Source organism: Nicotiana tabacum, chromosome 11 (genome assembly GCF_000715075.1).
Source record: "Nicotiana tabacum cultivar K326 chromosome 11, ASM71507v2, whole genome shotgun sequence".
NCBI lineage: Eukaryota > Viridiplantae > Streptophyta > Magnoliopsida > Solanales > Solanaceae > Nicotiana > Nicotiana tabacum.
Genome location: NC_134090.1, coordinates 152,262,607 through 152,406,785, shown reverse-complemented (window position 1 = coordinate 152,406,785; position 144,179 = coordinate 152,262,607).

Genomic DNA, 144,179 nt, shown 5'->3' with positions numbered 1-144,179 from the left:
TATTTCATGTAATACTATATGGTGTCATATGAGTTGCGAAACGGCTTGATAAATTTCTTATGTGGTGATATTTCGCTTAGCGATGGTGTTATGTGAGCATGATAGCTCTCGAGATTCAGATCATATATCGTACCTCAGTTGTGCTTGAGTTTTGTAGCGTATGGCCCTATCTGTCTCCCCAGGGATGGTATTATGCACTTAGCGTGCTTGTGATTGATATTTGGTATTTTGTAGTAATGAGCACTATAGCTCGGTATGTATCTCCTCATAGATTTCATGTGTGGATCGGGTGGCACGCCACCATGGGTATGTTGTTTGGATCGGGTTGCATGCCGCAATAGTGTAATGTTGAGTACAGTCCCCTATATCTATTTTTGTGTGTTTTGTTTCCCATTTTCTGAGGAATGTTCATATTAGTTGCGTGGGTTGAGTAGTCCTTCCAGAGTTCGTTTTCCTTATGTATCAAGTTCAATGTTTGTAGCTTATTGGCACATTATGGTATCATGTGAAACTGTTGGTCATGTCTGAGGTGGCTTATTGCCTGACCAACTCATACTGGGTGAGACGAGATTATTGTATCTAGGATCAGTGCAAACGAATTATATGAAGTATATTAAAGAGCAAATACCATTATTTGGTTCAAAATGAGGTAATTGCGCTTGTCAGGAGTATAGAGTCAACGATTTGTTGACTTGATAGTTGGTTATGAATTTGTACACACCTCTTCCATTGTGGCGGTATTTTAAGAGTTAGATTAGGACTCATAGATGTCATGGGGTGCATTATGAGCATCAAATTCAGGGAATGTCGGCTATTATGATTAGAGAGTGTTATTATGGGCTTGTGAATAATGTGGTGCATGGCGTGAATTCAACAAAGGTTTGCAGTCATGTTCTGGTACATCATGTAGTGATTGATATGGTGTTCGTATTTTTGAAGCATGTCTGATAGAGAATTTTGGATGTTGGAACTGGGCTCTAAGGCTTATTTTCCTAAATAAAAGAGAATATCTTCATATTTCATCGAGCTAATGTGCTCAACTAAGTTGTGGTAGCATAGGTAGGTGCACAAGGTGTTAAACAGTAATTCCAGACTACTCCAGCATAGTCCTTAGCACGTTCGAGGATGAACCTATGTTTAAGTGGGATAGAATGTAACGACCCGATCGGTCATTTTGAGGTCTAGCATATTCTTCGGCGGTTTGAGGCCATGAGCAGCTTCACTTCAGGTATTATCACTTGTACGCATGGTCGGAATTGAATTCCGGGAATTTTGGAGTTGATTTGGAAAGAAGATTCTTATTTTGAAACCTTTAAGTTGAAAGAATTGCCTAAGATTGGATTTTTGAGTAAACGGCATAGGAATCAGGATTTGAAGGTTCCAACAAGTTCGTATGATAATTTTGGACTTGGGCGTATGTCCGGATCAGTTTTGGATGACCCGGGAGCATTGCGGTGCCTATTGTGGAAGTTAGTATTTTTGGTAGAATTTCATAAGTTTGGGTTGAAGTGCATATCAGTTTTATCAATGTCTGTTTGGAATTTCGAGTAAGGGAATAGCTCTGTATGGTGATTTTGGCATTAAGGGCACGTCCGGAAGTGGATTCGGAGGTCCGTAAGTCATTTGTAGTCATTTGGCTAAAGTTAGAAATCTAAAGGTTTTTGAGAAGTTTGATCGGTAGTGGACTTTTTGATATTGGGCTCGGAATCCGATTTCGGAAGTTGGAGTAGGTCCGTGTTGTCGAGTATGACTTGTGTGCAAATTTTGAGTTCAATTAGACGTAATTTGATAGGTTTCGCCATCGAATGAAGAAGTTTGAAGTTGTAAATTTCATCAAGTTTGAATTGGGGTGTGATTCATGATATTAGCATTGTTTGATGTGATTTAAGGCCTCGAGCAGGTCTGTGTTATGTTGTGGGACTGGTTTGCATGATTGGATAGGGTCCCAGGAATCTCGGGTGTGTTTCAAGGTTGTTTCAGATCATTTCGGTCTATTTTGGAACTGATGTTGCTGGTGTTTTGTGTTCTTCTTCGCGAACACGAAGGATGTCCTGCGTTCGTGAAGAGGAAATGAGGGGCTGTCGAGATTGTCCTTCGCGAACGCGGTGAAAGACTTGAGGAACCTACGTGAACGTGAGTGGGTAGTCGCGAATGCATAGAAGGAAATGAGGACGGGGCCTAATGCCATTTGGCCTATGCGAACGCATTGAAGGCAACGCGAACGCGAAGGGACCGAACAGCTGGCCTTTGCGAACGTGATCAGCAGTCCGCGAACACAAAGAAAGAATTCTGGGGCAGAAGCAGGTTGAGCTTCGCGAACGCGAGGGATGTTCCGCGTTCGCACATGAGGGCAGTGTTAGGCAGTGTGTTGTCTTAAAGACAGGATTTGGCACATTTTCTTTTATTTTCTCTTGGCTTGGGCGATTCTTGGAGGGTTTCAAGAGGCGGTTTTCATCATCAATGGCAAGGTAAGCTATCCCCACATATTATGAGTTAAATACATTAATTATGTATAGATTTTAACATGAAAATTAGTAAAATATTTGGGGGTTTTGTGGAAAAACCTAGAATTTGTATTTTTGGATTCATTACCACGAATTTGGGCATGAAATTGACAGTAAATTATGTATTTGAATTCGTGAGGTAATGGGTAAAGTTTATCTTCGAAAATATCGGAATTCGGGAACGTGATCCCGAGAGTGATTTTTATCGACTTTACGATTGGGTTAGAAACTATTATAAATTGGATTATAATTGGTATTTGAGCATATAGTAATGGGTTTGCATAATTATTAGCTAGTTTTGGAGCGTTGTGCATCGATTTGAGTCATCGAATGGGCTTAGAAGCGGGTTATGGAACTTTGGAGTGAGGTAAGTCTCCTTTCTAACCTTGTAAAAGGGAATTAACCCTATGGGTGGAATAAGTAAATATGTGCTCCTATTTGTGGGGGCTACGTACGGACGAGATGACGAGAGTCCGTGCGTAGCTACTATTATGCTTAAGTCCGGGTAGTCCAGGACCCAAAAACATGCTCTACTTGTCGTACTTGTAATTTTATTGACAATTTAAAAGGCTTAAATCATATCGAACTTGGTAAATAAATTTTAAAAGGGCTAAACATCACTTTCTTGTCTGTTAAAAGAGAAGTTGTCACTTCCTTGGGTAATTGTTTCCCTGATGAAGTCTTGATTGACTGTTTGAATGTGTGTATCTATGTGTGCCCGTGTCGCATGTATGGTTCGCGAGCGGGGTAACTCTTTTTATTTATATTTGACTATGTCACAAGTTTGATTTGCGAGCGGGGAAATAGATGCATCTATTGTTCGCTCCATTCGACCCTTTGGCAGTGCACACTTTAAATATTATTTTGGATCGGGCCGTACGACCTCGACATGATTTGCGCATGATTTGATTGATTGTTTTGAAATTGTTGATAATTGATGTGGCCTCATTGGTCGAAGATGTAAATTGTTAGAATAGGAGAATAAGTTTAAAGGTTTCTATTAAGAAAAGAATTGTTTACCTGGTTCATGATCATTGAGTTTGCAGTCACCTTATAAAATGCATGATTTTTTACATTATTGGTATTGTATTATCGGACCACTAGTAAGTGTTGAAGTCAACCTCTCGTCACTACTTCTTCGAGGTTAGATTGGATATTTACTGGGTACGCGTTGTTTTCGTACTCATACTATACTTGCTGCATATTTTTATTGCACATGCACATGTATGTCTAGTGGCCTAGTTGGGCGCAGCGGCATTGTTGATACAGGAACTTAGGTGAGCTGCATCTCTCGAGACGACCCACAACCAGCAGAGTCTCTTTCAGAGTATTGTATTTTCTTTTCTGTCCAATTTGTATTCCGGACAGTTATTGTATTACATTTTGATTCCTAGAAATTGCTCATGCACTTGTGACACCGGATTCAGGGATGACTATGGGATTATTCAGTGTTTAAATTTGCTAAAGACATCATTATTTACTCAGTGAAGTTCATTATTTATTGTTAAATATAAGGAAAAGAAATGATTTCAAAAATATTAAAATGGAAATTTAATTAACTTCTTGTTGTTGGCTTGCCTGACATTGGTGTCTGGCATCATTACGACCTTTAATGGATTTTAGGTCGTGATACGCAATATAAAAGGGCCCAGGTAAAAATTATTGAAATACGGTGAAAGAAAAGAAAAAAAAGGAATGAAGAAGAAATATTGGCGAGAGAAGAAGAAATACAGGGAGAGAGAATAAATAAGGAACTAAGGTTTTTTTAGGATTTTGCTATATAATACCTATCCTTTTAAGCTGCCTTTGCCAAATCCAATACAAGGCTAAAAAAATTGTCAATTCTTTTTAGGGATTTTTACCTTCCTATTCACTATTTTAAGCCTTATTACCCTCCCTACTCAAGTTTCAATTTAATTACATAGTCATACACAATTTACCAATTATATACAGATAAGTATTAAATCAGTATCCCTTTATATTTGAAATTGAATAAGAAATATCAGTTATTTCCTTATCAATTTATATTTGCCCACTCTCTCTCCGTCTCTCTCTTCGTCTCTAGCTCTCCGTTTCTATCTTTGTCTTTCTCTCTGTGTGTGTCTGTGTCTCTGTCTCTCTCTCTCCCCCTCTCTACTCTACTTTTTTGTTTTTCCCCCAATTTTGCTTCATTAATGTTCTCTGTTTTTTATGCTTTCTTGTTGTATATATTTTAATGGAATTCATCAATGAATTTCAATCATTTTAACTTAGCAATTTCCTTTCATATTGCACAATTGATGTTCAAATTAAAATTGTCAATGAATAAATTTTGAAGGTGTTTGATTCTCCACCATTGACAGCCATTAAAAAACTTTGAACCTTTGAAATCGAATTTGGGTTTTCAAAAACCATTATTTGTTTGGATTGGTTGTTGTTGCAAATAAATGGGAATATTATTTGGAGTTTGTATCTCAATTTTGAGGGTGTTTTGGTAAAGATTAGACTTGATTTTTGTTGAATTTCTGTAACGACCCGGCCGGTCATTTTAAAATTAACACCTCGATCCCCTATTAATTACTGTCCCTATGGTTGTTTTTGCTATTGTCAGTTGCTGGGAGGATTCGTTTTGAGTTTCAGAGTTTTTTGGGACGCTTAATCCCCAAATGAGAGTTTAAGCTTTAAAACTTGGACCATAATTGGAACAGTCTGAAGACGGCCTCGGAACAGAATTCCGTCGATTCTCTTAGCTCCGTTGGGTGATTTCAGGCTTAGGAGAATATTCGGATTGTGTTTTGATGATCCGTAGCTTATTTAGGTTTGAAATGGCGAATGTTGAATTTTTGAAGTTTTTGGATCGATAGTGAAATTTTGATATCTGGGTCGGAATCTGATTTTGAAAGTTGAAATAGCTTTGTAGTGTTGAATGTAACTTGTGTGAAAAATTTGGGGTCAGTTGGATTTGGTTTGGTTGGTTTCGGCATCAGTTGTAGGATTCTTGAAATTTCAAGTTCTTTAGGTTTGGATTGGAGGGTGATTCATGCTTTTAGCGTTGTTTTATGTGATTCGGGGGTTGGACTAAGTTCGTATGATGTTTTAGGATTGATTGGCATGCTTGGTTGAGGTCCGGGGGGGGGGGGGGGGGCCCCGGGTGAGTCTCGGATGCTTAAAGGATTGAAATTTCGACTTAGGATATTTTCTGAGGTGCTGCTTCTGGTATTTTTGCACCTGCGTTGAGGAGCCCGTAGGTGTGGCCCATAGATACGAGAAAGTTGGTCGCATGCGCGATTTGGTCACTGTTGGCTAGTGACCGCAGATGCGGTTATAGGGCCGAAGAAGCGGACCGCAGCTACGGAGAAAGTAGTGTAGGTGCGGTCAACCCCTGACAAATGCGGAAATTGCTGGGCAGAAAAAGAGAAAAATCGAGGGTTTGAGTTCATAAGTTGGAAAATCAAATTGGAGCTCGGTAGAGGGTGATTTCTGGAGATATTTTGAAGAAGGAAGATTGGGTAATGAATCCTAACTCTAATTTGGTTCTAATACATTAATCTATTGTTAGTTTTTATCATTTAATTTCGGGATTTGGATGAAATATTGGGAAAAAGGTGAGAAACGTTCTTAGGCCTTATTTTGGGATTTTGATCAAGGTTTTGGTATCAGATTTGAGTGATTTTTGTATGGTAAGACTCGTGAGTGAATGCGTGTTCATAATTTGTGGATTTTACCCGATTGCGAGATGTGGGCCCGGAGAGGATTTTTTTGGCTTTTTTTTATTTTCTTATCTTAGCTTCGATTCCTTTAGCTAAATTCATTGTTTGTAGTTATATTTACATTAAGATATTTATTTGATTAGATTTGGGCCAATTGAAGTTGGATACTCGTTGCAAAAGTGTGGTTTCAGGTTGATTTTGAGCTGATTCGAGGTAAGTGGCTTGGCTAAACTTGTGTGGGGGAACTCCCCTTAGAATTTTGAAGTTTTCGGTTATATGAGTGCCGTTTACGTGAGGTGACGAGTGTGTACCCGTGCTAATTGTTGGAAAACCCTATTTTTATTAAGCAAATACCTATTTTTTCTTGTGATTGAGTAATACTTGTACTTGAAGCCTCTTGTTTAGTTTAGGGAATAGCATGATTATGTGAATTAATTGTCTTACTTGCTTTAATTGCCTACTTGTATTCTATGCAACATGTTTAGAGTAGAATTCCTTTTTATTCTCAAGTAGAACTATAGATTCTTTCTTGAGACTGTTGTGTGTGTTTACTTTGGGACTACAGATCGGTATTCCGGGAGATCCCCCTGCTTGTTTACTTTGGGACTATAGATCGGTATTTCGGGAGATCCCCCTGTCCGTTTACATTTGGGACTATGGGACAACACCCGGGAGATTCCCCTGTACTATTTATTTACTTTGGGGCTACGAATTGGTATTACGAGAGTTTCCCTTGCATATTTATGATTCGAACTACGGAACGATATCCCAGGAGATCCTTTGTACATTTACGATTGAGTCTATTGGACGATATTCTGGGAAATCCCCTGTTGCTATCTCTGTGTACTGAGTATATTCTGTCTGTGATTTTAATCTTTATCGATTGTTTGTATTTTTTATTATACTGTCACAATTCATATTGTTTTACCTTGTAATATATAAATAACCAGTAGGGCCCAGGTCTTCCTCGTCACAACCCAACCGATGTTAGGCTTAGCACTTACTGGGTATTGTTGTGGTGTACTCATGCCCTTTCCTGCACATGTTTTTCTTGTGCAGATCCAGGTTCTTCGGCTCAGTCATACTATCAGTGAGGCGAGACCACTTTCAGTGACTTCGAGGTATATCTGCTATGTTCGCAGACCGAGGAGTCCCTCCCTTTTCTCCCTTTTAGCTATAGACCTCCTATAATTACTTTCTTTAGACATCATCAGTTAGAACATTTTGAATTTCCTCTAGTTTGTAATTCATGAGATTCCGGATTTTGGGGGTGTTAATATTTGTCGAGAGTGCTATTATTGTATATGCCGAGCGACATTTTAAATTTTTCTAGTATATCACCCGTAAATTGCTAGTTTCGTATATTTGTTTCCTTTTTCCGCAAATGGTTAGACTTACCTATTCGTAGAGATTAGGTGCCGTTATGATAGAGTGAGGTAGAACTTGGGTCGTGACTAGTTGGTATCAGAGCTCTAGGTTCATAAGAGTCATAAATCACAAGTCGGTTTATTAGAGTCTTGCGGATCAGTACGGAGACATCTCTACTTATCTACGAGAGGCTATGTAATTGTTAAGAAAAATTCCACTTCATTTGAATTCCTTGTCGTAGGACATGGCCCTTGACAAGGAATTGTGGAGGTCGAGCATTAAGGTTATAGGTTAGGATATAGTTGTGAATATTTCTTCGGTGCATCAGAGTGAGATTTGCCAGTTAGGATTTAATCTTAGGATGTTAGTGGTTTCTACTGATGTCGGTCTTTACCTACTGGTTATTGTTATACTTTCCATCTATTTCGTGTTTTTATATTATTTTTATTTTATTATGATTCTATTGATAGTACTAATATATCGTCTCTTATCGTCTTCTTGAGCTGAGGGTCTCCTAGAAACAACCTCTCTACCCCTTAGGGTATAGGTAAGGTCTTTGTACATACTACCTTCCCCAGACCCCACTAGTGGGATTACACTAGGTCGTTGTTGTTGTTGTTGTTGTTATTGTTGTTGTTAATTTCCTTGTCGTGCAAAATTTTTGACATCACAATTCTAAACCTCTGTCTTCTATTCTCTCACAGATGGTGAGAACAAGTGCTACCGGAGATGACCAGGCACCCACGCCCTCTGCTAGAGCCATCAGAGGTTGGGGCCGGGGTAGAGGCCGAGGATGCGCACGTGGTGCAGCCATAGCACCCATGCGAGCTACCACATAAGAGCCACCAGCAGCTCCAGCCAGAGTTCAAGCACCTGATATGCCTACTACTATTACTCTTCGAGCTCTTCAGGAGACCCTTGCACAGTTCGTGAGCATGTACACCACTCTAGCTTAGGCATGGTTGATTCCCCTTGCTGCAACCATATCCCAGGCCGGGGGGGATCTCAGACTCCCGCCGCCCGCAGTTCTGAACAGCGGGTCCAGGTTGATCAAATCCTAGAGGTTATACCAGTATTGCCTGTAGACCCAATTCAGCCCGAGGACAGGGTAGCAGCTTCAGAGCATGAGTAGTGGAGGCTTGAGAGGTTCAAGAAGTACAAGCCTCCTATATTCAGTTGTCTAGCATCACATGTTGCCCTAGGATTTCTGGAGGAGTGCTACTGCATCTTCTGCACTATGGGTATATCAGGATCGAGTGGGGTTTCTTTCACTGCCTTATAGCTTCGAGGAGCAGCATATCAGTGGTGGTGTACTTTTGAGTTGGACAGTCCAACTGAGGCAGCATCGCTTACATGGACCCATTTTTCAGATATGTTTTTGAGGGAGTATGTTCCTTAGAGCCTCAAGGATGCATGGCGCACAGAGTTTAAGCATTTGCGCCAGGTACTATGACTGTTTCGGAGTATGTTGTCCGTTTCACTAACTTGTCTAGGCATGTACCAGCCTTGATTTCTACAGTTTGTGAGAGAGTTTGCCGGTTTATTGAGGGGCTCATTCCTAGCATTAGCTCAAGCATGGCTCGGGAGTTGGAGATGGATATTTCTTATCAGCAGGTGGTGAGAATTGCTAGGAGAGTAGAAGGTATGCATGCTCGGGATAGAGAGGAGAGGGAGGCCAAGATGTCTCGAGAGTCAGGACATTATTGTGATGCCCGTGCCCCGACTGCAATTCGCCATGGTAGGGGTTATATGAGTTGCCACGATCATTCAACACTTCTAGTAGCTAGTGGTGTTCCAGCTTCTCCTAGACCTTAGGAGCCTTATTATGCACCTCTAGTATCTAGTACGCCTCCTGTATGGGGTGCTTTAAGTGGTTAGTCCAGCAGACCTAGCCCGAGCCAGTCACAGCTGCCACGCCCTCCCAGAACTTGTTTTGAGTATGGCGACACACCCCATATGGTGAGGTATTGACACATACTTAGGAGGGGTGCACCTTCACAGACTTCTCAGCCATAGCGTGCCCTGCAGAGTTCCCAGGCTATGATTACAACACCAGTTTCTACCCCACCTTCCTAACCAACTAAAGGTGAAGGTCGGGGAGGTAGAGGTTGCCCTAGAGGGAAGGCCAGGCCAGATACTATGCCCTTCCTACCCATACTGAGGTTGTCGCCTCCAATTCTATCATCATAGGTATTGTCCTGGTTTCTCATAGAGATGCATCAGTTTTATTCGATCCATGATCCACTTATTCTTATTCATCCTCTTATTTTGCCTCACATTTGGGCATATCTCGGGATTCTTCTAGTTCCTCTGTTTATGTTTCTACTCTTGTGGGAGATTCTCTTGTTGTGGACCGCGTTTATCGGTCGTGTTTGAGACCATAGCCTATTTATTATTGCTCAGCAAGGTAGATTTTGTTGTTATCTTAGGCATGGACTGGTTGTCGCCCCATTATGCTATTCTTGATTGTCACACCAAAACTATGATGTTGGCTATGCCAGGTGTACCGCGAGTAGAGTGGAGGGGTACTTTAGATCACACTTCTAGTAGAGTTATTTCCTTTCTTAAAGCTTAGTGAATAGTTGAGAAGGGGTGTGACACGTATTTAGCTTATGTGAGAGATGTCAGTATTGGTACCCCTATAGTTGATTCAGTCCTAGTAGTACGAGATTTCTCCAATATGTTTCCAGCTGATCTTCCGAGTATGCCACCCAATAGAGATATTGATTTTGGTATTGATCTGTTGCGGGCACTTAGCCCATTTCTATTCTTCCGTATCGTATGACCCCTCCTGAGTTGAAGGATCACTTACAGGAATTGCTTGATAAGGGTTTTATTCTGCATAGTGTATCATCTTGGGGTGCTCCTATCTTATTTGTGAAGAAAAACGATGGTTCTATGCGTATGTACATTGATCATCCCTAGTTGAACAAACTTATAGTGAAGAACCAGTATCATTTGCCTTATATTGATGATTTGTTTGACAAGTTATAGGGTGCACAGGTGTTTTCTAAGATCGGCGTGCATTTAGGTTACCATCAGTTGAAGATTTGAGAGCTAGATATCCCGAAGACTGATTTCAGGACTCGGTATGGTCATTACGAGTTCCTTGTTATGTCATTTGGGCTAAGCAATACCCCAACAACCTTCATGTATTTGATTCATAGCGTGTTCCGGCCATATCTTGACTCGTTCGTCATTGTCTTTATTAATGATATTATGGTATACTCCTAGAGTCAGGAAGATCATGACCTTCCCCTGAGGACAATGCTTAAGACTTCGAGAGAAAAGAAATTATATGCAAAGTTCTCGAAATGTGAGTTTTGGTTGGATTCTATGGCATTATTAGGTCATGTGGTATGGAGTGAAGGGATCAATGTAGATCCAAAGAAAGTAGAAGTAGTGCAGAGTTGGCCCAGACCATCCTCAGCTATGGAGATCTATAGTTTTCTTGGCTTGGCAGGTTATTACCGTCGATTTGTTGAGGGATTTTCATCTATTACAGCACCTATGACCAGGCTGACCTAGAAGGGTGCTCCGTTCCAGTAGACGGAAGAGTGTGAGAAGAGCTTCCAGAAGCTCAAGATAGTTTTGACTACAACCTCAGTTTTGATATTGCCTTCAGGTTCAGGGTCTTATATTATCTATTATGATGCCTCGAGGATTGGCCTTGGAGCGGTATTGATGCAGGACAGTAGGGTGATTTCCTACGCGTCCAAATAGTTGAAGGTACATGAGAATAACTATCATGTCCATGATCTAGAGTTAGCTGCTATTGTTCACACCTTGAAGATCTAGTGTCACTATTTTTACGATGTTCATTGTGAAATTTATGTTGATCACCAAAGTTTGCAGCATTTGTTCGAGCTGAAGGATCTTAATTTGGACCAGATGAGGTGGTTAGAGTTGCTGAAGGACTATTATATCACTATCTTGTATCACATGGGCAAGGCCAATATAGTGGCCCATGCTTTGAGTCATCGGGCAGAGAGTTCGGGGAGTTTGGCTTATCTACCAGCAGCGGAGAGGCCTATGGCGATGGATATTCAAGCCCTAGCTAGACAATTTGTGAGATTGGATTTTTCGTAGTCTAGTCGAGTTCTAACTTGCGTGATTTCTCGGTCTTCATTATTTGATCGTATCAGAGAGCGTCATTATGATGACCCTTATTTGCTCATCCTCAAGGACAAGGTTCTGCATAGTGATGCCAGAGATGTGACCATTGGTGATGACGGGTTATTGAGGATGCAAGGTCGAATATGTGTACCTTATGTTGATGGGCTATGAGAGTTGATTCTAGAGGAGACCCATAGTTCGTGGTATTCCATCCATCCGGGTGCCGCAAAGTTGTCCTAGGAATTTAGACAGCACGATTGGTGGCGGCGGATGAAGAAAGATATATTTGGGTTTGTAGTTTGGTCCCTCAATTTTTAGCAGGTAAAGTATGAGCACCAGAGGTTAGGTGGTTTGCTTTAACAGATAGAGATTCCGGAGTGGAAGTGGGAGCAGATCACTATGGACTTCGTAGTTGGACTCTCATGGACTTTGATGAAGTTCGATACCATTTGGGTGATTATGGATCGGCTGACCAAGTCTGGGCATTTCATTCCTGTGTGTACTACCTATTCTTCAAGCGGTTGGCAGAGATTTATATCCGGGAGATTGTTCATCTGCATGGTATTCTAGTTTTCATCATTTTAGACAGAGGTACTCAATTCACATCACGGTTCTGGAGGGTTGTATAACATAAGTTTGGTATTCGGGTGGAGTTGAGCACAACATTGCACCCCCAGACGGACGGACAGTCCGAGCGCACTATTCAGATTCTTGAGGATATTCTCCGTATGTGTGTGATGGAGTTTGGAGGTTCTTGGGATTAGTTCTTGCCACTGGAGGAGTTTGCCTACAATAACAGTTATCAGTCCAGCATTCAGATGGTACCGTATGAGGCTTTGTATGGTCGGAGGTATAGATCCCCATTGGGTTAGTTTGAGCTGGGTGAGGCTAGATTATTGATCATAGACTTGGTTCAGGATGCCTCAGAGAAGGTTAAGGTGATTCAGGATAAACTTCGCACAGCCTAGTCTAGACAAAAAAGTTATGCAGATCGGAAGGTTCATGATGTTTCCTATATGGTTGTAGAGCGGGTCTTGGTTCAGGTCTCACCCATGAAAGGCGTTATGAGATTTGGGAATAAGGGGAAATTGAGTTTGAGGTTTATTGGTCCTTTTGAGGTATTGCGACGTGTTGGAGAGGTTGCTTATGAGCTTGCCTTACCTCCCAGCTTGGCAGGAGTTCATCCGGTATTTTATGTTTCGATGCTGTAGAAGTATCATGGTGATTAGTCACACGTGTTGATTTCAATTCAGTCCAGTTGGACAAGGATCTATCTTCTGTTGAGGAGCCAATGTCGATATTGGATAGGCAGGTTCAAAAATTGAGGTCAAAGTTCAGTGGCGGGGTCAGCCGGTCGAGGAGGTGACTTGGGAGACCGAGCGGGATATGCGCAACTGTTACCCTCATCTTTTCACCACTTCAGGTATGTCTCTATGCTCGTTCGAGGACAGACGAATGGTTTAAGAGGATGAGGATGTATTGACCTAGCCAGTCATTTTAAGAATTAACTCGCCGATCCCCTATTAACTGTTTTACCCATATTTGTTTCTGCTATTGTGAGTTGCCGGGAGGATTCGTTTTGAGTTTCAGAGTGTTTTGGGACACTTAGTCCCCAAATAAGAGTTTAAGCTTTAGAACTTGGACCATAGTCGGAGCAGTCTGAAAACTACCTCGGAATGGAATTTCGTCGATTTCATTAGCTTCGTTGGGTGATTTCGGGCTTAGGGGCATATTTGGATTGTGTTTTAGAGGTACGTAGCTTATTTAGGCTTGAAATGCCGAACGTTAAATTTTTGAAGTTTCCGAATCGATAATGAAATTGTGATATCGAGGTCAGAATCCGATTTCGAAAGTTTTAATAGCTCTATAGTGTTGAACGTGACTTGTGTGCAAAATTTGGGGTCAGTCGTATATGGTTTGGTTGGTTTCGGTATCGGTTGTAGGAGTCTTGAAATTTCAAGTACTTTAGGTTTGGATTGGAGGGTGGTTCGTGGTTTTTGCATTGTTTGATGTGATTCGAGGGTTGGATGAAGTTCGTATAGTAATTTAGGATTGGCTGGCATATTTGGTTGAAGTTAGGGGGGCCTCGGGTGAGTTTCGGATGCTTAACGGATTGGAATTTGGACTTAGGCTATTTTCTGAGGTGCTGCTTCTGGTATTTTCGCACCAGTGGTGAGGAGCCCGCAGGTGCGTACCGCAGATGCGAGAAAGTTGGTCGTAGGTATGATTTGGGCACTATTGGCTAGTCACCGCAGATGCGGTTATAGGGCCACAGAAGCGGATCGCATCTGCGGAGAAAGGAGCGGAGGTGCGGTTTCTGGCCATTTAATGAAAATCCTAACTCTAATTCTGTTCTAATAAATTAATCTATTTTTAGTTTTATCATTTAATGTCGAGATTTTGATGAAAAATTGGGAAAACGTTGAGAAAAATTCTTAGGCCTTATTTTGGGATTTTGATTAAGGTTTTGGTATCGGATTTGATTGATTTTGGTATGGTTAGTCTCATGAGTGAATGTGTGTTCATAATTTGTGTTTTTTACCCGATTCCGAGACGTGGGCATGGAGAGGATTTTTGGGTGTTTTTCTTTTTTCTTATCTTAGCTTCGATTCTTTTAGCTAAATTCATTATTTGTAGTTAAATTTACATTATGAAATTTATTTGATTAGATTTGGGCCACTCGGTGTTGGATACTCGTGGCAAGAGCGTGATTTCGGGTTGATTTTGAGCTGGTTCGAGGTAAGTGTCGTGCCTAACCTTGTGAGGGGGAACTCCCCTTAGGATTTTGATACTGTTGTTATATGAGTGCCGTGTACGTGAGGTGACAAGTGCGTACACGTGCTAATTGTTGAAAAATCCTGTTTTCATTAAGTAAATACCTATGTTTTCTTGTAATTGAGTAATACTTGTACTTGCAGCCTCTTGTTTAGTTTAGGGAAAAACATGCTTATGTGATTTCGTTGTCTTACTTTCTTTAACTGCCTACTTATATTCTGTGTGGCATGTTTAAAGTAGAATTCTTGTTTATTCCTGAATAGAACTGTAAATTCTTTCTTGAGATTGTTGTGTGTTTTTACTTTGGGACTACGGATCGGTATTCTGGGAGATCCCTTGCTTGTTTACTTTGGGACTACGGATCGGTATTTCGGGAGATCCCCCTACATGTTTACATTTGGGACTACAGGATAACACCCGTGAGATTCCCCTGTACTGTATATTTGCTTTGGGACTACGGAATGGTATTCCGGGAGTTTCCCCTGCATATTTATGATTCGTACTATGGGACGCTATCCCGGGATATCCTCTATACATTTACGTTTGGGACTACGAGACGATATCCTGTGAGTTCCCCTGTTGCTATCTCTGTGTACTGAGTATATTTTGTCTGTGATTTTACTCTTTATCGACTATTTTTGTTTTTAATTATGCTGTCGCACTTCATATTGCTTTACCTTGTTTTATATAAATCTCAGTAGGGCCCTGACCTTCCTCGTCACTACCAGATCGAGGTTAGGCTTGGCACTTACTGAGTACCGATGTGGTGTACTCATGCCCTTTCTGCATATATTTTTCGTGTGCAGATCCAGGTTCTTCGGCTCATCCATACTATCAGTGAGGCGAGCGACTTTCAGAGACTTCGAGGTATAACTATCGTGTTCGCAGACCGAAGAGTCCCTCTCTTTTCTCTCTTTTAGCTATAGACCTCCTGTAATTACTTTGTTTTGACTTCTGGAGTTAGAACATTTTGTATTTCCTCTAGTTTGTAATTCATGATATTCCGGGTTTTGGGGGTGTTAATATTGGTTGAGAGTGCTATTATTGTATATGTCGAGCGGCATTTTAAACTTTTCTAGTGTATTGCCCATAAATTTCTAGATTCGTATCTTTATTTCCTTTTTCCACAAATGGTTAGGCTTACCTAGTCGTAAGGACTAGGTGCCGTCATGACAGTTCACGGAGTGAGAACTTGGGTCGTGATAATTTCAGGTTGAAACTCAAAGAAGAATAAGAAGAAGATATGACAAACAGTACACTTAAGAAATTATAGTAAAATTATAGGTAAATTGTATTCTGTTGTAGTTAATATTAATATATATATATATGTATAATTATTTGAATGTTGTATGAAAGTTGAAAAATAGTTATATGATGATAAAATCTAGTTGCCTCCCCATGTTTAATTTGAGAAACTGGTGATATTTGATGTCACGACCCAAGTACGCCCTCCGTGAACTGTCGTGACGGCACCTAGTCTCTACGACTAGGTAAGCCTAACAATTTTGGAAAGAGAAAACAAATGCGAAAAAAACAAATACCAACTGAAGATAAATAAATATAGAAGCGTTTAAGATGTTGCTCGGTATATAATAATACAAGATCTCAAAAATTGAACAACTTCCCAAAACCCGGAATCTCATGAAATCACAAGCTATAAATACTACATAGTGCTCTAACTCCAGAATTTCTAATTCAAAGTAAATACAGAAGGGCTGTAAACTACGAGAGAGAATGGAGAGGGATTCCTCAGTCTGCGAACGCAGCAGATATACCTCGAAGTCTCTGAAGAATCACCTCGTCTCAAGGATGGTAGGGCTGAGCCGAAGAACCTGAATCTGCACATGAAAAACATGCGTAGAAAGGGCATGAGTACACCACAACGATACTCAGTGCCAAGCCTCACCTCGGTCGGGTAGTGACGATGAAAGTTAGGGCCCTACTGAATATAGATGAAAAACGAGGTAAAACTGTATAGAATATGACAATATAATTAAGTGCTAACAGTATGAAGTAACACAAGATCATAAGAAATAACAACAACTACAATAGAGAGAGAAATCACATAGAGAATATAACTCCACACAAAAATAGCAACCGAGGATCTACCAGGATATCGTCCTGTAGCCCCCAAATGTAAATATCCAACAAACCGGGGATCTACCAGGATACCATCCTGTAGCCCCCAAATGAAAATATCCAGTGGATCTCCCGGGTGTCGTCCTGTAGTCCATCTCATAATGCGCCGGGGATCTACCGGAATCCCGATTCATAGTCCCCAAATATAAATACCCAGTACTGGGGAAATCTATCGGGTGCAGTCCCATAGTTCCAATATAAATGTGCATGGGGATCTACCAGTATATCAATTTGTAGTCCCAAATAAACAGGCATGGGGGATCTACCGGGATATCGCCCGTAGTCCCAAGGTAAACACACAACAACAATACGAAGAATATTTCTAACCTAGCATGCTGCACAGAATTCAAATAAAGTAGTTTGAGCAAGTAAAGCAATTAAGTCAATTAGACATGCTTCCCTAAGGTAACAATAGGCTTAAATTGCAGAAAGTGTAAACATGAAAAGAAACACAGTTATAGTTACTTAATGAAAATAGGATTTTCAACAATAGCACAAGTACGCACTCGTCACCTCATGTAAAAGACATTTCATATACCAACAATACCAAATCCTAAGGGGAGTTTCTCCCACACAAGGTTAGGCAAGCCACTTACCTCGAACCAGCTCAATCAACACGAAACCACGTTCTTGCCACGAGTATCCGACTCCAAATGGCCCAAATCTATTTAAAGTGATTGCATAATGTAAATATAACTTCAAGTAACTAATTCAACTAATTAATTTTAAACTAATACGCAACATTAGGGAAAAATGACCAAAATTCCCCCAAGCTCACGTCTAGGAATCAGGTAAAATTTACAAATTCGGAATCCTCACACTCTCACGAGTTCAGTCCTACCAAAAGTACCAAAATCGGACCTCAAATGGTCCCTCAAATCACCACTCAAAGCTCTCCAATTAACCAATCTCTAACCCCCAATTTACCACTGATTTTCCTTGAACTTCCATGCTTACAATGATACAAATCACCATAATAACGAGCCTAAGGACCAAAAACCTTGCCTCAATGAATCCCTAAAAAATCTCCCTTGAAAATGCCCTCCAAAGCTTCACCCCGAATGAAACATTGAGAGAAATGGTCAAAAATCACGAATGGTGGAATTTATAGTTTCTGCCCCAGCAAAACCGCACCTACAGTTAAATAGTCGCACCTGCGGACCCGCACCTGCAGTCCAAGGTGCGCACCTGCGGTCCGAGGTGAGCACCTGGGAACTTCACTTAAAACACCAAGGTCTCACATGCGCAAGAAATCCTGCATTTGCGCAGTCGCAGGTGCGACCAGGACCTCGCTTCTGTGATCCTAGCTTGCCCCTCTCTTGGCCGCATCTGCGGCTTCCTATCCGCTTCTGTGTGCCCGTACCTATGGTCCCCTAGCTGCAAGTGCGGTTATGACAGCAACACAACTCCTTCAGTTGCCAAACTCAACTCAAAAACACCCGTTAACCACCCGAAATCACCCCGAGGCCCCTGGGACCTCAACCATAGGCACGAGCAAGTCATATACCACCTTCCAAACTTGTACCAATCCTCAAAATACCTAAAACAACATCGAAACATTGAATTAACCATGGATTCAAGCGTAAAATCTTTAAAAACTTCCAAATTCCGATTTTGATCAAAAAGTCTATCAAACCTCGTCCGAATGACCTGAAACTTTGCACACACATCCCAAATAACACAACGGACCTACTGCAACTTCCGAAACTCCATTCCAACCCCGATGTCAAAATCTCACTACCGAACGAAAACTACAAAGTTTAACTTTCGGCATTTCAAGCCTAATTAAGCTACGAACCTCCAAAAGACAATCCGAACATACCCCTAAGCCCGAAATTACCCAACAGAGCTAACGGAACCAACTTAATTCCATTCCGAGGCCATCTTCATCCTATTCGAACTACGGTCCAAATTCTAAAGCTTAAACTCTCATTTAGGAACTAAGTGTCCCAAAACACTCCGAAATTCAAAACGAACCTTCTCGATAATTTACAATAGCAGAAACAAACACGGGGAATGTAGTTTATAGGGGATCAGGGCATTAATTCTTAAAACGACCGGCCGGGTCATTACATCCTCCCCCTCTTAAAACATTCGTTTGTCCTCGAACGAGCATAGAGACATACCTAAAGTGATGAAAAAATGAGGGTAACGACTGCATATATCCTGCTCGGTCTCCCAAGTCGCCTCCTCGACCGGCTGACCCCGCCAATAAACCTTCACGGATGCAATTTTCTTTGATCTTAGCTTCCAAACCTGCATGTCCAATATTGTCACCGGCTCCTCAACATAAGATAGATCCTTGTCCAACTGGACTGAATTGAAATCCAATACATGTGACAGATCACCGTGATACTTTTGGAGCATCAAAACATGAAATACCGGATGAACTCCTGCCAAGCTGGGAGGTAAGGCAAGCTTATAAGCAACCTCCCCAACACGTCTCAATATCTCAAAGAGTCTAATGAACCTCGAACTCAACTTCCCTTTCTTCCCAAACCGCACAACGCCCTTCATAGGCGAGACCTAAAGCAAAACCCGCTCTCCAACCATATAGGAAACATCACGAACCTTCCGGTCCGTATAACTCTTCTGTCTGGACTGGGCTGTACGGAGTCTATCCTGAATCACCTTAACCTTCTCTAGGGCATCCTGAAACAAGTTTGTACCCAATAATCTAGCCTCACCCGACACAAACCAACCCATCGGAGATCTAAACCTCCTACCATACAAAGCCTTATACGGTGCCATCTGAATGCTGGACTGATACAAACCCAACTACATATTTCTTCATCTGCCCCCACCAATAGTGCTGCCTCAAATCCTGGTACATCTTCGCAGCACCCGGATAGAATACCGTGAACTATGGGCCTCGTTTAGAATCAGCTCCTGAAGCTCACCAACATTGGGTACACATACCCGAACCTGCATCCTCAATACTCCATCATCACCAATAGTCACATCTCTAGCATCACCATGCAGGACTTTGTCCTTAAGGACAAGCAAATAAGGTTCATCAAACTGATGCTCCCAGATACGATCAAACAAGGAAGACCGAGAAACTACGCAAGCTAGAACCCGACTAGGCTCCGAAAGATTCAATCTCACAAACTGATTGGCTAAGGCCTGAACATCCATCGCCATGGGGCTCTCCACTACTGGTAAATAAGCCAAACTCCCCAAACGCTCTGCCCGATGACTCAAAGCATTGGCCACTACATTGGTCTTGCCCGGTGATACAAGATAGTGATATCATAGTCCTTCAGCAACTCTAACCACCTCCTCTGGTGCAAATTAAAATCCTTTTGCTTGAACAGGTGCTGCAAACTCCGATGATTAGTATAAATCACACAAGGAACTCCGTACAAATAATGACGCCAGATCTTCAAGGCGTAAACAATAGCAGCTAAGTCGAGATCATGGACATGATAATTCTTCTCATGTACCTTCAACTATCTAGACACGTAGGCAATCACCCTACCATCCTGCATCAATACCGCTCCAAGGCCAATCCTCGAGGCATCACAATAGACAGTATAAGACCCCGAACCTGTAGGTAATATCAAAACTGGGGTTGTAGTCAAAAATGTCCCGAGCTTCTGGAAGCTCGCCTCACACTCTTCCATCCACTAGAATAGAATACTCTTATGGGTTAGCCTGGTCATAGGTGCTGCAATAGATGAAAACCCTCAACAAATCGACGGTAATAACCTGCCAAGCCAAGAAAACTGTAGATCTCTGTAGCTGAGGATGCTCTAGGCCAACTCTGCACTACTTCCACTTTCTTCGGATCCACCTATATACCCTCACTTTATACCACATGACCCAAGAAGGCCACAGAATCCAATCAAAACACATATTTCGAGAACTTTGCATATAACTTCTTTTCCCTCAAAGTCTGAAGCACTGTCCTCAGGTGCTGCTCATGATTTTCCCACTCTGGGAGTATACCGGAATATCATTAAGAAAGACAAAGATGAACAAGTCAAGATACGGTCGGAACACACTGTGCATCAAATGCATGAAGGCTGCTAGGGCATTGGTCAGCCCAAATGACATAACAAGGAACTCGTAATGACCATACCAAGTCCTGAAAGCAGTTTTCGGGATGTCTGGCTCCTGAATCTTCAACTAATGGTAACCTGAATGCAAGTAAATCTTAGAAAACACTCGTGCACCCTGTAGCTAGTCAAACAAATCATAAATACGAGGTAAAGGATACCAGTTATTCACTATAACTTTGTTCAACTAGCGATAATCAATGCACATACGCATATGATCAATCAAAGTTATAGTATGCGTATAATCAATGCACATACGCATACCAGTTATAGAATTTAAACACATTTGAGATTTGGGAAAGGGAAGTCCTAAGTTGATTAGCCTACAGGATCAATCTGTGCAATGCCTAGTAATCCTCCTCAACTAGAGGGGCTACACGTGACATTAGCGCGCAGGTCATCATATCCTTTTACTATCCATTACCCTGCTCTTAATGGTTATATAAGCGAGTTTAATTAATGACCTCTAAGCGTGCTGCTACTCGTCCCTTTCTTGTAGTCCTGGAAAAGTTTAGGACCTCTAAATCTGGGCAGTTCTAGACATCCTAAGGTGTTTAAAAGGGAAAATTTAGGCGACAATCAAAGAACATATAGGACAATCAATTAGGAAAAGAATAGTCAAGGCTCATGTTTACCTCCACATGTACATAAGCAAATAAGCAGCACGTCTCAAACAACTGATTTTGAATAAGTTTAGAAAGCCTAGGAACATGGTATCTAGATGAATAGTCACAAAGCAGAACATGCAACGTTTGTTTTAAGAGAAATGACAGAATCCTAACCAGTTTGCCTACTGGTTTTATAGCCTGTTAAGCATGGATAATTTCATACATAAACAGAACTGGTTTCCATTATTTAACGTCCTAAGTCTTGCCTAAGTGTATATATGCAGTCACAATTCTGGGAAACAATTTGAAATTCTTTTATCCTATAGGCATGCTTTCTAGTGACATTTAACAAGACACTGTATGAAGTTCTAGTTTTAGCACTTAATGCACATAGTAATACCCTATGGACATGAGTGAAACTGCTATTAATTCTTATTAGACACGCATACTGACTGAGCAAGTGTGACAACCAATTAAACCTACGTGCATGATTTCTAAAGAGACAGATTGGAATATATGCTATAATGAAAATTGAACCTTAGTTATTTTATTCTAATCATGTAAAACAAAGTAGGTAGAACTTATTTCAACCAAAGCAAACCCTATAGGCAGGTTATCTAACAAAGCACATTTGAGCCAAAGTAAACCCTATAGGCATGTTATCTAGCATGAAATAGCGATTAGAGTAAACATCTAGGCATGTTTTCAAACATGCAATAGCAGAGTACTTTTGAATAAAGTAAAGCCATAGGCAGGTTATCTAACATGCAATAGTATAAAGCGAACACCTATAGCCATGTTATCTACCCAGCTTTACCCACTGTACCATTCAACTACCCTGCCTTTTCACTAGTCACCCCAATATTTGTTTACATTTAATTATTACAGACCAATGATTGAATAAATATTACATGAATAAAATATGAATAAAGCTATATGGAGCTTGAAGTAGGCCCGAAGCAAATCCTTGTGTTCCAAGCCTTTAGTAGTCTTAAATGCCAAGGATTTCATAGCCCAATTCATGTCAAGGTGTGTCAGAGTTCCCTAAGGACCTCAAGGATCCCGGGTAGTGCTCACACCCAGACTTTTCTCAGATAAAGACTGATTATGTACAGTGTGGAAGAGCCAGCCCTGATATGCCAGAGTTCAGAGAGATCTCAAGGATCTCTAGGCAGTACACATACCAGAAGGGCAGAACTTAATAATCTAAGAGTAAGTGAGAGTGCTTGAAAAGACTTAGTGAAAACACTGTGGAGATAAATTCTTAGGAGTAAAAGATCTTCTGTAATAGACTAGTTTTAAGAAAAATGCTAGGAATGAAACCAAGTTTAGAAGAACATATTATAAAAACAGTTCAGAGGAGAGCAAATTCAGTAGACAATCAATAGATCATAAAAGGTTCAGTTCCACAGACATTTTAGCAAACATGTTTACACATAGGGGTGAAAAGGGGATTGGGAACACATGGAGATCTTGTTGAGGGTGCATGAATGGGGTGAAGGAGACAGATAGGCAGTAATACACATAGAAAACAACCTTAATAAATTAACCAGGATAGCAGGCAACTAAACATGGAGCAAAGATATAGAGGATACATACACAAGCAGGATTAACCATAGGCATGATCACACAGCTAGGCATCACTCAGACAAGTTGTTTAAACATTAGATAAATATGTGAAGTGTAAACATATTAGTTGCATATAGAGCAGGGCAGGATTTTAGGCATGCTTAAACAAAGAAGTGAATAAGAGAGTAGGCCAAATTCATAACCAATGAACTAATGCAGGGATGAAACACATAGAGTTTGGGTGTCAAATATAACTAGAGACATACCGGTTGAGGGAAAAGAGTACAAAATATAGAGCAAGTAGCCTCACTATCTAGCCTTAGCTAGACACACAACAGCACAAGTAACACAAGTAGCAAAGAAGGAGAATAGTTTGAGTGTGTGTGTAAATTGTGAACTGATGTCTATCCGAGAACCAGAACAATGGGGGGGAAAGGAGGTTTATAGTATGCAATAGAGTAGGACACATAAGGTAATGAGCCAATCATATGAACATAAGGCATGGAAATCAATTAACAATCAGACATGACTCAATTAAGGTGCCAAAATCTCATAAATGACACTTAATTTAAGGAAGTCTCATACTGAATCCTTTAGTAAATCATAGCAAGGTTAATAAGGTAAGAAATAATCAGACAATCGATCAAGTGAAGTCAGTTATGAACAAAATAGCCACAAAATCTGACTAGTATTACTTAATTTAAGAAAAATTGTATATGGAATCAATTAGTAATTAAGGGCTAGGTTAAATAAGGCAAGAACTAACTTCGAAATAAATTAGAAGTTGGTTATGAAAATCAAAGCGTAAAATCAGGCTAGCGGCACCAATTAATAATTACACATAAGGTAAGAGAACTAATTAAGGTTGTAAACAAGGGAAATAATCAAGAATCAACACATAAGATTTGGCAGAGCAAATCAATAGATCAAAATTCAAAGTAGTACTGATTTATGGGGGGAAATATCAGTTTCCACAAATAGATAACTAGGCTAAATAGAATTTTATAAATTAGCCGAGAAATCGAATTAGAAACCCTAACAGAGATGGACTAGGGTAAAAATTACAAGACATTGAATTAGACTAAGGAAAAATCATGAAAGTCAAAGCACAGAACAAAATGATGTAACAAGTAACACGGAAAGACTCAGAATCGAAGCAAAATATAAGAAAATCAGGGCTTCAGCATAAATCGATTAGGGTCCAGACAATTTTAGCAGAAAGCAATCAATAATACTTAAGAACATTTGTTTAACATTCGAAAATCAGGAAGACTTTGAGAAGACGAGTTTTAGGAAGAACGGAAAATCACTTGAAAATACAGGAAACTTTCAAGAAAACATGTGAAGTACATTCAATCCGTCTCAGATCTGTACAAATTTGAGAAAATCAAAGATAAAATTAGGTTTTTTAGAAGTGAAATAGAGATGAGAACATAGACTTAGGAGTCCACGAATAAACATGAGAAAGATCTTACTCAAGGTTGAGTCAAATAGCCTGAATAGGCAAGAAAATCCCAAGGTGTAAACAGACCACCTAGGTCCCGTGAGAATCTCCTCAAGGATCCAAGAAATGGAGATACCATAGCAAGTAGGAGGCCATTAGAGGCCTGAGGTGGTGAAGAACCACCATAGGATGGTAGTAGGTGAATAACGGCAAGGGTGAATTAGAGTTAGGGTTAGAGAGTATTTGAAAGACGAGGGAACAGGTGACAGCAGGGACAGAGTGGAAAATGATTAGGGTTTGGGGGGTGTAGGTGGGTTTAATTATGGTAGGAAATATCCTGACCGTTGATCAAAAGTGATTAACGGCCAGGATTGGCCAAGGGGATTGGGTCGTGAATACAGATTGGGCCTAGGAGTTTTGGGCTGGTTTTTTGGTTTAATATTAAGGGGGTTTTGGGTTGGTATAAAATGGAACATAAGAGGCTATTTGTTAAATACCCCAAACAATTGATTAAAATTACTTTGTAAAATGACTATTAATTATAAAAATAAAATTCACGCATAGAAATGTTTTAAAAATAGTTATTTAGTATTTAAAAATGCAGGAATAGTTTCTGGTAAAATAATACAAAAATTCACGCATGGGCTATAATTGCAAAGTTATTGCAATTATAGCCAAAAGATGCCAGTTTGGCTATGTATGAAATAAGTTAGACTCAATAGGACAATAATAGTAATATTAAATCAAGACATGTTCTAAATTCATTTGTGATGCAATTTTACAATTATTTATATGAAGAAAATATTGAAATAAATTAATTTAAATATGTACAAATTATGGAAAAATACCTATGGATGCTAATGCAAAATTTTAAAGGTATATATGCATTTCAAAAAATATTATAGGAAACAATTAGGTATCAACAACTGCCCCTCTTTACCCGGGAAGGATGAAAGAGTTGTCGGGTAAAGAAATGATGGCCAATTTTAACCGAATGGTATGTTTTGAAAAATATAGGCCAAACCCTGGTCTTTGAGCTGCCTACATATCCCTGATTTCACAGGAATCGGTCCTGTGTAGTTCCAGATCTATCAATAGAATATACCGATGAAGTCATTACAAGAACGGACACGAGATTTTGGGATGGATGAAAGAGTGGTTATGGTGAACGGTCAAATTTGAGATAGTTGAAATAACTGGAGCGAGGTTGCTCCTGCTGGGATAGTGGGTGCTTACAAGTCATCTACGGATAAAGAGATGCTACAAACGTATTTGTGCAAAAATTAAAACATGATGCAGATTCCCTTTGGACCATGAAAGTTATCTTCGGACGGTTGAGGATGACGTCCTTAGACCATGATGTCCTGGGCCATGAATTGCTTAGTGAGAGATTCACAGGCCATGAAATGATGTTCTTGGGCCATGAAGATGGTTCCTCCGAACTATGACGCCTTTGAATAATGATATGCAAATTTGAGAGATCCTCAGGCTATGGCATAGTGTCTTCCGGCTATGAGGAATGCAATAATAATGTTTAACAAGACAAGGCTTAGTCTTGTGAGGTTGAGGGCAGAGCTTAGCTCGAAAGAGGAGCATATAGCTAGTATCGGAATAGATCAACATTTATACAAGAGGGGACAATGCTTAGTCCCATACAAATGGAAGACAATGCTTATCCTTAGGCAAATATGGAGGAAGAGCATAGCCTCATGTATGATTCCGGACACGACTTAGTTCCATGCAGATGGAAGCCAGAGCTTATCCTTATGGAGATATAGAGGAAGGCTTAGCCTCATACAAGAAGGATACAGAGCTTAGTCTCATGCAGGATACGGGACAAGGCTTAGTCCTATGTAAATAGAAGGTAGTGCTTAGCCTTATGCAAATATGAAGGCAGAGCTTAGCCTCATGCAGGATGCAGGATAGGGCTTAGTCCCATGCAAATGGAAGGCAATGCTTAGCTTTATGCATATATAGAGGTAGGGCTTAGCCTCATGCAAGATGTGGGATAGGGCTTAGTACCATGCAAATAGAAGGTAGAGATTATCCTTATGCAAATGAAGAGGCAGGACTTAGCCTCATGCAAGTGCGGAGGTAGGCCTTAGCCTCATGCAGATGAAGGCAGAGATTAGCCTTATGCAAATATGAAGGCATGGCTTAGCCTCATGCAAGTGTGGAGGTAGGGCTTACCCTCATGCAGATGGAGACAAAACTTAGTCTGATGCAGGATGCGGGACAACGCTTAGTCCCATGAAAATGGAAGGTAGAGCTTAGCCTTGTGCAAATATGGAGGCAGAGATTAGCCTCATGCAGATGTTGGACAAGGCTTAGTCCCATGCGGATGAAGGCATAGATTAGCCTTATGCAAATGTGGAGGCAGGGCTTAGCCTCATGCAAGTGTGGAGGTAGGTCTTAGCCTCATGTAGACGGAGACAAAGATTAGTCTCATGCAGGATACAGGACAGGGCTTAGTCCCATGCAAATGGAAGGCAGATCTTAGGCTTATGCAAATATGGAGGCATGGCTTAGCCTCACGCAGATGCGGGATAGGGCTTATTCCCATACAAATGGAAGGCAGAGCTTAGGCTTATGCAAATGTGGAGGCACGGCTTAGCCTTATTCAAGTGTGGAGGCAGGGCTTAGCCTCATTGCAGATAGAGATAGAGCTTATTCTCATGCAGGATGCGGGACAAGGCTTAGTCCCATGCAAAGAACGAATATAAATAAGAGTAGAATGTTTCTTAGCTGGAGTTATGTTCGGTATCTGATGGCCCGTTTGATAGTCATTTTTGCTGCATGTATATATTGTGAATGCTACTATTACGTTAGAGATTCCTGCACTCAGAGATAAATCGTAAGTTTTGTAAGGGGAGGTTTGTTCATGCCTTTCGTCTGCTGGCCTTGCTCCTCCGTTCTGGATGCCTTGTCTGAGTTTCCCTGGCTAACACCTGGCTGTTATAGAGTTTTTCGAAGATATGCTATTATTGGTGAAGAATAGAGTTATTTTAGAAAATATAGTGAAAAATCAAGTGATTTTTATATGAATTAGTGACTGTAACATATTTTAGAGACATTGCAGCTTTCTTGTATTAGAATTTTGAGGGTCCTCCTCAATATTCTGCCCCAGTTTGGAAGATGATCCTTTGGTCATTTGCGATTGACGGAACTCGTTGAACCTTCTTCGAATCCTTCTCAAAATTCTGCCCTAGCTTCTTAACCAATTTTTAACTATATAGCATATGCTGGCATCGGCTGGACTTGCTCCGGAATTTTTAGGGTCCTCCTCAAAGTTCTGCCCCAGCTTCTTATCTTGGGGAAAATGGAAATTTTATTATGATATGACCGAACCCACATGGTTTCCTATGTATCCCCTCTTAAATGAGAATCAGGTGAAGCGTAGTTCAAATATATCAGATGAATGAATCTAAATAGTCTAAACATAGTATCTCTTGACTACATCTGAATTGATTGGTTTCGGCCAAACTTCTCCATCCATTTCTAAAAGTATGAGTGCTCCTCCTGTTAGCACCCTGTGAACCATGTAAGGACCCTGCCAGTTGGGAGAGAATTCTCCTTTGTCTTCGTCTTGATGTGGTAAGATGTGGGAAGATCTTCTTCAGCACTAGCTGCCCTAGTGCAAACTGTCTTAGTTTGACCCTTTTGTTGAAAGCTCTGGACATTCTGTTATGATAAAGTTGACCGTGACATACTACATTCATTCTTTTTCCATCTATAAGGACCAATTGCTCATAGCGGCTCCTTATCCATTTTGCATCGCTGAGTTCGGTTTCCTGTATGATCCTTAAAAAAGAAACCTCTATCTTGGCTAGGATGACAATTTCAGTACCATAAACTAGAATGTAGGGAGTTGCCCCAGTTGATACGTAGACTGTAGTGCGGTATCCCAACAAAGCAAAAGGTAGCTTCTCGTGCCATTGCTTGTGGTTTTCTACCATCTTCCTTAGTATCTTCTTTATGTTTTTGTTGGCAGCTTCTGTGGCTCCATTCATCTGAGGTCTATAGGTTGTGGAATTCTTGTGCTTGATTTTGAAAGTCTCACACATGGCTTTCATCAAATCACTATTGAGATTGGTGGCATTATCAGTGACAATGGACTCGGGAACTCCGAATCGGCAAATAATATGATCTTTGACAAAGTCTACGATGACTTTCTTGGTTACAGCTTTGTAAGATGCAGCCTCTACCCATTTTATGAAGTAATCAATGGCTACTAGAATAAACATGCGCCCATTTGAAGTAGTGTGCTCGATAGGACCGATGATATCCATTCCTCGGGCGGCAAATGGCCAAGGTGAGCCTGTTGCATTAAGCTCATTCGATGACACTTTTATTATATAGGTATGCACTTGACATCGCTAGCATTTGCATACATACTGGAAGTAATCTGTCTCTATAGTCATCCAAAAGTAACCGACCCTAAGTATCTTCTTGGCCAGGACAAAATTGTTCATATGCGGGCCACCGATCCCAGCAAGTATCTCCTCAAGTAGCTTAGAAGCCTCCTTTGTGTTGGCACATCTTAGTAATCTCAAATCAGGAGTTCTTCTATAAAAGTTTCCTCTGCTGTGGAAAAGGTGATTGGACAATCTCCGAAGTGTGCGTTTTTGAGTGTGGTTTGCATGCTCTGGATACTCTCCTTTTGCCAAATACTCTTTGATGTCATGGAACCAAGTATTTCCATATGTTTCTTCCTCAACGTGGTCACAATACGCCTATTGATTATGAAGTCTCACTGGATGGGATCAATGAAACTCTTGTCTGGATGTTGTATCATAGATGACAAGGTGGCCAATGCATCAGCAAACTCATTCTGAATTTTGGGCACATGGCGAAACTCTATTTTCGTGAACCTCTTCCTCAATTCATGTACTTGCTGCAAATATAGCAATATCATGGAATTTTTGATGGCCCACTCTCCTTGTACCTGGTGCTCAAGCAAATCTGAATCACCGATTACTGGTAGCTCCTGAATATTCATGTCGATTGCCATGTTGAGCCCTAGTATGCAGGCTTCATATTCTGCCATGTTGGTAGTGCAGGGAAATATGAATTTAGCAGATACCGAGTAATGTTGACCTATTTCTGATACCATAATTGCTCCAATGCCCACTTTTTTGAAATTTGCGGCTCCATCAAAGAACATTTTCCAACCGTCGTATGCTTCAGTAATGTCTTCTCCCACAAACGACACTTCTTCATCAGGAAAATACATTTTCAAGTGTTCGTATTCTCCTTCCACAGGATTTTTAGCAAGATTGTCTGCCAATGCTTGTCCTTTGGCCGCCTTTTGAGTTACGTAGATGATATCGAACTCACTTAGCAGTATCTGAACTTGGCTAACTTCTCGGTTGGCATGGATTTATGAAATATATACTCAATGGGTCCATCCTGGATATGAGGTATGTGGTATAGGTATAGAAGTAATGCCTCAAGTTCTGGGTCATCCAGGTCAAAGCATAGCAAGTATGTTCTAGCAGAGAGTATCGTGCTTCATAAGGTGTGAATTTCTTACTTAGGTAGTATATGGCTTGCTCCTTTCTCCCTGTCTCATCATGTTGTCCCAGAACACATCTGAAGGCTCCATCCAATATAGATAGATAGAGTACTAAAGGCCATCCTGGTTTTAGCGGGACAACAATTGGTGGTGTGGACAGGTACTCCTTGATTTTATCGAAAGCCTTCCGACAATCCTCGGTCCAACTTGTTTCGGCATCTTGAAGATGGGTTCACATATGATTGTGAACTATGCTATGAAGCGACTGATATAGTTGAGACGTCCTAGGAAGCTCATCACGTCCTTTTTGCTCCTAGGTGGTGGTAACTTCTGAATAGCCTTAACTTTAGACTGGTCCATATCGATCCCTCAACGACTGACAATGAATCCCAGTAACTTTCCTGTAGGAACCCCGAATGCACACTTTGCGGGGTTCAGTTTCAAGGTGTACCTTCTTAACATGTTAAAGAACTCTCTCAAGTCCGTTATGGGATCCGCGACCCTTTTGGATTTGTTAATGACGCCATCTACATACACCTATATTTCTTTGTGTATCACATCATGGAAGATGGTTGTCATGACCCTTATGTAAGTAGCCCTGGCATTTTTTAGAACAAATGGCATCATTCTGTAACAGTATATCCCCTATGGTGTAATAAAAGTTGTTTTCTCTACGTCTTCTTCATCCATACAAATCTGGTGATAACCCGCGAAGCAATCTACAAAGGATTGTAGTTCATGCTTGGTGCAATTATCAATCAAGATATGTATATTCGGCAGTGGAAAGTCGTCCTTAGGACTTGCTCTTTAAGTCTCGATAGTCAACTCAACTCTGACTTTTCCATCTCTCTTCGGAACTAGCACAATGTTGGCTAACCAGGTTGGGTACTCAACTACCCTGAGGACTTTGGATTTGATATGCTTAGTAACTTCCTCCTTGATTTTCAAGCTCATATCTAGTTTGAATTTTCTGAGTTTCTGCTTCACCGGTGGACACATGGGATTGGTAGGTAACTTCTGAGCCACTATGGGTGTGCTCAAACCGGTCATGTCATCATATGACCATGCAAAAATATCCTCATACTCCTTTAAGAAACGAATGTACTCCTCTTTCTCTGTCGATGATAAGTGAATGTTGATGCGAGTCTCGTGGGCAGTCTTGGCATTCCCCAAATTTACTGCTTCGATTTTGTCCAAGTTGAACTTAGGCTTACTCTCAAAGTTTTCAACCTCCCTGACAACTTCCTTAGGTATTTTATCTTCTTCGTCCAAATCACTATCCTCAAATTGCGTTTCCTCATTACATGTCACAGACATCGGTTTATTAGGAAAAGCAATAATGACGTTGTAGAAAGAAAAAGTGCGAAAGATAATAATGAATAATAAAGAGCAATGCATTTGATTAAAACTGAAAACATCCAAACAAGTACGGCTCGATGAATCGAGCATTTATTTTGAAACAAGTAAGTCTTTAAAACAAAATTACTAAAAATCTTAGATGCCTAGAATGTCTATAGAAATAAAATTTACCAAACTACCCAGGGACTCGGCGGGCTCGGGATGGTATGACAGTCCAGTTTTTTAGGATAACTCCCTTCTCCACAATCTGAATAGTGAGGCCTTTTTCCTTTTCCTCCTCAATTATTGCACTACAATCCATGTCCTCGTTCTCCAAAAACAAATTCCTCAGCCCAACCAATGCCTATTCTTCGGTAGTTGCCCATATTGTATCAGCTTGGTGAAAAGTCTGGCCTAGATATGGTACTGGTTGCTTGAGAGGGAAATAGGGTCCACGCCATGGAGGTGACCAATCATCATACTCCTTTCATGTATACTGGTATCCGAGTTCGAAAGTAATGCTATGACATTTCAGCTGTATCAATTTGGTAATACCCTAGAGATTCTTCCCAAGCCATTTGTTGGGTTCATACCCAGACCATGCCAGTATGCTTTCTATTTTGCTACTTCACCATTTCTCTTTCTCAGCGGCATTGACACGTTCGATATGATGATAAGTTTCCCCTCCTAGCCTTCTCTTGTTCCCGACAACCGGGATAGTTTGACTGGTGTAAATAAGGTTACTCCCATCTTTGTGAATGATCACATTCTGATGGTTCCATTCGAATTTCACGGCTTGATGTAGTGTGGAAGCCACAGCCCCAACGTCATGTATCCATGGTTGGCCCAATAGAAGATTGTATGAAGCTGATATGTCAAGCACTTGGAATCCAACGTCAAACCAAGTTGGCCCCATCTGCAGGCAAAGATTAATTTTCCCAATTGTATCCATTTGAGACCCATAGAAGGCTTTCACATTCATGCTTTCTGCCCGTATTTCATGAAAACCTTTGCCCAATCTTTTCAAAGTGTCAAACGGACAAATGTTGAGGCTTGAACCCCCATCAATCAAGAACCTGGTGATGAATTTATCTTTAAATTGCACTGTGATATGTAATATTCGGTCGTGATTCAACCCTTTAGGTGGTAACTCATCTTTGTGGAAGATTATTTTATGACTTTCTAGTACCTGCCCTACCATATTGGCCATCTCTCCGCAGATGATATTGTTGGGCACATAAGCTTCACTCAATACCTTCATCAAAGCATTCTTGTGCGCCTCTGAATTTTGCAACATTGACAGTATGGATATTTGAGCTGGGGTTTCGCTCAAATGATCAATGATAGAATATTCCCTTGCTTGTAGTTTCCTCCAAAGGTCATCTGGTCCTGTTTCAATGACAGGCTGCTTAGTAGTGGCATCCTTACTTGATCCTCCTAAGTGTTTAGGTGTATAGATTCTTCCGGTCCTAGTCATTCCCTGTGCAGCATCAGATTCCTCCATCTTTTCTTTTCCTTTTTGCCTAGCTTCGGCAACATAATCCCAAGGTATTGCTTTTGAGTTGAAAGGAGGTGTTGTTGATACTGTCACTGTGAAAGGTGTGGTCACTTCTACTTCAAATGGAATATGGGTGCCCACAGGTGGAGCTACCTTTACCTCTACCTCAATAGAAATAATTGTGTCTGCGGGTTCGAAGTCACTGCCTTCTCGAATAAGCCCGATTGAACCCTTAGGATCCCATTCTTCATCTATCTCTATCACATGTATCCCACCACCTCTATGGTCCGGGAGAGGATTGTTGCGGATATTGGGTGCAACTTCTTTTGCATGTATAACCTTGTTGTCAATCAGTATTTGGATTTTGTCTTTCAATGTTCGGCACTCGTCAATAGTATGCCCCTTCATACCGGAATGGTATGTACAGGTTTTGTTTGGGTTGACCCATTGGGATAGGTTTTCTACTGCCACAGGGGAATGGGAGTGATGTAACCAACAACTTTCAACCTTTCATACAGCTGGTTGATGGGTTCAATAATAGCGGTGTATTGTTTAGCTGGTTTGCGGTCAAAATTGGGTCATGGTCTTCGATAATTTTGGTGAGTTGGAGGTGACTGGAAATGAAATGGTTGGGAATTATAGGTATGATAGACAGTGACCAGCTTGGAATATCTGGCAGATGAGGGTTGATATATAGGTAGTGGTGCTTGGAATGTGGGTGGGGTTGTTTGATATGTGGGTGGAGGTGTTTGATATGTAAGTGGAGATTTTGGGCCTTGAGCCACCATTACTGCCCCAACGTCTTTGTTCTTTGATATGCCGCCTGATTGTAATGCCTTGTTTGTGGCCTGTAGTGCCTCAAAATTTGTTACCATCCCGCTCTTGATGCCTTCTTCAATCCTTTCACCGAGTTTGATGATTTCAAAGAACTTATTGTTTTCAATAACCATCAACCTTTCATAGTATTGCAGATCCTGTGCTTTGCCGAAGAACTTGTTGATCTGTTCTTCGTCCAATACTGGCCTAACCTTGGTTGCTTCTGACCTACAACGAGTAGCATACTCGTGAAAAGTCTCGATGAGCTTTTTCTTGAGATTCTGAATATAGAAAACATTTGGTGTATTTTCTGTGTTGAACCTAAATCAGTTCATGAAATTAGATGCCATACTCACCCAGTTAGACCATTTCTTAGTATCCTTCCTGATGTACCATGACAAAGTGTCTCTCGTAAGACTCCTCATAAAAGCTTTATCCGTATCTTTACATCCTTTCCGACCCCGACAAGTTTGTCACAATAGGTCCTTAGATGAACCCTAGGATCACCTGTACCTTCAAACATCTCGAACTTGGGAGGTTTGTATCCTTCTGGAAGTTCTACATTTGGCTGTATGCATAGGTCTTCATAGTTCAAACCTTCTATCCCTTTGCCTCCTTCGTCACCCTAAACTCAACTTGTCAACTTCTTGAGTTCCTCAGCCATGTTTTTGATGACCAGGTCCTTCTTAGCAGACTCTGGTGTATAGGAAGTTGGTTGGATAGAGTGAGGTACAGTTTCCACGTATATAGTGTTGTTTTGGTGAGTTCCAAGAGCCTGGGTGTAGTGGTGGTCATTGATTGAGTTTTGAGGATCGGGAATGGGTTATGGTGCGTTCTAGGGAGTGTGATAAATGGCAGTTGGTGGGTACTAGATTGATTGATGGTGGTGTTATGGCAGAGTTGGTATCGGTAAGGGATTGAGATTTTGAGGTGCAGTTGCATATTGATGTGGTGCAGGGGGGTTTTGTGGATGTTGGTTCATTTTGTTTTGGGGAGACGCTTGGTTTTTGGAGTTTTGTTGGTTGATGTCAGGGACATTCAGGGTAAGGGATAGGTTTACTAAGTTGCGGACCTGCTCAAGTTCTTTTTGTAACTCCAGTATCTTTTGTTCCAACCTTAGAACTAAATCATTTGGCGTCGTAGTACTCTGTCCGTCAGAAGTTTCTACATTTTCCGCATTTTCCTTTCGAATACCACTTAAGTCATCCATTCTAGTTTCCCCTTTGCTCTTTGTATTACTTGGAGGAGGAGGAAGTGGAGGGCCTCTAGATCTGGTGTGATACGCTGATGATGCCAGTATGTGTGAACCAACCTTAGGGGATGGGAATAAAGAAAGACAAAAAGAAAACAAAAAGTAAACAAGTCAGTAGGGGTTCTAAAATGCCTGCAGTATTTAAACACATATTGTGGGAATGTAAATTTGTGTCCTAATTTAGGAGCCTCATTATGCCCGAGGTAGGCCTAGCGACAAATAAATTTGGAATATTTAGTGCCAATAATTGCCTCATTTCATTAATGTAAAAGTAAACGACCCAAAATGAAACTAAATAAGAAAATGTTACTAATGCCACCTGGCATTATTACATTTAAAAGAAAAGAGAGTAAATCTAATCTACTTGGTCCCAGAAGGACCCTCTCCAGACTGGATGCTCTTGTCGATCCGCTCCCCCAGCTCGTGCAAGTTCAGCAGTAAGAAAGCCCTTGCCAAATGTCCTCCTTTATTGCCCTTAGCGTTCTGGCAGTCAGTGATCCTTTTTCTCATCTTTCCTTCCAACTCCATTTGACTATACTCCAGATATTCCAGCCTTTCGCTGGATTTAGCAGCTCTCTCCTTCCACCCATTGATCATCTCCACATCGGCCTTATGTTGTTCCATATGTTCCGCTTTAGACTCACGGATTCTTTTGCGTAGCTTGTTATACTTCACCTCTGCTTCAGCAACCTCGTCTATGACCCTGTTTCCTGGACCAACCCTTGTCTTGAAGATCTTGGCTATGTTGCCATCCAACCATGAGGGGTAAAGGTATGAGTGCCCCGCATGATATCGGTCTGTCTCGATAGTATCCTTCTCCACAATAATCTTAAAGGTCCATATATGTTGTGCTTCATTCTTATATGGGATGGAGTCACCTTGGAAATTGGCTCTGAAGTGACACATTTAGCGACTCATGGTATGACCTTTCTCCTACATACTTGTCTCATAACCTTGAGAGGAGCGTAAAGGTGTATGCCCCTTAACCCGATCAACAACAAGTGTGGAAAATCCCTGGATATGATGATGAACTCATTGGTAGGGAACCACTAAAACATCCATTGGATCTGATCCTCGGTCTAATTATTAAAAAGTTGTACCCATCCCACAGTGTCCTTCGGTTGAGCAAACATGTCTACAATATAGTTAATTCTTTTGGGATGATGGAAGGCTATGTAATCATTCCACGTCCTTCGCAGAAATTCTTGACGGTATTATTCCTTTTGGAAATGCTTCAACAACCAGACCTGTAATAGCAAGTTGCAACCCTCTAAGAATCTGAACCCTTTCTGACATCACTCCAAAGCCCGATACATGTATGCAACAATTATAGGGATAATAATATATGTTTGCCCCTCAATCCCGTCCATCAGAGTTTTGGTTATCATGGCCAGCCTAGTATGGATTCTATCCCCTTGGATTGGGAATACCAACATGCCCAAGAAATACATAATAAATACGAAGACCCTATGATGAATCTAACCCAAGGAGGTAATTGAGAACTCATACGAGCGACTATGACTGTATCGCTTATAAAGGAAGTCAAAGGGTATGTAGGAGTGCTTCAGGCATTTCAAGCTATCATTTTTCTTCATCCCCATCATCTTCAAAAATCCCCTAGCAGTGTGATTCTTAGGTGCTAACAGACTGGGGCTATCCCAAGGCAACTCAGCAAATCATCCTATTTGTTCTAGAAGGGGAGTCATTTCTATGTTCCTAAAGGGGAACACAACCCTTTCCTTGTCCCAAAACATAGTGGTAGCCTCGATCAACATTTTGTTTGGCTGAAGATCCAACAGAGAATGCAAGTTTCCTAAGACTCGTTTCATATGGTGTTGGTCATATGAAGGAATATCCCTCCACTAATCTAGCAAAAGTGAGGGTATGCTACCAACCATACCAAATCTGAGGACCTCGTGCCTCATTTTCTGCAAAACAAAAGATAGTTAGACCCTTTCCCCCTCTGGGTTCATTTATTTTATACATCAATGATTAGCATATTGGCATACAATAGTGATTGCGTCCATTGGGATTATGGAATACCCAATGGACTTTGGGTAAGGTTTATCTTAAAGGGTCATTATGTGGATAAAATATTAACCCGGCTAGGTTTGACCATAATGCATGTACAATTAATTAGAGTAAGGTTGTTATAGAGGTCTAGACTGGAACCCTCAAGCAAACAACTTGAGGGGGAAAGGAACCAAACCGTCGAACATACCGCTGATCGACTAGTTTTACCGCAAATAGGCCTTTCCGAATTTAAAGGGAAATATATATGAAGAGCGCAAACACTCATTAAGCATTGTTATAGGATAGATTACGCGCGAGTGGAATATGTTGTTGTGCATGATTTATGCAACAATAAATAGCACGTTGCTGAGTATTTGCACGTAAAAATTGATAAATGCAGTATTTAAATAATTGAAATACAGCTACGGGAAAAGAAAACAAAGAGACAAGTCAGTTTCAGAGAAATAAAGAAATCATAAGTAAGCAGTTAAATCCAAATAAAGGGGAAAGGGGACATGGGATAAAGCATGCTTAGCCTAATTCACAAAAATAAGTTCTTTATCGTAAGAGCATAAAATATTCCCAGCAGAGTCACCATGCTGTTGCGCCCCCTTTTTCCTTTGCGGGAGTCCTGGTTTCAACATTCATGAGGGAATAACTCGTTTCCTTTTGGGAATTGGGTATTTGAAGAGTCGCCATCTAACGGATTAAGGTGCATTAGGGCACCTTGAGCGATTAACTCACGTAACTAATTTGCATTACCAAAGATTAGGGTAAGGGCTCGAAATAACCTTGAGCGGAAGGTGTTAGGCACCCCTCGCGGTCCACAACGGTGGGTCCCAGTCGAACTTAAACTATGTGAATAGTCATTTTAACAAATAAATAGTCTTAACATGTATTTGCAAATAAAGATAGTTTTCATAGTCTAAATACGTATACGATCAAGGAAATTCAAATAATGAAAGTAAGGGAGGTTTGGACAACTTATACGTGTATATGTAAAGGAAAGGAAGTTTACAGAATTTAAACACATAGGGGAGTTGGGAAAGGGAAGTCCTAAGTTGATTAGCCTACAGGATCAATTTGTGCAATGCCCAGGAAACATCCTCAACAAGAGGGGCTACACGTGCCATTAGCGTGCAGGTCATCATATCCTTTTACTACCCATTTCCCTCCCCTTAGTGGTTATATAAGCGAGTTTAATTAAAAGACTCTAAGTGTGCTGCTGCCCATCCCTTCCTTGTAGTCCTGGAGGAGTTTAGGTCTTCTAAATCTGGGCAGTTCTAGAAAGCCTAAGGTGTTTAAAAAGGGAAAATCAAGGTGACAAACAAAGAACATATAGTAAAATCAATTAGGGAAAAAGCAGTTAAGGCTCATGTTTACCTTCACATGTACATAAGCAAATAAGCAGGACGTCTCAAAAAACTGATTTTGAATACGTTTAGAAAGTTTAGGAACATGGTATCTAGATGAACAGTCACAAAACAGAACATGCAGCGTTTGTTTTAAGAGAAGTGGCAGAATCCTAACCAGTTTGCCTAATAGTTTTATAGCCTGTTAAGCATGGATAATTTCACACATAAACAGAACTAGTTCAACATTATTTAACGTCTTAAGGATTTCCTACGTGTATATATGCAGTCACGATTCTGGGAAACAATTTGAAATTCTTTTATCCTATAGGCATGCTTTCTAGTGACATTTAACAAGACACTATATGAAGTTCTAGTTTTAGCACTTAATGCACATGGTAATACCCTATGGACATGGGTGAAACTGCTATTAGTTCTTATTAGACACGCATACTGACTGAGCAAGTGTACAACCAATTAAACCTATGTGCATGATTTCTAAAGAGGCCGATTGGAATATATGCTATAATGAAAATTGAACCTTAGTTATTTTATTCCCTAAAGGCATGGCGTCTAATCATGTAAAACAAAGTAGGCAGAACTTATTTCAACCAAAGCAAACTTGTAGGCAGGTTATCTAACAAAGCACATTTGAGCCAAAGTAAACCCTATAGGCATGTTATCTAGCATGAAATAGTGATTAGAGTAAACATCTAGGTAAGTTTTCAAACATGCAATACCAGAGTGCTTTTGAATGAAGTAAAGCCATAGGCAGGTTATCTAACGTACAATAGTATAAAGCAAACACCTATAGGCATGTTATCTACCCAGATTTACCCATAGTACCATACAAATATCCTCCATTTTCACTAGTTACCCCAATATCTGTTTACAATTAATTATTATAGATCAATGATTGAATAAAAATTACATGAATAAAATATGAATTAAGCTATAGGGAGCCTGAAGTAGGCCCAAAGCAAATCCTGGTGTACCATGCCTTCAGTAGTCTCAAATGCCAAGGATTTCATAGCCCAATTCATGTCCAGGTGTGTGTCAGAGTTCCCTAAAGACCTCACGGATCTCGATCGGTGCTCACACCCAGACTTTTCTCAAATAATGACTGATTATTTGCAGTGTAGAAGAGTCAACCCTGATATGCCGGAGTTCAGAAAGATCTCAATGATATCTAGGTAGTACACATACCAGAGGGGAAGAACATAATAATCTAAGAGTAAGTGAGAGTGCATGAAAAGACTTAGTGAAAACACTATGGAGATAAATTCTTAGGAGTAAAATATCTTCTGTAATAGACCAGTTTTAAGAAAAATGTTAGGACTGTAGCCAATTTTTGAAGAACACATTTTGAAAACAGTTCAGAGGAGAGAAAATTCAGTATACAGTTAATAAATCATAAAAGATTCAGTTCCACAGACGCTTTAGCAAACATGTTTGCACACAGGGGTGCAAAGGGGATTGGGAATACATGGAGATCTTGTTAAGGATGCATGAATGGGGCGTAGGGAGACTGATAGGCAGAAATACACATAGAACACTTGTAACCTTAACAAATTAACCAGGATAGCAGGCAACTAAACATGGAGCAAAGATGTAGAGGATAGACACAAAAGTAGGATTAATCATAGGCGTGATCACACAGCTAGGCATCACTTAGACAGGCTGTTTAAACATTAGATAAACATGTGAAGTGTAAACATATTAGCTGCACATATAGTAGGGCAGGATTTTAGGCATGCTTAAACAAAGAAGTGAATAAGAGAGTAGGCCAAATTCATAACCAATGAACTAATGCAGGTATGAAACACATAGAGTTTGGGTATCAAATGTAACTAGAGACATACTAGTTGAAGGAAAAGAGTGCAGAATATAGAGCAAGATGCATCACTATCTAGCCTTAGCTAGACCCACAACAGCACAAGTAACACAAGTAGCAAAGAAGGAGAATAGTTTGAGTGTGTGTGTAAATTGTGAACTGATGTATGTCCGAGAACTAGAACAAGGGGGTTTATATATGCAATAGAGTAGGACACATAAGGTAATAAGCCAATCATATGCACATAAGGTATGGAAATCAATTAACAATAAGTCATGACTCAATTAAAGGGCCAAAATCTCATAAATAATACTTAATTTAAGGAAGTCTCATACGGTATCCTTTAGTAAATCAGAGCAAGTTTAATAAGGTAAGAAATAATCAGACAATCGATCAAGTGAAGTCAATCATGAAAATCAAAGCGTAAAATCAGGCTAGAAGGACCAATTAATAATTATATATAAGCAAAGAAAACTAATTAAGGTTGTAAATAAGGGAAATAACCAAAAATCAACACATAAGTTTTGACAGAGCAAATAAATAGATCAATATTCAACGTAGTACTGATTTACGGGGGGAAATATCAGTTTCCACAAATAGATAACTAGGCTAAATAGAATTTCAGAAATTAGCCAAGAAATCGAATCTAAAACCCTAATAGAGATGGACTAGGGCAAAAACCACAAGACATTGAATTAGACTAAGGGGAAATCATGAAAGTCAAAGCACAGAACAAAACAATGTAACATGTAACACGAAAAGACTCAGAATTGAAGCAAAATATAAGAAAATTAGGGCTTCAGCATAAATCGATTAGGGTCTAGACAATTTTAGCATAAATCAATCAGTAATACTTAAGAATAGATGATTAACATTCAAAAATCAGGAAAACTTTGAGAAGACGAGTTTTAGTAAACCCTAGTTTAGGAAGAACGGAAAATCACTTAAAAAACCAGGAAACTTTCAAGAAAACATATGAAGTACGTTCAATTTGTGTCAGATCTGAGAATATAAAAGATAAAATTACATTTTGTTTAGAAGTGAAACAGAGATGAGAACATAGACTTAGGAGTCCACGGATAAAATGGGAAAGATCTTACTCAAGGTCGAGTCAAATAACCTAAAATAGGTAAGGAAACCCCAAGGTGTAAACAGACTGCCTAGGTCCCTTGAGAATCTCCTCAAGGATCCAAGAAACGGAGATACCATAGCAAGCAGGAGGCCATTAGAGGCCTGAGGTGGTGAAGAACCACCATAGGAGGGCAGTAGGTGAATGACGACGAGGGTGGATTAGGGTTAGGGTTAGAGAACATTTGAGAGACAAGGGAATAGGTGACAGCGGGGAAATAGTGGAAAATGGTTAGGGTTTGGGGGGTGTAGGTGGGTTTAATTATGGTAAGAAATATCCTGATCGATGATCGAAAGTGATCAACGGTCGGGATTAGCCAAGGGGTTTGGGTCGGGTGAATACAGATTAGGACTAGGGGGTTTGGGCTGGTTTTTTTGTTTAATATTAAGGGGGGTTTGGGCTGGTATAAAAAGGGTTAAAATTGAAACATAAAAGGCTATTAGTTAAATACCCCAAACAATTCATTAAAACAGATTTGTAAAATAATTATTAATTATAAAAATGATATCCATGCATAGAAATGTTTTAAAAATAGTTATTTAGTATTTAAAAATGCAAAGGACTAATTTCTGGTAAAATAATACAAAAATATACGCATGGCTAATAATTGGTAAGTTATTGTAATTATAGCTAAAAGGTGCCAGTTTGGCTATTTATGAAATAATTTGGACTCAATAGGACCATAATAGTAATATTAAATCAAGACAGGTTCTAAATTCATTTGTGATGCAATTTTACAATTATTTATATGAAGAAAATATTAAAATAAATTAATTTAAAGATGTAAAAATTATGAAAAAAAATACCCATTGATGCTAATGCACAGTTTTAAAGGTATATATGCATTTCAAAAAATATTATAGGAAAAAATTGGGTATCAACAGCTGGATCCATGAAGGATGAAAGAGTTTTTGGGTAAAGAAATGATGGCCAATTTTGATCGAATGTGATGTTTTAAAAAATATAGGTCGAACCCTGGTCTTTGAGCTGCCTATATATCACTAGTTTCACAGGAATCAGGCCTGTGTACTTCCAGATCCATCGGCAGAATATACCAATGAAGTCATTACCAAAATGAACACGAGATTTTGGGATGGATGAAAGAGTGGTTATGGTGAACGGTCAAGTTTGAGATAGTTGAAGAAACTGGAGCGAGATTGCTCATGTTGGGATAACGGTTGCTTACTTGTCACCTGCAGATAAAGAGATGCTACAAATGTATTTGTGCGAAAATTTAAACATGATGCATATTCCCTTTGGACCATGAAAGTTGTCGTTGGACGGTTGAGGATGACGTCCTTATACCATGACGTCCTGGGCCATGAATTGTTCAGTGAGAGATTCGCAATCCATGAAATGGTGTTCTTGGTCCATGAATATGGTGCCTCCGAACTATGACGCCTTTGAATATTGATATGCAAATTTGAGATATCCTCAGGCCATGACATGGTGTCTTCCAGCTATGAGGATGATGCCTTTAGACTATGACGCCTTTGGACATATTGGCTACATTTCAGCCCATGAAAATGCAATAATGATGTTTAACAAGATAAGGCTTAGTCTTGTGAGGTTGAGGGCAGAGCTTAGCCTAAAAGAGGAGCAAATAGCTAGTATTGGAATAAAGAAACATTTATGAAAGGGGGACAATGCTTAGTCCCATGTAAGTGGAAGGCAATGCTTAGCCTTAGGCAAATATGGAGGCAGAGCATAGCCTTATGTAAGATTCGGGACAGGGCTTAGTCCTATGCAAATTGAAGGTAGAGCTTAGCCTTATATAGATATGGAGGTAGGACTTAGCCTCATGCAAGATAGAGACAGAGCTTAGTCTCATGTGGGATGCGGGACAGGGCTTAGTCCCATGTGAATAAAAGGCAGTGCTTGGCCTTAAGCAAATATGGAGACAAGGCTTAGCCTCATGCAGGATACGGGACAGGGCTTAGTCCCATGCAAATGGAAAGAAATGATTAGCCTTATGCATATATGGAGGTAGGATTTAGCCTCATGTAGGCTGCGGGATAGGCTTAGTCCCATGCAAATAGAAGGCAGAGATTAGCCTTATGCAAATGTGGAGGCAGGGCTTAGCCTCATGCAAGAGCCGAAGCAGGGCTTAGCCTCATGCAGATGAAGGAAGAGATTAGCCTTATGCAAATGTGGAGGCAGGGCTTAGCCTCATGCAAGAGTGGAGGCAGGGTTTAGCCTCATGCAGATGGAGACAGAGCTTAGTCTCATGCAGGATACGGTACATGGCTTAGTCCCATGCAAATGGAAGGCAGAGCTTAGCCTTATGCAAATATGAAGGCAGCGATTAGCCTTATGCAGATGCGGGACAGGGCTTAATCCCATGCGGATGAAGGCAGAGATTAGCCTTATGCAAATGTGGAGGCAGGGCTTAACCTCATGCAAGTGTGGAGGCAGGGCTTAGCCTCATGCAGACTGAGACAGAGCATAGTCTTATGCAGGATGCGGTACAGGGCTTAGTCCCATGCAAATGGAAGGCAGAGCTTAGCCTTATGTAAATATGGAGGCAGGGTTTAGCCTCACGTAGATGTGGGACATGTCTTAGTCCCATGCAAATGGAAGGCATAGCTTAGGCTTATGCAAATGTAGAGGAATGGCTTAGCCTCATGCAAGTATGGAGGCAAGGCTTAGCCTCATTGTAGATAAAGACAGAGCTTAGTCTCATGTAGAATGCGAGACAGGGCTTAGTCCCATGCAAAGAATGAATAGCAAAAAAGTGTTGAATGTTTCTTAGCTGGAGATATGTTCGGTGTTTGGTGGCCCGATTGATAGTAATTTTAATGCATGTATATATTGCGAATGCTACTGTTACGTTAGATGTTCCTGCACTCAAAGAAAAATCGTAACTTTTGTAAAGGGAGGTTGGTTCATGCCTTTTGTCTGCTGGCCTTGCTCCTCTGTTCTGGATTTCTTGTTTGAGTTTCCCTAGGTAACACCTGACTATTATAGAGTTTTTCAAAGATATGCAATTATTGGTGAATAATAGAGTTATTTTAGGAAACATAGTGAAATATCAAGTGATTTATATGAACTAGTCATAGTAACATATTTCAGAGACATTGTAGCTTTTTTGTATTAGAATTTTGAGGGTCCTCCTCTAAATTCTGTCCCAGTTTGGCAGATGATCCTTCAGCCATTTGGGAGAGACAGAACTCATTGAAACTTCTTCAAAATTTCTAGAATCCTTCTCGAAATTTTTCTCCATTTTCTTAACCAATTTCTGACTGTCTGGCATATACTGCCGTCGGTTGGACTTGCTCCAGAATTTTGAGGATCCTCCTCAATGTTCTGCCCCAGTTTCTGATCTTGGCAAAAATGAAAATTTTATTATGGTATGACCGAACCCACAGGGCTGCCTACGTATACCCTCTTAAACGGAATCAGGTCAAGCATAGTTCAAATATATCAGATGAAGGAATGTAAGCAGTCTAAACATAGTACCTCTTGACTGCATCTGAATTGATTGGTTTCGGCCAAACTTCTCTGTCCATTTCTGCAAGTGTGAGTGCTCCTCCTATTAGCACATTATGAACCATGTAAGGACCTTGCTAGTTCTAAGAGAATTCCCTTTTGGCTTCGTTTTGATGTGGGAAGATCTTCTTCACCACCAGCTGCCCAGTGCAAACTGTCTTGGTTTGACCCTTTTGTTGAAAGCTCTGGACATTCTGTTATGATAAAGCTGACCGTGACATACTGCGTTCATTCTTTTTCCATTTATAAAGCCAATTGCTCATAGCGGCTCCTTATCCATTCTACATCACTGAGTTCGGATTCCTGTATGATCCTTAAAGAAGGAACCTCTATCTCGGCTGGTTCGACAACTTTGGTACCATAAACCAGCATGTAAGGAGTTTCCTCGGTTGATTTGCGGACTGTAGTGCAGTATCCCAACCAAGCAAAAGGTAGCTTCTCATGCCATTGCTTGTGGTTTTCTACCATCTTCCTTAGTATCTTCTTGATGTTTTTTTTTGGCGGCTTCTACGGCTCCATTCATTTGAGGTATATAGGCAATGGAATTCATGTGCTTCATTTTGAAAGTCTCACACATAGCTTTCATCAAATCACTATTGACATTGGCGGCATTATTATTGAAATGGACTCGGGAACTCCGAATCGGCAAACAATACGATCTTTGACAAAGTCTGCGACGACTTTCTTGGTTACTACTTTGTAAGATGCAGCCTCTACCCATTTTGTGAAGTAATCAATGGCTACTAGAATAAACATGTGCCCGTTTGAAGTCGTGGGCTCGATAGGACTAATGACATCCATTCTCCAGGCGGCGAATGTCCAAGGTAAGCTTGTTTCATTGAGCTCATTTAGCGGCACTCTTATCATATCGGCATGCACTTGACATTGGTAGCATCTGCAGACATGCTGGATGCAGTTTGTCTCTATAGTCATCCAAAAGTAACCGACCCTAAGTATCTTTTTGTCCAGGTCAAAACCGTTCATATGCGGGCCGCATATCCCAACATATATCGTCTCAAGTATCTTAGAAGCCTACTTTGCATCGACACATCTTAGCAATCCCAAATCAGGAGTTCTTCTATACAAGTTTCCTCCGATATTGAAAAATTGATTGGACAATCTCCGAAGTGTGCATTTCTGAATGTGGTTTACATACTCCAGATACTCTCTTTTTGACAAATACTCTTTGATGTCATAGAACCAAGGCTTCCCATCTGTTTTTTCTTTAATGTGGGCACAATATGCCGGTTGATTCCCACAGGGATGGGATCAATGAAATTCTTTTCCAAATGTTGTATCATAGATGACAAGGTGGCCAATGCATCGTCAAACTCATTCTGAATTCTAGGCACATGCCGAAACTCTATCTTAGTGAACCTCTTCCTCAATTCCTGTACATGGTGCAGATATGGCAATATCTTAGAAATCTTGGTGGCCCACTCTCCTTGTACCTAGTGCACAAGCAAATTTGAATCACCGATTACCAATAGCTCCTGATTATTCATTTCGATTGTCATGTTGAGCCCTAATATGCAGGCTTCATATTCTGCCATGTTGTTGGTGCAGGGAAATCTGAGTTTAGCAGATACCAGGTAATGTTGACCTGTTTCTGATACCAGAACTACTCTAATTCCCACTCATTTGAAATTTGCGGCTCCATCAAAGAACATCCTCCAACCGTCGTATGCTTCAGTAATGTCTTCTCCCACGAATGACACTTCTTCATCAGGAAAATATATTTTCAAGGGTTTGTATTCTCCTCCCACAGGATTTTCAGCAAGATGGTCTACCAATGCTTGTCATTTGACTGCCTTTTGAGTTATGTAGATGATATCGAACTCACTTAATATTATCGACCCCTTAGCTAACTTACCGATTGACATGGGTTTCTGAAATATTTACTTCAAATGGTCCATCTTGGATATGAGGTATGTGGTATAAGGACAGAACTAATGCCTCAACTTCTGGTCCGTCCAGGTTAAAGCACAACAAGTGCGTTCCTGTAGAGAGTATCATGCTTCATAAGGTGTGAATTACTTACTCAGGTAGTATATGGCTTTCTCCTTTCTCCCTGTCTCGTCATGTTGTCCCAAAATACATCCGAAGGCTCTATCCAATACAGATAGATAGAGTAGTAAAGGTCGTCCTGGTTCTGGCGGGACCAAGACCGGTGGTGTGGATAGGTACTCCTTGATTTTGTCGAAAGCCTTCTGACAATCCTTGGTCCAGCTTGTTTCGACATCTTTCCTCAGCATCTTGAAGATAGGTTCACATATGACTGTGGACTGTGCTATGAAGTGACTGATATAGTTGAGACGTCCTAGGAAGCTCATCACATCATTTTTGCTCTTAGGTGGTGGTAACCTCATGAGTAGCCTTAACTTTAGACGGGTCCAGCTAGATCCCTCGATGACTGACAGTGAATCCCAGTAACTTTCCTGTGGGAACTCCGAATGCACACTTTGCGGGGTTCAATTTCAAGTTGTACCTTCTTAACCTGTCAAAGAACTTTTGTCAAGTCCTCTATGTGATCTGCGGCCCTCTTGGATTTGATAATGACGTCGTCCACATACACCTCTATTTCTTTGTGTATCATATCATGGAAGATGGTTGTCATGGCCCTCATGTAAGTAACCCCGGCATTCTTTAGACCAAACGGGATCATTTTGTAATAGTATATCACCCATGGTGTAATAAAAGTTGTTTTCTCTGCGTCTTCTTCATCCATCCAGATCTGGTGATAACCCACAAACAATCTACAAAGGATTTGAGTTCATGTTTGGTGCAATTGTCGATCAGGATGTGTATATTCAGCAGTGGAAAGTATTCTTTTGTACTTGCTCTGTTTAAGTCTCGATAGTCAACACATACTCTGACTTTCCCATATTTCTTCGGAATTGGCACAATGTTGTCTAACCAGGTTAGGTACTCAACCACCCTGAGGACTTTGGCTTTGATCTGCTTAGTAACTTCCTACTTGATTTTCAGGCTCATATCTGGTTTGAATTTTTTGAGTTTTTTGCTTCACCGGCAGACACATGGGATTGGTAGGCAACTTGTGAGACACTATGGATGTGATCAAACCGGTCATGTCATCATATGACCAGGCGAAAATATCCTCATACTCCTTTAAGAAATGAATGTACTCCTCTTTCTCTATCAGTGATAAGTGAATGCTGATGCGAGTCTCCTTGACAGTTTCGACATTCCCCAAATTTACTGCTTTGGTTTCGTCTAGGTTGGACTTAGGTTTATTCTCAAAGTTTTCAACCTCCTTGACAATTTCCTCAGGTATTTCATCTTCTTTATCCGAATCACTATCCTCATATTGTGTTGCCTCATTACATGTCACAGACACCGGTTCATCAGGAAAAGTAACAATGACATTGTAGAAAGAAAACATATGGAAGATAAAAATGAATAATAAAGAGCAATGCATTTGATTAAAACTGAAAACATCCAAACAAGTATGGCTCGATGAATCGAGCATTTATTTTGAAACAAGTAAGTCTTTAAAACAAAATTACTGAAAATCTTAGATGCCTAGAATGGCTATAGAAATAAAATCTACCAAGCTATCCAAAGACTCGGCGGGCCCGGGATAGGTGTGGCAGTCCAGTCTTTGACCACATCTTCCTTCTCCATAGTCTGAACTGCTTCCTCTTCCTCCTTAATTATTGCACTGCAATCAATGTTCTCGTCCTCCAAGAATAGATTCCTCAGCCCAGCTAATGCTTCTTCTTCGGTAGTTCCCCATATTGTATCAGCTTGGTGAAAAGTTTGACCCAAATATGGCACTGGTTACTCAAGAGGGAAATAAGGTCCATGCCATGGAGGTGACCAATCATCATACTCCTGCCATGTATACTGGTATCTGAGCCCGAAAGTAGTACCATGACGTTTCAGTTATATTGGTTTAGTGATGCCTTGGATATTCTTCCCAAGCCCTTTGTCGGGTTCATACCCAGACTATGCCATTATGCTTTCTATTTTGCTATTCCACCATTTGTGTTTATTAACGACATTGACTTGTTCAATGTGATCATAGGTTTCCTCTCCTAGCCTTCTTCTGTTCACGACAACTGGGATGGTTTGACTGGTGTAAATAGGGTTACTCCGATCTCCGTGAATGATTAGCTCCTAATGGTTCCATTCGAAATTACGGCTTGATGTAGTGTGGAAGCCACAACCCCAGTGGCATGTATCTATGGTCAGCCCAACAGAAGATTGTGTGAAGCTGATATGTCAAGCACTTGGAATTCAACGACGAACCAAGTTGGCCTCATCTGCAGACAAAGATTAATCTCCCCAATCGTGGCCCTTTGAGACCCATCGAAGGCTTTCACGTTCATGTTTCTTGCCCATATTTCATGGAAACCTTTGCCCAATCTTTTCAGAGTATCCAACAGACAAATATTAAGGCTTGAACCTCCATCAATCAAGACCCTAGCAATGAATTTGTCTTCAAATTGCACCGTGATATGCAATGCTCGGTTGTGATTCAACCTTTCAGGCGGTAGCTCATCCTCATGGAAGATTATCTTATGACTTTCCAGTACCTGCCCTACCATGTTGGCCATCTCTCCGCAGGTTGGGCACGTAAGCTTCACTCAACACCTTTATCTAAGCATTCTTGTGTGCCTCTGAATTTTGTAACAGTGACAGTAAGGATATTTGAGCTGGGGTATTGCTCAAATGATCAATGACAGAATATTCCCTTGCTTGTACTTTCCTCCAAAGGTCATTTGGTCGTATTTCAATGACAGGCTGCTTGGTAGTGGCATCCTTACTCGGTCCTCCCGAGTGTTCAGTTGTATAGATTCTTCTGGTCCTAGTCATTCCCTATGTAGCATCAAATTCCTCCATCTTTGCTTTTCCTTTTTGCCTAGATTCGGCAATGTAATCCCAGGGTATTGCTTTTGAGTTGAAAGGAGGTGTGGTTGAGACTATCACTATGAAAGATGTGGCCACTTCTACTTCTAATGGAACATAGGTGGCCACAGGTGGAGCTACCTCTACCTCAAATGGAACTGATGTAGCTACCTCAACCTCGATGAGTGACTGAGTCTGTACTACAATAGGAGTACGTGTGACTGCGAGTTTGAATTCATCGCCTTCTCGAATAAGCCTGATTGACCCCTCAGGATTCCATTCTTTATCCATCTCTATCATATGTATCCCACCACCCCTACGGTCTGGGAAAGGATTGTTGTGGATATTGGATGTAGCTTCTTTCGCCTGTATAACCTTATTGTAAATTAGTGTTTGGATTTTATCTTTCAATGTTCGACACTCGTCAATAGTGTCCCCCTTCATACCAGAATAATATGCACAGGTTTTGTTTGGGTTGACCCATTAGGATGGGTTTTTTACTGCCACAACGAGAATGAGAGTTATGTAACCAGCGACTTTTAACCTTTCATACAGTTGGTCGATGGCTTCAGTAATAACGGTGTATTGTCTGGGTGGTTTGCGGTCAAAATTGGGTCGTGCTCTTGGATAATTTTGGCAAGTTGGAGGTGACTGGAAATGTGATGGTTGGGAATTATAGGTATTATAGACAGTGGCCAGTTGGGAATATCTAAGAGATGAGGGTTGATATGTAGGTGGTGGTGCTTGGTATGTGGGTAGGGGTGTTTGATATATGGATGGAGGTGTTTGATATGTAAGTGGAGATTTCAGGCCTTGAGCCACCATTACTGCCCCAACGTCTTTCTTCTTTGATATGCCACCTGATTGTAGTGCCTTGTTTGTAGCTTGTAGTGCCTCAAAATTTGTTACCATCCCGCTCTTGATGCCTTCTTCGATCCTTTCACCGAGTTTGTTGATATCAGAGAACTTATGGTTTTCAATAATCATCATCCTTTCATAGTATTGCGGATCTTGTGATCTGACGAAGAACTTTTTCGTATGTTCTTCGTCGAATGCTGGCCTGACCTTGGCTGCTTCTGACCTACAACGAGTAGCATACTCGCGAAAAGTCTTGATGGGCTTTTTCTTGAGATTCTGAATATAGAAAACATATGGTGTATATTCTGTGTTAAACCTGAATCGGTTCATGAAATCAGATGCCATACTCACCCAGTTAGACCATTTCTTAGGATCCTGCCTGATGTACCAGGACAAAGTGTCTCTCATAAGACTCCTCATGAAAAGCTTTATACAGATCTTTACATCCTTTCCGACCCCAACAAGTTTGTCACAATAGGTCCTTAGATGAACCCTAAGATCACCTGTACCTTCAAACATCTCGAACTTGGGAGGTTTCTATCTTTCTAGCAGTTCTACATCTGGCTGTATGCATAGGTCTTCATAGTTCAAACCTTCTATCCCTTTGCCTCCTTCAACACCCTGAACTCGACTTGTCAACTTCTTTAGTTACTCAACCATTTTTTTTAAGAACAGGTCCTTCTCAGTGGATTTTGGTATATAGGAAGTTGATTGGATAGAGTGAGGTACATTTTCCACGTATATAGGGTTATTTTGGTGATTGTCAGGAGACTGGCTGCAGTGGTGGTCATTGGTTGTGTTTTGAGGATCGAGAATGGGTTGTGGTGTGTTTTGGGGAGTGTGATAAGTGGCAGTTGGTAGGTACTGGATTGGTTGATGGTGGTGTTGTGGCGGAGTTAGTATCGGTAAGGGATTGATATTTTCAGGTGGAGCTACATATTGATGTGGTGCGGGAGGGTTTTGTGGATGTTGGTTCAATGTGTTTTGGGGAGGCGCTGGGTTTTTGGTGTTTTGTTGTTCGATGTCGTGGACATTCAGGGTAAGGGATAGGTTTGCTAAGTTGTGGACCTTCTCAAGTTCTCCTTGTAACTCCAGTATCTTTTGTTCCAACCTCAAAACTAAATCATTTGGCGTGGGAGTACTCCGTCCGTCAGAAGTTTCTGCATTTTCCGCATTTTCCTTTCAAATACCACTTAAGTCATCCATTTTAGTTTTCCCTTTTCTCTTTGTATTATTTATAGGAGGAGGTTGTGGAGAGCCTCTAGATCTGGTGTGATACGTTAATGATGCCAGTATGTGCGAACCAACCTTAGGGGATGAGAATAAAGAAAGAAATAAAGAAAATAAAAAGTAAACAAGTCAGTAGGGGTTTTGAAATGCTTGCAGTATTTAAACACATATTACGGGAATGTAAATTCCTGTCGTAATTTGGGAGCCTCGTTATGCCCGAGGTAGGTCTAGCGACAAATAAATTTGGAAAAATTTAGTGCCAATAATTGCCTCATTTCATTAATGTAAAGGTAAACTACCCAAAACTAAAAAAGATAGTGTTACTAATGGCACTTGACCTTACTACATTTAAAAGAAAAGCGAGTAAATCTAATCTACTTGGTCACAGAAGGACCCTCTCCAGACTGGATGCTCTTGTCGATCAGCTCCCCCAGCTCTCGCAAGTTCAGCAGTAAGAAAGCCCTTGCCAAATGTCCTACTTCATTGCCCTCAGCGTTCTGGCAGTCAGTGACCCTTTTTCTCATCTTTCCTTCCAACTCCATTAAACTATACTCCAGATATTCCAGCCTTTCGCTGGATTTAGCAGCTCTCTCCTTTCACTCATTGATCATCTCCATATCAGCCATATGATGTTCCAAATGTTCCGCTTCAGACTTGTCAATACCCAATTTTCCCTATATATTTTTTAATATGCAAAATACCTTCAAAATAGCATATATATAAATATAAAATCATGTCCAAAGGTTTTATTATTTTTCCACAAATTTTAAAGGTTTTGATTGGTTTATTTCAACTTTTGTATCCATAAAATCGCAAAAATTATTTTCAAAATTATTATTTTTGATGATTCATCTATTGAATTTTTATATTTATGCCAAAATATGGCTAAGGTAATTTAACATATTTTTACAATTTTATTTAGTATTTTAAAAGCTAAATTGCATATAATTGCAATATTAGCCCTTTCGAGGTTTAATTAGGTTTTGTATTTATAAAATGGGGTCCTGTAATTTTAAATTGTTAATTATATGGTACAAATCATTATAGCTTTTTAAATTAATTTCCAGAAGCCATTTACTATTTTTTATAATTTAAAAAGGGGAAATTGGCAATTTAAATGATAGCCCATTTGTATTTCAATTTTAGCCAAAATCGAATCCTCAATTCCCCAGCCCAATTTTAATTTAAACTCGACCCTTACCTAATTAAATCCTACCCAAACCCGGATCCCCACCTACCCCTTTTAATATAGGCCGTTGATTATTCAGATCAACGGCCAACGTTCCACCTTATCATTTTTAACCCCAAACGACCCCCTTACCCTAAATCATTTCCACCGCCCTTGAATCCCGTTCCTCTCTAATTCTCTCTGCAACCTCACCTAAACCCTAGCCGCTTCCACCCTAATCCCTTTCAATCCCCACTCAATCCATGGACTCTCATGGCTGTTTGAGATATATACTGGTCTCCTACGTCTTCTGGTGGCCCGTTTGTGTGATTTCATAGACTCTATCTCTGGTCTTTTTCCGGCCCTCCATGGCGGTTCGAGTCATATCCTTGACTTTTCCGGCTAGATCGGTAACTTTTCAAAGTCATTCTCATTTTTCTGGGTTCTCTGAAACCCTAATCTTTCTTATATTTTGATTTTCTTTCAGATCTATCTTATATCTGTGTATGTTATGAACCTCATAAGTGTTTTACTCAAAGGCTTTCCGATTTTTCAAAGCAACTCTTCATCTTCAACGATTAGGGTTTTCTCAACCTCTTTTAATAGGATCTCTTCTCCGATTTTTAGTATTGTTTTATGATTTTACCATGTTTAAATGATTTGTTCATGTTTTTATTCTACCTAGTTCTTCGTGTTAAAACCCTAGGTTTTTTTTGGTTTTATCCGAGTTCTGAAGTTGTCTTTATTTGTTTGTGTGTATACTTGTTTCGATTAAGTTCTTTGTGTTTGAATCATTTTCCTTGTTTGACTTATCTGATTCTGAGTTCTCACCATTCTTTTAAAGTCGACTATTGTTAAAACCCTAATTTTTTAAAAGGTTTTCCTCACTTGTTACTGTGAGTTCTTTACTTATTTCAGACTCGCTTTACCTGATAGACTAGTTTCTTCACTTGGGTTCTACGTGTGAGTCATGACTGCTTGACCTTGTTGATTACCATGCTTTGAATAGTCTCTAGCCGATTCATGTCACTCCTGTATGTTTATGTTCATTTAATTTGCTCCTTTTTGTCAAAATGTTTGACCCTACATGTCTAATACGCCTGTTCATTCCTTTCTATTTATATATTGAAGTGCAGAATCATGACCACTTTTTGATTGATCTTGATTTCCTCAAGTTACGATTAATTGCAAAAGTTTTCTTATAAACCCTTAATTTCACTCATTTTGTTTAAATTGATTGATTCCTTCCTTTACTGTGATGTTTTACCCTTGTTGAATCCTTTCCCAAAATTAAGTATATTTTGTACTTAGACTTAAATATTTACTTTATACTTTTACTATCCCTTATATGATCGGAAATCAATCTTCCTCGAATTTATTTTTTCCTTAATTATCCATGTTAGTATCCGTTTAAGCAGTAATTCCTTGATTAAAGGGAATACTTGCATTAATGGGTTTCGAATTGTGATTGTTTCCATATTTGTGTTAAAACTTTACTGGTTACCTTATTTTTCTACTCGTTTTCAAAGATATAAATACCCTACCCTCTTTTCTTTAAACACACAAATAATTGAGTTCATAACACACACTTACACACTCAAAAAATCTCTCTTTCTCTACTACTACTTGTGCTACTGTATTGTCTAGCCGACTGAAAGCCAAGGCTAGACTATGGAATCCTGTTTTCCTTTTCTTTCTGCACTTTACCTTCTCAATTGGTACGTCCTAGTTTAATTTTAAAGCTTCAACAATAACATGCTCCTTTAATTGTTTCAGCTTCTTTAATTTTGGTCTATTTCTGCTTGTGGTTCTGTTAAGTTACATTACCAGCATGTTATAATGTTCCCCCTTCTCTTTAGATTAATGCACTCCCCTATGTGTGTTTCAAAGGCATGCCCTATCAATCACTTATCGTGTACTTGTCATCCCAAGTCCCTATCCCTGCAATGTGCTTATGTTCTTTCTGACTAGCCTGTGATCATGCCAGTATCAGCTATTGTTGTGCATGTCCTACTAGTCCTAAGACCCTTGATGTGGTTATGTGTTTACAGTCTAATGTCTGTGTGTCCCAAGTCCCTTGACCCCTTTTGTGATTAATGATTCTGTATGTGATCCCACCTTGGAAGTTTTGAGTTTTATTTTCTACTACGACTGATTTCAATCACCTCTGCCACTGATTGCTTTCCAAAATGGACTATCAGTCCAGTTTTTAAACAAACCCTTTTTCAAACTATGTCAAACACTCTCACCTACTCCTAGAATCTAGGTTCTGCCCCTTTTGTGTGAGTCTTGCCTTGGGACCCTTGAGCTCTCTCTGAACTTGGACACATAAGAGCTGGCCCTTCCACAAAAATTTGGGTGTGAGCACTGCCCGGGATCCCTTGAGGTCCTTAGGGAATTCTGATACACCCAGATATGAGAAAGGCTTTGGCATAATATTGGCATTGAGGTGGTTTATTCTATAACTCAGAGGGGAAATCAGAATCAGGCTTCCTGTAGTTGTAACTTCTTATTTTTACATTTTTCTTATGTAATTCAATTATTTGGTCTGTAATAATTTGTAAACAAGTATGGGGTTGGCTAGTAAAAAGGATGGGAAATATGCATGATATAGTTGTTAAAGGGTAGAAAATATGTTATTAGGTTTACATTTCAAAATCGCGTAATAGAAACCATGTCTAGGAAATCATACAATGCATTAGAAATCATGTTCTTAGGATTCATGTTTCTTGCTTCAGCATCTCATTTATTAATCTATGCTTTATCTCTATCCCTTAGAAATCCTGCTCCTAGGGAAATAATATTATTGCTATAAAAGCTATATTCACAAAGTTATATTATGTTAATTCTGCAACTCATGCCTACATTTAGCAATCATGCCTTAGGGACTCTATTTCTTTAACAACCCTACCATTCATATATGCATATTAGATATCCTGTCTAGGATCATGTTTACATTTCATCCAAACGCCTAGTTAAATACTTATTCATGAAAAAGTAGTAAAGTAATAATTTTTGCACTGTGTTTTTTCTGAATAAAATTGGCAACAACTTCTGCGATTAGAACAACCTGTTTAGAAAAAAATCATCTACAACTGTCTTAATGACTTGGAATAACTACTGCATATGGTTCTACGCCTAGGCAAGCCTTAGGTAATAACCTGACTAAAAATAGAACTGCCTTGGTTTAATTTCAACTGCTACAACCAGCAGGCATGCCTAATTCAAACTTCTTATCTGACTCTGTAATAAATTTGGTAATGCTTCAACAACTTAAACACCCTGTTTTGATATTTTTTAATTCAGACCTTAACTGTGTAGAAGTCATGCTATCTGTGTGCATTATTTGAGGAGCTATAACTGAGCCTTCTATCTACTTACATGTTTCCCCCCAATTGCAATCTTATGTATTTTGTTTGTCGCTTTAGCATTTTTACCTTTAAAATTGAGGTCTGCCTAAAACCTCTTTCTTATAGGAATAAGAGTCCTAAAATTCCTCTGGGGCTGATAGGAAGGGACAGATGGCAGCATGCAATAAGAGTCGAGACCAATCATCGCTCTAATTACCTTTAAGGGGGGAAAGGGTAGATATGGATATGATGACAGGTGCATTAATACCACATGTAGCCCCTCTTTTTAGGAGTGTCATAACGGGTATTATGTTGACCTGATCTATATTATAAACAAACCTAGGACCCCCTCCCTTTTACATTCTCAAGTATGTTAAAAATGTAACGTTTTTTCAAAATCTCGCCTCTTTTAGTTGTTTTCTTATATATGTGTATTAAAACTTAAATCCCCTACTATTTAAGCTAATACTTGGATATTTGTACAAATTCATAAAACTTGTCTGGCCGAGAACCACACTAATGGATCCTAAGGGGTACCTAACACCTTCCCCTTAGGATAATTTTAAGCCTTTACCCTGTCTCTAGTTATCAAACATTGTTTTAGATGAACCTTATAGGTGTCCTAATGCACCTTAAATCATTAGGTGGTGACTCTTCAAAAAATGCAAACCCCATTCCCAAAAGGAATGAGTTATCCCATACCAAATGTCATAAACCCGATTTTCCGATGTGAAGAGGGAAAAAGGGGGCACGACAGCATGTCAACTCTGCTGGGGATTTTTTGGCTTTTACCATTTAAGATTGTCCTTGTGAATTTGTACCCTCCCTATGTGCAATTACTTGTTTAATTTCTTTAAAGCATTTTATTTCCTCTTCAACTACGAAACTGACATATCTTCTTTGTTTCTTTCCTTTATTGTCGCTTTAAATTATAAAACTGTTGTATTTATCACTTTCTTAATGTGCAAATACATGTCAAGATTCTTTTAATTAATGCATAATCATGGTCAATATCATACTCCACTCGTGCCAAACAAATAACATAGCAACGCTTGATGAGTGGTTGTGTTCTTCCTATATCATTAACCCCCAAATTTGGAAAGGCATATTTGCGGTAAAACTAGTCGATCAGCGGTGTAGTCAACGGTTCTGTGCCTTCCCCCTTGAGTTTTCCGCTCAAGGGTACCAGTCTACAACCCCATAGAAACCTTACTCTATTTAAATTGTGCATGCATCATGGTAAAACCTAGTCGGATCAGTTATGTTGTCCATATAATGATCCTTTAAGATAGTACAACAACAACAACAACAACAACGACCCAGTATAATCCCACAAGTGGGGTCTGGGGAGGGTAATATGTACGCAGACCTTACCCCTACCCCGAAGGGTAGAGAGGCTGTTTCCAGGAGACCCTCGGCTCAAAAAAGTAATAGGAGATGATATATTAGTACCATAAAAATGCGTAATAAAAATAACAACAATAACAACAACAATATATAAGAGATATGAAATATGAAATACAGGATACAGAATACGAAATACGAAATAGATGGCTTGTATAGTACAACTAGAAGGGAAAGCCCTGCATCAATAGACAACCAAATGACATTCCTAGTCTAACTCCTAACTGGATAGTCTCCCTCTATTGTGCTGTAGAAATATTCACACTCTCCCCTAACCTACAACCTTAATGCTCGACCTCCATAATTCCCTATCAAGGGTCATATCCTCAGTAATCCTAAGTCGCGCCATGTCCTTTCTGATCACCTCTCCCCAATACTTCTTAGGTCTTCCACTACCTCTCCGCGTGCCCACTACAGCCAGTCGCTCACACCTCCTCACCGGTGCATCAGTGCTCCTCCTCTGAATGTGCCCGAACCATCTGAGTCTTACTTCCCGCATCTTGTCCTCCATGGGGGCCACACCCACCTTCTCTTGAATATCTTCATTCCTAATCTTATCCATCCTTGTATGCCCGCACATCCACCTCAACATCCTCATCTCTGCTACTTTCATCTTCTGGATGTGTGAGATCTTTACCGGCCAACATTCAGTTCCATACAACATGGCAGGCCTAACCACTGCTCTATAAAACTTACCTTTTAGTAACGGTGGAACTTTCTTGTCACACAAGACTCCCGACGCTAACCTCCACTTCATCCACCCCACCCCTATACGGTGTGTGACATCCTTGTCAATCTCCCCTATCCCCTGAATAACCGATCCAAGGTACTTGAAACTACCTCTCTTGGGAATGACTTGAGAGTCAAGCCTCACTTCAACTCCCGCTTCCGTCGGCTCAACTCCAAATTTGCACTCGAGGTATTCCGTTTCTAAAAGTCCATTGGGTTTCCCTAAACCCAAACGGACGCCGTCATGTTCTGCGCATTTATTTGGAGAACTAAATGCTTCGTGCTAGTTGTTGATGTTAAATAGTTGAGTCTGGTGGGGGTAAGGGCCTAACCATATTTGTATTGCAGAAATATGAGGCACGAAGTCCCCAAATTCGGCATGGTCACCAACATCCACCCAAGATTGCTAAGCTGGTGGAGATATCTATACTCTAGTGACCAAACCCTCGTCAGAAAATATCTGGGTAATTTACCATCCCTCCTGGAGGTCCAACCTAACAACATGATCATAGAAGCTACTACATTGTTCTGTGATTATGAAAGGGTCGTGTTCTGCTTTAGGGACATTGAAATGACACCGTTGCTAGAGGAGATAGGAGGACTAGCTGGTCTAGTGTGGGAAACTCCAGGTTTGCTAATGCCTGAGAACCGCAAAGGAAAGGGTTTCTTGAAAATGATGGGTTTGAAGAAGAATGTGGAATTGACATGCCTGAAGGAATCATACATCCCTTTTGACTACTTGTATGAAAGGTATGGTCACAGAAAATCCTACCGTACCTACCCTGACAAGTTTTCCATCATTTACTTGGGACAAATTTATCGTAGGGTGTTCGTCTTCATGTTTTGCTTCCTGGGTCTGATCGTGTTCCCGACGAAGAAGGGGAGAATCCAAACTAGGCTGGCTATGGTAACCAAAACCCTAATAGAGGGGATTGGTGGGAAAACATTCAATATTGTACCCATGATCATCGCAGACATATACCGAGCCTTGAATAAGTGTCAATGAGTAGCAAAGCACTTCAAAGGCTGCAATTTACTACTTCAACTCTAGCTCATGGAACATCTCCAAAAAAGTGAATACCGACAAGAAATTCAGCAAAGGGACTGGGATGATCACATCGCTTTCCACCATCCAAAGTGAATAAATTATATCCCCGACATTTTTGCTCAGTCGGAGAATGTCAAAGAATGGGTCGAGCTCTTTGATAATCTGACTGAAGAACAGGTTCAATGGATGTTCGAGTGGTTTCCAATCGAGGAGTTCATCGCAAAATCCAGAGATGCACCTTTCCTGATACTGATCGGTCTAAGAAGAACATACCCTTACATCCCTCTTAGAGTGATGAGGCAAGCTGGTAGAAAACAAATTATACCTAAGGTCAACAAGATAAGCCATTTCAGAGCTGACTTCCAAAATGATGATAGTCCTTACAAATGCCAAGCCCAACATATAGCACTGCAAGATCGTAATGAGGAAATACACCATCGAGCTAGATAAATATCATGTCGGTTGTACTTCTTTCTATTCGGGTTGGTTGGAAGACAATTGGGATGGTCTGGGCCAGCCAGGGTTCGTTCGAAATTATAGATGAAAAGGCCGAGGAGCAAGTCAAGTAAAACCAGCTATGCAAAAGGATCTGTGAATGCGAGAGCGAACACTACGAGATACAAGAATCCAACTAGAAGTTGATTGAGGAATGGAAGGATATGGCTGCCAGTTCCAACAAAAGGCTAGGATATTTGGAGTAAGGCATAGTAGAATTAGAGAGAAAATTTCTCAAAAGGATTGAAGATTGTCAAAAGGCTGAAGGAAACGAAGGCGGACATCTAGCCAGAGCATAACTATTTCTGGGACTTTGTGAGTTAGGAAAGCTGTTTGACGGAGCCAAGGATGCCAAATCTGGGGAAGGTCCTTCTGGGCCAGGTAGATAGGAATTCGTTTTTCCGCTTTATGAATGTAATAAGGCCAATGGTCATTAGTGACTTTCATTTCTTGTTTCTTTAAGGTCGTTTTGGGATTTGTCTATTTTCATCCGTAAAATGAAGCATTTAGCATTCTAAGTTCTACAAATCAATTTGTCGCTAGGCCTACCTTGAGCACAAAGAGGTTCCCCAAATTAGGACATGTTTTACATTCCCGCACTATGGGTTTAAATATTGCATTACATTTTATAATCCTCACGAACTTGATTACCTTTTGTTTTAATTTTTGTTTTATTATTCCCCTCCCCAAAGGTTAGTTTGTGCACTCTGGCATCATCATCTTATTCCACGAGATCCAGGGGCCCTCCACCCACTCCTCCTCTTAGTCCTGTTAAAAGCAAGAACAAAGCCAAGATGGAGGATTTGAACAACATCAAGAAGGAGAACCCAATTGAACGGGTTGAGGTTACTAATATCCAAGGTATTCGGGTTCCAAACGAGAATGTGTCATAGCTTGAACAGAAACTATTGAAATTTCAGGAAGAGCTTGATCAGTACCCCAAACAACACTCCACTACTCATCTCAGAACCTCAGAGCTCCATAAATTACCATTTCCACACCCATACACCAGGCCACCATAACAATCCCATCTATGTGGAGACCATGCCACACTCTACCCAACCTATCTCATGCACACCTGAGTCTGATGAAAAGGATCTGCTTATCAGGAACCTGGCCGAGGAACTTAAGAAACTGACCAACCAGATTCAGGGCGTTGAGGGAAACAAAGGAATTGAGGGTATGAACTACGAGGATCTTTGCATACAACCCGATGCCGAACTGCCTGAGGGGTACAAACCTCCTAAGTTCAAAATGTTTGATAGTACGGGTGATCCAAGGGTCCATCTGAGGATATACTGCGACAAGATGGTTGGAGTAGGGAACGATGAAAGGATACGCATGAAGTTGTTCATGTGGAGTTTGAAAGGGGATGCATTATCCTGGTATATCAGCTAAGATCCCAAGAAGTGGTCAAGCTAGGTCAGCATGGCGTCTGACTTTATGGATATATTCAGGTTTAATACAGAGAATGCACCAGACATATTCTATATTCAGAATATGAAGAAGAAGCCCACAGAGACATTTCACGAGTATGTTACTCGCTGGAGGTCTAAAGCTGCTAAGGTCTGACCTACTTTAGAAGAGGAGCAAATGAACAAGTTCTTCATCTGGGCTCAGGACCCACAATACTATGAGCGGCTGATGATGACTGAGAATCATAAGTTTTGCGACACCATCAAATTGGGTGAAAGAATTGAAGAAGGTATTAAAAGCAGTCTGGTTACAAACTTTGTGGCCTTGCTGCTACAAACAAGGCTTTACAGTCCAGTGGAGTGTCTAAGAAAAGGAACGTAGGGGCCGTGATGGTTGCACAGAGGACCAAATCTCTCCTCAAATACCAAACTTACCCAACACCTCCACTCACATACCAGCCAACTCCGAACTACCAAGCACCCTCACCCTCATACCAAACTCCACCACCAACTTATCAGTCACCTCCACCTCCTACATTCCAACCTACTTCACCCAGATACTCCCAACCTGCTAATGTATACCAAACTTATAATGCTCAACCATCCCATTATCAATCACCCCTTGCACACCAAAACTTCCCTAGACCCCGACCTAACTTTGATCGCAGACCTCCAAAACAGTATGCCGCCATCGCTGAACCCATTGACCAGTTATATGAGAAGCTCAAAGTTGCTGGTTATGTCACCCCCATCCCTGCTGTAACCCCCAAGAACCCTTCTTAGTGGGTTAACCCAAACAAATCCTGTGCATACCACTCCGGCATGAAATGGTACACCATCGATGAATGTTGTTCCTTGAAGGACAAGATCCAGTTTTTGATTGACAACAAGACCATTATGGCAAAAGAACATGCTCCAAATGTCCGCAATAACCCTCTGCCAGACCATAAGGGTGGAGGTATCCACATAATTAAAATAGAAGATCACCGGGATCACGAGGGGACAATCGGTTGATCGCAGAAGGTGATGACCCAAAGAAATCAAGAATTACCCTCAATCCAATCATAGTCTAGATCCAACCATTTGAGGATGCTGAGGTGAATTAAGGTTGATTTAGTGTTTCCGGCAAATGCACCCACACCATTTGAGGTTGCACTCTTTCCGCCCAAGGCACATGTCCACTCGAAGTGAGGATAGCCGCACTGATCCCAGTGGCGATGTCTACCATGACACCATTCTATACAAATGTTGTACCTTGGGACTATACAGCCGAGGCGAGAAGGAAAGGCAAGGTTAGGATTGAAGAAACTGTCACAGCACAGAGTATGACAAGAACTGGTAGAGCCTATACCCTTGAACATCTAGCTGAATCAAGCAAGCAGGCCTCCAATCGTCCACCCCTCATTGAGACAAGTCTGGATGATCTTTGGAGGAAGATACAGGCCAAGTAATATTCGGTTATCGATGAGTTAAATAAGATGCAAGGACAAATATACATTCTCTCTTTGCTGCAAAATTCTGAGATGCACAAGAATGCTCTGTTAATGGTGCTAAGTGAAGCATATGTACCAAGAAACATCACCATCGGGAAAATGGCTAACATGGTAGGACAAGTTCTGGAAAGTCATAACATCACCTTTCATGAAGACGAGCTGTCTCCGGAAGGGATGGGGCACAATAAGGAACTGCACATCATCGTGCAATGTGAAGATTATTTCATCACCAGAATCCTGATCGATGGAGGTTTTAGTCTCAACATTTGTCCGCTGGTAACACTCAAGAAGCTGGGTGGAGAAACTTGCCATCACATTGAACGGGTAAATGATATTGACAAAGAAAAATGGTAGGATAACAAAAATCGAGAGTATACTGAATTGGAGTGTGTATGAACCAGGCAAGGGGCTCGGCAAGAACCTCCAGGGAATTTCTAAACCCATAAAACTCAAGAAACATGGCACTACTTTCGGTTTGGGATATGATTACACCTGGGAAGAGTTCAACAACTGGTTGCTACCATGGCTCGGTCCTTACTATCCATTAGAGAAGCCAATACCACATCTGGAGCAGACCTTCCAACAGACCGACATTATTTATTGGTCTGATGAAGAAGAAGAACTTGCAGTAGTGAAGAATTTGTTTCTAGGGGACGATGATATAGATTGTTATGTTATTCTCGAGGAGGAGGGGGAGGAAGACCCTTCTATACATGTTGTTATTAGAGGGGCCTATCTCAAGAATTGGACCATCAAGACAACCAAAGCCTGACGTGCCTCACGGTAGCAAGGCTAAAACAAGCATTATCCATTGTTTTTACTAAATAATTTTCTTTTCGTATTTTTAGTTCCCGCAATAAGATCTTCAATGTTCAAAACAGTTATGCAATTTATCAAAGCATTTTGACTTTTCATATGAATCAACACACATTGTTATCATGTTCTCTCATTACTTTACTTATACAGCATTACTATTACTTGTCTTGATGAACCAATGACTGTGACATGCAATGAGACAACACAACAAATAGACATTGATTCAAAGGAAGATGACATACCTGACGAGATTGTTAAAGAAGTTGAGAACTTTGAGAACAGACCTAAGTCCAACCTAGACGAGACTAAGATTGTCAACTTGGGAGATGTAGAAAACATCAAGGAAACACGAATCAGCATTCACCTATCGCCATCAGAGAAGGAAGAATGTACAAAATTCCTAAAAGAGTGTGAGGACATATTCGCCTGGTCGTATGATGACATGACTGGTCTAAGTACGTCCATTGTGAGCTCACAAACTACCAACCGATCCAATGTGTCCACCGGTAAAGCAAAAGCTTAGAAAGTTCAAGCCTGATAAGAGTTTGAAAATCAAGTAAGAAGTCAACAAGCAGATCAAAGCTAAGGTTTTTAGGGTAGTAGAATACCCGACATGGTTAGCCAACATTATGCCAGTACCAAAGAAGGATGGGAAGGTAAGGGTTTGTGTCCACTATCGGGATCTCAACTGGGCCAGTCCGAAAGACGACTTCCCTTTGCCAAATATACACATATTGATTGACAATTGCACCAAGCATGAGTTATAGTCATTCGTAGATTGCTTCACTGGTTATCATCAGATATGGGTGAATAAGTAAGATGCTGAGAAAATGGCTTTCATTACGCAGTAGGGAATGTACTACTTCAAGATGATGACATTCGGCCTGAAGAACGCATGGGCCACCTACATGAGCGCCATGAACACCATTTTCCATGATATGATACACAAGGAGATAAAGGTATATATGGACGATGTTATCATCAAATCCAAGAAGGCCACTAACCACATAGAAGATATGACGAAGTTCTTCAATAGATTGCAGCGATACAACCTGAAACTAAACCCCGCAAAGTGTGCATTAGGGGTTCCTGCTGGGAAGTTGCTTGGGTTTATTGTGAGCCACCAAGGGATAGAGCTAGATCTGTCGAAAGTCAAAGCTATTCAAGAACTACCACCGCCAAAGAACAAAAAGGATATGATGAGTTTCTTGGGAAGGCTTAACTGCATTAGCCGATTCATAGCACAGTCTACAGTTATGTGCGAGCCAATTTTTAAGATGTTGAAGAAGGACGCCGCTACCAAATGGACCGATGATTGCCAAAAGGCCTTCAATAAAATCAAAGAGTATCTGTCAACACCACCAATCTTAGTCCTACCCGAGCCAGGTAGACCCTTAATACTCTACCTTGCAGTATTGGATGGATCTTTCGGTTGCGTCCTGGGGCAGCATGATGAAATAGGGAGGAAGGAACAAGCCATCTATTATCTCAGTAAGAAGTTCACCTCGTACGAGGCCCGATATTCTCTATTAGAACGCACGTGTTGTGCTTTGAGTTGGGTAGCTCAGAAGCTAAGACATTACTTCTGCGCCTATACCACATATCTCATATCGAGAATGGATCCTTTGAAGTACATCTTTCAGAATCCCATGCCACTGGCAAGCTAGCCAAGTGGCAAATCCTGCTGAGTGTGTTCGACATTATGTAACTCAGAAAGCGGTCAAGGTACAGGCACTGACATACCACCTTGCTAAAAACCCCATAGATGGAGGATACGAATCCCTAAAAATGTATTTTCCTGATGAAGAGGTATCATTCATAGGAGAAGACATTGCAGAATCCTATGAAGGTTGGAGAATGTTCTTCGATGGAGCAGTAAATTTCAAAGGAGTTGGCATAGGATCAGTCCTAGTATCAGAAACCGATAAGCATTATCCAGTGCCTGCCAAACTCAGGTTCCCCTGCACCAACAATATGGCCGAATATGAAGCCTGCATCTTAGGGCTTAAAATGGCCATTGACATGAACGTTCAAGAGCTGCTAGTAATTGGAGATTCAGACTTTCCTATACATCAGGTACAAGAAGAATGGGCAACTAAGAACTCCAAGATACTCTCGTATCTGCATCATGTATAAGAATTGGGAAAGAGGTTCACAAAGATGGAATTCCAGCATGTTCCCAGAATCCAGAATGAGTTCGCCGATGCATTGGCTACCCTTTCATCCATGATACAGCATCCAGACAAGAATTTAATTGATCATATTCCGGTAAAGATCCATGATCATCTAGATTATTGTGTCCATGTTGAAGAAGAAGCAGACGGAAAGCCTTGGTTCCATGATATCAAGGAATATTTGGCAATAGGGGAGTACCCAGAGCTTGCAAATCCTTCTCAGAAATGCAAACTTCGGAGATTGTCCAACAATTTCTTTCACATAGGAGGAATCCTATATAGGAGGACTCTCGATTTGGGATTATTAAGATGTGTTGATGCAAAGGAAGCATCCAGGCTACTAGAGGAAATTCATGCTAGGACTTGTGTTCCACATATGAACGGTTTTGTCTTAGCAAAAAAGATACTCTGGGCTGGTTACTTTTGGATGACTATGAAAACGGACTGCATCCAGTATGTCCGGAAATGCCACCGCTGTCAGACACATGCAGACATGATAAAGGTACCTCCAAGCAAGCTTCACACAACAAGCTCACCATGGTCGTTCGCCGCTTGGGGAATGGACGTTATTGGACCAATTGAGCCTGCGGCATCGAACGAACATAGGTTTATCCTAGTAGCCATCAACTATTTCACCAAATGGGTTGAAGCAGCATCTTACAAGGTAGTAACTAATAAAGTCGTGGCACACTTTGTCCGTGACCGCATTGTTTGTCGATTTAGAATTCTAGAGTCAACCATTACTAATAATGGCTCCAACCTCAATAGAGACTTGATGAAATCTATGTGTGAATCTTTCAATATCAAACACAAGAATTCCACAGCCTACAGACCTCAAATGAATGAAGCTGTAAAAGCCCCCAACAAGAATGTCAAGAAGATATTGAGGAAAATGATAGAGAAGCATAAATAGTGGCACGAGAGGTTATCATTTTCTCTATTGGGGTATCGCACCATAGTCCGTACATCAACTGGGGCAACCCACTATATGCTGGTTTACGGAACATAGCTTGTCATTCCCACTGAGGTAGAAATTCCTTCCCTAAGGATCATACATGAAGCTGAGCTCAACGACACAGAGTAGGTAAATAGCTGTTATGAGCAACTAGCCCTTATAGACGGAAAGAGAATGAATACAGTCTTCCATGGGCAATTCTATCAGAACAGAATGTCCAGAGCCTTCAACAAAAGAGTCAAGCCAAACAGTTCAAACCAGGGCAGCTGGCGTTAAAAAAAAATTCCCGCATCAAGATGAAGCCAAAGGGAAGTTCTCTCCCAACTGGCAGGGTCCATACATCGGGTTCTGACAGGAGGAGCCCTCATACTTGCAGAAATGGACGGAGATGTCTGGCCAAAGCCAATCAATTCAGATGTAGTCAAGTGTTACTATGTGTAATCTTTATGCTTTCCTATATGATGTAAAATGAACTACGCCTGACCTGATTCCCGTTTGAGAGGGGATACGTAGGAAGCCCCATGTGTTCGGTTACAATTCAATAAAAATTCATTTTCCCTCGCAATTGGAAACTGGGGAAGACGTTTAAGGAGGACCCTTAAAATTCTGAAGTAATTTCAGCCGATCGTCGCATGAACAACAGTCAGAAACGTCAACCTATCAAACTGGGGCAGAATTTTGAGGAGGACCCTCAAATTTCCATAGCAGGAGAGGTTGCAATGTCCTAAATTATGTCACAGTCGTCGGTTCATCTAAAAGCTATTTTAATTATACACTCATGTCATACTTTCATAAAATCATGCATGTTTATTATTGAAACTTCTTTGTTTAGAAATGCTACCCCAATGATACGAACGATATCACCAGATCAAAGCCGAACAAGTTAAGCAAAGCCAGCGGGATACGAACTAACCTTCCCTCTTACAAAACTCACAATTTTTTTTGGATGGAGGCACTAGGATTGTGAAATCATTAAACATACCATACGCCTATGGGACCAACATTTTTCAAAAATACTATTCTCAGAACCATTGCACTTGCCAACATTTGCTATCATCACACACAAGTAATGCTCTGTATGTCGCAATGCTCCCGGTAATCACAACGCTGGAAACTGCTACCAGCTAAGAAAACTCTACTGTCATTTGTTATCTTATTTCTTGCATAAGGCTATCATTCTGTCTTCCGAGACTAAACCCTGTCTCCATCTGCATTTGCATTTCATAAGGCTACCATTCTGCCTTCCGAGACTAAACGCTGTCTCCATCTACATTTTCATTTCATAAGGCTACTATTCTGCCTTCCGAGACTAAATGTTACCTCCGTTTTCAATTTTTGCATTGCATAAGGCTACCATTCTGCCTTCCGAGACTAAACATTGTCTCCATTTGCATATGCATTGCATAAGGCTACCATTCTGCCTTCCAACTTGCATAAGGCTATCATTCTACCTTCTGAGGTTAAGCTCTACCTCCATTTGCATAAATATCTTTGCATAAGGCTATCATTCTACCTTCTGAGATTAAGCTCTACCTCCATCTGTATTGCATAAGGCTACCATTCTGCCTTTCGAGGTTAAGCTCTATATGCATTCGCATCTTGCATAAGGCTATCATTCTACCTTCCGATGATAAGCTCTACCTCTAATTTTCTTCGAAACTAAGCATTATCCCAAGCATTATTTATATCGTTTTTCTTACGGGCTAAGCTATGCCCTTAAATTCGCAAGACTAAGCTCTGTCTTGTCCGCTTCATACTACTGCATCTCTCATGGGCTAAAATATCGCCAACTCATCCGATTGCGTCATGGTTCTGAGGCACCGTTCTCATAGACCGAGAAAATCATTTCATGGCCTGCGAATCCTTTATCATACGCTTCATAGCCTAGGACATCATGGTCTAAGGACGTCATCCCCACCGTCCAAAGACAACGTTCATGGTCCGACGGTAATTTGCGTCATGTTTAAATTTATGCACAATATATGCTTGTATTGTTTCTAATTGCAGGTAAACCAGCAAGCGACGACCATCCCGGTAGGAGCAATCCTGCAGCTTTATCAAACCTGACCACTACCACAAAGTGTTCACTCACTGAGCCCTAGATATTGCGTCCGTTCTTGAAAAGTCTTCATCGGTATACTCTGCCGATGGATCCTGAACTACATACGGCCTGATTCCTGTAAAACCAGGGATATGTAGGCAAGTCAAAAGCTAGGGTGTGGCCTAACCTCTTCAAACCATTTCGCTCGGTCAAAATTGGCCATCATTTCTTTACCCGAAAACTCCTACATCCTTCCTAGGTAAAGAGGGGCAGTTGTTGATAACCAATTTTTCCCTATATATTTTTCAGTGTACAAAATACCTTCAAAATAGCATATGTATGCATATATAAGCATGTCCAAAGGTTTTATTATTTTTCCACAATTTTTAAAGGTTTTGATTGATTTATTTCCCCTTTTTTATCTATAAAATTCCAATAATTATTTTCAAAATTATTATTTCAAAATGTGGCTAAGGTAATTTTTACAATTTTATTTAGTATTTTTAAAGCTAAATTGCGTATATTTACAATATTAGCCCTTTCGAAGTTCAATTAGGTTTTATATTTATAAAATGGGGTTCTGTATTTTTAAATTATTAATTATATGTTATAAATTATTTTAGCTTTTTAGATTAATTTTCAGATGCCATTTGCTATTTTTTAATAATTTAAAAAGTGGAAAATTGGCTATTTAAATAACAGCCCATTTGTATTTCAATTTAGCCTAAATCGAATCCCCAATTCCCCAGCCCAATTTTAATTTAAACCCGACCCTTACCCAATTAAATCTTACCCAAATCCGGATCCCGACCTACCCTTTTAATCTAGGCCGTTGATCATTTAGATCAACAGTCGTCGTTCCACCTTACCATTTTTAACCCCAAACGACCCCCTTACCCTAAATCATTTCCACCAACCCGCCGCTCTTGAATCCCCTTCCTCTCCAATTCTCTCTACAACCTCACCTAAACCCTAGCCGCCGCCACCCAAATTCACCCTAATCCCTTTTAATCCCCACTCAATCCATGAACTCTCATGGCTGTTTGAGATGTATACCGGTCTCCTACGTCTTCTGGTGGCCTGTTTGTGTGATTTCATGGATAGATCTCAAGGAGATCTGGTCCAATGCTTGCTCAACCTTTATCTCTGGTCTTTTTCTGGCCATTCATGGCAGTTCGAGTCAGATCTTTGACTTTTCCGGCTAGATCGGTAAGTTTTCAAAGTCTTTCTCATTTTTATGGTTCTCTGAAACCCTAACCTTTAAGATCTTTCGGTTTTCTTTCAAATCTATCTTAGATCAGTGTATGTTATGAACCTCTTAAGTGTTTTCCTTAAAGGCTTTCCGATTTTTCAAAGCGACTCTTCATCTTCAACGATTAGGGTTTTCTCAACCTCTTTTAAAAGGATCTCTTCTCTGATTTTTAGTATTATTTTATGATTTTACCATGTTTAAACAATTTGTTCATGCTTTTCTTCTACTTGGTTCATCGTGTTAAAACCCTAGGTATTTTTTGGTTTTATCCGAGTTCTGAAGTTGTCTTTGTTTGTTTGTGTGTATACTTGTTTCGATTAAGTTCTTTGTGTTTGACTTATCTGATTTGGAGTTCTTACCATTCTTTTAAACTCGACTAATGTTAAAACACTAATTTCTTAAAAGGTTCTCCTCACTTGTTACTGTGAGTTCTTTACTTATTTCTGACTCTCTTTACCTGTTAGACTGGTTTCTTCACTTGGGTTCTACGTGTGAGCCATGACTGCTTGACCTTGTTGATTACCATACTTTGAATATTCCCTAGCCTATTCATGTCACTCCTATATGTTTATGTTCATTTAATTTGCTCGTTTTTGTCAATATGTTTGACCTTGCATGTCTAATGCGCTTGTTCATTCCTTTCAATTTATATGTTGAAGTGCAGAATCATGACCACTTCTTGATTGATTTTGATTTCCTCAAGTTACGATAAATTGAAAAAGTTTTCTTTTAAACCCTTAATTTCACTCGTTTTGTTTAAATTGATTGATTCCCTTCCGTTGTTGTGATGTTTTACCCCTGCAGAATCCTTTCCCAAAATTATGTATATTTGTACTTAGACTCAAATATGTACTTCATACTTTTACTATCCCTTATATGGTCAGAAATCAATCTTTCTCGAGTTAGTTTTCTTTCCTTAATTATCCCTGTTAGTATCCGTTTGAGCAGTAATTCCTTGATTAAAGGGAATACTTGCATTAATGGAATTCTGATTGTGATTATTTCCAAATTTATGCTAAAACTTTACTGGTTACCTTATTTTTCTACTTGTTTTCAAAGCTATAAATACCCTACCCTCTTTTCTTTAAACACACGAATAATTGAGTTCAGAACACACACTTACACACTCAAAAACTCTCTCTTTCTCTACTACTACTTGTGCTACTATTTTGTCAAGATGGCTGAAAGCCAAGGCTAGACTGTGGAATCCTATTTGCCTTATCTTTCTGCACTTTTCCTTCTCAACTGTTATGTCCTAGTTTAATTTAAAGCTTCAACAACAACATGCTCCTTTAATTATTTCAGCTTCTTTCATTTTGGTCTATTTCCACTTGTGGTTCTGTTAAGTTACATTACGAGCATGTTATAATGTTCCCCCTTCCCTTTAGATTAATGCACTACCCTATGTGTGTTTCAAAGCATGCCATGTCAATCACTTATTGTGTACTTGTGATCCCAAGTCACTATCCCTTCAATGTGCTTATGTTCTTTCTGACTAGCCTGTGATCATGCCAGTATCAGCTATTGTTGTGCAAGTCCTACTAGTCCTAAGACCCTTGATGGGGTTATGTGTTTACAGTCAAATGTCTATGTGTCCTAAGTCCCTTGACCCCTTTTGTGACTACAAATTCTGTGTGTGATCCCACCTTGGGAGTTTTGAGTTTTATTTGCTACTACGACTGATTTCAATCACTTCTGTCACTGATTGCTTTCCAAAATTGACTATCAGTCCAGTTTTTAAACAAACTCTTTTTCAAACTATGTCAAGCACTCTTACCTACTGCTAGAATCTAGGTTCTGCCCCTTTTGTGTGAGCCTTGCCTTGGGACTCTTGAGCTCCCTCTGAACTTGGACACATAAGAGCTGGCCCTTCCACACTACACTCATCCTGTTTGGTTATCCAAATCTGGGAGTGAGCACTGCCTGGGATCCCCTGAGGTCCTTAGGGAACTCTGTCACACCTCGATATGAGAAAGGCTTTAGCATAATATTGGCATTGAGGTGGTTTATTCCATAACTCAGAAAGAAAGTCAGAATCAGGCTTCCTGTAGTTGTAACTTCTTATTTTTTCATTTTTCTTATGTAATTCAATCATTCGGTATGTAATAATTTGTAAACAAGTATGTGGTTGTCTAGTGAAAAGGGATGTAAAACATGCATCCTATAGTTGTTAACGGATAGAAAACATGTTATTAGGTTTACATTTCCAAATAGTGCAATAGAAACCATGTCTAGTAATTCATACAATGCATTAGAAATCATGTTCTTAGAATTCATGTTTCTTGCTTCAGCATCTCATTAATTAATCCATGTTTTATCTCTATCGGTTAGAAATCCTGCTCCTAGGGCAATAATAACATTGTTATAAAAGCTGTATTCACAAAGTTATATTCTGATAATTCTGCAACTCATGCATACATTTAGCAATCATGCCTTAGGGACTCTGTTTCTTTAACAACCCTACCATTTGCATATGCATATAAGATATCCTATCTAGGACCTTATTTACATTTCATCCATACGCTTAGTTAACTATTGATTCATGAAAAAGTAGTAAGTAATAATTTCCGCACTGCATTTTTTTTTTAATAAAATTGGCAACTTCTACGATTAGAATAGCCTGTTTAGGTAATAATCATCTTCAACTATCTTAATGTCTTGGAATAACTACTACATATGGTTTTACACCTAGGCAAGCCTTAGGTAATAATCTGACTAAAAATAGAACTGCCTTTGTTTAATTATCAACTGCTACAACCAGCAGGTAGGCCTGATTCAAACTTCTTATCTGAATCATGTAATAAATTTGGTTCTGCTTCAACAACTTAAACACCCTGCTTTGGTATTTTTTAATTCTAACCTTAATTGTGTATAAGTCATGCTGTTTGTGTGCATTATAGTGGAGGTATAACTGAGCCTTCTATTTGCTTACATGTTTCCCCCTAATTGCAGTCTTATATGTTTTGTATGTCGCTTTAGCATAATTTACCTTTAAAACTGAGGTTTGCCTAGAACCTCCTTCTTCTAGCAATAGGAGTCCTAAAATTCCTCCGGGACTGATAGGAATGGACGGGTAGCAGCATGCAATAAGAGTCGAGACCAATCATTGCTCTAATTACCTTTACGGGGTGGGAAAGGATAAATATGGATATGATGATCGATGCATTAATACCACGTGTAGCCCCTCTTTTGAGGAGTGTCATACTGGGTATTGCATTGACGTGATTCATATTATAAACAAACCTAGAACCCCGCTCCCTTTTACATTCTCAAGTATGTTAAAATTGTGACTCTTTTCAAAATCTTACCTCTTTTAGTTGTTTTCTTATATATGTGTATTAAAACTTAAATCCCCTACTATTTGATCCAATACTTGCCTATTTGTATGAATTCATAAAAATTATCTGGCTGGGAACCACGCTAGTGGATCCTGTTGGGTGCTTAACACCTTCTCCTTAGGATAATTTCAAGCCCTTACCCTGTCTCTGGTTATCAAACATAGTTGTAGATGAACCTTACATGTGTCCTAATGCACCTTAAATCATTAGGTGGCGACTCTTCAAAAAATGCAAACCCCGTTCCCAAAAGGAATGATTTATAGCATACCAAATGTCATAAACCCGATTTTCCGATATGAAGAGGGAAAAAGGGGGCACGACAAGACTCACAGATTCTTTTGCGCAGCTTGTTATACTTTACCTATACTTCAGCAACCTCGTTTAGGACCATGTTTCCCGGACAAACCCTTGGCTTGAAGATCCCGACTATGTTTTCATCCAACCATGAGGGGTAAAGGTATGAGTGGCCCGCATTATCAGTCCGGCTCGATAGTATCCTTTTCCACAATAATATTTAAGGTCCACATATGTTGTGCTTCATTCTTATATGGGATGGTGTCACCTTGGAAATCGGCTCTGAAGTGACACATTTTAGCAACCCATGGTATGACCTGTCTCCTGCCTGCTTGTCTTATAACCCTGAGAGGAGCGTAAGGGTATATGCCCCTTAACCCAATCAACACCAAGTGTGGAAAATCCCTGGATATAATGATGAACTCATCGATTGGTAACCACTCGAAAATCCACTACACCTGATCCTCGGTCAAATTATTGAAAAACTGTACCCATCCCATAGTGTCCTCCGGTTAAGCAAATATGTCTGGAATATAGTTCATTCTTTTGGTATGGTGGAAGGCTATGTGATCATTCCACGTCCTTCGCGAAAATTCTTGATGTTATTGTCCCTTTTGAAGATGCTCCAACAACCAGACCTGTAACAACAAGTTGCAACCCTCAAAGAATCTGTAACCCCTTCTGACATCACTCCAATGCCCGGTACATGTCTGCAACAATCATAGGGACAATAGTGTATGTCTGCCCCTCGATCCCATCCATAAGAGTTTTGGTCACCATGGCTATCCTAGTATGGATTTTATCCCCTTAGATTGGGAATACCAACATGCCCAAGACACACATAATAAACATGAAGACCCTACAATGAATCCAACCCAAGGAGGTGATTGAGAACTCATAATCAAAAATACGGTAATAGTGACTATGGCGTATCGTTTATAATAGAATTTAAGGGGTATGTAGGAGTCCTTTAGGCATTTCAAGTTGTCATTTTTCTTCGGCCCCATCATCTTTAGAAATCCCCTAGCAGTGCGATTTTCAGGTGCTAACAGACCAGGGCTATCCCAAGTTAACCCAACAAATCCTCCTATTTCTTCTAGAAGGGGAGTCATTTCTATGTTCCCAAAGCGGAACACAGCCCTTTCCTTGTCCCAAAACATAGTGGCAACCTCGATCAGCATTTTGTTTGGCTAAAAATCCAACAGAGAAGGCAAGTTTCCTAAGACTCATTTCACATGGTTTTGTTCACATGAAGGAAGATCCCTCTACCAATCTAGCAAAAGTGAGGGTATGCTACCAACCATACCAAATCTGGGGGCCTCGTGCCTCATTTTCTGCATAACAAAAGATAGTTAAGCCCTTTCCCCCTCCGGGTTCGTCTAATTATACAGCAATGATTAGCATATTGGCACTTATTTCTCCAAACTAATACATACAATTGTGATTGCGTCTGTTGGAATTATGGAAAACCCGATGGACTTTGGGTAAGGTTTGTCTTAAAGGGTCATTATGTTGACAACATATTAACCCGGCTAGGTTTGACCATAATGCACATATAATTAATTAGAGTAAGGTTGTTATAGAGGTCTAGACTGGGACCCTCAAGCGGACAACTTGAGGGGGAAAGGCACGGAACCGTCGAACGCACCGCTGATCGATTATTTTTACTGCAAATATGCCTTTCCAAATTTCAAGGGTGATATGTAGGAAGAGCTCAAATACTCATCAAGCATTGCTATAGGATTGATTACGCACGAGTGGAATATGATGTTGAGCACGATTTATTCAACAATAAATAACATGTTGTCAAGTATTTACACGTAAAAAACAATAAATACAGTATTTAAATAATTGAAAGACAGTTACGGGAAAAGAAAATAAAGAGAAAAGTTAGTTTCAGAGACATAAATAAATTATAAATAAGTGATTAAATCCAAATAAAGGGGAAAGGGTACATGGGATAAAGCATGCTTAGACTAATTCACAAAAATAAGTTTGTTATGGTAAGAGCCTAAAATATCCCAAGCAGAGTTGCCATGTCGTCACGCCCCCTTTTTCCTTTGGGGGAGTTCGGGTTTCAACATTCATAAGGGAACAACTCGTTTACTTTTGGGAATTGGGCATTGAAGAGTCGCCACCTAACATTTTAAGGTGCGTCAGAGCATCTAGAGCAATTAACTCATGTAACTAGTTTGCATTATCAAAGACTAGGGTAAGGGCTCGAAATAACCTTGAGGGAAAGGTGTTAGGCACCCCTCACGGTCCGCAGCGGTGGGTCTCGGCATAGCTTAAACTATGTGAATTAGTCATTTTAACAAATAAACAGTCTTAACACATATTTGTAAATAAAGATAGTTTTCACAGTCTAAATACGTATACGACCAAAGAAATTCAGATAATGGAGGTTTGGATAACTTATACATGTATATGTAAAGGAAAGGAAATTTATAGAATTTAAACATATAGGGGAGTTGGGAAAGGGAAGTCCTAAGTTGATTAGCCTATAGGATCAATCTGTGCAATGCGCGGTAATCCTCCTCAACTAGAGGGGCTACACATGACATTAGTGCGCAGGTCATCATATCCTTTTACTACCCATTACCCTCCCCTTAGGGGTTATATAAGCAAGATAAATTAATGATCTCTAAGTATGCTGCTACCCGTCCCTTCCTTGTAGTCCTAGAGGAGTTTAGGACCTCTAAATCGATGCAGTTCTAGATACCCTAAGGTGTTTAAAAGGGAAAATCAAGGTGACAAACAAAGAACATATAGTAAAATCAATTAGGGAAAAAGCAGTTAAGGCTCATGTTTACCTTCACATGTACATAAGCAAATAAGCAGCACGTCTCATACAATTGATTTTGAATAAGTTTAGATAGCCTAGGAACATGGTATTTAGATGAACAGTCACAAAATAGAACATGCAGTATTTGTTTTAAGAGAAGTGGCAGAATCCTAACCCGTTTGCCTACTGGTTTTATAGCCTGTTAAGCATGGATAATTTCACACATAAACAGAACTGGTTTCCCATTATTTAATGTCCTAACTCTTTCCTAAGTGTATATATGGAGTCACAATTCTGGGAAACAATTTGAAATTCTTTTATCTTATAGACATGCTTTCTGGTGAAATTTAACAAGACACTGTATGAAGTTCCAGTTTTAGCACTTAATGCACATGGTAATACCCTACGAACATGTGTGAAACTGCTATATTAGTTCTTATTAGAAACGCATACTGACTGAGCAAGTGTGACAACTAATTACACCTACGTGCATGATTTCTAAAGAGGCAGATTGGAATATATGTTGTAATGAAAGTTGAACTTTAGTTATTTTATTCCCTGTAGGCATGGCGTCTAATCATGTAAAACAAAATAGGCAGAACTTATTTCAACCAAAGAACACTCATAGGAACAGTAAAACTATGGTTACAAAATTTAACAAATGAAAGCTTAGATACATTGAGAGGTAATAATAAACATGATGGTACAGTTGCAACAACGGCTACAGAAATATTGTATAAATATGAAATAGCGATAAGAAATGAATTTAGTAGTATGACAACAGAAATAGAAGAACAAAATAAAGAAAAAATTACAAATAGAAATTTAATGACAAAATTGGCAATATGTAATATGTGTTATATAGATGAATATATTTGTGCATTTAGAGACTATTATTATAGAGGAACATATAGTCCGGATGAAAGTAAAGGAATAAGAAAATTATATTTTACCAAATTACCAGAATCTTTCAGCTCAAAAATAATAAAAAATTGGAATGAAGCAGAATTAGCAGATACCCTAGGATCTCGAATAAAATTTTTACAAAACTGGTTTATAGAATTATGTGAAAAATATAAAGAAAATATCAAAATGGATAAAATATTGGTAAAAAATTTGGCATGCTGCAAAAATAGAATAGCAACCCAATTCGGATGCACAGATAAATATTACAAAAAAGAAGGTAAGAAAACAAGAAGATATAAATCCAAATATAAGTATAAGAAACCAAGAAGAAGATATTATGTAAAAATTACAAATATAAAAAACTATATAGAAAAAAAAAACTAACAGAATGCACTTGTTACAATTGTGGAAAACTAGGACACTTAGCTAAAGATTGCAAATTACCAAAAAATCCAAAGAAAAAACAAATTTCCGAAATAATAATAGACAATGATAAATATACACAAATGGAATATATAGATTATGAATTAGGAAGTGAAGACAGTATATACGAATTTTCAGAAAATGAAAATGATATAAATAATAACATAATAGAAGGATCAAACGAAGAGAATAATGACTGAAAAAGATATACAAATCATACAACAAGAAGAACACCAAAATGAACAATCTTCAGAACAAAAAATAATATTTGATACCACTATATTTGAACAAATAAAAGGAAAAGAATTGGACCTAAGCATAGACAAAATACTAGAAGTATCAACAATAAAGAATTGGTTTAAAAGACAAAAAGAAGAATACTACGTAGTAAGCCAAAGGGAACATATAATAGACTGTAAATACATCAAAGGTAAAGCCAGAATACCAATATTAAATAAAAAAACTATTAAATAAAGAAATACAAGATATAAAAGCAAAAAATCCAATAAAATACGTACATTTAGGAGGAACAGAGATACTAATAAAAGCATGTTTTAGAGAAGGAATAGATACCCCTATAGAAATATACTTAGCAGGCGATAGAATTGTACAACCTATAGAAAAAAAGTATAATAAGTGCAGTAAGAGGTAACTTAATATACCAAAAATTTAAATTCATAATAAGTGCAAACTATTCGGTTGCAATAGATGATAAAAATATAGATAAATCATTAGTTCTATATTGGAAAATGTCTGGAATAGAACTAGCACCAGGGAGTAAGATATTCACAGCAAGATGTAAAAACCTATATGTCTTAACAACAAAACATAAGATAACAACTAAAAATAAAATAAATAGAATTAAAATAGAAAATTCGTTCGAAATAATAGTATCAGTTATAGACAACAGTGATTATAGTTATAAGGAAATGAATATAGAAGAAGACTTAGAAATAGTAAAAGAAAGATTAAGCACGTCAAAATACCAGAAACATCATCAAGGATGAGTACATCAAGAAGAATAGATTACACAACTCCACAAAAATTAATAGAAGAAATAAACCCACAACATTATTATATAACAGGAATAATGGACCAAAGAAAATATTTAATATTAATAAATACAGGATAAGAAGAAAATTATGTTATAAGAGAATTAATACCAGAAAATAGTAACAATAGAACAACAATGTTCAGAATTACTAAAAGCACTAAGAAAAAATGAAGAAACGACTGAAAAAGAATTAATTATTGGAGGAATACCAATACTAATAAATTTCAAAATATATCATGGAGATAAAAATATTACACTAGGAATAAAATGGTTAGAAAAAGTCAAACCATATAACTTAGAAGATAGGCAATTAACAATAAGCTATGAAAACAAAAAGATAATAATCAAAAGAACCTTAATATAATGCCAAAAATATATATACTTGCCAAGATAATAGTATAAGGATATTATATACCTATGATGGATACAGGAGCAGAAGCTAACATGTGTAAACATAATTGTCTACCAGAAAATAAATGGGAAAAGTTAAGAACCCCCATAGTAGTAACAGGATTTAACAATGAGGGAAGTATGATAACATACAAAGCAAGGAATCTAAAAATACAAATATGGGATAAAATATTAACCATAGAAGAAATATATAGCTATGAATTCACAAATAAAGATATATTACTAGGAATGCCATTTTTAGATAAGTTATTCCCACATACTATAACAAAAACACATTGGTGGTTTACTACCCCATGTAAACAAAAAATAGGAGCAAAAAGAGTAAATAATAAATTGAGAAAAACAACACCCTGGATTAAAGGAAGTGAGAAGATCACCCAGAAATTAGAAAATATAATACTAAGCAACCATACTATAGAGATAATCATTTTCTCAATAGACAAAATAACACAACTCCAAAATAAATTAGAACTACTATATAATGATAATCTCCTACAAGGATGGGAAAAACATAAAACGAAAATAAAAATTGAACTAATAGATGAAAATAGTATAATAACACAAAAAGCTTTAAAATACAATTTTAATGACCTAACAGAATTTAAAATACACATACAGGAATTGTTAGACAATAAGTACATCCAAGAAAGTAATAGCAAACACACTAGCCCAGCATTTATAGTAAATAAACATAGTGAACAAAAACGAGGAAAAAGTCGAATGGTTGTAGATTATAGAAATTTAAATGCAAAAACAAAAACATATAATTATCCAATACCAAATAAAATACTAAAAATCAGACAAATACAAGGATATAACTATTTTAGTAAATTTGACTGTAAATTTACCATTTGAAACTAGAAGATGAATCTAAAAAGTTGACAGCATTCACGGTACCACATGGGTTTTACGAATGGAATGTATTACCCTTTGGATATAAAAATGCACCGGGTAGATACCAACATTTTATGGATAATTACTTCAACCAATTAGAAAACTGCATAATATATATAGATGATATACTATTATATTCTAGAACAGAGAATGAACATATAAAACTACTAGAAAAATTCATACACATTGTAGAAATATCAGGAATTAGTTTAAGTAAAAAAAAAGCAGAAGTAATGAAAAATCAAATCGAATTCTTGGGTATACAAATAGATAAAAATGAAATAAAAATGCAAACTCATATAGTACAAAAAATAATTAACTTAAATGAAACACTTGATACAAAAAAGAAGTTACAATCATTTTTAGGATTAGTTAACCAAGTAAGAGAATATATCCCTAAATTAGCAGAAAATTTAAAACCATTACAGAAAAAATTAAAGAAAGATGTAGAATACCATTTTGACGAAAAAGATAAAATACATATAAAAAAGATCAAAATTATGTGTCAAAAATTACCAAAACTATATTTTCCGGATGAAAAAATGCAGTTTACATACATAGTAGAAACTGATTCTAGTGATCACAGCTATGGAGGAGTTCTCAAATATAAATATGATAATGAAAAAACTGAACACCATTGTAGATATTATTCAGGATCATACACAGAACCACAATTAAAATGGGATAAATAGAAAAGAACTATTTGAATTATATAAATGTTTGTTAGCATTTGAGCTATACATCGTTTATAACAAATTTATTGTAAGAACAGATAATACACAAGTGAAATGGTGGATAACACGGAAAGTACAAGATTCGGTAACAACGAAGGAAATAAGAAGGCTTGTATTAAATATACAAAATTTTACATTTACAATTGAGGTAATAAGAACTGACAAAAATATTATTATAGATTACCTATCAAGAAAAAGGTACCCAAACTGATGACAGACAAGAAACAAAAGTTTTTTTTTGCAATCCTTACTACTCTATCTTTACAGATGGATAGTATGGGTAAAAGATTACAACAGCTAGAGGAAACCAAGCCAAGTCAGTAACATGACTATAAAGATGCGGAGTTAAGTCGATAGGAAGACTCAAAATTTCCAGAGTTAGAGGGAGATATTGGGAAACTCCGTAAAATCCATAACAATATTTATTTACATACAGCTGCAGGTACGAGTAAACAAGTTAATAAGAAACCATATGCCAATGACAATTTGAATAGCATATTTGATAAACCAATTACTCCAAAAATACCAAAAGAAACAATGACTACAACACCACAAACCTCAACCTATGCAAACAGTCTACACCAAAATAAGAAAATATACAACCATATTACCCAGACCTATATTGAAAATATATACAAAATCCAAACATTCCTAAACCTTAACCCCAGAGAACCTACTACAACAAATCCAACACAAGACTACATAACCCAAAAACTCCAAGGATATAATAGACTTATTGCCCAACCAAAGACCAGATCCAATCTAGTAAAAACATGTTACAATTACAGATTACTTAGCACAGTATATACCTATGATGGAGAAGAAATAAGTGGAATACCAGAGATATATAAAGCATTTATTACATATAAAAGAATTACAAAAGGAAACCTATTTTTTATAAAATCCTATACAGCACCAACTGAGATACTATACGATGAAATAAAACCTCTTATAAAGGTTGTAAAAATAGGATAGACACGAGATATGATAATACCAGAAGAGATAGAACAACAACCAGAGATACCAAAAATCGAGATACCGAGTTTTTACGCCAACAAAAGAATAATTTGAATAGCAATTATTATCCAAGAATTAGCCAACAATTATCTACAGGAAAATGCCATTTGGAGCTACTACTCAAGAGATCAACTATTGATATATGCAAATTCAAGGGAACTACGACAAGAAGATATGGATGAAATCCAAAAATGAATTTTATCATTATTAAAACCAGAGATGCAATCAACTACAAGAGAACTAAAGAAAGGATTTATTTCCAATGAATTACTAACAAGATACTGCAAATTAGTAGGCCACAAGTACCCAGATCATATATGTTCAAAGTGCAATGGAGAAGATAATTATGTCCCAGAAGTACAACTGGAATAAGAGATACCAGCATAAAGACAAAGGAAGACAAAGACAACACACAACTATGGCAAACAGATAATGTAAAAAAGTCATAAAGTAAATAGTATGAGTCATATTCATAAACAGTAAAGGTCGTTCATGAAAGATCATTTATAAATAGTAAGAGTCATATTCATGAACAGTAAAGGTTGTTCATGAAGGGTCGTTTGTAAACAGTAAGAGTCATTTAAGTTTTCTATATATAGCATGTAAATCTGAGAAAGGGAGGACACACCCTCACCTTCTCTCTTATAAGAATTTTAATTTAAAGTCTTTCATAATAACAATTATGGAACATTCAAACGAGCTACAAGATCAGGTATGTTTATTCATAGTCATGTCTAACTAAACTTTTATATTCCTGATAATCTCTTAAATATCATAATTGTTTATCATGTTATAGTACTGTTATAAAGAACATATTGAGAAAGCTTGCCATGTCTAATAATGCTGAGAGTAGTTAAGCCCAGACTAAGCCATCCTAAGGTCGAAACCGGTAGGCAAGGAAGCCGTTTAGGGGAGTAGACAGAGTTGAGGCACTGTTAGGGAAAATGATTAAAGCAAGAAAAACATTGTAGTGACCAGAAAAGATTGTTCAGAATAACTTATTAGAAGATGATAAACACTATGATAAATAAAGAGGTTGGAGGGAATATGTTTAGTAAACACATGATAAGAATAAATAAAAATAGATCTAATGAGCAACCATACATATCTACTAGATGACAATAATGATTACAAAATACTCATATTATATGCTTTTAACCAACTTAATAACGATATGAGAAGAAAAATCTACGATATATTGGTTACTTTTGAAATAATAAACGTAATGGAACAAGGATATACAGAATTAATTCTATCAGAAGAAATAAACAAATTAGATTTATATGAACTAGATTTATATTCAGATTAATGATTAACTACGAATATCTCCAGTACTGGTTACGAACTTTAGAAAATATAAATTTATTAGAAAAATTATTAAGAGAAAATGTAGAAGAACATCAAAAAACCCAAGATATCCAATACGTAGAATACACGGGAGAAAATATAAAAGAAATTACAAGGTTAATTCCGCTAGCCGCAAAATATTATGAAAAAATCTTTAGTCTATACTAAACAAAGAGACCCCGTCTTAAAATATGCTCAATGTATCTAAGCTTTCATTTGTTAAATTTTGTAACCATAGTTTTACTGTTCATATAAGTGTTCTTTCTATATAACCTGGTGTTTCAGCTACTGCTATTTTATTATCTATTAATTGTTTTGAGATATATCTTATCCATAATTGGATTGTTTTATTTATATCTGCTACACAATCTAGATCTAAAAAATTACATTGTTCAGTTATCTGTCTTGGTGTCCATTTCTTATTTAGCCTTTTATCCCATAATGTTTTGTTCCTATCATGTGAATCATAACTTACTCTGTAATAGCTCGGGTTTAGATGTTTTGGATTTTTTATTCCTGATGTGCTTGGTTTATCCTCGGTCATATATCCTCGGTCATATCTTCTGTATTTATTTCTGGATTTGTTTCTGTTCTTTCTATAATTTCTGTATATGTCTCACTTGTTTCTGAATAGTCTTCTCCTAGATCCTTATCATCATCACTTTGATCATTTATTTCGTTTATGCTTATTTTTGGTGGATTATCTTGTACCTCTTCTAACTGTAATTTAAATTTTTCTATTTCATTTGTCAGTCTTAACTCTTGTTCTTCTTCTTTGCGTTCTTTTTCTTTTTGTTTACTTGCTTATAGCTTTTTTAGCATTTCTAATTCTTTTTCTAATTCTGTTATTTTAGTGTTCTTTACTTCCTCTATTTGTTGTATTTTTTCTTTTGCTTGCTGTTGTATTTCCTTAATTTCTCGTTTTCTATCTATTTCTTCGTTTTCTTTTGTTATTCTAATCATTGCAGTTAAACTATCTTCTAGTTTTACCGTTTCTTTTTCCAACATTAGGTTTAGGTTATTTCCTATTTTCTTGTATCTTCTTCCTAAGGTAGAAAATATTATTTTTATTTTTAATCCTTCCGGATTTTCATATGTTTTTTCTTCTAGTGCGAATTCTTCTTTATTCATCTTTTATTTTTAAGATAGTAAAAATAATTTAGATAGTAAAAATATATTTGTATTCCATTTTGGATATAGTATCTATTAATTTAGATAGCCTAGCATCGGTTATTTTCGTAATACTTAAATATTCATATTCTGGGTATAGTTTCTTTAGTTTTTTTCTTACTTTCCTTAACTTTTTATTTATTTTAATGTGCCTAATTTCTGTAATTGTTTAATATTTTTCATACTTAATTTAGCTCTGATACCATATTTTAAGACGGGGTCTCTTTGTTTAGTATAGGTTAAAGGTTTTTTCATAATATTTTGCGGCTAGCGGAATTAACCTTGTAATTTCTTTTATATTTTCTCCCGTGTATTCTAAGTATTGGATATCTTGGGTTTTTTGATGTTCTTATACAACCATATAGGCAGGTTATCTAACAAAGCACATTTGAGCCAAAGTAAACCCTATAGGCATGTTATCTAGCATGCAATAGTGATGAGAGTAAACATCTAGGCAAGTTTTCAAACAGGCAACAATAGAGTGCTTTTGAAAGAAGTAAAGTCATAGGCAGGTTATCTAACATACAATAGTATAAAGCGAACACCTATAGGCATGTTATCTACCCAGCTTTACCCACAGTACCATACAACTACCCTCCTTTTTTACTAGTCACCCCAATATCTGTTTACAATTAATTATTACAGACCAATAATTGAATAACAATTACATGAATAAAATATGAATTAAGCTATATGGAGCCTAAAGCAGGCCCAAAGCAAATCCTGGTGTACCAGGCCTTCAGTAGTCTTAAATTCCAAGGATTTCATAGCCCAATTCATGTCCAAGTGTGTCAGAGTTCTCTAAGGACCTCAAGGATCCCAGGCAGTGCTGAGACCCAGACTTTTCTCAAATAAAGACTGATTATGTGTAGAGTGGAAGAGTCATCCCTGATATGCCAGAGTTCAGAGAGATCTCAAGGATCTCGAGGTAGTACACATACCAAAGGGGCAGAACTTAATAATCTAAGAGTAAGTGAGAGTGTTTGAAAAGACTTAGTGAAAACATTGTGAAGATAATTTCTTAAAGGTAAAATATCTTCTGTAATAGACCAGTTTTAAGAAAAATGCTAGGAATGAAACCAATTTTAGAAGAACACATTTTGAAAACAGTTCAGATGAGAGTAAATTCAGTAGACAGTCAATAGATCATAAAAGGTTCAGTTTCACAGACACTTTAGCAAACATGTTTGCACACAGGAGATTGGGAACATATGAACATCTTGTTGAGGGTGCATGAATGGGGTGCAGGGAGACAGATAGGCAGTAATACACATAGAACACTTACAACCTTAACAAATTAACCAGGATAGCAGGCAACTAATCATAAAGCAAAGATTTAGAGGATAAACACACAACCATAGGCATGATCACATAGCTAGGCATCACTCGGACAGGCTGTTTAAACATTACATAAACATGTGAAGTGTAAACATATTAGCTGCACATAGAGCAGGGCAGGATTTTAGGCATGCTTAAACAAAGAAGTGAATAAGAGAGTAGGCCAAATTCATAACCAATAAACTAATGCAGGGACTGTAAGCACGTGATTTTTGCCCTATATGAGAATTACTCCCAAAAAATCCACAATAAAACATTTTTTTTTGTGTGCAATTTTTGAATTTTCGTGGCAGTTTTGGATAATTATTTGTATTTTTTGTCTGTGCGTGTTTATTTGTTATATTAGTAAAAAATATAAAAATATGTCGCATTTGCATTTAATATTTAATTCTACAGTTAGGAGTAATTAAGTTTGTTTTACAAAATGAAAAAAAATCATAAAAATATGTATTTTGCATTTTTAGCATTTAACGTCCAAATTGTGTGATTTTATCCTTAATTGCTATTTAATTGTGTATTAATTGTTATTAGGAGTTAATTAGTATTTCTGAGATAATTTTGGGTTTTATAATTTAATCTTAGCATTTTTAGCTTTATTAATTAAGAAATTGAATAAATAGAAAAGAACAAAAATAGAAGAAAACCGGATTGGGCCTTTTCTTCAAATTTAAACCACAAGCCCAAAAGAAACAAACTCATACCGGGTCAACCCGACCCGGTCTGCCCCATAACCCCAAAGATCCAACTCCCTCTCTTCATTTTTCATTTTTTCATTTTTCCCAAAACAAAAAAACCCCAAACCCTAAAAACACCTATCCCCCCTCTCTTCTTCTCCAAAACTCCAAAACACACACATCCATGGCAGCTCGTCCATGGATGCCATTGTCTAACGACAGCCATATCGCCTCAAACAACCCCAACACCACCCCTTCATCGAGTTTCGTCTTCGTCGTCGAGCTCCATCAAGCTTCGTCTTCGTCGTCAAGCTCGAGCTCCCATGGCGGCTTTCTTTCTCGACGACCAGCTCCAACCATCCAACCAAACCCCTGCTTCATCGTCCCCAAACGACCTCACATCCATGGTTGCCTTTCTACATATCCTTCCCCATCGTTCCTACGTCAAGCAGCACTGCTGCTGCTGCTGCCGCTTCACTCATCGACGAACAACAGCTATGGATGTGAGGTCTTCATCGTCACCACCCTCCAGCTCCACCATCGTCCAATGACCAGCTCCATCGACGACCTCCCCCTTTCGCTTCATTTTCACGTCGCAACACACACACACAGCTCCACAGTCTGTCGACGCCTCGCGTCTAAACGATCACCATCTCCATCTTCGAGCAGCCATTAACGAGCGACGCAACAACAGTCAGTCCGTCGAGTTGCGTTCAGCTAAACGAACCAGCATGCTTCGTCCAGTTTTTTTCATCGCCAAACACCCCTCCATCGAGCTTCGTCTATGTTTAATTTTTCGGGCAGATTCAAGTTATTTTGGTGCGATAATTGTTTCCGGGCAGATTTGTTTCCGGTCGAGTTTATCGTTGTTCCGATCCGGTTAGTTGGTTTAAGTTTCATTTCTGTACGTATTTTGTTTGATATTCTCGGATCTGAAATCAGTATATGTTTGATTCTTTTCTTGTTAGTTGTTTATAATGTCTTGATTATTTCCTAAGTTTGCTTTTATTCATTTGTTCTTGTTTAGGTTTAATCTAGAAATGTATTTAGTTTAATTACTGATTTTTTTTTTTGATGTTATTTGGTCCGAATCGAGTTTTAAGCTTAAATGGTGATTTGAGTCTGATGAATCTTAATGTTGTTCTGATATGAATCTGATCTTGAATGTTGATATGAATTTGACTGATTTGATTAGTCAATTGTTAGGATTTCTCATTCAGAATTGGTTATAGCTGATGGGGTAGAATGGTAAATTGCAGTATTTTCAGGGGTAAAATGGTAATTTCAGTAAGTTCGGAAGGGTATTTTTGGAATTGAAAATTTGAACAATTATTTAATCTGAGTGCTCCGTCCACTAGGCATTAACAATATTAAAATAGTACATGGTGGGGGACAAGACATAAATTAGTGGAGATGTGATATATTTGTTTAATATAATGGGGGACAAGACACGAGATAGTGGGGAATAACTCTTTAGTTTAATATAGTGGGGGACAAGACACAAAATAGTGGGGAATAATTTATTTGTTTAAGGTAGTGGGGAAAAAAGCATGCAATCATGGGAATATTTCGGGGAGTGGTTCAAGACAAGAGTCTTGTTATAAATAGAGTCATTCTTTGACACAAAAGGAAAAAAAAGGAGACTTTTGGAGGGACTTGGAAGAAGATAGAGGAAAGAGTTGAGAGAGTTTACTGAACTTTGAGAAATCAGAATTTGAGAGTAAAAGAGAAAAACAAGCTGAACTTTTACTTGAATAATTTCAGGCTGCTTTTTCTTGAGTGTTATTTAAAAATTAGTAAACTAATGCATCTTGTATCCGTCTCTCTTCTGCTTTGACTGTGATTGCATTCTGGTACTACTGGTTTTCAATCTGTTACTGGGTTATTTTACTGGTCGTTACTGGTTTTGCTGTGTTGCTGAACCTGTTTGTTGCAGTGTATTTACGCTACTGCTACTTCCACTGATCTTCATCTTCTTTCCTTGCTTTCCAAATACCAGGAACATAAACTGATACACTGGTACATCTTGTAAGCTACTCGAAGCATGAATGCAAAAAGTGGGAAAGATTTGAAGCTGTAGTTTAATGTAGTCTTTTCTTTCTTTTACTGTATGTATTTAGAACATTCTATGCGCTGCCCATGTAAACTCTTTAAACGACTCACTTTCGAAACTCAACTGTAATAACTCGTGAGCATGTAAATAAGTTAGAACTTTTTTTCTTTCATTATGGATACGAACGGAATAGAAAACATAGTTACTATAGGTCGATCCTTTTAAAATAAAAATGAGGCGTGCCTTGCCAAACAAAAATGTAAATTGCGGGGCCCTCAATAATTGGTCATAATAAAAAACTTAGAATTTGGGATGGACCGTTTACTGAATTTCACTGCCTTCCCCAAAGATAATAACGCATTAGACTCTTTAGGCGCGATTTAATTAAATTACATTCTTAAATTCGGGTGCGCATTTATGTGACCCAAATCCAAATCTCAACGGAGTCGGAATGTATTAACAACTACGGGCGCATTGATTGTGATGTTGTTTGAAAATGCATTTTCACGACGTCGCAATTTCATAAAAAATAAATAATAATAAAAGCGGTTTAAACCTAATAAAAGCACACAAGTTATAACATGTATTAAAATCAGATATTTAGCCATTATAACAATTTAAGCGACCGTGCTAGAACCACGAGATTCGGGGGTGCCTAACACCTTCCCTCGGGTCAACAGAATTCCTTACTTAGAATTTCTGGTTCGCAGACTTCATTTGGAAAGTTGAATATTTTCCTCGAATTGGGATTCAAGATAAACCGGTGACTTGGGACACCAAAAGCCAAACCTTTCCCAAGTGGCGACTCTGAATTAAATAAATAATCCCATTTTAAATATTGTCACTTAAATTGGAAAAACTCCCTCGCGCATTTTACCCTTCGGGGTAGGCGCGCAAAAAGGAGGTGTGACAGCTTTGGCGATTCTGCTGGGGATCCGAACCCAGAACTTTGGTTCAGGGTTCAAGAATTCGAGCTTAGAATAACTGTTATAGTTGGCTTGTTTTATCTGATTTTACATGTTGAGCCTAATATGCTAACTAACTGCTTTTACCTCTTTGATATTTTGTGAACTGTATATAAACTGTGCCGAAACCCATCTCCTCTCTGAGTCTTCTAAATCATGAAGAAGGGTGCACTTCGTGTGACTTCTTTTTTGTTTAGAGTCAATCCCATTTTTGGAACGAGGTTCGGATAAGTTGCAAAGCCGGGGTGAGCTTCTGTATCCCCGGTATGCCCCCCCCCCCCCGGCTCAAGCTGTCCGCTCGGGTAAGCCAGGTCTAGAACAAACACCCAGGTTCTGAACCTAGAATAACTCAACTTCATGCCGGATCCCTAGTAGGAATGCTTATCTGCATCATGTGCATTTTTGACTTAGTGGACTCAACACAGGGGTTGGGTCCGTCTAGGAATAGCAACCTGAAACAGAAAAGACCATCCTGATGCATCCTACTTACTGCTTGTGCATTTTATTTGCTTTGGACTTGCATGCTGACCGGTTTTGAATAATGGGAAAATTTGAAAAAAAAAGAGAGAAATAAAAATAGCAGTGTATAAGGTTAATCTTCTGCTTTGAAAAATAACAATGTCCAAATAGTGTGGAAACTCTGCCGAAATTTTAAACAATATTTTATTTTTAATAGTTTGTTTACTAAAAGCAAAGGAAAAATAGAAAGAGTCTTTATTTTTGGAAATTGTTCGCAGAAAAAAGAAAAAGAAAAGAGTCTTTATTTTAGTTTGGGAACAGGTTGTTTTATTGTTTGTTGAAAATGAAAAGAAAAAAAAAGAGTCGTTATTCTGTCTTGTTTTCAAAAAATAGAAAAGGAAAATAGTTTGTCTTGCCATGAAAAATGAAAATGAAAATGAGTCTTGTTTTTTTTTTTAAAAAAAATATAGTTTGTTTTATTACCGAACTACGCAGGTTTGATTCTCACCGGATGTGAGATACGTAGGAAAACCTCATCGGTTCCGACCCCAATTTTCAAAAAATAATCCAAAAATATTTTCTTCCAGTCCCTTCTTTGAAAATATTTCCTTAAAAGTTTTAAAAAACAAAAAAAAAGGTAGTTTTTAAACTCAAAAAAATGGTTTGATTCTTTCTAATATCTTTCATACAAAAAAAGAAAAATCAATAAAAATCAAAATCTATAATACGGGTTTCCTTCATTCTGAAGTATTTTTCCAAAAAATTCAAAAAATATCAGAAACAAAAATCCAAAAAATTGCTCTTTAGCTGTCTTTATTTTGTAAATATCCATAAAAACTTTGAAAATATGAGTCCAAAAATATTTTCGCTTTTCTTTAGAAGTGCTTTTGTAAATAACTAAAAAACTCAAAAATTCAAAATATTTTCTTAAAAGTGTTCTTTCAAAAATTAAGAGGCGACAGCCAAAATCCAAAGAAAATATTTTCTTTATTATTTAGAAAAAGAGAGAACAAATTAAAATTCAAACAAAAATATTTTCTTTTTTTTACTTCTAAAATTCTCAAAGTTCCAATCAAAGGAAAAGGAATTTTTAGAAGTCTTTCTTTCAAAAAATAAAAATAGAGTCAAATTCAAAAATCCAAAAAATATCCTTTTCTTCTTTTAAAGCATTTTTTTAGAAAAATCCAAAAGAAACAAAAATCCAAAAAAAAAAACCTTTTAAAGCATTTTTTTTTAAATTATTCCAAAAAAGGAAAAAAAAGAGTTAGTTTACTTACTCTATTCACGATCTCCTGAACTACGCAAGATCTGATTCATGCGGCATCGTGATACGTAGGCAATCCTCATCGGATTCGGTCACGCTTTTAACTTCAAATAAAAAAAATAAGAAAATATAAATAAAAGGGAGCCAGAATGACGCATGCCATCAGTGCAAACATGTAGAAACTCACTTAACTGTATAGGTGCATCACACCCCAACGTGAGATTACCTGTCTGTTATTTGTTTCAAACTAACCATTTGCTTGCTGCTAAGTCCAGGTTTTTAGAAAGGTGGTTTGGTTTTGTGGAGGTCTGGCCTCACATTCATACTTTACGAGGTCGAAAAGAAGTGTTCAGCTGCCCGTCACTAAGTCGAGAGGAAGTATTCACATCTACTTCACAAGATCAAAGGGAAGTGTAGAGATGTCTTCAGAAATTCCTTTGCCAACGATTCCTATTTCCGAAGAGAGTTCAATCTCGGCCATCCCAACTTCCGAATCAGCAACTGTTGAAGAAAACAGAGTCTTGCGGCTTCGCATGTTGGAAATGTTGGATGACTGGAACAATGGAAAAGAGTCGCCGAGTGTAATCCCTGGATTCCTTGAGATGTTCTCTAGGACAAGTGGGACTTCCAACGCCCCCATAAGTTATCCAACTACCCCATTCAGGTATCCTACCATTTCAGCCCACTCCGCTAGATCACCCTCTAATTCTTATCCCCGGATGTCAACGACAGATGTGGCTACAAACATATTCACTGCACCGCCCTTTCCAATTGCGGCACAACCCGTATACACAGGCCTAATTTTGACTCTTCCTCATTCACATTTCAAGTACCATCCTTCTCGCTGGAACCAACTCGGTTTACCACCAGTGCTCACCCTCAGCAGCCTCAATGTGAGTTTATGCCTGGGCAAGACCGAAATCCCAAAGCTCCTGAACAAGATGAAATGGCGAGAAGAATGAGGAGCCTCGAGCAGAGCTTAAGAAATATGCAACACTTAAGCAGGCAGAAGAGTGTCTCCTATACTGATCTGTGCATGTTCCCTCACGTGCACCTGCCCGTAGGGTTCAAAACACCAAAGTTTGAGAAATATGATGGGCATGGCGATCCCATTGCTTACCTCAAAAATTATTGCAACCAATTGCGTGGGGCTGGCGGCAAAGAAGAATTGTTGATGGAATACTTCGGCAAAAGTTTGGTGGGCATAGCCTCAGAGTGGTATATGGATCAGGACATATCTCGACGGCACATTTGGGACGATCTTGCCAGAGATTTTGTAAGGCAGTTTCAGTATAATATTGACATCGCACCAGACAGGAATTCTTTGTCAAACTTGAAGAAGAAACCCTCAGAAAGCTTCAGAGAATACGCTATTGAATGTCGCGAGCAAGCATCAAGGGTAAAACCTCCCATGGATGAAATATAAATGGTCACTACTTTCCTCCAAGCTCAAGAATCAGATTACTTCCAAAACATGATGTCGGCCATGGGAAAACCTTTCGCAGAAGCGATTAAGATCGGGGAAATGGTAGAAAATGGGCTAAAAACGGGTCGAATTCTAAGCCAATCTGCTATCAGAGCTACCTCCCAAGCCTTTCAGGGTGGGTCTGGAGGAATAGCAAAAGGAAAGAAAATGGAAGAAACATTCATGGCAGCGTCGGGTACAAGGAGAAACTATACTCCCAGATCCTTTATCTCAGAGAGGACCCCGCAGCATTATTACCCTCACCAAGATTTGGCCTATACTCCTCTGCCATACTCGGTTATGAATACTCAGCCTTATGTCCGGCCACAACAACAAGCCAACAGAAATCAAGCTCCACCTCCCAGAAATCAGCCTCCCTACCGACACCACTATAATCCACAACTACCCCAGAATAACTTCCGTCCTCAAGAACCACCAATAAGACAAACTTTCACACCCATTGGTGAACTATATTCTACCCTATTCCCAAAACTGGTCCATATGGGTTTCCTGCAACCAGTCTCTCAGACAAGGCAAAATCCAGCATCACCTGCTTACAGAGCCGGTGTCAGGTGTGCTTATCATTCGGGAGCAGAAGGGCATGATACCAACGATTGTTAGACTTTAAAAAGGGTGGTAGAGAACTTAATTGAACAGGGAAAGATAGTATTAAGGGACGAGGAGGTCCCAAATATGACCAGCAATCTGTTGCCCGCTCATAATATTGGGCCATTGATTGGGATGATCTATGAGGACAAGGAGTTTGATCCTGCCCTGAAAGCTATAATCGCCATTGTCGATGTAGAGAGAAAGCCTAAAACAGCCCCGAAGCAAGAGAAAGGGGAAAAGAAGACTAATACTGTCAAGGCTGAGCTCGAAAAGAAGGCTGAGACAAAGATGGAGACGATATTGCCTTCAAAGAATGAAGTTCTCTACATTCCACGAGGTCAATTAGAGAAGCCACAAATTTTCGAAATGAAAAAGGGAATACCAATGTACGTGGCGAAAGGGGCCTATGTGGTTCGGGGGACGATTAAACCGCCTCGGCTGAATGAGCCAGTGGTTATCGGACGCGTGCCACAGAAGCCAATGACGGACCCGTCTACGGTACCGTGGAATTATCAACAAACATTGGTTACGTACAAAGGCAAAGAAATCACGGGGGAACTTCCAGAAAATACTTCTGCTGGAAGATATTCAGACATTCAAGAAGTGAACAATGCCACACGAAAGCGCTTCCCATCCAAGAAGCCTGTAAGCGCTGAAGAAGCAGAGGCTTTCTTCCAGAAGATGAATATGCCTAACTATGAAGTGGTGGATCAGTTGCGCAAATACCCTGAACAAGTGTCTATGCTATCTTTGCTAATGAGGTCCGTCGAGCATCAGAAGATCCTGCTCAAAACCTTAAATGAAGCGTATGTGCCGGTTGAGACTTCAGTTGAACAACTTGAAAGAATGACGGAACGTTTCTTTGCGGTTAATCAAGTTTCTTTTAGCAAGGACGATTTTCCTCCGGAGGGAGAAGCTCACAACAAGGCTTTACATCAGACAGTCAAGTGTGAAGACTACTACGTCAAGCGAGTGATGTTGGATGGGGGTTCAGGTGTTGACATTTGTCCGCTCTCTACGCTGCAAAGAATGGAAATTGGGACCGGAAGGATTTGCCCCAATAATGTTTGTATAAGAGCTTTTGATGGCATCAAGAGGGACACCCTCGGAGAAATATACCTGATATTGACTATCGGGTCGGTGGAGTTCGAAGTAGCTTTTCAGGTACTGGATATGGACACGTCTTACAACTTTCTCCTCGGAAGGCCTTGGATTCATGCTGCAGGGGGTGTACCCTCCACTCTCCACCAAATGGTGAAGTTTGAATATGAAGATCGGGAAATTGTGGTCCACGGAGAAGACAAACTGTCTATTTATCGGGACCCATCCATCCCATATCTTGAAACAAGAGAAGGGAGTGAGCACACGGTTTATCAGGCTTTTGAAGTTGTGCTGACAGAGCAGTATGAGGAAGGGAGCCCTTGCCCCCAACCTTTCTTGTCCAACGCTTCAATCATGGTTGCTAAAGAAATGATCTGACGGGGATTCAAACCGGGAGAAGGACTGGGAAAATCGTTGCAAGGAATAACTGAACCTATCACATTGCCTTCCACTAAGAAATTCTTCGGGGTAGGCTTCGAACCCAATCCAGCTGATATCAGATGGGCAAACGATAGAGAGAAGAATGGTTGGGTCTTGCCTCAGCCGGTTTCGCATCTTTACAGAACGTTTGTCAAGCCAAAATACCATAATAAAGAAGAAGATGAGGCTTTTACTACCGAAGAGATTGAGGAGATCTGTGGGGCCATGAGAAAGATACTATATGAAACCCACATGGTTCAGTTCGGAGAAGGCACAAGCACCGCTGAGGTGCTATACATGGAGCCAAATGCTAAGCTTCAAAATTGGGAGGCTACACCGTTCCCAGTCAGGCAGGAGTCCGGGTAGACTTGTCCTGCCACCTTTCCTACATCACGACTTATCCCAGGGTGTAACTCTGATGTTTTTCTTTAGTTTCCTATTTTAATTTCCTGAAATATAAACCCTGTTATCTTCCCAATTCCAAGGAATAAAATCAGTATTTCATCATTTTTCTTTATTCTTTTTGATTTTTGCTATTTTTCTTTTATCTTTTCCTTTCAGTTATAATAATGCGGCTTTAAATAAAATGACATGCTTGCGGACTTCACGCCCAGATCAAAACAAGCTGTTTAACTGTGAAATAATGAACCAAGAACCGGAATATGACGAAGAAGAGTCTTTTAGGGAAATAAATCGAGAATTGGAACACTTTGAGAATAAACCTAAGCCGAATTTGAATGACACCAAACCGGTTAATTTGGGAACTTTTGAAGAAATCCGAGAAACCAAAAATAAGCATTCACACAGATGAGACAACGCGAGATGCAATAATTCAACTCCTTTTTGAATTTAAAGATGTGTTTGCTTGGTCATACGATGACATGCCAGGATTAGGTGTTGATCTAGTGGTGCATCAATTGCCAATTTACCCTGATTGTCCTCCAGTTCAACAAAAACAAAGGAAGTTCAAGACTGATATTAGTGATAAGATCAAAGAAAAAATCACAAAGCAGTTGAAAACAGGAGTAGTTCAGGTAGTCCAGTATACTACATGGTTGGCCAATGTAGTTCCTGTACCGAAGAAAGATGGGAAAACTCGGGTGTGTGTGGATTATCAAGATTTGAATAGGGCAAGTCCCAAAGACAATTTTCCGTTTCCCAACATCCACATCCTTGTTGATAACTGTGCCAAACATGAGATACAGTCTTTCGTAGATTGTTACGCTGGATATCATCAGGTGTTGATGGATGAAGAAGATGCCGAGAAAACCACCTTCACTACACCTTGGGGTACTTACTGTTATTGGGTTATGCCATTCGGTTTAAAGAATGCCGGGGCAACTTACATGAGAGCCATGATTGCCATTTTTCATGATATGATGCATCAAGAGATAGAGGTATATGTAGACGACGTGATAGTCAAGTCCAGGACTCAGGACGATCATGTTCGAGACTTGAGGAAATTCTTTGAGAGGCTGAGAAAGTACGACCTGAAGCTGAATCCGGCTAAGTGCGCCTTCGGAGTCCCATCAGGCAAGCTTCTGGGTTTCATAGTAAGCAGAAGGTATCGAGTTAGATCCAACAAAAATAAAGTCTATCCGAGATCTACCTCCTCCAAGAACGAAGAAAGACGTGATGAGTCTCTTGGGCAGGTTAAACTATATCAGTCGATTCATTGCCCAACTAACTAGCACGTGTGAGCCCATATTCAAGCTATTGAGGAAGGATATAGCAATCAAATGGATGGCTGAGTGTCAAGAGGCTTTTGACAAGATCAAAGAATATCTTTCAAATCCTCTAGTTTTGGTCCCGCCAGAGCCAGAGAGACCCCTGTTCTTGTATCTGACAGTCTTGGAAAATTCTTTCGGTTATGTCCTCGGACAACATGACATAACTGGAAAGAAAGAGCAGGTGATCTATTACTTAAGCAAGAAGTTCACCAGCTATGAGGCTGAGTACACTTTGTTGGAAAGAACGTGTTGTGCTTTGACGTGGGTCGCTCAAAAATTGAGACATTATCTCCAAGCTCATACTACTTACCTCATAACCAGGTTAGATCCTTTGAAGTACATATTCCAGAAACCAATGCCTACTGGGAGACTAGCAAAGTGGAAAATCTTGCTTACTGAATTCGACATAGTCTATGTCACTCGCACGACAATGAAAGCCCAGGCGTTAGCGGATCATTTGGCCGAGAACCCGATTGATGATGAGTACCAACCGTTGAGTACTTATTTTCTAGATGAAGAGATAAACACCATAGGAGTAGTCTTGGAAGATGCTCATGCTTGGAAGATGTTCTTTGATGGGGCTGTAAATGCCAAAGGTGTAGGAATTGGGGCAATCTTGATCTCACCCACTGGTCAACACTATCCAGCCACAACTAGGCTTCGTTTCTTTTGCACTAACAATATAGATGAATATGAAGCCTGCATCATGGGCATGAATATGGCGATCGATCAAGATGTTGAAGATTTGTTGATTATGGGGGATTCTGATCTGATTATCCGACAAGCCCAGGGTGAATGGGAAACTCGAGATGTCAAGCTTATTCCTTACCGGCAACACGTGGAGGATCTCAGCAAGCGATTCAAATCAATAGAGTTCAGGTATATCCCGCGGTGTCACAATGAACTAGCCGATGCACTTGCCATCTTAGCTTCAATGTTACCTTACCCAGGCAATGCCCACATCGATCCTTTGGAAATCCAAATCAGGGAAAGACACGGTTACTGTAATGTAATCGAGGCAGGACCAAGTACCCAGCCATGGTACCATGATGTTAAGAGGTTCTTGAGGACACAAGAATACCCCGAACATGCTACTGGAGATCGAAAGAGAACTATTAGGCGGCATGTGAGTGGATTCTTTTTGAGCGGCAAAGTATTGTATAAAAGAACCCCGGATCTCAACTTGTTAAGATGTGTTGACGCCGAAGAAGCAGGAAAAATCATGCATGAAGTACACGCAGGAGTGTGTGGACCTCATATGAACGGGTATGTCCTGGCGAAAAAAATCCTTCGAGCTGGGTATTATTGGATAACCATGGAGAAAGACTATTTCAGTTTCGGCCAGAAATGTCATCAGTGCCAGGTACATGGAGATCTGATTCATGCACCTCCAATAGAGCTACATCCTATGTTGGCGCCGTAGCCTTTTGTCGCCTGGGGTATGGACATCATTGGTCCGATTGAGCCGAAAGCCTCAAATGGGCACAGATTCATATTGGTCGATATCGACTACTTCACAAAATGTGTCGAAGCTGTCACTCTCAAATCGATCACTAAGAGAGCCGTGGTGGATTTTGTACATTCAAATCTTATCTGTCGTTTCAGTATTCCTACAACTATCATCACAGATAATGCGACAAACCTGAATAGTCACTTGATGGAGGATGTATGCGAACAATTCAAAATAACGCATAGGAACTCCACTCCTAATCGGCCCAAAGCCAATGGTGATGTTGAAGCGGCAAACAAAAACATCAAGAAGATTTTGAGAAAAACAATCCAGAGCTCCAAACAGTGGCATGAACAGTTACCTTTTGCCTTGCGGGGATATCGCACTACAATTCGCACATCAGTAGGCGCAACCCCATACTTGTTGGTTTATGGGACCGAAGCTGTGATACCGATAGAGGTAGAAATTCCTTCGCTCTGGATCATTGTCGAAGCAGAGATTGAAGATAGCGAGTGGGTTAAGACTTGATTGGAGCAGTTGACCTTAATTGATGAAAAACGAATGGCTGCGGTCTGTCACGGGCAGTTGTACCAACAAAGAATGGCCCGCGCTTACAACAAGAAGGTACGACCCGGGAATTTTGAAGTAGGTCAACTGATGTTAAGGCGCATTCTTCCACATCACCAGGAAGCGAAAGGAAAATTTGCTCCTAATTGGAAAGGTCTGTACATCATCAGGAAGATATTGCCAAGATGAGCGTTGTATCTGGGTGATATTGAATGAAATGATCCTGAAACAGCTGTGAACACGGATGCAGTCAAAAGGTACTATGTCTGAGTTTACTTCAGTGATGTGTTGGCACATTTGAGATGATGAAGGCTTTATTCCCGCTACCCAAACACTATCAACCCTTTCTACAAACCCTTTGAGCCGGTTACATTCTTTGGCTACCCTCTTTGGAATCCAAAAGCACCGTTGAAACCCAAAAAAAAATAAAAAAAAATGATGATTTTCCTGAACTACGTCTGACTTGATTTCGAAAGGATACGTAGGCAGCATCTCTCTGGGGTTTAGTCACACCAAAATAAAAATCCAAATTTCCTCAAAATGAAACTGGGGCAGATGTTATAATGGTCCCGCTGTAATCCCGTTTTGAATGGTTCCAAAGTTGTAAATCGATCAAAAACATTTTTACCCAAATCCTTTCAAGTCCTTATGATCAATCAGTGAGGGTGGTCAAGGATCAGAGGATACAACTATTTGGATCCGAGGCAAGAAAATGAGAGAAATAAAACGAGAGAGTCTTATTGGTGAAAACCCACACATGTACCGTAAGGCAATGGCGAGCAGAGAAGTCAAAAATGAGAGAGCTTGTTTAGTAAAAACTCGCAAAGAGTGCTATCAGGCGACAGTGAGAAGAGAAATGAGAGAGGTCGACTAGCGAAAACCCGCAAAGGGCCAAAAAGATGATTTCACCACAGAAAGTTCTGGCAAGGTTCCCTGGTTGGGAAACATAGATCAGTTTTTGGTTCATGAGGAAATCCAAGTTCGTGAGGTTTGGGCATCCAGTCCAAAAGGCATGTCATGCCAGTTTAAAGCCAGCATGCACCTCAGATAAGTCCTTCTTTTCCCCGAAAGGGACGCTTCTCTTTTAAATTCGTTTCTCCGCTCTTTGTTTACCTTTCCTTGAATCCCTTTCAGTTTAACCCTAAATTCCAAATGTGTTAGAAAAAAAATGTGGAAGGACCGGTTTCACAGAGCTCCGTCTAGCAAGAAATAAAGAAAATACCTAGTCTTAGTGGTGCGTCAGTCCAATCCCGACTGATCATGATGTTGATTACATCCAAAGTAGTTGCAAAAAAAATCCCCAATGAGATCTTCCCCAGTAAAGATCCCCAAGAATAATGAGATGGAAGAACCAAAGCCTTACATGGGCGAATCATCATGAAATCCTGAAATCCGAGTCTTATCAGTTCGAAAGGGGGTCGCCTTTGAAGCCAATCAATGGCGAAGTTTCTCAACAAAAATGAGGTCGAGACCAAGCAATTGGAATGATCAAGGCCACCGAACCATCTACCGTTTTCAAACTGACAATTGTTCTTTGTTTGGAAAATTGAAACAGGTGCAATCCAAAGCAACCGTGCAAGAAGCAGGTGCAACCAAAGGGAAAAGGAATGCACAAGTGCAAGAAACAGCTTTACAGCAAGGAATCAAACCAAAAGGGAAGTTTCCTCCAAATTCTTTCCTGCATTTTTACTAAAAAAAACATAAAAAAAAATAATAAAAACGAAAAAGAGAAATAAGAAGAAAATTCCAAAAAAGAGGGTTAGTTTAGAATCCCCAATATCAACCTATTTTTTGCCAATATTAGGGCTCCAATCCCTAAAGTTGAGATTTTAGACATAGGGCCTCCATTCCCTAGTCGCCTTTACCAATATTAGGGCTCCAATCCCTAAGTTGAGATTTTAGGGAGAGGGCATCCATTCCCTAGTCGCCTTTACCAATATTAGGGCTCCAATCCCTAAGTTGAGATTTTATAGGCCTCCATTCACTAGTCGCCTTTAACAATATTAGGGCTCCAATCACTAAGTTGAGATTTTAGACATAGGGCCTCCATTCCCTAGTCGTTTTTAGCCGACATTAGGGCTCAAATCCCTGAGTTGAGCAATTTTCGACATTAGGGCTCCAATCCCTGAGTTGAACGATTTTCTTTTAGCCGACATTAGGGCTCCAATCCCTGAGTTGAGCGAATTTTCTTTTAGCCGACATTAGGGCTCCAATCCCTGAGTTGAGCGATTTTCTTTTAGCCGACATTAGGGTTCCAATCCCTGAGTTGAGCAAGTTTCCTTTAGCCGACATTAGGGCTCCAATCCCTGAGTTGAGCGATTTTCTTTTAGCCGACATTAGGGCTCCAATCCCTGAGTTGAGCGATTTTCTTTTAGCCGACATTAGGGCTCCAATCCCTGAGTTGAGCGATTTTCTTTTAGCCGACATTAGGGCTCCAATCCCTGAGTTGAGCAATTTTCTTTAGCCGACATTAGGGCTCCAATCCCTGAGTTGAGCGAATTTTCTTTTAGTCGATATTAGGGCTCCAATCCCTGAGTTGAGCAATTTTTTTTAGCCGACATTAGGGCTCCAATCCTTGAGTTGAGCGATTTTCTTTTAGCCGACATTAGGGTTCCAATCCCTGAGTTGAGCGATTTTCTTTTAGCCGACATTAGGGCTCCAATCCCTGAGTTGAGCAAGTTTCCTTTAGCCGACATTAGGGCTCTAATCCCTGAATTGAGCAATTGTTCTTTAGCAAATATTAGGGCTCCAATCCCTGAGTTGAGCTTTGTAGACTTGAGGTTTCCAATCCCCTCATCAATTCTGTAGATTTTTATGGCAATTAACTCGCGAAATTTTCCTAGTAAAACTGGGGCAGAAAAATTTCGTTCGTTTGTTTGTTTTGTTGTCTGAGTAGGTTTGACCCCAAGCACAGGGATCGAGATGACCTACGGAGTGAGTCTCAATCCAGAATAAAGAAAGGAATGAAAGAACAAAAGAAGATGAGCCCAAATACTGGAGCAAACAAAGTGCAGATCGCTCAAAATATGATTGAAGTCACAAGCTCCGCCAATCCCGCTTCACTCAATGCTACAAAAATAAACAAGCACCTACAACTTGCAAGCATCAAGATTCAGATCAAAGTCTACAAGCAGAATAAGCTAAGACTCAAGATCAAGTTGCAAAAGAATTATAGATAGGAATCTTGTAACTAGTAGTTGATAGGCATAGCTAGCTTAGTTTTAATTCTCCTTTGGTGTAATAAGGAGGTCGGTAAAGCAGTAGTAACAGCATGCAACAGCAGTAACAGCAACATTACAGTCCCATGGTAGTCCCAGCTACCTATTTAGCCCAGGATATGTAGGAAACCTTTAAAGCAAAGGTTCGGTCAAATCTCTTTCAAAAAAAAATGCTTCACACGGAGTACTCGAATGGGCAAAAATCGCTCACTTTATCTTTGCACGAAAACTCTTCATGTTTTTTGGATAAAGAGGGGCAGCTGTAAGCACGTGATATTTGCCCTATATGAGAATTACTCTAAAAAAATCCAAAATAAAACAATTTTTCTTTGTGTGCAATTTTTGAATTTTCGTGGCAGTTTTGGATAATTATTTGTATTTTTTGTCTGTGCGTGTTTATTTGTTATATTACTAAAAAATATAAAAATATATCGCATTTGCATTTAATATTTAATTCTACAGTTAGGAGTAATTAAGTTTGTTTTACAAAATGAAAAAATCTCATAAAAATATGTATTTTGCATTTTTAGCATTTAACGTCCAAATTGTGTGATTTTATTGTTAATTGCTATTTAATTATGTGTTAATTGTTATTAGGAGTTAATTAGTATTTCTGAGATAATTTTGGGTTTCTTAATTTAATCTTAGCATTTTTAGCTTTATTAATTAGGAAATTGAATAAATAGAAAAGAACAAAAATAGAAGAAAATTGCATTGGGCCTTTTCTTCAAATTTAAACCACAAGCCCAAAAGAAACAAACCCATACCGGGTCAACCCGACCCAGTCCGCCCCATAAACCCAAAGATCCAACTCCCCCTCTTCATTTTTCATTTTTCATTTTTTCCCAAAACAAAAAAAAAACCCAAACCCTAAAAACACCTATCCTCCCCCTCTCTCTTCTTCTCCAAAACTCCAAAACACACACATCCATGGCAGCTCGTCCATGGCTTCCATCATCCAACAACAGCGATATCGCCTCAAACAACCCCAGCACCACCCCTTCATCGAGCTTTGTCTTCGTCGTCGAGCTCCATCGAGCTTCGTCTTCGTCGTCAAGCTCGAGCTCCCATGGTGGCTTTCTTTCTCGACGACCAGCTTCAACCATCCAACCAACCCCCTACTTTATCGTCCCCAAACGACCTCACATCCATGGTTGCCTTTCTGCATCTCCTTCCCCTTCGTTCCTACGTCAAGCAACACTGCTGCTGCTGCTGTCGCTTCACTCATCGACGACCAACAACCATGGATGTGAGGTCTTCATCGTAACTACCCTTCAGGTCCACCATCGTCCTACGACCAGCTCCATCGACGACCTCCCCCTTTCACTTCATTTTCATGTCGCAACACACACACACACACACAGCTCCACAGTCTGTCGACGCCTCGCGTCCAAACGATCACCATCTCCATCTCCGAGCAGCCATGAACGAGCGACGCAACAACAGTCAGTCCGTCGAGTTGCATTCAGCTGAACGAACCAGCGTGCTTCATCCAGTTTTTGTCATCGCCAAACACCCCTCCATCGAGCTTCGTCTATGTTTAAGTTTCCGGGCAGATTCGAGTTATTTTGGTGCGATAATTGTTTCCGAGCAGATTTGTTTCCGTTCGAGTTCGTCGTTGTTTCGATCCGGTTAGTTGGTTTAAGTTTCATTTCTGTCCATATTTTGTTTGATATTCTCGGATCTGAAATCAGTATATGTTTGATTCTTTTCTTGTTCGTTGTTTATCATGTCTTGATTATTTACTCAGTTTGCTTTTATTCATTTGTTCTTGTTTAGGTTTAATCTAGAAATGTGTTTAGTCTAATTACTGATTTTTTTTATGTTATTTTGTCCGAATCGAGTTTTAAGCTTAAATGGTGATTTGAGTCTGATGAATCTTAATGTTGTTCTGATATGAATCTGATCTTGAGTGTTGATATGAATTTGACTGATTTGATTAGTCAATTGTTAGGATTTCTCATTCAGAATTGGTTATACCTGATGGGGTAGAATGGTAAATTGTAGTATTTTTAGGGGTAAAATGGTAATTTCAGTAAGTTCGGAGGGGTATTTTTGGAATTGAAAATTTAAACAATTATTTAATCTGAGTGCTCCGTCCACTAGACATTAACAATATTAAAATAGTACATGGTGGGGGACAAGACATAAATTAGTGGGGAGGTGATATATTTGTTTAATATAATGGGGGACAAGACACGAGATAGTGGGCAATAACTCTTTAGTTTAATAGAGTGGGGGACAAGACACAAAATAGTGGGGAATAATTTATTTGTTTAAGGTAGTGGGGAACAAAGCATGCAATCATGGGAATATTTCGGGGAGTGGTTCAAGACAAGAGTCTTGTTATAAATAGAGTCATTCTTTGACACAAAAGGAAAAAAAAGGGAGACTTTTGGAGGGACTTGGAAGAAGATAGAGGAAAGAGTTGAGAGAGTTGACTGAATTTGAGAAATCAGAATTTGAGAGTAAAAGAGAAAAACAAGTTGAACTTTTACTTGAATAATTTCAGGCTGTTTATCCTTGAGTGTTATTTAAAAATCAGTAAACTACTGCATCTTGTATCCATCTCTCTTCTGCTTTGACTGCGATTGCATTCTGGTACTGCTGGTTTTCAATCTGTTACTAGGTTATTCTACTGGTCGTTACTGGTTTTGCTGTGTTGCTGAACCTGTTTGTTACTGTGTATTTACGCTACTGCTGCTTCCACTGATCTTCATCTTCTTTCCTTGCTTTCCAAATACCAGGTACACAAACTGATACACTGGTACATCTTGTAAGCTACTCGAAGCATGAATGCAAAAAGTGGGAAAGATTTGAAGCTGTAGTTTAATGTAGTCTTTTCTTTCTTTTACTGTCTGTATTTAGAACATTCTATGCGCAGCCCATGTAAACTCTTTAAACGACTCACTTTCGGAACTCAACTGTAATAACTCGTGAGCATGTAAATAAGTTAGAACTCTTTTTCTTTCATTATAGATATGAACGGAATAGAAAACAAAGTTACTATAGGTCGATCCTTTTAAAATAAAAATAAGGTGTGCCTTGCCAAACAAAAATGCAAATTGCGGGGCCCTCAATAATTGGTCATAATAAAATACTTAGAATTTGGGATGGACTGTTTAGTGAATTTCACTGCCTTCCCCAAAGATAATAACGTGTTAGACTCTTTAGGCGCGATTTAATTAAATTACATTCTTAAATTCGGGTGAGCATTTATGTGACCCAAATCCAAATCTCAACGGAGTCGGAATGTATTAACAACCACGGGTGCATTGATTGTGACGTGGTTCGAAAATGCATTTTCACGACGTCGCAATTCCATAAAAAATAAATAATAATAAAATCGGTTTAAACCTAATAAAAGCACACAAGTTATAACATGTATTAAAATCAGATATTTAGCCATTATAACAATTGAAGCGACCGTGCTAGAACTACGGGATTCGGGGGTGCCTAACACCTTCCCTCAGGTCAACAGAATTCCTTACTTAGAATTTCTGGTTCGCAGACTTCATTTGGAAAGTCGAATATTTTCCTCGAATTGGGATTCAAGATAAACCGGTGACTTGGGACAACAAAAGCCAAACCTTTCCCTAGTGGCGACTCTGAATTAAATAAATAATCCCATTTCGAATATTGTCACTTAATATGAAAAAACTCCCTCACGCATTTATCCTTCGGGGTAGGCGCGCAAAAGGGAGGTGTGACAAGGATGAACCACATAGAATTTGAGTGTTAAATGTAACTAGAGGCATACCTGTTAAGGGAAAAAAGTGCAGAATATAGAGCAAGTAGCCTCACCTTGTAGCCTTAGCTAGACCCACAATAGCATAAGTAACACAAGTAGCAAAGATGGAGAATAGTTTGAGTGTGTGTGTAAATTGTGAACTGATGTTTGTCCGAGAACTAGAACAATGGGGGGTTATAGTATGCAGTAGAGTAGGACACATAAGGTAATGAGCCAATCATATGCACATAAGGTATGGAAATCAATTAACAATCAGTCATGATTCAATTAAGGAGCCAAAATCTCATAAAATGATACTTAATTAGATGAGGTCTCATACGGAATCCTTTAGTAAATCAGAGCAAGGTTAATAAGGTAAGAAATAATTAGACAATTGATCAAGTGAAGTCAGTTATGAACAAATAATCCACAAAATCAAACTGGTATTACTTAATTTAAGGAAAATTGTATATGGAATCAATCAGTAATTAATGGCTAGGTTAAATAAGGCGAGAACTAACTCTGAAATCAATTAGAAGTTGGTTCTGAAAAATCAAAGAGTAAAATCAGGCTAGCAACACCAATTAATAATTATAGTATAAAGTAAGAAAACTAATTAAGGTTGTAAACGAGGGAAATAATCAAGAATCAACACATAAGTTTTGATAGAGCAAATCAATAGATCAAAATTCAAAGTAGTACTGATTTACGGGGGAAAATATCAGTTTCCACAAATAGATAACTAGGCTAAATAGAATTTCAAAAATTAGCCGAGAAATCAAATCAGAAACCCTAATAGAGATGGACAAGGGCAAAAATCACAAGACATTGAATTAGACTAAGGGAAAATCATGAAAGTCAAAGAACAAAACAAAACGATGTAACAAGTAACACGGAAAGACTCAGAATCAAAGCAAAATATAAGAAAATTAGGGCTTCAGCATAAATCGATTAGGGTCCAGATAATTTTAGCAGAAATCAATCAATAATACTTAAGAACAGATTATTAACATTCAAAAATCAGGAAAACTTTGAGAAGACGAGTTTATGTAAACCTTAGTTTTAGGAAGAACGGAAAATCACTTTAAAAACTAGGAAACTTTCAAGAAAACATGTGAAGTACGTTCAATCCGTCTTAGATCTGAGAAAATCAAAGATAAAATTAGGTTTTTTATAAGTGAAATAGAGATGAGAACATAGACTTAGAAGTCCACGGATAAAAATGTGAAAGATCTTACTCAAGGTCAAGTCAAATAGCCTTAAATAGGCAAGAAAACCCCAAGGTGTAAACAGACCGCCTAGGTCCTTTGAGAATCTCCTCAAGGATCCAAGAAATGGAGATACCATAGCAAACAGGAGGCCATTAGAGGCCTGAGATGGTGAAGAACCACCATAGGAGGGCAGTAGGTGAATGACAACGAGGATGAATTAGGGTTAGGTTTAGAGATCATTTGAGAGACGAGAGAACAGGTGACGTCAGGGAAAGAGTGAAAAATTATTAGGGTATGGGGGTGTAGGTGGGTTTAATTATGGTAGAAAATATCCTGACCATTGATCAAAAGTGATCAACGGCCAGGATTGGCCAAGGGGTTTGTGTCGGGTGAATACAGATTGGGCCTAGGGGTTTGGTTTAATATTAAGGGGGTTTTGGGCTGGTATAAAAAGGGTTAAAATTGAAACAGAAGAGGCTATTTGTTAAACAACCCAAACAATTGATTAAAAATAATTTGTAAAATAATTATTAATTATAAAAATAAAATTCATGCATAGAAATGTTTTAAAAATAGTTATTTAGTATTTAAAAATGCAAATGACTAATTTTTGATAAAATAATACAAAAATATATGCATGGGCTATAATTGCAAAGTTATTGCAATTATAGCCAAAAGGTGTTAATTTGGCTATTTATGAAATAATTTGGACTCAATAGGACAATAATAGTAATATTTAATCAAGACATGTTCTAAATTCATTTGTGATGCAATTTCATAATTATTTATATGAAGAAAATATTGAAATAAATTAATTTAAAGATGTAAAAATTATAGAAAATTACCCATTGATGCTAATGCACAGTTTTAAAGGTATATATGCATTTCAAAAAATATTATAGAGAAAATTAGGGTATCAACACGTGTTGCACACCTTCTCAACCATGCGCTGAGCTTTAAGGAAAGAAATAACTCTACTAGGAGTGTGATCTAAAGTACCCCTCAATTTAACTCGCGGAATACCTGGCATAGCCAGTGTCAAGGTTTTGGCGTGACAACCAAGAATAGCATAATGGGGCGACAACTAGTCCATGCCCAAGATAACATCAAAATCTACTATGCTAAGCAATAACAAATTGTCTCTGGTCTCAAAACCACTAAGAGCAATAAAACACGACCAATAAACGCGATCTACAACAAGAGAATCTGCCACAGGAGTAGAAACATAAACAGGGGAACTCAAAGAAACCTGAGATACGCCCAAATGCGGGGCAAAATAAGAAGACACATAAGAATAAGTGGAGCCTGGATCTAATAAAACCGATGCATCCCTATGACAACCCAAGACAATACCTGTGATGATAGAATTGGAGGCGATAGCCTCGGTACGGGTATGAAGGGCATAATAACTGGCCTGGCCTCCCCTCTAGGGCGACCTCTACCTCCCCGACCTCCACCTCTAGCTGGCTTAGTAGGTGGGGTAGCTACTGGTGCTGTAATCATAGCCTGAGAACTCTGCGAGACATGCTGTGGCTGAGAAGTCTGTGGAGGTGCACCCCTCCCTAGTCTAGGGCAATACATTACCATATGGCATATGTCATCACACTCAAAACATCCTTACGGCTGACGTGGCGGTGGGAACTATGCGGTACGGGTACTCTAAAACACCTGAACACTTGAAACACTATGTGAAGTCTGAAATGCAAACTGAGCTGGCTAACCCACAAAACCTCTACCATGCCGCACTCTTCCTCCAAAATAAGGGCAAGTGGATCTCTTCGGTCTATGAGGTCTTCTCGTTTCCCTATACTCTCTATCCTAACCCCGTCTGTCATTTCTCTCCTGGACCTACCGGTCCTCTACTCCGCGAGAGATCCTTACCACCCGCTGAACTGGGACCACATGCTATGTTGCCATGACACCTGGAACCTGACAAATGCAAACTCACTACTCTAGAGAGAGGGTTGTTGGAGTCTGGGTTCCTCCCCCGATCTGTGAAGTAGTTGGTACAACCTAAATCAACCCCGCCTGAACCAATGTACAAAACATGCTCAGGAACTATGCTAAGGTCTCTTGAAGTGCTGGAGTAGTAAGGAGTAGGTGTATCAGGTGTCTGGGCTCCAGCTGGAACTGCAGGTGGCTCTTCTGTAGTAGCTTGCGCGAGTGCTCTCGCTGCACCATGTGTGCGTCCTCTACCTCTACCACGACCCCGACCTCTGACGGCTCTTGTAGGGGGCACGGGTGTCTCGTCACCTCTGGTAGCACGTGTCCTCACTATCTGTGACAGAATGGAAAATAGAGGTTTAGGATTGTGATGTCAATAATCTCGCATGATAGGGAAATCAAATGAAGTGGAATTTTCCTAATGGTTACATAGCCTCTCATAGATAAGTAGACATATCCGTACCGATCCACGAAACTCTAATAAATCGGCTTGTGATTCATGACTCCTATGAACCTAGAGCTCTGATACCAACTTGTCACGACCAAAGTTCACTCTCCGTGAACAATCGTAACGGCACCTAGTCTCTACGACTAGGTAAGCCTAATAATTTTGAAAAGAGAAAACAAATGGGAAAAAATTAATAAAATGTGAAGATAAATAAATATAGAAGCATTTAAGATGTCGCTCGGCATATACTAATACTATCGCGCCCCTTTTTTCCTCGCGGAATCAGGTTCATGACATTTGGTTGGGACAACTCTTTCCTTTTGGAAAGGGGTTCTTACAATTTTGGAGAGTCACCGCCCAACGATTTTAAGGTGCGTCAGGGCACCTATAAGGTTTATCTACAACTATCTTTTGGTAACCAGAGATAGGGTAAGGGCTTGAAATTATCCTAAGGGGAAGGTGTTAGGCACCCCTCAAGGTCCACTAGTGTGGTTCCCGGTCAAACAGTTTTTGTAAATTTGTGCAATTAGAAAATTAACAAGTATGGCTCACATAGTACGAGATATGAGTTTAAATATACAAGTGTTTGAAAACAATTAGTGAAAGGCGAAATTTTGAAAAGAGTTACAATCTAAAGCATGCTTATGAATGTAAATGGGGTGTACTAGGTTTGTTTGTAATATGGATCACATCAATGCAATAGTCGGTAGGACACTCCTCGAAGAGGGACTACATGTGGTATTAACGCACCGATCATCATATCCATATCCACTCTTTTCTGCCCCGTGAAGGCACTTAAAGCGAAGGTTGGTCTCGACCCCTATTGCATGCTATTAATCGTCCCTTCCTATCAGTCCTGGAGGAATTTAGGACTCATATCCTAAAAGAGGGGGTTCTAGGCAGACCCTCAGGTTTAAAGGCAAAATACTAAGCGACAAACAAGAACATATAGGACTGCATCTAGGGGAAAAGACATAAGCAAGTAGAAGACTCAAGTATACCTCCACAAATAATGTACATAAACAGCATGACTTATACACAATTAAGGTCTGAATTTAAATGCATGGTATCTAAGTGATAGCATTTGAACCAGATTTATTACATGACTCAGAAAAGAAATCCGAATCAGGCTTACCTACTGATTTTAACAGGTTGACAGTTAAACAAAGGAAATTCTGGTTCTATTTAAAGTTGATTACCTAAGGCTTGCCTAAGCATAAAATAGTGTACATCAGTTGTTCATGATTATTAAAAGACCATTTGGAAATTATTTTACCACAAGAGCATGTTGTTCAAGTTGATACAAATGCAGATATTATTACCAGTTATTTTAAACCGGATAATCAAGTGTGAAGCTTTTTTTACATCTTTTATGATCAGCAGTTTACACTAAGTGTGAATGCAGGTACGAATAAGATCCTAAAACATGGTATCTAAGATGTATGTATAAAACTCATGATGCAGAATTCCTAGAGCAAGATTTATAAATGCATATGGCAAGATTGCAAAATTTCCTAAGAGCAGAATTTCTAAACACACGTGGCAGCATAGAACATAATAGTAAAGTGCTAATTATTAGCAGATTTTAACACATGATTTTGTAAAGGTGCACATGCTGAAACAATAAACAAGAGACCTAAGGACATGATTTCTAATGTATGTATGAACCCTGAGCATGGTTTCTATTGCGCAATTAGGAACATAAACCTAATTACTTGTTTTCTACCCTTAACAACTATATCATACATATTTACCCCATCCCTTTTCACTAGCCAACCCCAATACTGGTTTACAACAAATTATTACATGCCAATATGAAATGAATTACATAAGTAAAAATGAAAATAGGAAGTTATACTATAGGAACCCTGATTAGGATTTCCTCTCTGAGTTATATAATCAATCACCTCAAGTGCCAAGATTGTTTCATAGCCTTTCTCATATCCGGGTGTGTCAGAGTTACCTAAGGACCTCAAGGGATCTCGGGTAGTGCTCACACCCAGATTGTATAACCAAGAAAGAGTAAGTGTAGTGTGGAAGGGCCAACTTTTGTGTGTCCAAGTTCAGAAGGAGCTCAAGGGTCCCAAAGCAAGGCTCACACAAAAGGGGCAAAACCTAGTAATCTAAAAGTATATGTGAGAGTGCTTGACATAGATTTAAAAGAGTTGAGTTGGAAAACAGTTTGAACAGCATGTTTGAAATAAGCTTGCAAAATAGCATAAGAGTTTGCCTTAGGGAAAATCAGTCTTGAAAGGAGGAGGGAATATGAGTAACAACAACTTAGAACAAACCAGCACACACGAGTCAAATTCAAAGAATATGATCATTTCAACATTCACAAGCAGGGAAGTAAGGTGGTAGGGGACATATAGGTTTGAAACCACATAGATAGGGAAAAAATTTGACACAACAAGCATATAGAACAACTTTGAGTCTACTAAGCAAATCAATCATGATAACAGCTATTTAAAACATGGGGAAGAATGCAGTAGGATCATGTTGAAGACAAGAGTTTTGTTGAACAAAATTTGACATACTATTAGGGCCAATAGAATGCACCAGAAGACTAAGTGACTACATGGTTATACCAGTTAAAGAAAAAGGGGGTTAGGGAACTATGTGAGCTTGTTGGACAAGTATCAAGAAACTAAGTAAAATCTGATATGATGATTACACATAAGGCAAAATTTAGACATGCTTAGTAACAATAAAACATATGGACAAGTTGAAGAACTAGTAAAGTAACAATCAGAGATATGTTGGCATGGAACACATGAAGTTTGAGTTTCGAGACTAAACCAGGAACATACTAGTTAAGGAAGCAAAATGCAGAAAAGTAAAGCAAGTAGAGTTCAATAGCCTAACCTTGGCTTTCAGCCAGCTAGACAAGTAGTAGAACAAGTAACAGAGAAAGAAAAGAAAGTCTGAGTGTGTGTATGTGTTTTTGAACTAACTGTTTGTGTCCTAGATTGAGAGTAGAGGAGAGTATTTATAGTAGTTTAGGAGTGGAGCAGAATAAGGTAAAGAAATCATAATTCAGCAATCAAGGAAATTACATATGAAATTAGCATAGTCTTCCTTCAATTAAGGACAAATACCCAACGGTTAAAGGGCATGAGTCACATAAGGAAAGAAAGTCAAATTAGACCCAAGTAAAGAGGTAAGCAAACATAAGTTTAATTAAGGAAGTAATCGTAAAGAATCAGTGACATTACGGACAATAAGGTAATAAGAATAATCAGTGTTATAAACAAGGGAATGAATCAATAATCAACACATAATTTTAAACAAGCAAATTAGTCAACCGAGATTCAAAATAATGCTGATTTGAAGAGAGGGAAAATATCAGTTTTCCATAAATACACGAATAGGCAAAAAATAGAATTTCATAAACATGCATAAACTTGCCAAGGGATTGACTCAGAAACCCTAGTACAAATGAACTAGGGTAAAAGTCACAAGATACTGAATTAGGCTAAAGGGAAAAATCATGAAAGTCAAAGCACAACACCAACAATGCAACAAGTAGATCGGAAAGGCTCAGAATCGAAAAAAAAACATAAGAAAATTAGGGCTTTAATACAAACTAGTTAGGGTCCAGACAATTAGAGAAGAAATCAGCCAATAATGCCTAAGAACATATGATTAACATTCGAAAATCATGAAAACTTTGAGAAGACGAGTTTCAGTAAACCGTAGTTTAGAAAAGAGTAACTAAAATTGAAATAGTTACTCAAAACAAGAGATTTTTAAAGGAAAACGTTTAATAATACTGGAATCATCTCAGATCTATAAAGATCTGAGATGAATCGAACAGTAGTGAGTCTAGGTTTTTGAAAAATAGTAAAGATGAAGAAAAATTGGTTAAAAACTCATGGATACACTTAGATCAAAGACAGATCTAAAGAAAAGTAGAAAATCTCAAAAGTTAGGGTTTCAGAGAACCCAAAGAAGGTGAGAAACCATTAGATCATTATCAACTTTAGCCGGAAAGGCCATAGATCTTACTCGAACAACCATGGATGGCCGAAAAGTAGCATAAAAGACCATGGATAGAAGTTGAACAAGATCTGGACTAGATCTCTTCGAGATCTTTCCACGAAATCACAAAAACGGGCAACCAGGAGACGTAGGAGACAAGTATACGTCTCAAATAGCTATGGGAATCCATGGATTGAGTGAGGATCAATGGGGATTGGGCTGGTTTTAGGTGGCAACGGCTAGGGTTTGAGTTAGATTTCAGAGAGAATTTGGAGAGGAAAGGGGTTCAAGGGTCACGGATTGTAACAAATGAGTTAGGTTAGGGGGTCGTTTGGGTTAAAAAGGGTAAGGGGAAATAGGGGCCATTGATCTTAGAGATCAACGGCTAGGATGAGATGGGTAGGTGGGGTTCCGGGTCTAGGCATGGGTAAAGAGGGTGTGGGTCGGGTTTTAATTAGAATTAGTTTGGGAAATTGGGGTCCAATTTTGGGCTACGATTGAAAGCCAATTTGGTTATAATTTAAATAGTCATTTTTTCCCTATTTAATTTATAAAAAATAGTAAATAGTTCCTGAAAACTAATTTAAAGGGATAAAATGATTTATAATACATAATTAATAATTTTAAAAGATACATGATCCAATTTTATGCGTATAAAACATAATTATATCTAAAAAAGGCTAGTATTGCAATTATATGCAATTTAGCTTTAAAAATACTAAATAAAATTTAAAAATATGTAAAAATTAATTTAGCCATATTTTGGCATAAGTATAGAAATACAATAGAAGAATTATCAAAATAATAATTTTGGAAATCATTATTGGGGATTTTATGGATAAAAAAGGAGAAAATAAATCAATTTAAAACCTTAAAATTATAGAAACAATAATAAAAACCTTGGACATGCTTATATATGCATATATATGCTATTTTGAAAGTATTTTGCATCTTGAAAATATACAAGAAAAAAATTGGGTATCAACATCTGCACCTCTTTGCCCGGGAAGGATGAAAGAGTTTTCAGGGAAAGAAATGATGGCCAATTTCGACCGAGCGAAATGGTTTGAAGAGGTTTTGGCCGCACCCTGGCTTCTGAGTTGCCTACATATCCCTGATTTCACAGGAATATGGTTGTATGCAGTTCAGGATTCACTAGCGGAGTATACAGATGAAGACCTTTCAAGAATGGACGCAATACCTAGGTCCGGGTGAGTGGTCGGTTTACAGGATATGGTTGTGGGCATCGGAGCGGGATCGCTCCTGCCGGGATGGCCATTGCTCGCCGCCTTACCTGCAAATTAGCAATGCAAGCATATACTATGCATAAATTTAAACATGATGCAAATTCTCGTTGGACCATGAATGTTGTCTTTGGATGGTTTGGAATGGCGTCCTCAGACCATGATGTCCTGGTCCATGAAGCGTATGATAAAGGATTCGTAGGCCATGAAATTATGTTCTCGGGCTATGAGGATGGTGCCTCTAAACCATGACGCCTTTGAATAATGATATGTAAATGATTGAAAGAGATCATCAGGCCATGACATGGTGTTCTCGGGCTATGAAGATGGTGCCTCTGAACGATGACGCCTTTGGATGAGTTGGCGATATTTTAGCCCATTAAGGATGCAGTAATATGATGCGGACAAGACAGAGCTTAGACTTGCAAATTGAAGAGCAGAGCTTAGCCTATAAGAGAAGCGAGATAAATAGTGCTTGGGATAACGCTTAGTTTCGAAGAAAATTGGAGGGCTTAGTTTCGAAGAAAATTGGAGGTAGAGCTTAGCCTCGGAAGGCAGAATGATAGCCTTACGCAAAGATGCGAATGCAGATGGAGGTAGAGCTTAACCTCGAAAGGCAGAATGGTAGCCTTAAGTAAGTAGGAAGGCAGAATGGTAACTTATGCAAAGATGCGAATGTAGATGGAGGTAGAGCTTAACCACGTAAGGCAAGGTGGTAGCATTATGCAAACAGGAAGGCAGAATGGTACCCTTATGCAATGCAAATGCATATGGAGACAACGTTTAGTCTCGGAAGGCAGAATGGTAGCCTTATGCAAATTGGAAGGCAGAATAGTAGCCTTATGTAATGCAAATGCAGATGGAGGTAGAGCTTAACCTCAGAAGGCAGAATGGTAGCCTTATGCAGATTGGAAGGCAAAATAGTAGCCTTATGCAATGCGAATGTAGATGGAGACAACGCTTAGCCTCGGAAGGCAGAATGGTAGCCTTATGCAAATTGGAAGGCAGAATAGTAGCCTTATGCAATGCAAAGGCAGATGGAGGTAGAGCTTAACCTCGGAAGGCAGAATGGTATCCTTATGCAGATTGGAAGGTATAATAGTATCCTTATGCAATGCGGATGCAGATGGAGAAATCTTTTAGTTTCGGAAGGCAGAATGGTAGACTTATGCAAGAAATAAGATTACAATTGACAATAGAGTTTTCATAGCTGGGAGCATTGTGGCATACAGAACATCATTGGTGTGTACTGACAGAAAATGTTGTTAAGTGCAATGGTTCGGAGAATCTTATTCTTGAACAATGTTTGTTCCATGGGCGTACAGTATGTTTGATGATTTCACAATCCTAGTGCTTGCATCCAAAGAAAAATTGTAAGTTTTGTAAAGGGGAAGGTTAGTTCATATCCCCACTGGCCTTGCTTGACTCGTTCGGCTTTGATCTGGTGATACCGTCTGTATCATTGGGGTAGCATTTCTAAACAAAGCAGTTTCAATAATAAACATACATGATTTTGTAAAAGTATGACATAAATGTATAGTTAAAAATAACTTTTAGATGAAACAACGACTGTGACGTTGTTCAGGACATTGCAACCTCTGTTGCTTTAGAATTTTGAGGATCCTCCTCAAAATTCTGCACCATTTTGATCAGTTGATGTTTCTAACTACTACTCGTGGGGGGATTTGCTGAAATTACTTCAGAATTTTTGAGGGTCCTCCTCAAAATTCTGCCCCAGTTTCCAACTAGGGGGAAATGGAATTTTTAATTGTGATCGAACCCATAGGGCTGCCTACGTATCCCCTCTTAAACGAGAATCAGGTCAGGCGTAGTTCAATTTACATCATATGAGGAAAGGATAAAGATTACACGTAGTAACGCTTGACTGCATTTGACTTAATCGGCATTGGCCAGACTTCTCCGTCCATTTATGCAAGTATGAGGGCTCCTTTTGTAAAAACCCGGTGAACCATGTATAGACCCTGCCAATTGGGAGAGAACTTCCCTTTAGCTTCATCTTGATACAGAAAATTTTTCTGTAACACCAGTTTCCCCAGTGTGAACTCTCTTGGCTTAACTCTCTTGTTGAAGGCTGTGGACATTTTGTTCTGGTAGAGTTGACCATGGCAGACTGCATTCATTCTCTTTTCGTCTATAAAGGCTAGTTGTCATAACAACTTTTTACCCACTCTGCGTCGTCGAGCTCAGCTTTTTGTATGATCCTTAGAGAAGGAATTTCTACCTCAACGGGAATGACAGCCTCTGTACCGTAAACCAGCATATAGGGGGTTGCACCGGTTGATTTGCGAATGGTGGTGCGATACCCCAGTAGAGCAAATGATAACTTCTCGTGCCACTGTTTATGCTTCTCTATCATTTTCCACAATATCTTCTCGATATTCTTGTTGGCGGCTTCTACAGCGCCATTCGTCTAAGGCTTGTAGACTGTGAAATTTTTGTGTCTTATCTTGAAAGTTTCACACAAAGCTCCCATCAAGTCATTGTTGAGGTTGGAGCCATTATCAGTAATTATTCACTCTAGGATTCTGAATAGACAAACCATGCGGTCGCAGACAAAATCTGCCACGACTTTCTTAGTCACTACTTTATAAGATGTTGCTTCGACCCATTTGGTGAAATAGTCTATGGCTACCAAGATAAACCTATGTTCATTGGAAGCAGCAGACTCGACTAGTCCAATAACATCCATCCCCCAAGCGGCGAACTGCCAAGGTGAGCTTGTTGTGTTAAGCTCGCATGGAGGTACCTTTATCATGTCTGCATGTATCTGACAGCGGTGGCATTTCCGGACATACTATATGCAGTCCGTCTCCATAGTTATCCAAAAGTAACTAGCCTAGAGTATCTTCTTTGCTAAGACAAAACTATTCATATGTGGACCGCAGGTCCCAACATGAATTTCCTCTAGTAGCCTGGATGCTTCCTTTGCGTCGACACATCTTAATAATCCTAAAGGAGTCCTCCTATACAGGATTCCTCCACTGTGAAAGAAGTTGTAGGACAATCTCTGAAGTATGCATTTTTTAGTAGGATTTGCAAACTCTGGTACTTTCCTTTTGCCAAATATTCCTTGATATCGTGAAACTAAGGCTTTCAGTATGTTTCCTCTTCAACATGGGCATAATAAGCTGGCTGATCTTGGATTTTCACTGGAATGGGATCAATGAAATTCTTGTTTGGATGTTGTATCATAGATGATAGGGTAGCCAATGCATCGACAAACTCATTCTAGATTCTGGGAACATGCTAGAATTCTGATTTCGTGAACCTCTTTCTCAATTCCTGTACATGATGCAGATACGGGAGTATCTTGGAGTTCTTAGTTGTCCATTCTCCCTGTACCTGATGTACAAGCAAGTCTGAATCTCAAATCACTTGCAGCTCTTGAACGTTCATGTCAATGGCCATTTTGAGACCTAAGATGCAGGCTTCTACTCGGCCATATTGTTGGTGCATGGGAACTTGAGTTTGGCAGACACCAGATAATGCTGACCGGTTTCTGATTTTAGGACTGCTCCTATGCCAACTCCTTTGAAGTTTGCCGCTCCATCGAAGAACATTCTCCCACCGTCATAAGATTTCGCAATATCTTCTCCTATGAATGATACCTCTTCATTAGGAAAATATGTTTTCAGGGGTTTGTATCCCCCATCCATGGGGTTTTCATCAAGGTGGTCTGTCAGTGCTTGTCCCTTGACTGCTTTTTGAGTTACGTAAACAATGTTGAACTCACTCAACATGATTTGCCACTTGGCTAGCTTGATAATGGGCATGGGCTTCTGAAAGATGTACTTCAAGGGATCTATTCTCGATATGAGATATGTAGTATATGCACAAAAGTAGTGTCTCAACTTCTGAGCTACCCAAGTTAAAGCACAATAGGTGCATTCAAATAGAGAATATCGGGCCTCGTATGGGGCAAACTTCTTACTAAGATAATAAATGGCGTGTTCCTTCCTCCCTGTTTCATCATGCTGCCCCAGAACACAACTAAAAGCTCCATCCAACACTGCAAGGTAGAGTAATAAGGGTGTACCTAGCTCGGGTGGGACCAAGACTAGTGGTGTTGATAGGTACTCTTTGATTTTGTTGAAGGACTTTTGGCAGTCCTCGGTCCATTTGGTTACGGCATCCTTCTTCAACATCATAAATATTGGCTCATAGATAACTGTAGACTATGCTATGAATCGGCTGATGTAGTTAAGCCTCCCCAAGAAACTCATCACGTCCTTCTTGTTCTTTGGCGGTGGTAGTTATTGAATGGCTTTGACTTTTGATGGATCCAATTCTATTCCTCAACGACTCACAATAAATCCAAGCAATTTCCTAGCAGGAACCCCAAATGCGTACTTTGCTGGGTTTAGTTTTAGGTTGTATCTCTGTCGTCGATTGAAGAACGTCCTCAGATCTTCCATGTGATCAGTGACCTTCTTGGATTTGATAATAACATCGTCCACATATACCTCTATCTCCTTGTGTATCATATCATGGAAAATGGTAGTCATGGCCCTCATGTAGGTGGCCCCTGTATTCTTCAGGTCGAATGGCATCATCTTGTAACAGTACACTCCCCACGACGTAATGAAAGATGTTTTCTCAGCATCTTCTTCATCCATCCAGATCTAATGATAACCCGCGAAGCAATCCACGAATGACTATAGCTCATGCTTAGCGCAATTGTCAATCAGGATGTTTATATTTGGCAAAGGGAAGTCATCTTTTGGACTGAATTTGTTGAGATCCCATTAGTCGACACAGAGTCTGACATTCCCATCCTTCTTTGGCATTGGCACAATGTTGGCTAACCATGTCGGGTATTCTACTACCCTGAGAACCTTAGCTTTAACTTGCTTAGTAATTTCTTCCTTGATTTTCAGACTCATATTAGGCTTGAACTTTCTGAGCTTTTGCTTTACCGGTGAACACATTGGATCGGTTGGCAGTTTGTGAGCCACAATAGACGTACTCAGACCAGTCATGTCATTATACGACCAGGCGAATATGTCCTCATACTCCTTTAGAAATTTTGTGTATTCTTTCTTTTCTGATGGCGATAGGTGAATGCTGATTCATGTTTCCTTGACGTTTTCTGCATCTCCCAGGTTGACAAGTTTGGTCTTGTCCATGTTGGACTTAGGTCTGTTCTCGAAGTCCTCAACTTCTTTGACAATCTCATTAGGTATATCATCTTCCTATAAATTAATATCCGTTTGTAGTGTTGTCTCATTGCATGTCACAGTCATTGGTTCATCAAGACAAGTAATAGTAATGTTGTATTGGTAAAGTAAGGAGAGAAAACAATAGCAATAAATATTAATTCATAAGAAAATCAAAAATGCTTTTGATAAATTGAATAACTATTTTGAACATCGAAGATCTTATTGAGGGAATTGAAAAATGCGAAAAGAAAAATATTTAGTAAATAAACAGTGAATAATGCTTGTTTTAGCCTTGCTACCCCGAGGCTGTCGGGCTTTGGTTGTCTTGACGGTCTAATTCTTGAGATATGCCCCTCTGCTCACAGCCTGTATGGAAGGGCCTTCCTCCCCCTCCTCCTTGAGAATAACGCAACAGTCCATATCGTTGTCCTCTAGAAATAATTTCTTCACTGCTGCAAGTACTTCTTCTTCATCTGACCCATAAATAATGTCAGCCTGTTGGAAAGTCTGCTCCAGATGTGGTATAGGCTGCTCTAATGGGTAGTAAGGATTGCGCTATGGTGGCGACCTTGTTGAATTCTTCCCAGGTGTATTCATATCCCAGACCAAAAGTAGTGCCGTGTTTCTTGAGTTTTATGGGTTTAGAAATTCCTTGGAGGTTCTTGCCGAGCCCTTTGCTGGGTTCGTACCCACTCCAACTTAGTATACTGTCGATTTTGCTATACCATTATTTGTATTTGTCGATAGCATTGACCCATTCAATGTGGTGGTAAGTTTCTCCACCTAACTTCCTTCTTCCCTCGATTGTCGAAATGGTCTGGCGACTGTATATAGGGTTGCTACCGTTGCCATGAATGATCAATTCCTGGTGATTCCATTCAAACTTTACTACCTGATGCAGAGTTGATGCTACGGCCCCAGCAACATGAATCCATGGCCGTCCCAGCAATAAGTTGTAAGATGTTGGTACATATATTACCTGGAAATCGACCTCGAACCAGATTGGTCCCATCTGCAGTCATAGGCTAATCTCACCAATGGTGGACCTTTGAGAACCATCGAAGGCTTTCACATTGATTGCTCCATCCTTTATCTCATGTATCCCTATACCCAACTTCTTGAGTGTTACTAGCGGAAAAATATTAAGACTGGAACCTCCATTGATCAGGATTGTGGTGATGAAATAATTTTCGCATTGTACGGTGATGTGCAGTGCTTTGTTGTGCCCCAGCCCTTCAGGTGGCAGCTCGTCCTCATGAAAGGTGATGTTATGGCTTTCCAACACTTGTCCTACCATATTAGCCACTTCCCCGCTAGTAATGTTATTTGGTACGTACACTTCACTCAACCCCTTTAATAAAGCATTCTTATATGCCTCAGAATTTTGCAGCAAAGAGAGAATGGATATTTGGGCTGGTGTCTTGTTTAACTGGTCGATGACAGAATATTCCTTGGCATGTATCTTCCTCCAAAAGTCGTCCGCACCTATCTCAATGAGGGCGGCTGATTGGAGGCCTGCTTGCTTGACTTAGCTAGATGTTCAGGGGTATAGACTCTACCAGTTCTTGTCATACCCTGTGCTGCGACAGTTTCTTCAATCCTAACCTTGCCCTTCCTTCTCGCCTCGGTTGTATAGTCCCAGGGTACAACAGTTGTGTTGAATGATGGCATGGTTTACATCGCCACTGGGATCGGCGCGACTATCCTCACTTCGAATGGAGCATGTTCCTTGGGTGGCAAGCCTCCAACCTCAAATGGTGCAGGTGCTTTTGCCGGAGACACGAATTCAACCTTAATTGGTGCTGGTGTCTTTGTGGATGGCGCTGCTTCAAACTCAAGAGGTACAAACATATTCACCTCAGTGTCCTCAAATGGTTGGATCTAGACTATGATTGGATTGAGAGTAATTATTGGTTTCTTTTGGGTCATCACCTTTTGCGATCAACCCGATTGATCCCTCGGGATCCCAGTTATCTTCTATTTCAATCATGCGGATACCTCCACCCTTATGGTCTGGAAGAGGGTTGTTGTGGATGTTTGGAGAGGGTTATTTTGCCACAATGATCTTGTTATCAATCAAAGACTGTAATCAGGTATATGTAGGCATGGAACACATGAAGTTTGAGTTTTGGAATTGAACCGGGAACATACCAGTTAAGGAAGCAAAGTGCAGAAAAGTAAAGCAAGTAGAGTTCCACAACCTAGCCTTGGCTTTCAGACGCTAGACAAGCAGTAGCACAAGTAGCAAAGAAAGAAGAGAAAGTCTGAGTGTGTGTATGTGTTTTTGAAATAATTGTTCGTGTCCTAGATTGAGAGTAGATGAGAGTATATATAGTAGTTTAGGAGTGGAGCGGAATAAGGTAAAGAAATTATAATTCAGCAATAAATGAAATTACATATGAAATTAGCATAGTCTTCCTTCAATTAAGGATAAATACCCAACGGTTAAAGGACATGAGTTAGTTAAGAAAAGAAAATCAAATCAGACCCAAGTAAAGAGGTAAACAAATAGAAGTTTAATTAAGGAAGTAATCGTGAAGAATCAGTGACATTACAGACAATAAGGTAAACAGAATAATCAGAGTTATAAAAAAGGGAATGAATCAATAATCAACACATAATTTTAAACAAGCAAATCAGTCAATCGAGATTCAAAATAATACTGATTTGAAGAGAGGGAAAATATCAGTTTTCTATAAATAGACAAATAGGCAAAAAATAGAATTTCATAAACATGTATAAACTTGCCAAGGGATCGACTCAGAAACCCTAGTACAGATGAACTAGGGTAAAAGTCACAAGATACTGAATTAGGCTAAAGGGAAAAATCCAATTTAACAAATAGCTTGGAAAGACTCAGAATCGAAACAAAAACATAAGAAAATTAGGGCTTTAACACAAACTAGTTAGGGTCCAGACAATTTCAGCAGAATTCAGTCAATAATACCTAAGAACATATGATTAACACTCGAAAATAATAAAAACTTTGAGAAGGCGAGTTTCAGTAAACCCTAGTTGAGAAAACAACAACTAAAATTGAAATAGTTACTCAAAACAGGAGATTTTTTAAAGGAAAACGTTTAATAACACTGGAATAATCTCAGATCTATAAAGATCTGAGAAGAATCGAATAGTAGTGAGTCTAGGGTTTCAAAAAATAGTAATGATGAAGAAAAATAGGTAAAACAAAACTCATGGGTACACTTAGATCTAAGACAGATCTAAAGAAAAGTGAAAAATCTCAAGAGCTAGGGTTTCAGAGAACCCGAAGAAGGTAAGAAAATATTAGATCGTTACCGGTTTTAGCCGGAAAGGCCATGGATCTTACTCGAATAGCCATGGATTGCCAGAAAGTAGCATAAAAGACCATGGATAAAAGTTGAACAAAATCTGGACTAGATCTCGATCTCTTCGAGATCTTTCCACAAAATCACAAAAACGGGCAACCAGGAGACGTAGGAGACAAGTATACATCTCAAACAGCCATGGGAATCCATGGATTGAGTGAGGATCAAAGGGGATTGGGCTGGTTTTATGTGGGGGCAGCTAGGGTTTGAGTTAGGTTTCAGAGAGAATTGGAGAGGAAAGGGGATTCAAGGGTGGAGGATTGTAACAAATCAGTTAGGTTAGGGGGTCGTTTGAGTTAAAAAAGGTAAGAGGAAATAAGGGTCGTTGATCTTAGAGATCAACGGCAAGGATGAGACAGGTAGGTGGGGTTTCGGGTTTGGTCATGGGTAAAGAGGGTGTGCGTCGGGTTTTAATTAGAATTGGGTTGGGAAATTAGGGTCCAATTTTGTGCTACAATTGAAAGCCAATTTGGCTATATTTTAAATAGCCATTTTTCCCTATTTAATTTATAAAAAATAGCAAATAGTTTCTGAAAACTAATTTAAAGGGATAAAATGATTTATAATACTTAATTAAGAAATTTAAAAAAATACAAGATCCAATTTTATGCGTATAAAACATAATTAAATCTAAAAAAGGCTGGTATTGCAATTATGTGCAATTTAGCTTTAAAAATACTAAATAAAATTGTAAAAATTACTTTAGCAATATTTTGACATAAGTATAGAAATACAATAGAATAATTATCAAAATAATAATTTTGTAAATAATTATTGGGGATTTATGGATAAAAAGGGAGAAAATAAATCAATTTAAAACATTAAAATTATGGGAAAAATAATAAAAACTTTGGACATGCTTATATATGCATATATATGATATTTTGAAAGTATTTTGCATATTGAAAATATACAGGGAAAAATTGGGTATCAACAAATACAAGATCTCAAAAACTGAACAACTTCCCAAAACTCAGAATCTCATGAAATCACAAGTTATGAATACTACATAGTGCTCTAACTCCAAAATGTCTAAATCAAAGTAAATACAAAAGGACTATAACTATAAGAGAGAATTGAGAGGACTCCTCGGTCTGCAGACGCGGAAGATATACCTCGAAGTCTCTGAAGAATCGTCTTGCCTCAAGGATGGTAGGGCTGAGCCGAAGAACCTGGATCTACATGTGAAAAACATGCGCAGAAAGGGCATGAGTACACTATTGATACCCATTTTTTTCTATATATTTTAAATATGCATAACGCCTTAAAAATAGCATATATATGCATATATAAGCATGCACAAAGTTTTTATTATTTTTTCCATAATTTTAAGAGTTTAAATTGATTTATTTTCTCCCTTTTTATTCATAAAATCCCCAATAGTTATTTCCAAAATTATTTTTATGATAATTCATTTATTTAATTTCTATACTTATGCCAAAATATGGCTAATATAATTTTCATGCATTTTTATAATTACGTTTGGTATTTTTTAGCTAAATTGCATATAATTGCAATGTTAGCCCATTTTAAGATATAATTATATTTTATATACGTAAAATCGGTCCCTATATTTTTAAAATGTTAATTATGTATTTTAAATTATTTTGGAACATTAAATTATTATCCAAAAATTATATATTATTTTATAAATTAAAATGGAAAACATTGTCTATTTAAATAATAGCCAGATTTGGCATTCAATTGTAGCCGAAATTAGACCCAATCCCCAACCCAACCTATTAAATAACCTAACCTAGATTCTATAAACCCTTATCCAAACCCGAAACCCACCTACCCGGTTAAATCCTGACCGTTGATCTCCCAGATCAACGGTCCAAACAAGCCCCTTCCTTTTTAATCCTAAAGATCCCCTAACTCTAATCACTTTTCTAAATCTGCCGCCTTCAAATCCTCTCATCTTCTCTATTCTCTCAACCTAACCCTAGACTCTGTCAATCACCTCCCTTCTCCAGTCATCTCCGGTTACTACCGTTTAACCCCAAGCCTTCAATGGTCACTCTACCGCCTTGCTCATCATCTCTAAGGCCTTCAAGGGTCCTGGGCCATGCTGATTTGGATCTAGGGTTTCTTTTTATGTTGGTCATGGCTTCTCTGGTGTGATTTTGGGCAAAATCACACCTTATATGTTACGATCGGTGAAGTTTACAACAGGTTCTTTCGTTCTATTTGGGTTTTCCTTTGAAACCCTAACTCCCATTTGAATCTCTTAGATCTGTGTTAGTTTTAACGCTTTAAGTATGTTTCTTCCAATGATTTGCACTATTCTCGAACTTCTTCTGAAAGATCCTCAACTTTAAACCGCTTTTACATTCTTTAAAAATTAGGGTTTCTCGGAGTTCTTTCTACACTTGTTTTAATCGATTTTCTTTATGATTAAACCTCTTTCCTTGCTTATTTTGACCAATCTTATGTTCTTACTGCTTTTTAATTCATCTATGTCAAAAAGTCCTAATTTCTAAGGTTTTCTTTGTGTTGGTTCTGTGTGTTAGCCTATTTACTTGACTCTTGTTAGTCTTCCGTGGTTACGATGCTTCGAATGTGTTTTACTGAATTCTTAGTCTAATTATGTCACTTTTATATGACTGTGCTCATTTTGTTTGTTCATCTCTTTCTTCTTTTTGTCAATATGGCTAACCTTGTCTGTTTGATATTCTCTATTTATATGTTGAAAATACAGAATCATGACTTCGTCATGATTAATTCTACAACAACAACAACAACAATCCAGTATAATCCCACTTAGTGGGGTCTAGGGAAGGTAGTGTGTACGTAGACCTTACCCCTACCCTAGGGTAGAGAGGCTGTTTCCAAATAGACCCTCGGCATCCTTCCCTCCAAGACCTTCCCACCTTGCTCTTGGGGAGACTCGAACTTACAACGTCTTGGTTGGAAGTGGAGGTTGCATACCGTCAGAGCAACCTCTCTTGTCGCATTGATTCTGATTTTCTTAATTGATGGTGATTGAAAGATTTTCTTTTCAAGCCCTAAAAGTTTTACCTCGTGTGTTTAAGCTGACTGATTTAATTACCATATTTGCTATGATACTTTATTTCTACTGAGTTGTGTCCTTAATTAAGGTTTTATGAATTTAGTCCTAATCGACTACTCTATGCTTACTAAACCTTGACTCCTTCTATATTTAGTCATGCACTGACTTTTCTTCTTGCCTTATATGATACTGAATCTTCCCGTTTGATTTGATTCCCTTAACTTAAGGGAGTACTTCCTTGATTCTCTAATTGATTGATTCTAAGTTCTTCAATTATTACACTACTATGATTCTTACTTTATTTCACTACCTACTTTCAACTATAAATACCCTAAGTGTTTCATTAACAGACATGAACACTTGGTTTTCAAAACTACCTCTCTTACTAAAAATCTCTGCTCTCCCTTTCTCTCTCGTGCTATTTGCTACTATTACCCGGCTTCAAGCCAAGGCTAATTATCTGTGCTCTCTTGTTCTTTCATTCTTCTTACTTCTCTCTTCGCTGATATGTCCTAGTTTTAATTTAAAGCCTCAATAACAACATGCTTCTCTTATTGTTTCAGTTTCTCTTATTTCTAGTCTGCTTCTACTTGTGGTTCTGTTGTGAAACTTGTAGTTAAGTTACCTTATCAACATGTTATTATGTCTCCCCCTTCCCTTTGGATTAATGTATTCCCTTATGTATGTTTCAAAGCATGCCCTGTCAATTACCTTTTACTTCTTTTGTGCTTATCATCCTATGAATCCCTAAATCCTATTACTCTCTTTCTATGTGTTTGTGTTCTTCCTGACTAGTTTGTGATTATGTCAGTATCAACTATTGTTGAGCATGTCCAAACTAGTCCTAAGACTCTTGCTGGGTTATGTGTTTGCAGTCAAATGTCTGTGTATCCTCGAACCCCTTGACCCCTTTGTGACTACTGAAGTCCTTTGGATTCTGTGTATGATCCTATCCCAAAGTGTTTGACTTTGTTTACCACTCCAACCTCTTTTCAAACAACCTATGTTGCTTTACTAATTGTTTTCTAATCCAATCTTTAATAAACCTTTCCAACTTGTGCCCTGTACTTTCACTTTACTCTTAGTCAATAAGTTATGCCCCCTCTAGTATGTGTACTACCATAGGATCCTTTTGAGAGCCCTCTGAACTCTGGCATACTGAGGTTGACCTTTCCACACTGCACTAATTCAATGCTTGGTTGCTAAGTCTAGGGGTAAGCATTGCCCGGGGTCCTTGAGACCCTTAGGGAACTTTGATGCACCTAGACTCTAATTTGTCTATGGAAATGAGGCTTGTGAGACCATTAGAGGCTTTGGGAAACTTGGGCCTAATTGCAGGCTCCCTATAGTATAGCTTCTTGATTTTTTATTTTACTTATGTAATTCATTCATTGGCTTGTAATAATTTGTAAATAGGTATTTGGGGTATTTAGTAAAAGGGTGGATAGATGCATACTTTAAAGGGTGATATGGGTAGATATCTTGCTTTTAGGACATTATATTAAAGACTGACTGTTTGCATAAGTAGAAAACATGCTCATAGGTTTGCTTTTGAATCTGATTGTTGTGTCTGATAGAAATCATGCCTATAGGATCTCATTTCTAATATCGTTTGCATCAGGTAGAAATCATGTTCATAAGATTCTGCATTTGTCATGTTAGAAACCATGTTTATAGGTTCCAAACAATCGCGTCATAAATCAGTGCAAATATAGATGCTATGCCTATAGGATTCAACTCCGATTCAGTTCTAATAAGTCTTTCCATGTGTTACTACAAATCGAGTAGAATCAAAAATCCACCTAGATATCATGCCTATAGGGATCTCTACTCGCAATTCTACCTGATAATCTAATTAGACTAATAAATTAACTTCATTACACCTAGTTCATTTTAATTGGTCTTATTAAGTGTCAAATATTTCCTGAAACAAGTCCTTACAAAATTGTTTTAATCTCATTAGATATCCTGCCTATAGGTATTAAAGGAGTCTATTTCGAAAACTTGTTTGTTTCTGCATTAACACAAACACAATATATTGCATATAGGCAAGCCTTAGGGCGTTTTCAAAACTGTACTTCTCTAAAAAGTCTCTGTCGCTTAACGTCTCTGATTCTAACAAGCTTTTAAAAGGGGAATCTTGAGGCAACTACCAGGTTATAACTTTTGGGTATAAAAGTGGTCTGTTTATGCATAATTACTTAGAGATCCTGCCTTAGGACTTTGATTAATAAAGACCTTAACTGTGTTTGAGACATGCTGCTTGTATGTTTGTTTGTGGAGGAAACTTTGAGCCTCTTAATTGCTCCCATTATGTGTGAAAGTCCTAAATGTTTTGACTGGCGTCTTAGAATTTTCGCCTTTCTAAACCTTAGGGGTACGTCTAGAACTACCTATAGGTAAAGGTCCTAGCTCCCTCCAGGACCATTAAGAAGGGATTGGTAGCAGCACACCATAGGAATTAGTGACCAAACACTCATTTTGCATGACCAATAAAGGGATGGGAAGGTTAGACATGAGATATGATGACTACGCATTAATGTCATGTGTAGCCCCTCATTGAAGAGTGTTTACCGGACATTGCGTGGGGCGATCCTATAGGATAACTAACCTAGGACCCCTCTTTATCAAAGCTTTCTTTATTTAAACCTTTGTTTCATAACTTGTTCAAACCTTATCTTACTACTTGAACTATCCAATGTGCCTTTCTTGCAACTTACTTGATTCAACTATTTATATGGACTAATTTGTGAATATAAGTTCGGTCGGGACCCACAGTTATGGACCAAGAGGGATGCCTAAAACTTTCCCCTCGAGGTTACTTTGAGCCCTTACCCTAATCTCTAGTAATGCAAACCAACCCAAGAGTTAATCACTCTAGGTGCCCTAACGCACCATAATTTGTTAGGTGGTGACTCATTCCCAAAGGAAATGAGTCATTACACCCCGTGAATGTCGAAATCCGGACTTTCCCCTCAAAGAAAAAAAGGGGTGTGACATACACCACAGCGGTACTCAGTAAGTGTCAAGCCTAATCTCGGTCGGGTAGTGACAAGGAAAGTCAGGGTCCTACTAAATATAGATGAAAAACAAGGTAAAACTGTATAGAATATGACAATATAATTAAGTGCTAACAGTATGAAGTAACACATGATAATAAGAAATAATAACAACTACAACAGAGAGAGAAATCACAGAGACAATATAACTCCACACAGAAATAGCAAGCGGGGATCTACCAGGATATCGTCCTATAGCCCCCAAATGTAAATATCCAGCAAACTAGGGATCTACTAGGATACCGTCTTGTAGCCCCCAAATGTAAATATTCAGTGGATCTACCGGGTGTCGTCCCGTAGTCCATCTCATAGTGCGCCGGGGATCTACCGAAATCCCGATCTATAGTCCGCAAATGTAAATGCCCAGTACTGAGGGAATCTACCGGGTGCAGTCCAGTAGTTCCAATATAAATGTGCATGGGGATCTTAATAGCTAGGGATTCTATTTCATTTTACACTCCTTTTTACTTGAGTTTTGATTAAAAATGTATACAAATAGTCCCAAAGGCTTACATGTTGTACTTGTTTATAAGGTTTGGTCAAAAAAAGTGACAAGTAGTCAAAACCAGCTAAAAAAGGAGTGAAACATGCACAAGTACCAAGAACAAGTCAAGGCACTGCTACAGCATAAAATCCATTACAGCCGCAACAGACCCACCGCGGCCACAGACAATTTAGTGCGGTCCGCGGTGGGTGAGTTCAAAGAAGTGCACTTTTGGAGCATAAAGCAGTGCGGTCCGCAGAGGATTTCTTGCGGCCGCAGTATCCCCTTCGCAGCCGCAATCCATTTATGCGGTCCGCGGAGAGGGGTTTCATAGAGTTGGGAGTTTGGAGGATTGAAGCCAGCGCGGTCCGCCTAGCATTTTGTGTGGACCGTAGTGAAGCCACCGCGGCCTCAGAGCATTTTATGCGGTCCGCGGTGACCAGATTCAGAGACCAAGAACATGAAGCCAAAAAGACTTACCGTGGTCGCAGTCTATTTCTTGCGGACTGCGGTACCTCCATCAGGGGTATTTTTGTCCAAAAAATTCAGTCTTGTATAAATACTTTCTTTTCACATTTTTAGGTTATCAGTTAGACTCCAGAGCACGTGAACGGCGGTTTTGTTCCATTTTGAGTAATTTGCAGCTAGTTTAACACTGAATCTTCATTATCGTTGTTTGTAATCAAATCATATGGTTTATTCTTCATCTATTTATCTATTTTCTTCCATTATTATGAGTAGCTAGACTCATTAGTGTGAGTATTTGATGGGTCTTTTGTTCTAAGGCTTAGATGTTTATGAGTAGTTGATATTTGGACTGATTTGTGTTTTTCATGTTGAATTAGTGTTAATTTATGCCTATTTGACTTGGGCGCTTCTTGAGAAAGAGTTGAGTCTAGGAAAATTAGTCCAATAAGGAATTGGGGTGTAATCAAGAGATTTATATCCCTAATTAAGGGGTTAAACCTAGAAATAGTAATACCCGACTTGAGCTTATATTGCTTGCACAATTTTGACACACAATTGGTCTTGAGAAAGTCAATTAGGGCAAAGACGCTCAAGCTACCGAGAGGTATAGAGTGAGTAATCTCGTGCATTGGCTATATCGCAATCCCCAACATACAACTTTGTCTTAGGCTTTAGATCCGTCAAGTATTCACCTAGGATAAAGTCACTTCCCTAGTGCCTCTTTAACCATTTAGAAAACCTTACAAGTATTTCATCTTAGTTTAATTTAGCATCTCAACAACAACAACAACAACAACAACAACCCAGTATAATCCACAAGTGGGGTCTGGGGAGGGTAATATGTACGCAGACCTTACCCCTACCCCGAAGGGTAGAGAGGCTATTTCCGGGAGACCCTCAGCTCAAAAAGCAACAGGAGCCGATATATTAGTACCATAAAAATGCATAATAAAATAACAGCAGTATAAGAGATATGAAATATGAAATACAGAATACGAAATACGAAATAGATGGCTGGTATAGTAAAACTAGCAGGTAAAGCCCTGCATCAATAGACGACCAATGACATTCTTAGTCTAACTCCTAATTGGCTAGTCTCTCTCTATTGTGTTGTAGAAATATTCACAACTTTCCCCTAACCTACAACCTTAATGCTCGACCTCCATAATTCCCTGTCAAGGGCCATGTCCTCAGTAATCCTAAGTCGTGCCATGTCCTGTCTGATCACCTCTCCCCAATACTTCTTAGGTCGCCCTCTACCTCTCCGCGTGCCCACTACAGCCAGTCGCTCACACCTCCTCACAGGTGCATCAGTGCTCCTCCTTTAAATGTGCCTGAACCATCTGAGTCTTACTTCGCGCATCTTGTCCTCCATGGGGGCCACGCCCACCTTCTCTCGAATATCTTCATTCCTAATCTTATCCATCCTTGTATGCCCGTACATCCACCTCAACATCCTCATCTCTACTACTTTCATCTTCTGGATATGTGAGTGCTTTACCGGCCAACATTCAGATCCATATAACATTGTAGGTCTAACCACTGCTCTATAAAACTTACCTTTTAGTAATGATGGCACTTTCTTGTCACACAAGACTCCCGACGCTAACCTCCACTTCATCCACCCCACCCCTATACGGTGTGTGACATCCTCGTCAATTTCTCCGATCCCCTAAATAACCGATCCAAGGTACTTGAAACTACCCCTCTTGGGAATGACTTGAGAGTCAAGCCTCACTTCAACTCCCACTTCTGTCGGCTCAACTCCAAATTTGCACTCGAGGTATTCCGTCTTCGTCCTGCTCAACTTGAAACCTTTAGACTCAAGAGCATGTCTCCAAATCTCTAGCCTCTCGTTGACGTCGCCTCGTGTCTCATCAATTAGATTAATGTCATCAGCGAATAGCATGCACCATGGCACCTCCCCTTGAATATGATGAGTCAGTGCATCCATCACCAAGGCAAATAGGAATGGGCTGAGCGTAGACCCTTGGTGCAACCCCATAATAACTGGAAAGTGTTCAGAGTCGCCTCCTACTATTCTAACCCGAGTCTTAGCTCCATCATACATGTCTTTAATCACCCTAATATAGTCAATCGGGACCCCTTTATCCTCTAAGCAGCTCCATAAGACCTCCCTAGGAACCCTATCATACGTTTTCTCCAGATCAATAAACACCATGTGGAGATCCTTCTTCCTATCCCTGTAATGTTCCACCATCCTCCTAATAAGGTGGATAGCTTCTGTGGTAGATCGCCCGGGCATGAATCCGAACTGGTTGTCTGAAATAGACACCGTCCTTCGCACTCTCATTTCTACCACTCTCTCCCAAACTTTCATGGTATGACTTAGTAATGATGCCCCTATAGTTGTTACAGCTCTAGACATCACCTTTTTTCTTATACAACGAGACCATTGTACTCCACCTCCACTCTTCAGGCATCTTATTAGTCTTGAATATAACACTAAACAATGTAGTAAGTCATTCCAAGCCTACTCTACCCACACACTTCCACAGTTCAACCGGAATTTTGTCTGGCCCGGTAGCTCTGCCCCTTCTCATCTTACGCATTGCCACCATGACTTCATCGATCTCAATGTCCCTACAATTACTTAATTCATGGTGACTGTCGGCATTCCTCGATTCCCCAAGTATAATATCCTGATCCCCATCTTCACTTAGAAGTTTATGAAAGTAAGTCTGTCACCTCCTCTTAATCTGGTCATCTCCCATCAAAACTTTGCCGTCATCATCTTTTATGCACCTCACCTGGTCTATATCCCGAGTTGTCCTCTCTCTCGCCTTAGCAATTCGGAATAACTTCTTCTCCCCACCTTTGTTCCTTAGTTCCTCATACAGACGAGCAAAAGCTGTCGTCTTAGCCTCCGTCACTGCCATCTTCGCCTCCTTCGTAGCTACCTTATACCTTTGACTGTGCTCTCTCTTCTCCTCCTCGTTAGTGCTCCCTACTAACCGCAGGTAAGCCGCCTTCTTTGCTTCCACTTTACCTTGGACAACTGCATTCCACCACCAATCCCCTTTGTGGCCACCATTGTGGCCCGTAGATATCCCTAACACCTCTCCCGCCGCCTTTCTTATACAGTCCGTCGTTGTCTACCACATTGTGTTTGCGTCCCCACTACTTCTCCAAGCTCCCATTGCCGATAACCTTCCTTCCAACTCCTTAGCTTTATCCTTAGTTAAGTCTCCCCACCTAATCTTGGGGCGTCCTTGTACTGACCTCTTCTTCCTCCTTATCCTAATACAAATGTCCATCACCAAAAGCCTATGCTGCGTTGAGAGGGTCTCACTTGGGATAACCTTGCAGTCCTCGCACAACCTCCTGTCGCATCTCCTGAGGAGGAGATAGTCAATCTGAGTCTTCGCCACCGAACTTTGGTAAGTAACCAAATGTTCATCCCGCTTCGTAAAACTCGAGTTTGCAATAACTAGATCGAAAGGCTTGGCAAAGTCCAACAGCTAAATGCCCCCTCCGTTCCGCTCGCCGAAACCAAAGCCGTCATGCACCTCAGTGTACCCACCTGTAGATGACCCAATATGACCATTGAAATCTCCTCCTATGAATAACCTCTCAGAAGACGGTATACTACGAACAATCTCATCCAACCCCTCCCAAAAGCGCCTCTTAATATCCTCATCCAAGCCTGTTTGCGATGCGTACGCGCTAACGACATTTAAAGTACCCTCACCCACCACCAACTTAATAGTCATTAGTCTATCATTCACCCGTCTGACCTCTACCACAGACTCTCTAAGATGGCTATCTACCAGGATACCCACTCCATTCTTACCCCTTAGGACACCAGAGTACCACAACTAATACCCATCCACGTTTTTTCGCCTTCTATCCGTCACACCTAGTCTCCTGGACACACGTTATATTAATCATCCTCTTCTGCAGGATTTTCGCCAACTCTATGGATTTACTCGTTAGCGAACCTATGTTCCATGACCCGACTCTCAACCTATAGGCTCCCTAGCCCCCTCTACCTCCCCTGCTACCCGACCCACCCCCTGACCCCAGCCCCACACTCTGCCCCACCCGAGGACATGCCCTTATTCTATCATCCTAGACTGCAGCCACTACACCTACAACAATCTAGAGAAGACTCGCTAGTGCACAACGTACACAAATCAAACTAGAAGGAAACAAGTGGTAACTAGTATCCTAGTTGAAAGGTTTAACTATTGCGAAGTAAAGTAACTGTAATTTAGCTAATACCAAAAGGGAAACGGTAAAATAGGAGGTACCAACTCCCGATAACAAAACTTGTGGCTTATTTGTTGTACTCGATGTAGTTGTACGCTCGCGCACCACTTCCTACCACCCTTTGCTGACACTCGCCCAGGTTGCTCTCCTTTGCCAGTGCTCGTGCGCTTGTCTTCAATACTCCGAGAATTCCTGAAAACACAGAAAATACCACGACCCAAAAACCAGAAGGAGCTATCACCGCTACCACTGGTATAGCCCCAACAATATAAAATGTACCAGGAAAGGAGAAGAAGAAAACGAGAATATAAGGGAATCCTTCTGTTTTATTTATTTTGGCTAAGAGCAGGAAGGGAATCCTCAAATTTAGAAAATGAACTGAAATCTACCTTAGAAACAGTAGATAAAAGAGCAGCTCCCAAAACCCTAACGAATCTGAACTGAAATCTACCTTAGAAAATGAAGAAACAATAAATAAAAATGGAATACACTTACATTATACTAGGATGAACAAATAGTGAAGAAACCCATTTCTCAAAAATTAAACGAAAATCTCCGATTAAAATTGACGGAACTAAAACTTCAGTAATTGCAAAGACTTTAAGAATTTGTAGTAACAGAGATCCAATATTCTCTATTAAGTGAAATAAAGTTAATATTTCTAATAATGAAGTTCCTTAGCAGAAATTTAACTAAGAAACTTAATTAGCATCGCTGTCCAAGTACTACTATGTGAAGACACACAGGGAAAGAAAGTGAACCTTCCATAGGGCAGTGTACTTTGGCCGGGCTTGCGAGACATCAGATCTATTCCAAAAGAGAGAAACAAGCGAAGAGAATTAGGAGTTGTGTTGAGGCCAAAGGTGAGAGAGATGGAGGTGGATCTTGCGCTCTCTGCGAGATGACTGAGAAGTGAGAAGGAAAGTGCCAACAGCAATGGGGGAACGGGAAAGTGAGAACTACCTAATATTTTTAATTTAGCATCTCATTAGCATAAAATTTAGAAGTAACAAAACAAACAATTATGATTGGAAGTGTAATTAAAAACACTATGCACTACTAGTTTAGATAAGAATCCAATTCCCAATTCTAGCTCCCCATGGATTTGATCCTCACCTTCTCGAGTAAAAGTTGCATCGACCGCTCTCGACACTCCGTAGTGGTGTAGGGTTGGCATCAATCACCTTTTTAGCGCCGTTGCCGGGGAACTAACGGTTTTGGTTATCTATCTAAATAGTTTTGTGTATTGTTTTTCTTTCCTTTTGTGTAACTAATTTCTGTGTGTCTCCAACTCAAGTACAGAATGGCGGCAAACATCAACAATGCACCTCTTGGAGATTTGTCGCCGGGGGAGGAGGTAGATGACAATATTAATGATGAGGTTCCTATAGTACCGCAAGGATAAAGGAGAGGCTGCCAGGCCAAAATGTTCCAGATCCTCCCTCGTCACCTCCAAGAGTGGCTCCTCGAGTGCTCCCTAACCAAGGATATGCTAGTGTAATTGTCCCACCCTAGATCCGGGCGGAAAATTTTCAAATTACAGATGTGATGCTAACTTTGTTGGAGCAATGAGGGTATTTCACAGGTGCTCCCCATCAAAATATTTACAAACATCTCAAGGATTTTGTGGATAATTGTTGGGGGAGCAAGCAAACAAATATGTTAGAGGATGCACTTCGGTTGAGATTATTCCCTTTTTTACTTAGAGGGAAGGCATTGGATTGGCTTGAAAGGCTTCTCAACCATTCCTCACTACTTGGGATGAGTTGGTGGATAAATTCATTGTAACGTTTTTCTCGCTGGGACATATGGAAGCATTGAGGGATGAGATCTTAGCTTTCAAGCAGGAGCCCAACGAACCATTGAATGAGATATGGGAGAGATACCGAACCATGATTAAGGAATATCCCAACAATGATATGAGTGAGGCAATGATACAACAGACATTCTACTGGGGCATCAACACAACAAATCAGTACATAGTGAACCAACTTGCCTGGGGTAATTTCATGAAGCTGCCTTATGATGAGGCTTGTGACATTCTTGATGAGATGGCTAACACGTCCTCTACTTGGAAAAGTAGAGCCAATGTGCCACAGGGTGACCCCTTAGTCACTCACTTGCACAAAGAGCTTAATGATCATGGGTAGGCAATAGCAGAGCTGACAACAACAATGAACCAGCTAGCAAAGGCACATTTACAGCAGGTTCAAAATCCAAGACAAGTAAATGCTATAGAGGGTGTAAATATGTTAGTGAACAAAAGATGACAAAGAGGTCCACAGAACCAAGGGAGTTCGGATCAATATGACAATAATAGTGGTGGATTCCAAGATGATGGGTATGATGAGCAGAATGAAGAAGTGCAATACGTGAACAACTATCAAGGCCAAAGGGGCAATTCTTCCAACCAACAACAATGGCTACCCCAAGGCAATTGGGGAAATCAACAACAACAAGGCAATAGTAATTAAGGGAACAACAACCAAAATGCAAATTGGGGCAATCAGAACCATAATTAGAACAATCGGGGTAATTGGAGTGGCAACAACAATAACTGGGGTGGAAACAACAATCATGGTGGTTGGAACAATAGCAACCAGGGCAATCGGGGGCAACGCTTTCAAAGTCCCCCAATGTATCAACAATCGAACAATCCACCCCATTTTCCATCCTAAGGTCCTAGTTCTTCCAACAATGAAATAGGGAGAATCGAGATGATGTTTGAACAGATGATGAAAAAGAATGCTGACTCTGATGCCCAGTTGGTATCCCACAATAATTCAATCAGAAACTTGGAGGTTCAACTAGGCCAAATTTTACAATCCTTGAATACTCGTCCTAAGGAAGCTCTACCTAGTGATACGGTAGTAAACCCGAAGGGTGAGAACAATTTCGGGCATCTAATGGCGGTAACTACAAGAAGTGGACGAGGCGGTGATGTGAATGCCTCCAAACAAAATGAAATTTTGAATGATGAAGTTGAGTTGCAAGAAGATGAGATCCCTTTGGTGGTTGAAAATGTGATTGATGAGAACGTGAATGAGGAATTGAGGATTGATATCCAAGATGCCGAGGTGGAAACTCTGAATGATGTGAACCCGTCCAGGGAACACATAATAGACATGTCGTAAACGGTTGTGCCTAAAGCCAAGGCTCCTTTGCCAAGACCACTTCCACATTATCCTCAAAGGCTTGCGAAGCAGAAAAATGAGAATCCGTTTAAGAAATTTATTGACATGATGAAGAGCTTATCCATTAATGTGCCTTTCATGGAGGCTCTAGAGCAAATATCGGGTTATGCTAAATTCATAAAAGACTTGGTGACAAAGAAAATATCCATGGATTGTGAAACTATCAAGATGACCCACCAAGTTAATGCAATAGTGCACTCAATGGCTCTGGAGCTAGAATATCCCGGTGCTTTCACCATTCCTTGCACCATTGGGAGTGCAGACTTTGCAAAAGCTCTATGTGATTTGGGGGCAAGTATCAACTTGATGCCGTACTCAGTTTTCAAGACTTTGGGTATTGGGCAACTGAGGCTGACTTCCATGAGATTGCAAATGGCGGATAGAACAATGAAGAGGCCTCTTGGTATTATTGATGATGTTCTCGTCCGGGTGCACAAATTTATCTTGCCAGCTGATTTTGTGATCTTGGATTGTGAGGTAGATTATGAGGTGTCGATCATATTGGGAAGACCTTTCCTTGCGACTGAGAAAGCCTTAGTTGATGTGGAAGCAAGGGAACTCACCTTCCGGGTGGGTGATGAGAAAGTGGTCTTTCATGTGTGCAAGTCAATGAAGCAGCCCAACAATTCTAAAGTGTGCTCTTTCATGTATCTTGTCACTGCAGTGATAGTTGATGATACTAGTGCAATGATCAATGTGGAGGATCCTCTAGAGGCGGTATTGTTGAATCTTGATGTAAATGAGTATGAAAATCGGGTGAAGTGTTTCAATGTTTTTCATGGAATGGGCTCTTACTCTTATAAGGCTCGGAAACTCTCTTTGGATCTTGAGAATAGGAAGACTCCACCAACAAAACCTTCAATCGAGGAACCTCCAGTGTTAGAGTTGAAGTCGTTGCCTCCACACCTCAGGTATGAATTCTTAGGCCCTAGTTAAACTTTGATTATTCTTTCCTCTTGTCTTACTAACATGCAGGTAGATGCCACATTGGCGGTGCTCCAAAAGCAGAAGAAGGCAATAAGATGGACCTTAGTTGATATTCGGGGGATAAACCATGCCTTTTGTATGCACAAGATTTTTCTTGAAGATGATGCAAAACCCTCATTGGAACATCAAAGGAGGTTGAACGAGGCAATGCAAGAAGTTGTGAAAAAGGAGGTGATCAAGTGGTTGGATGTCGGGGTTATGTACCCCATCTCTGATAGCTCTTGGACTTCGTCGATGCAATGTGTGCCGAAGAAGGGTGGTATGACTGTGGTTACCAATGCACAAAATAAGTTGATTCCTACCAGGACTGTCACCAGATGGAGGGTGTGCATGGACTACCGCAAGTTGAATAAAGTGACCCGCAAGGATCACTTTCCAATACCTTTTCTTGATCAGATGCTAGACAGACTTGCTGGGCGTGCCTTCTACTGTTTCTTGGATGGGTATTCTGGGTATAACCAAATTTTGATTGCTCCAGAAAGATCAGGAGAAGACCACCTTCACTTGTCTGTATGGTACTGTTGCCTTTTCTAGAATGCCATTTGGGTTATGTAATGCACCAGCTACATTCCAACGGTGTATGATGGCCATATTTACCGACATGGTGGAGGATATTTTGGAGGTGTTTATGGACAACTTCAGTGTTGTTGGTGACTCATTTGATGAATGTTTGAAAAATCTTGACAGAGTGTTGGCCCGTTGTGAAGAAACCAACCTTGTGCTTAATTGGGAGAAATGTCACTTCATGGTTGAGGAGGGCATAGTCCTTGGCCATAAAATTTCAAAGCATGGTATTGAGGTGGACAAAACAAAAATTGAAGTGATTTCAAGGGAGTTAGAAGTTTTCTTGTCAAGGGAGTTAGAAGTTTTCTTGGGCATGCGGGGTGCTACCGAAAATTTATCAAAGACTTTTCGAAGGTAGTGAACCCCTTGTGCAAGTTATTGGAAAAAGATGCCAAGTTCGTGTTCAATGAGGGATATATGCAAGCCTTTGAACTTCTCAAGCACAAATTGACCTCCACTCTTATTATTACTGCATCCAATTGGAGCTTGCCTTTCGAGCTTATGTGTGACTCGAGTGATGTTGCGGTTGGGATGTTCTTGGGTCAAAGAGTGAACAAAATGTTTTATCCAGTGTATTATGCGAGAAAGACAATGAATCATGCTCAAGTGAACTACACGGTGACTGAGAAAGAGTTGTTGGCTATTGTGTTCGCAATGGAGAAATTTCGGTCGTATCTCATGGGTGCCAAGGTCATAGTTTATACCGATCATGCCGTACTCCGGTACTTGATAACGAAGAAGGATTCCAAAGCTAGATTGGTGTGATGGGTCTTATTACTTCAAGAGTTTGATTTGGAGATTGTGGACCGGAAGGGTTGTGAAAACCAAGTGGCGGACCACTTGTCCCGCTTGGAGGAGGAAGGGAGACCTCATGATGGTCTAGAGAACAATGATTCATTTCCCGATGAGAAACTCCTTTCTATGCCGGTGAATGGTATGTCATGGTTTGCGGAGGTTGCTAATTTCCTTGTGAGTGTTATAATCATGTGTGATCTCTCTTCTAACCAAAGGAAGAAGCTCAAACGGAATAGTTTGGACTTTTATTGGGATGAGCCGTACTTGTTCAAGATTTGCACGGATGGTGTGATCCGAAGGTGTGTCCCGGAGGAGGAGCAATAGAGTATCTTAGAGGCTTGTCATTCCTTCCCCTATGGTGGTCATCATGGTGGGGTGAGGACCGCTTCGAAGGTTCTTAGTTGTGGGTTTTACTAGCCAAATTTGTACAAGGATGCGGGTGATCTTGTAAAGAGATGCGACGAATGTCAAAGAACGGGTGGAATTTCGAAGAAAGATGAGATGCCTCTTAATACTATTCTCGAAGTTGATATTTTTTATGTGTGGGGCATTGATTTCATGGGCCCGTTTGTTAGTTCATGTGGAACAAATACATTCTCGTGGCGGTTGATTATGTTTCAAAGTGGATTAAAGTCATAGCTTTACACAACAATGAGGTCCGGAGTGTTGTTGCATTTCTCAAGAAGAGTTTTTACTAGGTTTGGCACTCCTCGAGCAATCATAAGTGATGAGGGGTCTCATTTTTGTAATCGACCTTTCGATACTTTGCTTTCAAGATATGGTGTCAATCACAAAATTTCTACTCCTTATCATCCTCAGGCGAGTGGCCAAGTTGAAGTCTCAAACATGGAAATCAAGAGTATATTGTCAAAGACGGTCAATGCAAATAGGACCGATTGGTCAAATAAATTGGATGATGCTCTATGGGCTTATAGGACTGCTTACAAGACTCTGATTGGTATGTCTCCGTATCGGTTGGTGTTTGGGAAAGCTTGTCATCTACCGATTGAGTTAGAGCACAAGGCCATGTGGGCTTTGAGGAAGCTGAATCTTGAATGGGATGTGGCAGCAAATCTTCGTGTGGAGCAGCTTAATGAACTTGATAAATTCTGATTTCATGCCTACTCCAGTTCTTCCTTATACAAGGACAAGATGAAGTACCTTCATGATAAATATGCTCGTGGCAAGGAGTTCAAAGTGGGTGATTTGGTTCTCTTGTTCAATTCTCGATTACGTCTGTTTCCGGGAAAGCTTAAGTCGAAATGGAGCGGACCTTTTGAAGTGGTGTTTGTGACTCCTTTTGGTGCACTTGACTTGAAAAACAAAAATGGGGAGGTCTTCAGAGTTAATGGGCACAAAGTCAAGCACTACCTTGGCAAGATTGATGACAGCCACGTGGTGGCACTGATCCATCTAAAGTGATTTGATAGTAACCTGCGTCGTGTCGCGACCTTAAATCAGGCGCTTCTTGGGAGGCAACCTATGTGTCTTTCCTTTTTGTTTTTCCTTGATTTTCTTTTTAGTGTAGGATTAGCTTTTGGACTAACGGGTGTTACACCTCCTTTTTTACCACCCGAGGGGGTATATAAGGGAGTTTTTGCAATTAAAGTGACATTAATCGAAATAGAATTATTTTATTTAATTTTTAGAGTAGCCACTTGGAATAATTTGTTATGGTGTCCCAAGTCACCGGTTTATTTTAAATCCCAAATCGAGGAAATTTGACTTTATTTAAAAGTCTGCGAACCAGAAATTCTAGATAAGGGATTCTGTTTATCCGGGAGAAGGTGTTAGGCATTTCCGGGTTCCGTGGTTCTAGCACAGTCGCTTAAACTATTAAAATTGGCCTAATATCTGATTTACTGCATATTTTAAACCTAATGTGCATTTTTAAATTTATAACCGCCTTTTAATTATTTTAAACCGCTTTTAGGATTTATGAAATTAAATTTTAAACAAGTTACGATTGTCGTACACTTGTTTGTTTTGGAACACGCCACGAACCACAATACATGAAATGCACCCGCGATGCACGACATGTTTATTTTATTAATATTCAAAGTTGTTATGATCGGGTCACATGAAATGTGACCCCGAATTTGGGTGTTAGGTATCATGACTGTGTCACGGGAACCGTACCCATAATCACGATAATGTACTATTTATTAATTGCTCCTAAAGCAAACTACAATGTCATGATTCATTTTCCTAAACTACTTTGAGATTATTTACAAGGTCATGAGATATGGATAATATTATGAAGGAAATGGGGTAAATTAATTATAGAAAAGGTAGGCTAGCTTATGAATTTTATTATTATGGGCCTTGTAGAATCTTGTCATTTGGCCCAAGTCTGATTTGTCTATGTTCAAACCTACGTCTATTTCTAGTTTAGCCATACAAGTCACTAAATGTTTACAGCAAATCGATCCCCAATAATATGCTACACATACAAACACGATACATTTGTCTTTTTTTTAAAAAAAAAAACAAGAACCAAAAAATAAAATAAAACACAAACAAAATAATGAATAGGACTAAAGCTTATTTAAAAGGAATACAACAGATTTAGCAAACAAACGAGTAATCCAAAAATGCATTGTTGCACAAACCAAAAACGCAGAAAATAAAATGAACATAAATAAATAGTAAAGAGGGAAAAATGAACCTTTTGGATAATTTCCATTGGAACTTTTATTTGAGAATAAACATATGAGTACAACCTCAAAGCGGCAATTAGCAGCAAACTAGGACCGAGCTTGACGAGCGAACCTCAACAGTGACCTCGGCTCACCTCTGAGTTCGAATTTCAATTGGGTTGAAAGAGACGGAAGCGATCTGTTTTGGAGCTAGGTTTAGAGGTATTTTGGGGGGTGATTTCGGCTGATTTGAAACTGGAATTTCAGCTTATTTCATGGAATTTTGAAGCTAGATGTGACCTGATGTTGGAATGTTTTTAGCAGGTGTTTTCTATCACTTCTTTGAAGTTGTTTTTATGGGAATTTTAGCTGCGTTTTTTGTGCAAAAACGCTGCATTTTTGTTGATTGTTTGGACTGATTTTCAACAGCCTTTCATGGAGTTTTTGGCAGGAATTTTCGCTGGGTTTTTGGCTGAAAATAGAGTTGTTTATGCTGAGTGTGGAGTGCTGATTTTAAGACTGTTTGCTGTTGCGTTTTGGTGTCAAAATTGAGAGAAAAGAGGAGTCTTTTGGCTGCTGTTAGCTCAGCTTTCTTGGTGAGGAAGATGGCTTTTTGTGGTGGTTGTGGGTGAGTTCTCTCCGAGGCTAATGAACGCTCGTGTCTCTTCTTGAACCCATGTTTCTGCTCGCTTCTTGGGTGCTGATTTTAAGTTGTTGTTGTTGTTGTAAAGGGGTGGATTTTTGTGTTCTAGTGGAAGAACAAGATTGGTTTCAATGGAGGAAAGGTGGAGGAGCTATGGTTGCTTTTTCATGGCAACCACTGCCCTTTTTCGTTGCTTAGGAATTTTTGGTCTTAGCTATCTCTTAGGTCTTAGGTCCTAGGTCTTTTTTATGGCCTAAGTCTAGGGTTTTAGGGGTATTGGGCTTGAGTTATTATGGGCTAGGTCTGAAAATTAGGCCTAAAAATGGGTTGTTTTTTAGCCCAAATTTATTCTTTCTCGGTGAACGAGACTAAAAATACGACCTCATTTACTAATTAATCTTACTTAAGTAAAATAGCTATTAAAATAAGACTAACTGTTAAAACAAACCTTTTTTGGTATTTTCAAATATAATATTAAAATAAAAATAAGGTACTATTTTGTATATTCTTTTAGCTTTATGAAAGGTAAACAAAAATAAAATATTTTTTTTGTAATTTTTATTTTTGTGACGAAATAAAGTGAAAGAGCCGAAATTAGGTGAAATAACTATATTAGGCCTAAACTAAATATTTACATGCTAAAATATGTAAAATCTTGGGAAGGGTCAAAAATAACATGTCTACAACGGGTTGTGAGATGTGAGTAGGATTGTTTTGATGCAGTGCAGGACCAAAGTGGAAATATGATGCACTCTTCGAAGTTTGGACTGCTGTCGCAGTGCATATTTCACGGCCTCACTGGCCTTGTTGCGGGGGGAAAATATCATTGTGGTCCGCAGTGATGATTGGTAAAAAGTGGATGTTCTCTGAAGATTGTTACCGCGGCCGTAATGCCTTTTATGTGATCTGTAGTGCCTATCTCCCTAGTACTACATGTGTACGAGGACCTCGGACTGCGGTGCATTTTTTGCGGTCCGCGGTGGGTAGGTATAGTGGGTCCCATGTCCTTTTTCTATAAATAAGACTTCGGGCCCTCATTTACCCTTTTCGCACTTTTGCTCTCTACATATAAAAAATTACTGTTCACCACGCCTAGTTGCACGAATTCAATTGTTGAGTCTCATTCATCTATATTGCATCTCATTACTAGTAATTTTAATCTTTCCTAGTCTTTAATTGTGTTTTATTTCCTTTTAATTTGTTAGTTCTACGTCTTCTTCTTCCCTATATCTTTTAATTGTTAACTTAGGGTTACATAACTTTGTTAGATTAGGGTTAATTAGTTAAACAAGGTGATTAACTACCTAGCGAGTTGCTAAAATGTTGATTAAGGCTAAAAAGATGTATAAATCTGAAACCCTAGGTTGGTATTGTTGAGTTTTGCTTACTGCGGCCGCGATGGTTTTTTTGCGGTCTGCGGTGCCCTTTATCAGAGAGTGGGCATTCTAACCCCCACCTCAATGCGGATCGCGGTGTCATTTTGTGCGGTCCGCGGTGGTCCCTTTGCGGCTGCACTGCAT